The 144,179-nt window shown below is 46.4% G+C and overlaps 1 long non-coding RNA gene across 1 annotated transcript; it reads right to left on the minus strand.

Moving 5' to 3' along the window:
* Positions 1-26,347: 26,347 nt before the first annotated feature.
* Positions 26,348-115,419, minus strand: LOC138493264 (uncharacterized). The gene is made up of 3 exons (XR_011276338.1): positions 115,340-115,419; positions 104,426-104,553; positions 26,348-26,802 (listed from the first exon to the last, which is right to left on the minus strand). It is a non-coding gene; the product is annotated as an uncharacterized lncRNA (long non-coding RNA).
* Between the last annotated feature and the right edge of the window lie 28,760 nt (positions 115,420-144,179).

Here is a 144,179-nt window from a genome sequence, read left to right on the forward strand (position 1 = left end):
GAATCACAGGGCCTACAAAGTCGATTTGTAAATCTGACCATGGCAGTGTCATCCCCCGCTTTTGTAAAGGCGCCCGGTGTGTGAGGGATGTCGGCTGAAATTGTGCACACACAAGACAACCCTTCAAATATTGGTTGAGGTCCTGGCCCATGTGTGGCCAGTATGCAACCTCTCTTAAGATTTCCAGTGTTGTGTGAAACCCCCTATGACCGGCGGTGGCCGCATCATGGGCGTGACTTAACATCAGGCTTCGGAATGAGGTAGGAACCACCCACTGATCGTGGCCAGCTTTGGATTTCCTTACCAACAACCTGTCTTGGATTCTGAACATTTTTGGACATTTCATCAACACTCTTAGGTCCTCTTTCCCAATGTAATCGGTATCCGTCAGGGGAAAGTTCTCAGGGTCCTCAAGGTGCTGGTAAAATTTACCAATAATTGGATCCCCCTTCTGAGCAGTAATCAAATCAGCATCAGGGGTCTCCTTACTCCATTGTGCAATTGAAAGGTCGTTGTGAGCATTTGTCTGGGACCTAGTGATGGCAGTGACCTGGATTTCCCCCAACAGGGACTCAATCTCAATTAGATCCCCTTGGATGGCCCCGGTTTTGGCCAGCTGATCGGCGAAGTCATTTCCAGTTTTGTCTGGTCCCTCTACTTTGGAATGACCCTTGATCTTTTTCCAATAGATGGTCATCTCATTCGAGGTGACCAGATCATCAATGTTTTAGATCAACTTCCCATGTTTCAAGGGTTTGTTGTTAGCACATAACATGCCTCTGGTTTTCCAATTAACCAGGTGCTCCACGAACCCGTTCCGTACATAATCCGAATCTGTGATTATGACCAGTTCGTGGAGTTGATGCTGGACAGCAGTGAGGATGGCCTGATGCACAGCCATCAATTCTGCCACCTGACTACTTCGGGGACCAATTTTGTATCCAGCGGAGGGTTCTGGGGACTCATTCACCCATGCATTCCCTACGCCGGCCACCAGTTCTTTCTCCCCGTCGTTGTCAACATGGTAAGAGCATCCATCCACATAGACAGTGGGCATTCCCTCACACTTGTCTTCTTCAAAGACTTTGTGTGGGGAATTAAGGTATGCCTCCATGTTGTCCTTTATTTTTAGACTTTCGTCCTCGAGACAGTTTTCTCTGGCACAATCATGCAAGTCAGCCAGACCTTGCGCGAGGGGACTCTTCTTGTTTTGGCCATATCTGACCTCCACAGGAAAGCCTTGCATTGACAGAATCCAGGAAGTAATTCGGGAATTACTCACATTTCCGGCCCGGATTCTGTCACTTTGGAGGTATTGCAGAGGCTGGTGTGGAGTCTCCACTATGATGTGTTCCCCCTGGATAAACGGGCGGTAATTCTTCAATGCCCACACCGTTGCCAGGAGTGCCTTCTCACAATCGTTGAATTTTTCCTCCACAGAGGATAAAGTTTTGCTCGCATAGGAGATTACTTTATTGACCTTGTCATGCTTTTGATATAATACTGCCGTCAAGCACGTATTAGAGAACCCTGTCTCCAGGAAGAACTCCTTGTTTCTGACCGGGTAAGCTAGGCAAGGCGCTTGTGAGAGGCTTCTTTTGAGTTGTTTTACTGCCTCGGCTTGTTCTGGACCCCATTCCCACTTGACCCCCCCCTTCAGGAGATGAATCAGGGGTCTGGTGATCTCTGCGTAGCCCTCAATGAACTTTCTGCTGTAATTAGTCAGTCCAAGGAGGCTCCTTAGTTCCCGCAGAGTTGTGGGGTCTTTCAGTTTCTGAAGTGCTTCCACTTTCTTTTCCTGGGGACAGAGACCCTGAGGAGTAATCTCATGCCCCAAGAAATTAACACGGGTTCTACACCACTGTGCTTTCTGAAAGGAAAGTTTTGCTCCGGCGGCCCTCAACTGTGTCAGAACATAACGGATCTCCGCTATATGTTCCTCCACAGATGAACTTTTGATGAGGACATCATCTACATAAGCCAGGTTACCCCTCGCACCCAGGTCGGGCATGGCCTTATGTAGGAAAATATTGAATTCATTGCCGGAGTTGAGGTATCCGAAGGGAGTCCGGGTCCATGTGTACTGCTGGCCCCCAAAGGTAAAAGCCAGTTTGTATTGGTCCTCCCTGCTGACAGGCACGGTCCAGTATCCATTGGTCAGGTCTATTGCAGTGAATACCTGTGACCCCTGAATCTGGGCCAGACCTTGGTCAATGTAGGGCAGAGGCCATCGGGAAGTATGGACCCGTTTGTTGAGCTCCCTAAGGTCGGCGCAGAGTCTCCACTGGCCGTTTGGCTTCAATATTCCCAGCACCGGATTATTGAAGGTGCTGTGGACTGGACGGATTATTCCCCGGGACTCAAGGTTCTTAATTATTTCAGTAAGGGACTCCATGGATGCGAGAGGCAAACGATATTGCTTCACAAACACTGGAGTCATGCCAGGGTCCGTGGGGATTGTTGTTGTGTGGATGTCGGTGCGACCACAGTCATATGAGTCTACCGCAAAGAGATCTTGGAAATCCAAGAAAACTTGTTTCAACTTTTGCTTTTGTTCCAGAGTCACACAGGCATCAGCTAGGTTGACTCTCTCTTCCACAATCTGCCTGAAGCCTGGAAAGACTTCTGGTTTGGCTATCTCCGCGGCCTCCTCCAGCTGGGTGGAGAAGTCCCTGGTCAGAGTGCTGATTTGGACCGGAGGCTTCAGGTGGGCAAGGCAGCCCTCATGGACCTGGAAAATCACCTCATCCCTCCTGAAGTCACACGTCACATCTTCCTTACCATAAGGGCAGGAAGTGTACACCAGGAAGTTCCCCCCATGCCGGGTAAAAATCCTGTCTGGTGTTGCGTTGTCATCACTGTCACTGTCAAAACAGTCCTTGGGGATTGGTCCTAACAGTTCATTTACTAAGTCGATGGAAAAATGTCGGTCATCAACCGCCATTCCAATAATGGTGCCTGCGGCTAGAGTAATACTCTTTAAGTCGCTGTTATCCACCTCTATTAGAATGGTGTCATGTTCTATGTTGACTAATGGAGTTGGGTTTACCCCCAACCCTTGCTGTTGGAGAGAAGCATTCAGATGTATGTAAGCATCAGGGTTTTTCAACTCTTGTCCCCTTTTAACTTTCACTTCCAGGGAGAATTGTCGGGTCCTTTCTGGGATGGTGACTTCCTCTTTAACCTGAATTTCAACTGCATAAGGTAGCAATTGAGCTGACCTAAATGCTTTTTCTGGATCATCACAGCCCATGGGATTGTCCGCTAATCGGGACCAAGCTTTGAAGTTTATTAGGTCCAAACTAATGGCAAAGCGATTGAGAATGTCACTGCCTAAGTAAAAGGCGGCAGGGACGTCTCGCACGACCCAACAATTGTGGACTATGCTCTTGTTGCCAATGGAGATTTTGAGCATACACCTGCTTGGCAGGAGATGTTTGGAATTAGGTGCTTCCAGGTCCATTCCCCATTTGTCTATCAGTTTGAAGGTGGGAATGGCTGGATCTTTTGGGAGTTGGCGAAACATGGCTTCGCTGATGAAGCTCTTACCGTTGTTCACACACACTCGAGCGAGAACAGAGTCCTTCCCATCATTTAACTGAACAGGGATGAACAACTGCTCTCCAATTTGCTGAATATCAGCCAGGCTCTGAGCTGATTTCACATCTTTCTGGACTATAGGAGTGGGAGTTTCAGATTGTGGATTGGTATAGAATTTCAAAGTGTTTCCTTCCAGCGTGGAATACCACTTTAGACTGGAAGGAAGGTTAATTTTCAGAAATAGAGAGGACCCCCCATCACCAGTCTGTTGTCCTACTGCTATTACTGTCACGTCTGGAATTTGGTTGTTCTGGAAGTGAAATTCTACTTGGTCAGATTTTTGTTCAACCATGTGGCATGTGCCGTTTAAACTAACATGGTTGACACTCTGTTTTAATTTTATTGGTCGGCTAGTCTGGGTCCAGAGGACCTTGTTTACGCAATCTATTAGGGGTGACAACCTTCTCAGGAGGTCATTCCCTAGTAAACAAGGGGTGCCCTCTGGGGTCACGACTATGACCGGGTGTTTCAACTTGTGTCGCCCGATCTTAATGTCCAAGTCTGCCGTCCCCTCGACAGGAATTTCCTTCCCGTCAAAGTTCTGGAGTTGTCCAGGAAGAGAGGTGAGAGGAATTTGGTAATTCTCTCCCCTTCCTGCATTCAGTTCATCAAAGGCCCTTCTGGACAGAAGGGTAGCTTGAGATCCAGTGTCCACCAGTGCCGAGATTGTACCCTGCCCCTGTACTTGTACCGGGGCATAATATCTTCCCTCCTTCTCCTCAAGGGGGCACAGATAATGCACATTTTTGGACAACTGGTGGGCTAACTTTCTGGTTTTGGACATCGATAGCGAAGAGATTTGGGCAGAATTCTGTGGAGAGTCTTGGGAATCTGAAAGAAAAAGTTGGCAACTGGAGATCAGAGCCATTGTGGGTTCCCCTGGTTCCGGTTCTGGGCTGCCCCCCCCTTTTTGGAGGCAGTCCCCAGGATGGGTTTGAACCAGGGGATTTTCTTGCTGTTGGTTCTGGGATGAGATGGTGGGCGGCGGTAGCTCAGTCTCCACATCTCCCCAGTCTGGATTTGCATCCCTAGGGACCCATTTTTCTTTGGGGGGGTTCCCCCCTCTCTGAAGGAGAAGATCCTTTTCCCAGGATCCTCTGAGGATCCCTCTCCCTCAAATTGGAATATCTGTACCTCCTCCTCAAACTGAGTCTGTTTGGGTCTTTTGTTTCTCCTACCCCCCCTCTGCTCCTTAGGAGGCAGACTTTCAGGGGCAAGAGATTTTGTTTCCGGTTCCTGGGTTTCCAGGGGCTGTTTACAAGTGAGGAAGGAAGCTTCCTCCAAGGCTTTACACCCCCCTTCCCTTTGTGCCTCCTCCCTGGGGACCGGTGAGTTATCGGGGTGCTGCCCCCGTCATTGTTCTGGAGCACCAGGTCCAGAGTTGGGTGCGTTCTGCGCCGGCACGCCCATCTGAGGGTTCTGCTGAGCCCTCAGTATGTGACCCAGATCCCGCGCCATGTTTTGAACCTGGCGCTCTAACTGGGAAACCCGCTCAGGCTGATACGGGGCCCTGTTTTCTCCCCTGGGCTGATCCCGGGAAGGGTAGCTGTCCCTTCTTTGGTAGTACCCTTGGTTGGGAAGATTTGGGTACCCCTCCACCCTTGGCCTCCCCTCTCCCGGATTCAGTGGTCTGGGCTCAGGGAATTGGGGAAAGAAGGATGGATGGTTTTGGGGCTGAAAGTCGGGTGGATATCTGGGGAAAAAGTTCTGCCCAGAATTTGGTAAATTTCTGCCCTCCTGTGGGAAGTTTGGAGGGAAGTTCCCTGGGTTAGGTGCTTGGCTGGATCCCCCCCCCTGGGCTGGAGGAGTCCACACATAACCCAGGATGGGTCGATTTCCCTTGTAGCGAGGACTTACATAGTCAGGAGAGCGAGGGACCCCATTTGTGGGGCTGCCTCCCTGGCTCCCTGTCTGTGACTGGCCCGAGGACCTTCTGGGCCTAGCATTATTAGGTGCAGGTAGGTTTTTAGGCCCCCCCATCTCCAAATCCAAAACGGGGGTGACCTTTACCTCTGCCACCTTGGCAGCAGCAGGGGTGCTGTTGGCTTTGGGGTTTTTCTGGGCATTGCTTTTATTTTCTATGGGCTTCTGCACCTCATAGATCCGGGTAGCCTGTTCAATGACCCAGTCTAAAGATCTTTTCTCATGAAAATCCCTCACGAGCTGGGTCATGATATATTTGGGCAAGGCATGGAAAAACGTATTTATAAACTCTCTACTATCTGTGCGCACCCTTCTTGTGGTCTGTGCAAAAGCACGCTTTAACTCCTGCACAAATTCTTGTGGGGCCTGATCCTCCCCACATTGCAAATTGTAGGCTGCCTTGCGAGCCTCTTGAGGATTTCTGTGAACAGAAAAATGTTTCAGGATGGCCGTCTTATAGGTGGACCATCTTAAATGATTTTGGTCCTCCAGCCCCGCAAAGAAACTGGAGTATTCCGGGGAGAAGGTCCACTTTACATATTGAATGCAGCTTTGGCTGTCCTTCAAATGGAAAGTCTCCATCATTTGTTCAAACAACTCTAAGTGCTCCCAAACAGAATACTTAGCGTTCTTATGGTAAGGCGTGATGACGCTCCTGATCGCCTTAATCTGCTTTAAGGGGTCCTTAAGCAAGGCCCTTTTTGCCTTATTGGCCTTTTTGGTTCGGGTAACCCTTGTCCATTCTTCCTCGGACTCAGAGGCACTGCTCCCAGAGGTTCCCGTCTGTTCTTCCAGGTTTTCCCGGATTCTGCGAGCCTGGGAATGGCTGGCAGAATGTGGGGACCTGGTCTCCTGTGTCCTGCGCAGTTCAGAGGAGTCTTCAGATTCCTCCTTGCTGCCAGGATTTGATGGGTACCCCCTCCACTGACCTAACTGGGCAGAGGTTTTCAGGATGCCCTTAATGGGCCTACTCTCCTGGGGTTCCCCATTGAACTGTACTGTACTTGGGTGCCCATACCCGGATGCCCACCCCTCCATTCCTGAGTGGTACTGGCCTATGAGCCCCATACTCTTAGCTGGATAGTAATCTGCCATCCCTGTGGCCCTGTGCTCATGTGCGCCAGGGGACATGGGGGTGGTAGAGTCCAGGGACTGGGGAAGATGAAGGCCCCTGGTGTTAGGGTTCCTGCGGTTATGGTCAGGAGTCTCTCTTTCCCAGCGGACCTCATCTCTATCCGCCCCTGCTCCCTGTTGCAATGCAAGAGCCTGCATTTGTGCTTTCAGTTCCTCTGTTAAGGCCTTACTCGACTCTATCAGTCTCTCCTGCATCGCTACCTGTTGTTGGAGCCTATCATTGTGTTGACAGAGGGCCTCATTTTCCCTCTGTGCTTCCTGGGTGGTCCTGGAGAACTGGGCCAGTCTTTGCTGCAGGAGGGTTACCTCCTGAGCTGTGTCCCTATTGGCCTGCTCCTTTCTTGCTAGAGCATCTTCCACCCTTCTGGTGTGCTCTACCAAGATCTGGTGTTCTTTTTGGAGGTCACCCAGTCCCTGGCGGGCCAGGTGATTTTCTTCCATTTTTCTTTTTAAATGGCAGACTTCCTGGCCTAAGGCGTCTCTTTCCTGACTAAGAGCCTGCATTTGTGCCGCCAGGTCGTCCCTCTGCCTTTGAAAGGCACCAGCTTTCTGGCGTTCCTCATCAAACTCTGCCTGGGTATCCAGGTCTTTCAAGATCAGCTTGTTGCTCTCTACCTTCACTCTATCTAGATGACTTTGCAGGGTGGCTACCTGCTCCGTGCATGCCCTGTTAAAGTCTAATTGTTGCTCCAGCTTTTTCTGGCTCTGCAGTAAGGAGTCCAAACTGTCTTGGTGCTCCTTCTGCAGGGCCAGAAATCTAGTATCCTGTTCTACCTTTTCCTGTTGCAGCACATCCATATCCTTCTTTATTTTAATGATGTGCTGCCTACTATCATCTTCTGACTCCTGGCTCCTCTGCAGCCTCTGCTCAGAAGAGACCAGGTCAGATTGGGCCTTCTCTAACGCCATCTGTTGCCTTTTTGCCAGATCATGGCCTTCAGCACATTTATTCTGTATGGCTCCCATATATAAATATAAATATGCCGCTATCCTAACAATCTTGTCGTGTTCATCTTTGGCCTTAGGAGCCATATATAGTTCACTCAGGGCCACATGTAATGGACCCTGATCTCTCCATCAGTCTGACCCTGTTTCCGTGACCTGTTGCATGATGGCCTGCAACCAGACTGTTTGGTCCTGGTGAGTCCACTCACCTCTCACAAATAACTTATGTAAGAAGTGCTCTCTGGCTATTTTCATATCTACCAAGGTCGTCATTCTAGAGATTGGTCTCTGTCCTGACTTACAGAAGTTAGTATTTTATTTTTGCAGAACAGAACTTTTCTTGGAGTGTCCCTTTTGAGGAATGCTTCACAGCGTAATGCAGCGTGGTGATCCGACCGGATGTATGTATCCCGTCAGTTAGCACACTGTATTAAGCTGCACAAATGGTAAATCTAACCCAATCCCGGACGAGCCCCCAATTTGTAAGAGGATTCAATTCAGCACTACAGCTAAGTTAACGCCTAGTCTAGAATACTGAATGAAAACCCTTATTGATATATCTTTAGGTCCAGTTCATGCGTTCTGGATGACTACCCCTATATAACACCCCTCTCTTGGAATCCCCCTGACCCCACTGAGCCAAGAAGTAGTTCTGTTTTGCAAGTTAAAAGGGTTTATTTGATAATTTAAACAATAGATATATATATGACACTTTATAATAAATTAATAATTGAATATCACACTTAATCTGATATGATACAGATTAACAACAGAGAATCTGGCACTAGCACACTTCTTTATAATTACTAAGGAGTTGAGATGAAATGGATAAGGTAGCACACTGGTAAATAGGTACAGAAGGATAATGTGGTAGAGAATGCTTTATAGGGTTCAAGGAAATGCAAGGTTGAATGAATGAAATGCAGTATAGAAAATACTCAAGATGATTTCAACAAAACAATGTAATCACTTTTCTCTGGCTATTCACTCCCCCCCCTCTTTATGCAATGCAAGGGAATGGGAGGAAAGCACACAGTTCTCAGAAATGCAATCAATGTAATCAGTTCAATCCCTCCCCAAGCTTAGACAACAGAAGTTTAAAACACAGATAGGAGTTTTGAAAACACAGGCCCAAATGCTTTGATATGTGCTAGCAATGGATGAGAAATATGCTGGAAATGCTTTTTAATTCCCTTTCAGAGGTTCAGGGTGAGTGGTATCTAGTTAATATTAGTCCAGGCTCACACTAGCAATGAGGCAAGGATAGTTAGCAGGTTAAACGAATTTCTGGCAAATGGAAGGCAAGCAGCAGCAGTTTTTACATGTGAAGAAATTTGCAAATCGCGGCAAAATTCGCGGATGCGCCGAGCGCTATTACAGAGCAACCACAAGGACTATCTCTATCATTTTGGGGTCCTAGGAAAGCCTAGGATCTCAGCTTCCAAATAAAAGTTACTGCAAGTCTCTAGCACAAACGGTTGCGGAGATATGAGCGATTGAATAAAGGTCGTTTTTCAGATTTCAAATTTTAAACGCACACTTTTTCAGCTTTAAAAATGATGGCAGGATAACACAATTGCTAAGCTGCAGTTCTACTTAGATAAAAAATGGATTGAATTATATTATTTTAACTAGGAGATTGGTTCTGCACAGTTTTCTAGGTACTCACACTATATTCTTGAGTGAAATGGGCCTCGCCATGGATCTGGTCAGGGTTTTGGACTGGGCTCGGGTCTCTCTCTGGGCACAGCACTGCTTTCTCTCTGGGTACAGCACTGCTTTCTCCCTCTGGTCTGGTCTCTAGTTCTGGATAGATTGAAGTCTCTAGTTTGGCTCTCTGGAGGTTTGATGGAGGTAAAGTCTGGATCTCTGGATGTTGTATGGTCCGGCAGAGCGCGTTGCAGCAAATGGAATTGAAGGTCCCTATCTGTCCTGACTCTCTGCTTTTATGTGTTTTTGAGAGTGGGTGTGTGTGTTGCATCACTAGACTTGCCCCTCTCACTTGTCATTGGTCCAGCTTTCATTCCTCCCCTTGATTGGGGAATGAACTGTGAGTCAGAGTGATGTCATTTTATGGCTTGCCAAGAGGGCACTCCCTTGTCAGATTGCACACATTCTATATTTGATAATAAAAGACATATTTCACAGTTACACAGTTGCTTGAAATTACATATACATGGTGTGGCTGAATTTAGCCATGTCTCTGTCCAAATCTGCTCTTTCTAGGAGCTTGCATTCAGAGATGGCACATAATGGACTTTTTAACTGATTTTTCAATTTCTGACATGGACCCAACTTTACATACATGTGCGCAGGGAGTAGGGACATTAACTGATGAAGTTTCAGATTTTTAACATGCATACATTTAGAGTTATCCCCACTTTTCCGCTGACACCCCCCTGAACATACCACCGGTTCTAAAAACCTCTTAAACTGTGGGCAGAAAAATCACAAGAATTATGGTATCATTTAAAAATTTTCACATGTCCGCTCTATGAGTTATTCATCTTTTTAAAGTTATGTTCTGGCTCCAAAGGGGTGTGGTTTACCCTCAGCACAAGGTTGAATTTCTGGTTTTTCCAGTTCTGCCAAGCCAGCTTGCTCTCACAGGCAGTGCCCCTCCCCTTTCCTCAGGAGGAAGCCACTTTTTACGACCATTTACGACTCCTGCCAATAAAACCTTTGCCTGAGCCAGGACAGGGCTTTGTTCACTTTCCTGCAGAGCACAGGTAATTCAATTATCAGATAGATGGCATATCCTTAGTGTGAGCAGCAAAAGGGCAGCTAGGCCTGGGAACACAGCTGTGACTCAAGTTTCACTCCTGATGGGGGTAGTTGCCAGGCAGAATTCAGTTCCTTAAGCCAGGTTTCAGATAAAATGTTACTTTTTGTTCCCCAGTTCCTGCATTCAAATAAAACTAAACATTTTTACATATGCAGCTAGAATGCTGATTCTAAGTGCAAAACTATGACATTTCAACAGTTACAAAGGCATGTGACACCAAACATAGGTCACTCATTTAATCTAAACATTTTCGATTTTAGTGTCTTTAAATCCAGTGCAACTTAAACTGCTGACTCCATAGCTCAGCCAGTTTTGTTATAAGCATTGTTCTGGGCTCTTCATTTCCCAGATTTTGTAGGCACACAAAACTCCATTCTACCAAATGTCTGCTGGTGTTCAGTGAATATTTTGCACATATTGCAATGTTTGAAATAGGCACTTTGGCTTGCCTTCAGAGAAACACAGGGTGGTTTTAAACTGCCGGCTTTTGGATAGTGGTGAGTACTGGTACTGCACCCATTTTTGGGATTTAAGAAAATGAATTCCCAACAATTCTAGGTTGCATTTGGCAATCAGCATTGCCATTCCCAATGGTTTCAGACTACTGTGCGGGTAGTCCAATGGTGATTTTAAAGCGCTTTGAAGCTAACCGGCGCTACTGTTTTTCCTTTGGCAACCCATTTCCCTCATGGCAACCCGGCCTTTCATTCTCGCACTGGTGGGTGGCAAGTGAGGCAACCATTTTGGTGGGCGCACAAACTGCGCAGCTTTCCTGGATTTCGGCGCACATGTGGGTTTTCCGCCATCTTGAATTATCTAAGCCCACAGCACCAAATGTTGCAGCATGATAGCTTAAACGTGGGTCAGGACACCCAACACTCCACACTCAGCAGAGTCCAGTTCAGTCGGGGAGGTGGCAGCCACAGCACCCCTGGCTGAGGAGGAGACGCTGGAAGAGGTATGGGTGCCCGTGGAGGACGAATCCTCTGAACTGCCCCACACACCAAGTCCAGCACCATCCCTGCAGATCACATCTTTAGGGTCTGACCACGCCACCACCCCAGAGCAGTCTGGGGGGGAGTGTAATCAAGGGGCCATGAGTCCCGTAGTGGAGCCCATTGAAGCTGAACATGACACCCAAGCACCGTCCACCTCCACAGGTGCACCGGCGGGGCCACAGGGGCATGAGGAGATGATTGGCCTTGTGCGTCAATTTGTGGATGACAATGCCCAATCAAGGCTTGAGTGGCGTGAAAACACTGCCTCCCTGGGCAAGATAATTGCAGACAACACCGCCTCCCTGGGCAAGATCTTTGCAAACAATACAAGTACGCTGTGCAAGGAGGTTTCCGCCCTGCGGCAGGTCCTCAGCCACATCGCTGATGCTATGGAGGCTGAACGTCCAGCACCCCAGATGGAGCAGGCGGCCACACCATCCTCCTCCATCTCAACCCAGACCAGCCCACAGCGCAGGTCGGCGCGCACCCTGCGACATGCTGTCACCAGGTGGAGGGAGTGGCAGGAAGTAGACTGGCAAGCCTGATGATGGAAATGGATACTTGTTTGGACATGTGTTGGGGAGTTTTGGGGGGAGGGTGAGGGTGTGAGGGTGTTTTGGGGAGTTGTGTGGGGAGTGGGGATGAGGGTGTGTTGGGGAGTTGTGGGGGAGTTGTGGGGGGAGAGGGAGGGGTGTGAGGGTGGTGGGGGTGGGTGCACTTTCTTCTTCATTGTAAATTTCAATACACCCGTTGTGTGAAAGAAAACATCTTGAGTGGACATTCATCATTGCGCATGTGTCATTTATTCATATACAGTGCATAGTGTACATGTACTCCCACACCCAGTGCCCTCTGTCATACTATCATGTCACCCGCTGCAGCCATGTGTGTCAGAAATATTGTGCTATCAATGACTGACACACATAACGTCCCTCCTGTTCAAAGGCACAGCGATGATGTGCATCCACATCTTCTTCATCCCATTCATCATCACCAGGTGGTAGCAGTTCAATGTCAGGGGGCGTTCCGTCGGATAGACATATTGTGTAGCATTACACATGCCATGTTGATCTTGGCCACCTTCTCATGCCTGTAGAGGAGTGCCCCACCCGACTGACTGAGGCAGCAGAATTGTTCCTTCAATAGGCCAAAGGTCTGCTCAATGACAATACGGGTACATGTGTGGGAACGATTGTATTCCTCTTCGTGCCTGTTCTGTGGGTTATGGACAGGGGTGAGGAGCCACAGCTTCAAGGGATAGCCACTGTCACCTGCATGGGAGGCAAAAAAAGGTACATGTCAGTCGAATCATGATGGACAGCTGTACTAGTCACACATGCCTGCAGTTTATCGTTGGTCACATGCACATGTCCCTGGTTGTATACATGCTATTTTCAGGCCCTCATTGTGTCCTGTGCCATGGACTAATGGTGTGGGTTGCATCTTCAAGATGATACATGGTGTGCACTGCCGTCTTGTTGCACATGCATCATGTACACATACAGTTGTTTTTGTGCCTAAGTTGTGATGTGTTGTCTTGTGTAGGAATTGCTGACTGCAATGTTAGGCATTCAGCGCTGATTTTTGCGATGGTGACATGCTGCATTCCGGTGGTTGTGGTGGCCCTGTGATCGACAGTGGATTCCCTTGGTGGTTTTGGTTCAATGCACTCCCATGGATGCTTGTCCTGTGTGGTGATTTGCTGGAGACAGCAACTTAGTGCATATTCACTGCATGTTGCTGGATGGTGTTACAGAAGGTGAGGTCTGCTGATGAGTGGTGCACGTGTAGTGGGATGTGGGGAGGGGGGTTAGTGTGTGTCATGTTGTGATAGGTGTCGACCTTACTACCGTCCTATGGGATTTGGATGTCATGTTCTGTTTGGGATGCTTTGGGGCACAGTGTTTAGTGATATGCACATCATGCTGTGACATCAACATTGACATCATGGTGGTGTGTGCATCTCTCCCCCCGAATCAGTGCCATATGCCTGTCATGCAACTTAGCAAGCAGCCAGGCACGTCGTCCAACATGTCGCTCCATGTAGCATGGTAGCGTGGACTTTCGCAGGACAATAGAGTCATGAGCTGATCCGGGATATCGGGCACAACAATGTGTTATGATCTTGCTGGGGTCACATACCATCTGCACATTGATGGAGTGGTATTGCTTGCGGTTGTGGTACACCACCTCCATGGCATGCGGGACCACCAACTCCACGTGGGTGTAGTCGGGGCACCTATACAATTTGGCATGCATGCCAGTGCATGGAAGCCAACTTTGGTGTCAAGAATCTCCTGGGGAGTACATGGTAGGGATATGTAGTCCCTTATGTGCTTGAGGAGGGCATCCGGCACTTGGTTCAAAATCCAAGGAAATAAGGGTTGTGATATGCTGTGTATGTGCCCCACTGTGTGCTGGTAGGTGTCTGTGGCAAGGAAGTGGAGCACCGACACCACCTTCAGTAGAGGGGGGATGGCGGTGAGTATTTCAATGAGGCTGACAATGTCATTGTGTATCATGTCCACGATGGTGGTGATGGTGTCCCGGTCCAGACGGTAGAGGGTGTGGATATGCTCCGAGGTTAAGTTGAAAGGACTGGCTCTGATGTGAAGGATTGGGGGCTGCCTGCGTGGTGCCGCTGGCTGCACTGGTGGGGCATGCTGGGCCTGTCTCACCCTCCTTCTCCTCTATTAGCTCCTTCATGATGCTGGTATTTGCTTGTCCGCCTGTCTTGTGATTTCCTCCCATTAGCAGCATGCTGTTATTGCCGGTATGATGGGCCGCATGCCCGCGCCCATGCCACTATTAGATGCACCGTTATTAACTGTGCCACTAATAGCGGGGTCTCAGGTCAGAATATCCTGGAGCGGTAAGCGATGCCGGTAATCCTTTACTGGCATTGTTTTTTCCTTACCTCCAACCTCGGAATGACCCCCAAAGTCTGGAGCCTATGGTTGGTATGTACCGGTGCCCAAGACTAGCTTCTACTTTTTCCACATTTCAAGGACGTAATCACCAGAGACTGGAATGGACCAGAGAAGGCATCTTTGCTCAGTGGGTGGTCCAGACTATACCCACTGCAGGAGTTTAACCAAGATTTCCCAGGTGCCTTTAATGTTGACTTAATTCTTTTGGACACAGCTCGCTTAAACCCTGTGGATAGGCGCATGGAGTCTATTTTGTTGCATACTGTGCATTTAGAGCAGGTGTCTACTTTCAGTATGTGACTCAATCTCTGCTCAAGGATTTTGAGGCGCTGATTCCTTCCCTGTAGGAGGTCAGGACATTGAGGATCTTCTAGACATTCGTGAGAAGGAGACCATTGCAGCTTTGTACATTTCCTCAGAAATAATGAGAGCTGTTGTCTTGGACCATGTCCACATTATCTCTGCCAGGAGGCAATAGTGGATCAAGCCAGGGTATGGAGAGGCATCTCAGAAAGCCATAACAATGGGGTTTCCCTTCTTTGTGCAGAGGTTTTCGGTTATCAGATCAATCATATGGTTATGCAAGCCAAGGAGGCCAATGCCTTGTCGGCCACAAGCTTATGCATGCTCAGCATAAAGCCCCATACAGGATGAAATTCTTCCCCCGTGAATCCCAGGTACCATCTGGTACTTCCTGACTCTTAGAGCTCGGGACCCCGCATCCCATCTTCTGTGGGTGACCACATCCAGCTTATCAGCTCTGTATCGAAAGAATGTGGCGTTAAGCACACGTTCAAAGGGCTGGAACGGGTGGTAATGGCCGAGTGGCCCAAGTTAAAGGCCCAAGTGAAACAAGGGCTTTTACGAAGGTCCCTGTGCAATTCCCACTCGTTCTAGCTCCTGGAATGAGTGCTTAATGCCATTAGCACCTGTCCTCATTGAAAGTATTTACGTTCCCTGAATGGGACGCCCCGCGGCATCCGGTTCACAAAATGAAAAGACTGTTGAAAGATGGCTGCCATGGAAAGGGAAGGCAGGGCTCTGTGCAGAGACCCTCTTTCCTTCCCATGGTGGCCACAAACATGCGAAAAGGAAGAAATAAGCTGAAGTGGTGGCAGTTGCAAGTGCCGCCACTGACGCAATGAGGTAAGTGGGAGGGGAATGTTTTTTAAAAAGTCATGGGGAGGAGCGAATCTGGAGGGTGGGGAAGGTGTGCAATCAGGCGGTTTGGAACACAGTTTGAGATCCCTGGTTTCAACCAGTCTTCCAAGCCACCTGATTGGCTGGCTCCCCCCATCAGGGTGTTAATAGATAAGAGACACCTGTGTCCAGACACTGTGTGCAGGGGCTTCTCCATCAAATTCAGTTGTCCAGTCCCCTGTATTCAGGAACATTACTGATTCCTTGGCCCAATGGCACAAATCATCCCTTCAAGAGGTTGTCCTGCCACTGTTTGACAAGGGGCCAGTTAAGAGCACTTATATGTGGAATGTGGAAATGGGGATTATTTCTGGTAGCCAAATCCTTAGGGGAATGGTGGCTGAGCATATACCTGAAGAGGGTCAATTGTTTGAACAAGGTGATACCCTTTAAAATGGAAACTCCTAAGGGCATCATCACATTCCTCAAGGATGCCTATTTCCACATACCATTCTGCAGCATCACAGGTAATTAATTTAATCCGTTTTGCAGTAGTGGAAGCCAATTTCCAAACATTACAGTTCGCCCTTCGCTCAGCCCTCAGGGTTCTTACAAAGGTGCTTACATCCTTTATAGCATGTATTCTGTTCAGGGTAGCTGTCTAAATCATTCCCCTGACAATTGGTGGATTAATGATTCCTCATCAGTTCCTATCTGCAGGAAAACAACTATGGTGTGCCCTCCTTCTGGAGAGCCTTAGCAGGCTACTGAAACTGAAGAAATACGTGCTGCTCCCCACTCAGAAGATGGGGTTTTGTTGGGTGATTATTAGTGTTTCAACATCTACCAACTGGGATGCAGTGTTGTTGGACTACTCCAGACTGTTCAAAGCATCACCCGTATCAGGGGAATCTTGGCACGGAGGCCGTTGTAGTCTATCATCTACAGTGATTCCAATTGAATCCTTCTGAACTCCTAACAGATAATAGATGCCAGTCAAATTTTTGAGCTGCTAGACTGGGGTCAATATCTGTCCAGTGGAAGAGGGTCTAGGAGGGAGGGAGATATCCTTGAACTCGAGGGAGCTTTTGTCCAACTGGAGATCTCAGCATATCATGGCTCCCCATCTCAGGGGGAGGGCTGTACAGGTCCACACAGACAATTAGGTGGGCGAGGTGGATATCTAAAGCTAGGGTGGAATGCAATATCCCTCTCTCCAGCCTGTTATTCATGAGGCCATGATTTGAGAAGAGGTCAATCTCCCCTCTTGCAAAGCCACATGTTTCCTGGGGACTATTGCCTAATCAGTGAAGTATTTCCTGATGCTCGCCATCCTCAGGCCAATTTGCAAAAGGTTCAGAGTCCCCTATGTCGACCTGTTTACCTCCAGCCTGTAAAATCTCTTCCTGATTTACATAATGAGTGCATGTGATTTCTTTGCAGTGGGCACAGATGCTCCCCCTCACCATGGTCTCCTTCCCTTCGTTTTGCATTTTTCCCTTCCCACTCATATAGAGGGTATTCTAGTGTGGTAAAAAAAGCAGGATGCAGTTAATCTTGATAGTGCATTTCTTGCTTTGGAAACCTTGGTTCCCTCTTCTGCTTGGTTTTTCCTTTGGGTCCTAGCCCCATCCTGTAGCTGAATTTCACCCAAGTGCTGCTGCTCATTCTTCAAGACTCCACCTCGCCTGGGCCTCCTTCCCTCCTCTTTACATTTCCTGCATTCCCACTCATTTAGAGATTACCATTAAGTAGTCACAAATGTAGTGTGCAGTTAATTTTGATAGCCCTGTTCTGGTCAGGGAAACCTTGGATCTCTCTCTGTTCTGGTCTATGCTTTGGGTCCTGCCCACAGTCTGTAGCTGATTCTGACCCCTCTCATGTTCCCCACCTTCCTTTCATCCCACTACCCTGTTCCACATTAATTTGATAGCCTGGCCTCTGAATAGTTAGGCCTGGAAATGGTGGGTTTGTCACCTGTCCATGCTTTGGCAGTCCAGTGCTGTAGACACCCATCCATTCTCAAGTAGTGTACTAGACACTGTCAGTCCTGTGCAACATGGAGTCTCAAAGTCAAGCTTGACTCCCACACCTGTGACTCGCTGCATGTCTTGAATTTCCTGCATGAGGGCTCTGAGCTGGGACTGCTTCATTTTAACCCTTAAGGCCTATCTGGAAGTGGTGAGGGCATTCAGGGCTTCTTGGTTTAAGAACTCCCTTGTTGAGTTGAGGTGCTAGCATCCAGTGTATTTGGGGGTAGTGGTTTCCTGTCTGAGGGTGCATTCCCCTTTCCCAACCGGCCTGCCCCTGGTGATGTGAGCTCATTCTGTCCCTTCTTCGGGAACTTATAAGAGATGCCCATAAGCTTGCTTTTGTACACATTCTAGTTCTTGGTGGCAAAATCCTCAGCCTGTAGATTAGGGGAACTGGGTTCTTTGTGGCATATGAGCCTTGTCTAAGATGTGCCCTTTTGTCTCCTTCTCCCTTTTTTAGAGCCAATGTGATTTCAGACTTCTTCCTTCGCAAATACGTTGCGCTTCCTAGCATAAGCAAGTTCACTCTGGATCCTGCTCCTGCACCTATCTACTTGTTGAGTGTCAGCAAGGCTGTGAAGCTGTACCTGGCCAGAACATCAGACACCAGGCAGGGCAAGAAGTTAATCATCACCTTCTGCTCAGGACAACCTGGTCCACACCCTACAACAGCAAACTTGAGTAGATGGGTGAGGACAGGTATCAAGGAAGAGTATGAGGAATTGGAGGTACCCTTTGTGGGCCACTGCAGGACACATCTACCCATGATATGTTTGTTTCTTAGGTAGCTTTTAAGGTTGTCTCAGTGGGAGATATATGTAGGACATCCCCAGAAACATTTATTTCCCACCACAAATATGTATATCAGTATTCTGAGACAATCCTTCGGTTCTGCAGTTTTCCTGGTGTCAATGATTGATTCTTTCATTTCATTTTGATTTGTTTGCACTGCACCTGAGTGGTTTTCCTTTGTTTTTTGTGCAATTCTCCCGGTTCTACTGGGTATAAACTCATTCAGTAAGGACTGTTGTTATACCGCCTTTCAGCATAATTATGGTCCCAACGTGCTTTTGGTTGAACACCCTCGGAGGGACCAGAATCCAAACAGTTGGGAGAATTTGGGAGGTGCTATTATGTGTGTGTGCATTTCAGACATTACATTTATGCGAGGGTGGCCAAGAGGGTGCTAGTCACCCATGTCTACATGGAGTGTGTATGAGCGCAGCAGAAGTATACTATAGACTAAAGGGGGGTCGTGTTTAAGGAGATAGAGAGTTATGTGGGAAGCAAAATTCACATTTTTGTCATTAAAAGTAGCTTCATGTTATTTCAGAGGTGATTTGCAATTGTGGTTGTGTTATATGTAAGTGCAGAGTGTGTGGTGTGAGACTGTGCCTTCCACTAAGTAGTGAAGGCATGGTGTGCAAGAGGAAAAATGGGTTAGCTGCACAAACAACAAAGTCTACTTCCTGGGTTTCTACCTATGTAGAAGGAGTAGTGCTATGTTTCACAGGCAATCTAAGTGCTAGATGAATACATAATAGTCACCATCTGAGAGGTTCTTAGAGCGAGAGATTGCCATCCCTAGTTCCGCCTAGTGCAAAAACAAGGTCCACATTTTATGAGTACATGCAGCGGCATGGCGCACCCTCCTGTGCTTTAGAGTTACATGCTTGGCCAACCACAAGCGAGGAGTCTGAGGTGTCTGAATTCGCTCCTACTGGATGATTAGCATGATTTTCCCAAGGTGCATTTTAAGTGTGATGCAATGCCCACCCTCCAACCCCATATGAGTGAAGTAACTAGCACACAGTCCGAATTTGTTCCAGGTGCAAGTTGCCGGAGTTACTACATGATTCATCCATGTGTGATTGGCATCCTATAAGGAAGGTTGTGTGGCAAATCAAAGCGGCTGAAAGGAAAGAAGAGTCTAGTAGCTGAGGGAAGGGCAGGTTGTGGGGTAATGGGGGGACTCCAGCATTTAACATGTTTGGGAGAGGTGTGGAGTGGGCACGGGCGTGTGGGGTGATCAGGAAGATAGGGGCCACAGCCAGGTTTTGTAGGGCATTCCTGAAAGCCAGATGCAGGTGGAGCACGAGGGAGAGTGATTTCCAGACAGTGGGTGTAAGGATAGAGGAACCAGGATCTCCTAATCTGGAGAACTTGAAAGGAAAGAACAATTAGGAGGTGTGCAGAGCCTGGTCTGAGGGTTCTGGTGGGGTGGTAGCCAGTCAGCTTGTTTTGGAGGAATTCCAGGCCTTTCTTGTAAATTGCTGGTGGGTAATGCACATAGCTGTGAAGGAGAACTGTTGGCTGATGGGCAGCCAGTGGAGAGTCCTGAGTTCAGGGGTGATGTGTTCTCAAGAGGAGAGTGCGAGGAGGAGCCTTGCAGTGGAGTATTGAATCCTTTGGAGCTTTCTCAGTTGGTAAATTGGCACACCTAGGTAGAGGGAGTTACAGTAGTCTATGGGCGAGAGGAAAATGGCCATGATTGTGGAAACTCTATGGCGGTAGGAGAAATAAGGAAAAATCCACTTGAGGATGGGGAGGTCAAAGGTGCACAATATGCAGACTGCATTGATGTGACAGGGGTAGGTTGGGTTTGAGATAAAAGTGCATCCTAGAATTTGGACAAACAGGGATGCAGTGGGTGTGGGTCCTAATGAATGCAGCCAAGGGATAGGTTGGGGAAGGAGAGCTGTTTTGCTGTGGGGTTGATGAGCAGGTGATTGTTTGTCATCCATAGGCCAATGTCTGAGAGACAGGGTGCCAGGTCTGGGTGGGGAGAGGAGGGGTGGTCGGGAATCTTGAAGGTGATCTGGGTGTCATCATCATAGTGGGGAGTCAGATTTCCTTTAAATAAACGAAAATATTAGAAAACATATGATATGACAAAGGAGCAATGCACCTGCTTCCTGTACACAATGTAAGTCTCATACAATCTTTAGATTGACAATGGAATTCTAAACTGAAAATAACTATATTTTAAAGTCATTAAAGCACTTTACATCATCCTTTTATCCTGAGATAACCCTTCTGAAGTGGCCTCACCATTATTCTCAGTGGTAAAAATCATGTGCACGAACTCGGGTCATATCACTCACACCGGCCCCATGCCCTCCTCCTGTCCATGGCTTACCCAATAGAACACCACATAACTGTTCCTGCCTAAAAAGCCAAAGCTTGCTTAAATTTGCCATGCTCACAAATGCTGATAATGCTAACATGTTGACCTTCCTGTAAACGGGTTGACCCTTGGACCCTTGTCAAGTATTAGTGCTGCAAATGCCCCAGGACTCTTTCTTACCACTACTGAATTCAGCCTTCTCCAGTGAATTCACATCTTCTTTGAAGAAAGCTACACTGAGCCCATAATGCACACACCCTCTCCTGACCCATCTGCCCAGGTAATTTTGCATTTCATTTATCTTTACTCACCCCAGCTTCAATGTTGAAATTTGATTTCTAGTCACAACTTTTTTTAGGGACTCGCAGGAACTGTTTGAATTACTGGACACATGTTAGCGGTGTTTTCAGCATGAATGTGCAACACCACTTTTCACTTCATTAGCCCTAGATCAGAAGAATAGGATGTGTGCTGGGGGCTACCATGGATCACTTCTGCCTTTCATCTGATGCTAGTAGTGTCTTTGTACTGATGGTGCTAGACCGATCCACTGCATTCAACATTGTTGACCATGACATGCATGTAGAGCGTGACAGGGGCAGGAGTCCAGCACAACCTGTTTTCAATTGCTTTCACTTCTGGAGGACCTAGTCTGTTTCCCTTTCCTCCTTTTCTTCTTCTCCTTTGACTTTTCTTGGGGGACTTCTATAACTTCACTTTGTGAACACATCTGTTTAGTCATAATCTTTTACACTGGCATAACTTTTCCACAGTTACAGCCTTCAGTTCTACTCCTATAGTGGCAGTACTGATAACCTTTTAAATCTGGACCTGGCTCAGGATGCCAACACCTGCCAACGTAAAGGGCATATGAGGCCATAGACTGGTGGATGTCAAGCAACTGGTTAAGTATCACCTCATGTAAGACAGAGGTTATGATTGTGGGTGGTGAGGCTGACCTCTAGGCCCCTGTTGCTGCCACCTTTTGGCTGGTGTCTCCTATTTCATCAAACTACAACCTGGGTATCTGGTTTGGGAGCAATCACAGTCTTAGCCCCAAGAAATTATTGCCATCAGTAGTAGTTTTATATTATGAATATTCTACGAAAACTAATGTTTTTGCTTCCACCTGAATTAAAAACAAGACTTGTGTCCACAATATTGACATCTGACACTGACTAAAGTAATGCAATGCAATTAAGAATTATGAACTATTTGCTTAACTGTCTCCAGTTCTTTAAGAATACAGCCACCTACCTGTTTCATTTTGTTTTTGTTTTTTTGATCTATGCACTCGACCCGTGTCTCTCCTTTTTTTACTTCTTTGAAATGCTGTCAGGAAGTGCATACTTTTGGTTTTCTTTTTTTTTTTTTCTCTATGGGTCATAGGGAGATTTTTTCTGATTCCCAAATGGAGGGCCTGTTTGCCCAGCCATGCTCTAACCGTGTGGGGTAGACACACCCTAAAACAATGTACTAAATCGAGCAAAGATATGCTTGTGAGTTGTCCGTGATCTCTAATGTCTCAAAAGGCGAGAATACAAAGAAGAAAAATGTTTAACTGGTACATCATGTTACATGACGGGGAATGAATCCTTGCCATTTTAGGGTATTTGCTGTTCCAGATTTGTTTTTGTTTTTTTAAATGTGTTTGCCTGGGCATGTCCTCTACATCAGGACAGAAAAGGACAGAGAAAGGTTCTAACTCTCCCTGCCTAACCTGGAACCATTACCTAGTTCCAGCAGATGCTCTGCCTGTCGTTCAGTTGATAGAACAAGGAATTAAGAGAAGCTGTCTATAAAATCTTCTAATTACTCAATGGTTGGTTCAATGACAGCACAGGCACTCTACTGCTTATCATCAGTTTTAAATCAGGACAATGCAACCAGTTTCACTACCCTCACTTCTTTACAGTTTAAAGAGATGTGCTATAAGTGGGATTATTTCAAAAACAGTGGACAGGCAACAATAATTTTGATAACCTGCACACAGTATGTATATACTGAAAAATAAAAGCTAATTTATACATTTTGAGAACTAAAATCAAGGTATTATGAAAAGGGATAGGCATCATGGTTTCTAGGCATCCCTGGGGTTGTAACGAGGCTTCCGGCTGGACAATGCCTGCCGTCACTCTGTGTACCTTTGGAAGAGCATAGAAAGCGGGGATGCATGGAAAAGGAGGACATAGAAATTCGGCCTCTTTAGAGCTAATCTGTCCTTTGCTTGCTACTTCCTCTACCAGTATTTGTATTCCAATTCTAAGGGTCTCAGTGGGATCTTGTGGTAAGCATTGGTAATGTAGATGGTTATTCAGGAGGGTGGTAACCATCAAATTGTATAATGTTCTACTCATTATTCAATGGCACCTCCTTTATCTGCTGGTTTAATTATGATGTTTGTGTTGTTACTCAGATTTTCTAAAGCTGTGCTCTCTAAGTTGGTTAGATTCTGGAAGTCCGGATGTTCAACCTGTTCAATTACTATTAGTGATTTCTCGAAGGTGATAGACTCTGGTGTTATATTAATGGGTTAGAATTTGAATATTGAATGTAATCCTGTGGTTTCTCCTGTCTTTATTGTGACCTCTAGAGGATCAGAGTCTCCAAAATACTGCTTCAGTCTGATATTATGTAGCTTGGCACTTCCTCTTACTGCCAAACCTACATTGCTACAGTGGGTCTGCTCCTTCCACACATTCCCCTCATCGTAATTCAACAATACATGTCAGAAAATCACCACTACCACTTTGCACATATGCACCACTGACACGGGCACTCCTAACCAACCTCGACACCGCAATGGACATGCACATCATTACATACAACTGTTACCATGATGTATAAACATTACACTGTCTCTGGCACCCCTACGCCCTTTCATTTGCATACTATTGTCTTACCCACTTCCACTCAGAAAGGGTTGTTTCACTGGCAACGTAAACACAACATGTTTACAACATTGCCCATACTGCAAGCATTGTGCAGATGGGGATTAAATTGCACATGAAATAGGTTGTGGCACCGGTACCGGTAAACCCTTACCACCTTACTACAAGGTCCCTTTGCGGGACCCAACCTTAACAGCTGGTGTAGACCAGCCGTTAAAGTTGTGACCCGCAAAGGGACCTTGGTGCTAATTACGGTACCGCAATTCGCAGTACCGTAATTATCTCCTTCCCCATTCCCATTATGCCCTATGGAGCAAAAATGGGAATGGGGAAGGGCCATGGAGGAAGGGGGAATTACCGCCCCGCCAACCTTGGAATGGGGTGGAAATTCTCCTTTCCTCCATGATGGTACCGGTATGGTAGCGGCGGCAACCATGGTGCTAATAGCACCATGGTTTACCGCCTACCATGTAATGAGGCCCTGTGTAGGTAACAGCCAGCTAATAGAGGGCATTCATGACTTCGCAGGCATGAGCTTTGCACCATGCCGGTAAGGGCATTACTGCCATGCCGTAAAAGGCCCGAAAAAGGCCCTTAGTGGCATCATTGAGAGCGCCGATTGCACTACCGGCATGAATCAATGCAGCATTAGCGGCCACCGGTATTAGCGGTCACCGCTAATAATGGTCATCGTAAAAAAGCAGAACCGGAAATAGCGTCATCGCACAGGAACGGGAAGGAGCATGGCGGCCATCTTTAAAAAGACAATCCATTGTAACCCTCATCAGCCAGGACCTGTAAGATACTGCTGTGTGAGAAAACCTAATCACTACAATACCACAATGCCCAAGGCTGTGAAGAAGGGTGCCTCCCACCAGCGCAAAGAGCGCTTTAATGAAGATGAGCTGACCATGCTAGCGGAGACCCTGGAAGAAAATGCAGATGTCGTTTTTGCCGAGAGCCTCAACGGGAGGCCATAATCCGTAAGAAGGATATCTGGGCATTTCTGGCGCAAAAAGTAAGCGCGGTCGGTAACACCCCCCACACAATAAAGGACTACAGGAAGAGGTGGGTTACTTGCGCCTGCGGGTCTGCAATATCCTCTCGGCCAACAGGAGCCAGGCCTTGTCAACTGGCGGGGGAGCTAAGCTCTCCCATTAAGCTGTCCCGGTGGGAGAACATCTGTGCAAGCCTGATCGACATGGAGGCCATAGAAGGGGTTGGAAACATGGAGTGTGGCACCACGACATTGGCAGATGGAGGTGAGTGTCCTAAGAATACACGGTAATGCAGAGGCTGATGAAAGTCCACAAATATGTCTATCCAAAGAGGCAAGCCATGGCCCAATACACGCACATTCCAAGCAAAGTTGTCGGACGCAGCACAGACACATGCAGTTGCCTGCAGCAAGGCAATGCCGTACCTAACACACACCACACAAAGATGTAAATGGCATAAGTCACACTGCATGCAGGCCCCAACAAATATGAATGTCACCTACCATACGTCTGCCCCAACATGAGTGACCCCGATGTATGCCTGCATTACCCATACATGTAGCAAGCAACGTGATCATTCAAACTGAAATGCCTATTACCCTCAATTGTGTAGATGAGCAATTATACAAATGTATGCATGATGCCTATCAAAGCATCACTCATGCCGTCCATCTCTTCCACCCCACAGGCTCAGACCAGGACAGCGATGGGCAGGACTCACCCCCACAGCCAACCACACCCCGGAAGAGGGCTCGGGATGAGGCCAACGGGCCTTCGACCTCGCAGGCCCAACACAAGGCCCGCCATGCACCACCAAGGAAACCACCTACAGATGCCACAGCACTGGTGCCGCCAAGGGCCGTCGAGACGGAAGCCGCAACCCCTGTCACACTGCCACTGGACACAGCTGAGGCTCCACACTTAGCAGAGTCCAGTTCAGTCAGGGAGGTGGCAGCCACAGCACCCCTGGCTGAGGAGGAGACGCTGGAAGAGGTATGGGTGCCCGTGGAGGACGAATCCTCTGAACTGTCCCACACACCAAGTCCAGCACCATCCCTGCAGATCACATTTTTAGAGTCGACCACGCCACCACCCCAGAGCAGTCTGGGGGGGAGTGTAATCAAGGGGCCATGAGTCCGGTAGTGGAGCCCATTGAAGCTGAACATGACACCCAAGCACCGTCCACCTCCACAGGTGCACCGGCGGGGCCACAGGGGCATGAGGGGATGATTGGCCTTGTGCGTCAATTTGTGGTAGACAATGCCCAATCAAGGCTTGAGTGGCATGAAAACACTGCCTCCCTGGGCAAGATAATTGCAGACAACACCGCCTCCTTGGGCAAGATTTTTGCAAACAATACAAGTACGCTGTGCAAGGAGGTATCCGCCCTGCGGCAGGTCCTCAGCCACATCGCTGATGCTATGGAGGCTGAACATCCAGCACCCCAGATGGAGGAGGCGGCCACACCATCCTCCTCCAGCTCAACCCAGACCAGCCCACAGCGCAGGTCGGCGCGCACCGTGCGACATGCTGCCACCAGGTGGAGGGAGTGGCAGGAAGTAGACTGGCAAGCCTGATGATGGAAATGGATACTTGTTTGGACATGTGTTGGGGAGTTTAGGGGGGAGGGTGTGAGGGTGTTTTGGGGAGTTTTTTGGGGAGTGGGGATGAGGGTGTGTTGGGGAGTTGTGGGGGGAGTTGTGGGTGGAGAGGGAGGGGTGTGAGGGTGGTGGGGGTGGGTGCACTTTCTTCTTCATTGTAAATTTCAATACACCCGTTGTGTGAAAGAAAACATCTTGAGTGGACATTGATCATTGCGCATGTGTCATTTATTCATATACAGTGCATAGTGTACATGTACTCCCACACCCAGTGCCCTCTGTCAAACTATCATGTCACCCGCTGCAGCCATGTGTGTCAGAAATATTGTGCTATCACTGACTGACGCACATAATGTCCCTCCTGTTCAAAGGCACAGCGATGATGTGCATCCACATCTTCTTCATCCCATTCATCATCACCAGGTGGTAGCAGTTCAATATCAGAGGGCGTTCCGTCGGATACACATATTGTGTAGCATTACACATGCCATGATGATCTTGGCCACCTTCTCATGCCTGTAGAGGAGAACCCCACCCGACCGACTGAGGCAGCGGAATTGTTCCTTCAACAGGCCAAAGGTCTGCTCAATGACAATACAGGTACAGGTGTGGGAACGATTGTATTCATCCTCGTGCCTGTTCTGTGGGTTATGGACAGGGGTGAGGAGCCACAGCTTCAAGGGATAGCCACTGTCACCTGCATGGGAGGCAAAAAAAGGTACATGTCAGTCGAATCATGATGGACAGCTGTACTAGTCACACATGCCTGCAGGTTATCGTTGGTCACATGCACATGTCCCTGGTTGTATACATGCTATTTTCAGGCCCTCATTGTGTCCTGTGCCATGGACTAATGGTGTGGGTTGCATCTTCAAGATGATACATGGTGTGCACTGCCGTCTTGTTGCACATGCATCATGTACGCATACAGTTGTTTTTGTGCCTAAGTTGTGATGTGTTGTCTTCTGTAGGAATTGCTGACTTGGAGCATTGGCAGTAGGCTCTGCAATGTTCGGCATTCAGTGCTGATTTTTGCCATGGTGACATGCTGCATTCCTGTGGTTGTGGTGGCCCTGTGACCGACAATGGATTCCCTTGGTGGTTTTGGTTCAATGCACTCCCATGGATGCTTGTCCTGTGTGGTGATTTGCTGGAGACAGCAACTTAGTGCATATTCACTGCATGTTGCTGGATGGTGTTACAGAAGGTGAGGTCTGCTGATGAGTGGTGCACGTTTAGTGGGATGTGGGGAGGGGGGTTAGTGTGTGTCATGTTGTGATAGGTGTCGACCTTACTACCGTCCTATGGGATTTGGATGTCATGTTCTGTTTGGGATGCTTTGGGGCACAGTGTTTAGTGATGTGCACATCATGCTGTGACATCAACATTGACATCATGGTGGTGTGTGCATCTCTCCCCCCGAATCAGTGCCACATGCCTGTCATGCAACTTAGCAAGCAGCCAGGCACGTCGTCCGCATGTCGCTCCATGTAGCGTGGTAGCGTGGAGATTCGCAGGACAATAGAGTCATGAGCTGATCCGGGATATCGGGCACAACAATGTGTTATGATCTTGCTGGGGTCACATACCATCTGCACATTGATGGAGTGGTATTGCTTGCGGTTGCGGTACACCACCTCCATGGCATGCAGGACCACCAACTCCACGTGGGTGTAGTCGGGGCACCTATACAATTTGGCATGCATGCCAGTGCATGGAAGCCAACTTTGGTGTCAAGAATCTCCTGGGGAGTACATGGTAGGGATATGTAGTCCCTTGTGTGCTTGAGGAGGGCATCCGGCACTTGATTCAAAATGCAAGAAAATAAGGGTTGTGATATGCTGTGTATGTGCCCCACTGTGTGCTGGTAGGTGTCTGTGGCAAGGAAGTGGAGCACCGACACCACCTTCAGTAGAGGGGGTTGGTGGTGAGTATTTCAATGAGGCTGACAATGTCATTGTGTATCATGTCCACGATGGTGGTGATGGTGTCCCGGTCCAGATGGTACAGGGTGTGGATATGCTCTGAGGTTAAGTTGAAAGGACTGGCTCTGATGTGAGGAATTGGGGGCTGCCTGCGTGGTGCCGCTGGCTGCACTGGTGGGGCATGCTGGGCCTGTCTCACCCTCCTTCTCCTCCTGCATCTCCTCTGTGGTGCATGCTGTTGCTCTTGTTGTTGTTGCTGGTGTTGCAATGCAAGCATGTCCTCCAGCTCCGATATTGCTACTACTATTCTATTATTGGTATCATCTTGGTGTGGGAAGGGGTGCGGTGTGTGGGTGTGCTCCTTTTGTCCTGGCCCAGACTCCATTGCCCCCACCTGTGCTGATTGTGTGCATCTGTGGCAGTTTGGAACACTGCACATAGCATTTTACGATTGGTTTGAGATGCTGGTATTACCGGCATGCCTGTATCCTCTATTAGCTCCTTCATGATGCTGGTATTTGCTTGTCCGCCTGTCTAGTGATTTCCTCCCATTAGCAGCATGCCGTTATTGCCGGTATGATGGGCCGCATGCCCGCGCCCATGCCACTATTAGATGCACCGTTATTAACTGTGCCACTAATAGCGGGGTCTCAGGTCAAAATATCCTGGAGCGGTAAGCGATACCGGTAATCCTTTACTGGCATTGTTTTTTCCTTACCTCCAACCTCGGAATGACCCACAAAGTCTGGTGCCTATGGTTGGTATGTACCGGTGCCCAAGACTGGCTTCTACTTTTTCCACATTTCAAGGACGTAATCACCAGAGACTGGAATGGACCAGAGAAGGCATCTGTGCTCAGGGGGTGGTCCAGACTATACCCACTGCAGGAGTTTAACCAAGATTTCCCAGGTGCTTTTAATGTTGACTTAATTCTTTTGGACACAGATCGCTAAACCCTGTGGATAGGCGCATGGAGTCTATTTTGTTGCATACTGTGCATTTAGAGCAGGTGTCTACTTTCAGTATGTGACTCAATCTCTGCTCAAGGATTTTGAAGAGCTGATTCCTTCCCTGGAGGAGGTCAGGACATTGAGGATCTTCTAGACATTTGTGAGAAGGAGACCATTGCAGCTTTGTACATTTCCTCAGAAATCATGAGAGCTGTTGTCTTGGACCATTTCCACATTATCTCTGCCAGGAGGCAATAGTGGATCAAGCCAGGGTATGGAGAGGCATCTCAGAAAGCCATAACGATGGGGTTTCCCTTCTTTGTGCAGAAGTTTTCGGTTATCAGATCAATCATATGGTTACGCAAGCCAAGGAGGCGAATGCCTTGTCTGGCCACAAGCTTATGCAAGCTCAGCATAAAGCCCCATACAGGATGAAATTCTTCCCCCTCGAATCCCAGGTACCATCTGGTACTTCCTGACTCCTGGAGCTCGGGACCCCGCATCCCATCTTCTGTGGGTGACCACATCCAGCTTATCAGCTCTGTATGGAAAGAATGTGGCGTTAAGCACACGGTCAAAGGGCTGGAACGGGTGGTAATGGCCGAGTGGCCCAATTTAAAGGCCCAAGCGAAACAAGGGCTTTTACCAAGGTCCCTGTGCAATTCCCACTCGTTCTAGCTCCTGGAATGGGTGCTTAATGCCATTAGCACCTGTCCTCATTGAAAGTATTTACGTTCCCTGAATGGGACTCCTCGCGGCATCCGGTTCACAAAATGAAAAGACTGTTCAAAGATGGCTGCCATGGAAAGGGAAAGCAGGGCTCTGTACAGAGACTCTCTTTCCTTCCCATGGTGGCCACAAACATGCGAAAAGGAAGAAATAAGCTGAAGTGGTGGCGGTTGCAAGTGCCGCCACTGCCACAATGAGGTAAGTGGGAGGGGAATGTTTTTTAAAAAGTCATGGGGAGGAGCGAATATGGAGGGCGGGGAAGGTGTGCAATCAGGCGGTTTGGAACACAGTTTGAGATCCCTGGTTTCAACCAGTCTTCCAAGCCACCTGATTGGCTGGCACCCCCCATCAGGGTGTTAATAGATAAGAGACACCTGTGTCCAGACACTGTGTGCAGGGGCTTCTCCATCAAATTCAGTTGTCCAGTCCCCTGTATTCAGGAACATTACTGATTCCTTGGCCCATGGGCACAAATCATCCCTTCAGGAGGTTGTCCTGCCACTGTTTGACAAGGGGCCAGTTAAGAGCACTTATATGTGGAATGTGGAAATGGGGATTATTTCTGGTAGCCAAATCCTTAGGGGAATGGTGGCTGAGCATATACCTGAAGAGGGTCAATTGTTTGAACAAGGTGATACCCTTTAAAATGGAAACTCCTAAGGGCATCATCACATTCCTCAAGGATGCCTATTTCCACATACCATTCTGCAGCATCACAGGTAATTAATTTAATCCGTTTTGCAGTAGTGGAAGCCAATTTCCAAACATTACAGTTCGCCCTTCGCTCAGCCCTCAGGGTTCTTACAAAGGTGCTTACATCCTTTATAACATTTATTCTGTTCAGGGTAGCTGTCTAAATCATTACCCTGTCAATTGGTGGATTAATGATTCCTCATCAGTTCCTATCTGCAGGAAAACAACTATTGTGTGCCCTCCTTCTGGAGAGCCTTAGCAGGCTACTGAAACTGAAGAAATACTTGCTGCTCCCCACTCAGAAGATGGGGTTTTGTTGGGTGATTATTAGTGTTTCAACATCTACCAACTGGGATGCAGCGGCATGGCGCACCCTCCTGTGCTTTAGTGTGCTTTTTAGTCCTACTCCAGACTGTTCAAAGCATCACCCGTATCAGGGGAATCTTGGCACGGTGGCCCTTGTAGTCTATCATCTACAGTGATTCCAATTGAATCCTTCTGAACTCCTAACCCATAATAGATGCCAGTCAAATTTTTGAGCTGCTAGACTGGGGTCAATATCTGTCCAGTGGAAGGGGTCTAGGAGGGAGGGGATATCCTTGAACTCGAGGGTGCTTTTGTCCAACTGAAGATCTCAGCATACCATGGCTCCCCATCTCAGGGGGAGGGCTGTACAGGTCCACACAGACAATTAGGTGGGCGAGGTGGATATTTAAAGCTAGGGTGGAATGCAATATCCCTCTCTCCAGCCTGTTATTCATGAGGCCATGATTTGAGAAGAGGTCAATCTCCCCTCTTGCAAAGCCACATGTTTCCTGGGGACTATTGCCTAATCAGTGAAGTATTTCCTGATGCTTGCCATCCTCAGGCCAATTTGCAAAAGGTTCAGAGTCCCCTATGTCGACCTGTTTACCTCCAGCCTGTAAAATCTCTTCCTGATTTACATAATGAGTGCATGTGATCTCTTTGCAGTGGGCACAGATGCTCCCCCTCACCTTGGTCTCCTTCCCTTCGATTTGCATTTCCTCCCTTCCCACTCATATAGAGGGTATTCTAGTGTGGTAAAAAAAGCAGGATGCACTTAATCTTGATAGTGCATTTCTTGCTTTGGAAACCTTGGTTCCCTCTTCTGCTTGGTTTTTCCTTTGGGTCCTAGCCCCAGCCTGTAGCTGAATTTCACCCCAGTGCTGCTGCTCATTCTTCAAGACTCCACCTCGCCTGGGCCTCCTTCCCTCCTCTTTATATTTCCTGCATTCACACTCGTTTAGAGATTACCATTAAGTAGTCACAAATGTAGTGTGCAGTTAATTTTGATAGCGCTTTTCTGGTCAGGGAAACCTTGGATCTCTCTCTGGTTTGGTCTATGCTTTGGGTCCTGCCCACAGTCTGTAGCTGATTCTGACCCCTCTGATGTTCCCCACCTTCCTTTCATCCCACTACCCTGTTCCGCATTAATTTGATAGCCTGGCCTCTGAATAGTTAGGCCTGGAAATGGTGGGTTTGTCACCTGTCCATGCTTTGGCAGTCCAGTGCTGTAGACACCCATCCATTCTCAAGTAGTGTACTAGACACTGTCAGTCCTGTGCAACATGGAGCCTCAAAGTCAAGCTTGACTCCCACACCTGTGACTCGCTGCATGTCTTGAATTTCCTGCATGAGGGCTCTGAGCTGGGACTGCTTCATTTTAACCCTTAAGGCCCATCTGGAAGTGGTGAGGGCATTCAGGGCTTCTTGGTTTAAGAACTCCCTTGTTGAGTTGAGGTGCTAGCATCCAGTGTATTTGGGGGTGGAGGTTTCCTGTCTGAGGGTGCATTCCCCTTTCCCAACCAGCCTGCCCCTGGTGATGTGAGCTCATTCTGTCCCTTCTTCGGGAACTTATAAGAGATGCCCATAAGCTTGCTTTTGTACACATTCTAGTTCTTGGTGGCAAAATCCTCAGCCTGTAGATTAGGGGAACTGGGTTCTTTGTGGCATATGAGCCTTGTCTAAGATGTGCCCTTTTATCTCCTTCTCCCCTTTGTAGAGCCAATGTGATTTCAGACTTCTTCCTTCGCAAATACGTTGCGCTTCCTAGCATAAGCAAGTTCACTCTGGATCCTGCTCCTGCACCTATCTACTTGTTGAGTGTCAGCAAGGCTGTGAAGATGTACCTGGCCAGAACATCAGACACCAGGCAGGGCAAGAAGTTAATCATCACCTTCTGCTCAGGACAACCTGGTCCACACCCTACAACAGCAAACTTAAGTAGATGGGTGAGGACAGTCATCAAGGAAGAGTATGAGGAATTGGAGGTACCCTTTGTGGGTCACTGCAGGACACATCTACCCATGATATGTTTGTTTCTTAGGTAGCTTTTAAGGTTGTCTCAGTGGGAGATATATGTAGGACATCCCCAGAAACATTTATTTCCCACCACAAATATGTATATCAGTATTCTGAGACAATCCTTCGGTTCTGCAGTTTTCCTGGTGTCAATGATTGATTCTTTCATTTCATTTTGATTTGTTTGCACTGCACATGAGTGGTTATCCTTTGTTTTTTGTGCAATTCTCCTGGTTCTACTAGGTATAAACTTATTCAGTAAGGAATGTTGTTATACCGCCTTTCACCATAATTATGGTCCCAACATGCTTTTGGTTGAACACCCTCGGAGGGACCAGAATCCAAACAGTTGGGAGAATTTGGGAGGTGCTATTATGCGTGTGTGCATTTCAGACATTACATTTATGCGAGGGTGGCCAAGAGGGTGCTAGTCACCCATGTCTACATGGAGTGTGTATGAGCGCAGCAGAAGTATACTATAGACTAAAGGGGGGGTTGTGTTTAAGGAGATAGAGAGTTATGTGGGAAGCAAAATTCACATTTTTGTCATTAAAAGTAGCTTCATGTTATTTCAGAGGTGATTTGCAATAGTGGTTGTGTTATATGTAAGTGCAGAGTGTGTGGTGTGAGACTGTGCCTTCCACTAAGTGGTGAAGGCGTGGTGTGCAAGAGGAAAAATGGGTTAGCTGTACAAACAAAAAAGTCTACTTCCTGGGTTTCCACCTATGTAGAAGGAGTAGTGCTATGTTTCACAGGCAATCTAAGTGCTAGATGAATACATAATAGTCACCATCTGAGAGGTTCTTAGAGTGCGAGATTGCCATCCCTAGTTCCGCCTAGTGCAAAGACAAGGTCCACATTTTACGAGTACATGCAGCGGCATGGCGCACCCTCCTGTGCTTTAGAGTTACATGCTTGGCCAACCACAAGCGAGGAGTCTGAGGTGTCTGAATTCGCTCCTACTGGATGATTAGCATGATTTTCCCAAGGTGCATTTTAAGTGTGATGCAATGCCCACCCTCCAACCCCATATGAGTGAAGTAACTAGCCCACAGTCTGAATTTGTTCCAGGTGCAAGTTGCCGGAGTTACTACATGATTCATCCATGTGTGATTGGCATCCTATAAGGAAGGTTGTGTGGCAAATCAAAGCGGCTGAAAGGAAAGAAGAGTCTAGTAGCCGAGGGAAGGGCAGGTTGTGGGAGTGTATGGGTGTATGTGAGGACTCCAGCATTTAACATGTTTGGGAGAGGTGTGGAGTGGGCACGGGCGGGTGGGGTGATCAGGAAGGTAGGGGCCACAGCCAGGTTTTGTAGGGCATTCCTGAAAGCCAGATGCAGGTGGAGCACGAGGGAGAGTGATTTCCAGACAGTGGGTGTAAGGATAGAGGAACCAGCATCTCCTAATCTGGAGAACTTGAAAGGAAGGAACAACTAGGAGGTGTGCAGAGCCTGGTCTGAGGGTTCAGGTGTGGTGGTAGCCAGTCAGCTTGTTTTGGAGGAATTCCAGGCCTTTCTTGTAAATTGCTGGTGGGTAATGCACATAGCTGTGAAGGAGAACCGTCGGCTGATGGGCAGCCAGTGGAGAGTCCTGAGTTCGGGGGTGATGTGTTCTCAAGAGGAGAGCGCGAGGAGGAGCCTTGCAGTGGAGTTTTGAATCCTTTGGAGCTTTCTCAGTTGGTAAATTGGCACACCTAGGTAGAGGGAGTTACAGTAGTCTATGGGCGAGTGGAAAATGGCCATGATTGTGGAAACTCTATGGCGGTAGGAGAGATAAAGAAACATCCACTTGAGGATGGGGAGGTCAAAGGTGCACAATCTGCAGACTGCATTGATGTGACAGGGGTAGGTTGGGTCTGAGATAAAAGTGCATCCTAGAATTTGGACAAACAGGGATGCAGTGGGTGTGGGTCCTAATGAATGCAGCCAAGGGATAGGTTGGGGAAGGAGAGCTGTTTTGCTGTGGGGTTGATGAGCAGGTGATTGTTTGTCATCCATAGGTCAATGTCTGAGAGACAGGGTGCCAGGTCTGAGTGGGGAGAGGAGGGGTGGTCGGGAATCTTGAAGGTGATCTGGGTGTCGTCATCATAGTTGTAACAGGTTTGATTTTGGGAACAGATGAGCTTGGTGAGAGGCAAAATGCAGAGGTTGAAGAGGAAGCAGTAGAGGGAGGCTCCCCGGGGGACTCTGTGGCAAATTGGGTGGGGGGCAGAGGAGCAAGGATGGAGAGAGATGATTTGGGAACATTCGGGGAGGAAAGAGGAGATCCATCTGAGGGTGGAGCCCCTTAGGCCTAGGACAAAGCGTCTCTTCATGAGGATGGAGTGGGTAATTGTCTTGAAGGCTGCAGAGAGGTCAAAGAGGATGAGAGCAGCACAGCCCTCAGAGTCTGCTGTTCTTTTCAGGTCCTCCAAGATAGAGAACAGGGAGAATTCAGTTCCATGGAGGGGTCTGAAGCCAGACTGGACAGGGTCAAGAAGGCCCTGGGCCTCAGTGAAGAGGCTGAGCTGGGAGTATGCTGTGTGATCTATTATTTTGGCAATTAATTGTTTTTTGAGATGGGGTGGTAATTGGGGGGAGGGGATCAAGAGCGGGCTTTCTAGTAGTGGTTTGAAGTGAGAGGTTTTGTATGCTGGTGGAAACATACCTGTTATAATTGAGTGGGTGATTATAAATCTGGCAAGGGTGCCTGCACAGGTGGAGGAGAGGATGATTTTGAGGACGGTCAGGGGTCTCCCAGGAACCGTGAGGGGAGGCTATTAGAAAGAAGTATTGAGAACTCAGGATGAGAGAATGGAGAGAAGGAGCTGAAGAGGGTATGAGGTGGTTGCAGTGGGAGAGGTGCTATTGGTATAGTAGCAGAAGGGGTTAGTAGTTTAGCGGGTTTGGTGAGGTTCCTTTCAATGGCTAGGTTGCAGTAATTGTAGGAAAGGGTCGCACAGGGCCTGGGAGATGGGGGCGGAGAGGAAGATCGTAGGGGGGTCTTGAACTCAGAAATGATGTTATGGAGTTCTTACATGAGATGTTGCATTGTTGATGCGGGCGGTGTAAAAGGTATATTTGGCTTTTCTATTCTTAAAGCTATAGGCTCCCGTCTGTCTAGTCAGAGTGTCTTTGTTTTGGACGGAAGGGTTTTTCCACCACAGTTGGTCCATGCAATGGTTGAGGAATTTGTGGTGAGGGATGAATCACCTGGGGGAAGGACCTGTACGGTGGGATAGGGCTTTTGTGGGTTTTAAGGGGGGTAGAAAGTCTGAGAGCTATTGGTTTAAAAGGTCTGGGGAGGGGTTCATCCCTGGAGGAGGAGATTGGGAAGGGAGGAGTGCAGGTTTGAGGAAATATCAATGGAGATTTTTACCCTGTTCCAGAGCGTGATCCTGGGGGCGCCGGCAGGGGGTGGGAGGCGGGGAAGAGATCAGGGCTGAGAAGAGGATAGCAGAGTGATCAGTCCAGATGAGGGGGCTGGTGAGGGCGAAGAGATCAGGTTGAAAAAGCTGAAAACTTCATCTAAGTTGTGTCCTGCAATGTGGGTGGGGCCTGATATGAGTTGGGTCAGGTTGAGGTCTTCCATGTTGTCAATGAGTTGACGGACCTTAAAATAAGATCACCAAGAACAGTGAGAGTCGGATGGCAGTATGGCCGATACAGAGTCCCTCAGAGAGTCTGTAAGGGTTCTGTTATCGCCCGGGGGTCTGTAAAGGAGGAGGAAGCTGAGAGAGAAAGATGGAAAGTATTGAAATTTAACTAGCAGGGATTTGCAGTTATCATTGCAGGGTTGCTTCCCAACATGTAAGGGTGTGAGGTGAGGCTTGTGGGGGATGGCTATGCTGCCTGATCTGCTGGATCTGTTGTGGGTGATCAGGGAGTAGCTTGGGGGAAGGCCTCATGTGCAGAAGGAAGGAAATAGTCAGAGAACCAGGATTCAGTGATGAAAACGATTTCAGGGTTTTGGTCAGAGAAAAGGACAATGTCCTGAATAGAGGGGGTGGCTGTGGTTGAGGAGGGAGATGCTGTAGGTGGGGATGGGGGGTTCTGATTACTTACCTGTAATCCAATTCTCTGAGTCTTTCTCTTTGTTGTCCCATTCTTGTATGCACACACACCACCCAGAAGGTAATTGAGGGTAGTTGCACTGCTTGAGAATTTTTCAGGCGGGTAACTGGTTGGGGTGGCAATTACATCCTCACCTTCCTACGGAGGGACCAGTGATCACCAGACGCAGGGGGCACCAATTGGATTCATAATGTATGTAAATGCTTCTCTTGCGATGTGTGGAAGCTCAATTAGGTAAGGGCTGGGACTGGGACGAGGAAGAAAATTACTATTAAGTAAGCAATGCATTGCACCAATTCAAAGATATGTTTTTCATGCACATGTTAAAATACACAAATGTATATATTACTTGCAGGTCAAAGGTTAAGTGTCAGAACGTTGAACCTGAGGGCATTTATCATTTCATGCAATTAACAAATTATGCATATTATATTTTGCGCTGCTTCTCTTCCACTTCTATGTCTGTGCCATTGTTAGCCTTAGCAATCAAGTGGAACTGCAAGGGCCTATTAGCCCAACCTATTGGCAAGGGAAGTTGAGATAGGAGAATGATGGGATGCGAAAAAGGATGCACAACCTGTGGGTGTTGTTTGGCTGTATAACCAGCAACTGACCGCCAATGACCAGATTTGCACAGGGGTCATTCCCATCAGAATACCACCTCCCCCACCCCCTGCCACCACCATAACACAACACATGGGATCTCTTTGAGCTAGCATTTGTCCTTTTAAGGGGATATCAATAACATTTTTTTTTACACATATTGCTGTAAATGTAGATGGGGATTAGGTTTAGGTTCGTATTAAGGTGAGGGGATGTGGCATTGAGTTGCGGGGGATCTCCCACAGTTTTTTTTGTTTTTTTGCAGTAAAATATGTTTCCTGGCATGTGTTCATTGCAATCGATTCCTGTGGAAAACCAAGCAATGCCAAAGGGAACAATTCTGGCTCTTGCTTATGTATTAGAAAGGCATCTGCCTGGCAATGCCATAATATACACACGTACTAATAAACGGTTGTAGCTGTGCCATCTTATGATCAAGCAGTGCCATTGTGTCAGTTCTTGTGAAATGCCCATCCTATGCAGCTGTATTAAAAAATAAATAAATAATAAAAACAGTATTGTTGTCTGAATCAATGCTAGTTACAGTTTGCTGAGAGTGTCTATATTTCCTGTCTTCAAAGCCAGATTTGTGCAGTCTCTTTCCCGCGCTAATTATCAGAAAGGGGCACCAATTTTGGGAAAATGTTGTCACTGACGGTTGTGAGAAGTGGAAGGAGGCAAATTGTACACAACATTACTTACCCTTGTTCCATGGCGGCATGCGAGGGATTATGGGAGAGGTAACGGTGAGAGAAGTAAGCGAATGAGGGCGCAGCGATGGGGCTGGCCCATCTGTCTTAGTCCCTTTAGACGCCTGAGGGAAGCGGGATGCTGCGCATGAACTCCGGGCGAGGAACCAGTAATGAATGCGGATGGCGCTCCTATTATTTTTCTTGGCTTGATAGCCCCACCACTCAATTCCAGACATACTTTTATCAGATAGTGGAGAATTACGTTCTCTGTGAATCACTCCCAACGATAACACCCCACGGAATGAAATATAGTCCGAGGCGTTAAGAATTATTCCTCATAGCGGAAATCTTAAAGGAGCAGCCCTGTGATAGGAATAGTGTCTGTTTCAGGGGCATCACATGAAAGATATGGCACCGAGTAGACAGGCTCGCATCTCACCGAGTCTGCAGTTCACTGGTGCCTGGGTACCTGACTAACAAGAATGTGGTCATTACCAGCTCTCAGACATGTTTAAAATATGAAATGAAAGGGAGGGGCTGCACACATCCTCACCCTTTAACTGAGTCATGTAAAAAAAGGCATTGGATTCTCTAAGCTCAGACCAGGAAATCATGGGTCATGTGAGCCATACTCTGAAACAAGAGACAGGAATGCCATGGGTACTGGTGGGGTTAGGGATAGAGGGGCTCATTCTCTGTTATCTGAGATCCCATTTTTTAGGGAGTGGAGCCCCTATTCAGGGATGTCATTACACCAAAATGCCAGGTGTCACGAAAGTGACATCACACAGCCCATGACCACTGATGATATCACAGGAAGTGATGTAATTTAACCACACCCCAAACTGGCATCACAGGGAGTGTTGGAACATGACCTTCCACCACTTGACAAAACAGGAAGTGGCATCACGTAGCATTGTTCCAAAGTATACCACAAACAATATGGTTACAATATCACTGCAATGTCATATACATTTCATACAGGAATGGATCACCAAATGAATCGGCAATATCAGTGTGTATAGGCCCATATTACCAAATTATGATGAATGCAAGCAGAAATCCAAGGCCAAATGATAATGATGTTTTAATATATAGCACTCACGCTTAAGCGTTTTATATAGAACAAATATGCATACAATATCACCAACCTGTGTCCTTACCCATTTATTGACATCACAAGGATGAAAGGCCTTGCCGGGATTCGAACCTGCAATCGGTAGATCACACACACATAGCAGCAGCGAGCGCTCAACCCACTGAACTATCTGACCAGCTATAGCTACCTTAGCGGATATAGTACAATAAGCAATTAAGTGTCTGAATGTTCTTAAAGCCAGAAAGCAAATTACACTCTGTTGTGGATACCATTAAACTGGTATCTGAGATTTAACAGCAGGCCAGTTCATCTACAGGTCTGGTGCAAAGTTGGCCAAATGTCAACCCTGCCTGGATCTACTTTTCAGGCTTCAGAGGTTGGCAAAATACAAACCGCTGGGGGGTTCATTACACTGTATTAAAGAATTTAGATTAGCATGTTGAATGCAGCACATTCACATGGCATCCCGTACTCTGGGCACTCTTTACCTGATATATGCATAAAAACATCCTTAACAACATGCCAGGGAGATAGGAAAGATAGACATATGATAACAAAGCATTAATTGTGGCACAATGAAATCAAAGGCCACTTTATGTGCTGTGGTCAAACATTTCTACACTGTAAACAAGCTTTTAGGCACAAGGATTTTGTGAAGTGATCAAGGCCACCAAGATGGAACATTGTGTTATGATTGTAACAGAGACAACGTCAGAAAAAAACCATGCTATAACTGCAACTTGTGAAAAGCAAAATACATAGTCGAAAAAATTGATGCTTATTGTACTCTTGATGCTTTTTGGAAGTTTTTATCTGCATTGTGAATTTGAGATGTTTAAGAACAGACTAAATCAATGGTTCACCCCTGAAGTGTGCCTGAACTAAACATTTAATGAGTCTAGCAATTAGAAAAACATAGTATTTGCTATTCCTATTATTTCTGATTTAGGGTTGCTGCTCAAAGTGTTACACTTGTGGAACCCCCTGTTTTTTTTTTAAGAGGCCTGAACAAGAAATGCATCCACTCCAGAAACACAGTGCCACATGGCACTGGCCACAGCCAAGGAGCTTCCATTTGTAAAAATAAAAGATTTTTTAAAAAAATGTGTATCTTTTTTTAGGGGTAGCAATGGAGACCACAGGGGTAGCAAGGAAGACCTTGGGCCTCATTACGACCCAGGCGGTAAGTTACCGCCTGAGCCGTGACTGTTGGCGGATTTACCGCCCCATTCCAACCTTGGTGGGGCGGTAAATCCCCATTTTCCCATTTTCCCTTCCCCATTCCCATTTTGCCCCATAGGGCATAATGGGAGTGGGGAAGGTGTTAATTACCGCCTGGGTCGTACCTTTACCACCATGGCGTAAACTACGTTTACGCCATGGTGGTTGGCGGACTTACCGCCCCATTCCGAGGTTGGCGGGGCGGTAAGTCCCCAATCCCCATTTACCCTTCCCCATTCCCATTTTTGCCCCATAGGGCATAATGGGAGTGGGGAAGGTGTTAATTACGCCACCGTAAATTACGGTGGCGTAATTAACATCAAGGTCCCTTAGCGCCACGGATTTTAACACCTGCTAAAAGCAGGTGTTAAAACCTCCATGGCGCTAAGGGACCTCGGAATCAGGCGGTAAGGGTCGGCGCTGTTTACGCCGCCATAAACCCCTTACCGCCTGAGTCGTAATGAGGCCCAAAACCTCCATGGCACTAAGGGACCTCGGAATCAGGCGGTAAGGGTCGGCGCTGTTTACGCCGCCGTAAAACCCTTACCGCCTGAGTCGTAATGAGGCCCCCATCAAATTACGTCCCTGCCACTATTGGTATCCTAGAAAGCAATGTCAGACAGTAAAAGAGAATCACTGTTTGTTACTTTAAAAAAAAAGGTTATCAGGGATGTGGAAAAAAAGAAACTGCACCGTTCTCTTTGGCCTTGTAGAGCAGTAATGGGCATGGATGTGCAGGGCTACCAGTTATTAGCACCCTTGGATGAAAGTTGGAATCCTTGGCGCCAATCATAATCCATGGCTTCCAAGAAATATTTTCAGTGTAGTCATGGATTTGATCGCCTCTCAGGACTCCATGTGCCACAACGCGTGCTGCACCTGCCCGCACCCCTGCTTCACTGTACCAGCTCCCATCCCCTCCCCAAACCTCTGAAATGTGGTTGCCTTTCTCCCAGACCCACTAGACCTTTATGGCCACTCAAACTCTCCATACCCCCTTAGTTCGCCACCCGTCACGCAGCATGAGCACTGCCAAGGAATGTATGTCCTCAGGTCGCACAGTGTCTGTTTCTCGTCATCCATTAACAAATAACTTTTTTTTTTTGGTACAAACCTATGCGCCCATTCTAGCACCTGGCCTCACAACAATGTGCTGATAGCATTATTGCATGCAGCCCCAGGGCAAAGCTGCTCGTTAACAGAGGTTTGCCCTCCGTGTATGACCTCACTTTGCTCAGGACAAAAAGTCAGGCTTCTTAATATCTAACAAGCATTATGTCCCGGGGAGTGACGTGGCACTCCCCATTGGCCGATTTCCAGGCTATACTAGCAAGGGGAGCAGGGGACATCCCTGCAACCCATCCCCATACATGACGTCACCATGCATAATGTTGCCAATGGCTTTTCCTGGTGAAATTATGTATGGGGACATGATGTATGGGAACATTATTACCTGATACCATGCCTCTCAGTGCAGCGCTCCTTATCTTTATGGGAGTGCTGCACAGATTTACATGCAGCCATTGGTCTCATTGGGGATCTCCTTCACAGAAGCACTGCACTCAGAGTCATGCTGACATTGCGTCTCTCCTCCTTGCCTGGCACACACCCGACAGAGACTGCCCCAGGGCCTCAATCACCCTCCCCTTGCCCTGCTCTTTACCTGCCTGTGGTGGGGGGCAGAGGCTACCATTGCAGTGCTGTTCTCCTCCTCATCTGGGCCTCAGCTGACAGATGCCATTGTGCCATGTGACATCACCCGCCACCCTCCCCACACTCTAACTTTTTAGGGTGGGGGCTGGCCAGCCTCCCTTACTGCCTGCAGACTTCACTGAGTGTACCTAGTAGACACTGCCTGTTTTTTTTCTACGCCTTGTCCCTTCCTTCTCAAAAGTGGTTGCTGGGAACTAACCAGGTCTGAGCTACCACACCAGACAGATTGTATGTTTGAATGTTATCTTTATCCAAGGGACATTCTAGCTTTATAGACCATGCCCTCAGGCTGTACGGTATGTCATGGACCCCAAATACCTCATTAAATGCCCTTGCTATGCTCAGGTCTTTAACATGGTCCTCAGCGCCAATAACAACTGGTACAGTCCTCAGGCTAGGTCTGTAAACTTGATTAATTTGTGGGCATCCCAGCAATAATATTGAAACCTAAAACCTCGTGCTTCGTCAGCAGGAATAACAGGAATACAGTGGGGTATGTCTTTATTAACCCAAACAGACATGTTATGGGTCCAGAGCCACTTTAGTTGCTCCCTTTCAAATAATTTAAAAGAACCATAGGGACCCCAATCTCTGTAACCAGAATCTGTCATTGCACAATATGCAAGACATCTCTATATTTCAGAGGCAGGAATTATGATTGGGAAAGTCTATCAGAGACTGGAATAACAGGATTTAGGGGACCTTGAAAAGAAATGCCAGGTTTTGGTGATCTGGTTGCACAAGCATCTGACACAAGAAAGCTTGGGATTTGGGAACCTCAACGATACACTACATTAGGAATTCATGGCTTCAAGGGATATTTTAAATTTTTTGAGCAAATAATTCCTGGGTTAAGAGATACCTACTCGGCATTACCTGATACAAGAAAACATTGATGAGAAATCCGATATAGTAAAAGCATGGATTAAGGGACCACATCAATATGTTAGTTGAGACAATAATGCCTGTGAGTAAAGGACATCATTTCTGAAAATTCTCCAACAAAAGTAGTAGGGATTAGGGCCCCCATATCTAGATTACCTAAAACAGACACACAATGGATTAAGGGATCCAATACCTATGCTACTGGAAATCAGGCTTCATGGGGTTAGGGATCACCCTGCTGTGTGATTGACAGCCTAGGCTGTGAATGAATGGGAACTTGCATATTAGGAACATCCGAAGCAGAAGAGACGAAGAGATGCTAGCAGCATCCTCCTGGACTGCAAAGTGCACAGTGAAGCCCTGCAGCTGTGCTGACCCCGTTTTCAAATCGACTGTGAAGACCCGCACATGATGACTTCTTCCCTTAGGCTGGTGGGACCAACTAGACTCAAGAAAAGGTTCCATTTGGTGCAACCCCCAACTTGCTGTGCCTCACCAGAGCTGCAGAAGCCCAATGCCAGGGGTCCTGCAACCATTGGTGACTGCCTAGTCTTGTGAAGTCCGAATCCATCCAAATCTTGGTGGGAATCCAGAGGACCCTAGGAAAGCAGGAAATCTTGATCCAGATTCCCCTCACCAGAGCCCAGGACCAAGGGAGCAAGCCAATTCCATCCAGAGCTTTTTGTTCTTCATTGGTGCAGAGAACAAAATTGCCAAAACACAGAAGCGCCCCTGAAACACAGGAAATCCATTGCTGGGGAGTCCCTCTCCCAAGTACTGCTGCAGGAGCCTACCAGACATCCTCTTTATCACCACGACCAAGGTCCAGGAAGGGTCTGACAAGCTGAAGTAAGAAGGATTCCAGCTGGAACATTTTTCTTCGAATTACAGGTACTGCAGGGCTTAGTGTAGTCACCTTTTAGCCATAAATTGGGCTTCCTACCTTGGGAAGTACTTTTCTTACACTTTGGAGTTGATCCCAACTCACCTACACTGGCCTAACAGCTTGTGTTCTCTACAAATTAGCTAACTTGAGCTACAGTGATTTCTTATGAACGTAATAACTTGTTCAAGGCTTTATCCCAGAAGTGCATCAGAGCTATTTACTTTATCCATTGACTTTGGCTGTCCTGGCTCCCTAAAGGCACCCTCCTGAACCTATTGGCTTTGGCAATATTTGTTCCCTCATAGCTTGTAATTGTTGACACTATTAGTGCTAGGATAAATGTCTAGCTGCCTCCCTTTGGAAGATTGTAATTATTTTACAAACTGTTGAAAGTATATTCTAAATCTTATTCTAACCTGTCCTTCCTTAAACAACTCAATAACTGAGTTGGTAACCAACATAATTGCAATACTGACCTTCACTTAAGTCACTGTATGTGCTGGGACATGTGTTTGCATAAGAAAAGTCTTTAACAAATGTATTGTATTTGAAAAACGGAATCCTAACTTTGATTGAATGTTACTAGCAGTTAACAATTTTTAAAGAATGTGTATTTAAACCTTTTGTATATTATAAATACATATTTATACAAAACGCTAAGTGTGTAAGTGTTACTTGGATACTTGTACTTATTTCAATTTTACAGCTCTACAGCTCACATTACCCATCTTAAGTTAAGCCTGGCTGCACAGTCACACTACCAACTCTTGTAGTACAAACCTATATAAAAATGGGTTACCTAATACCAAGAAATGAGTCTTGTGTAGTCCCACACCAGTTGGACTGCACTAATTATTACCTAACACAGCCCCCTTCCCATCCCCAGTCCTCCTTTACTCCACCACCCACCTCTTACCACCCGTGTAGCTTCCTACACGGGTGCTAAGACTGTGTGATTAAAAAATAAATAAATAAAGGAACACTCCTTGCTGCGCAGCCAAGCGATGCGCCATGGTTTCCCAAGTCAGCTTTCAATGTTGATGATATCATCAACATTGAAAGTGGACCTGGGACCCACGGTGTGGAGGCAGGCCGCGCACAAAGGTAAGGTTCCTTTTTTTAAAAGAAATATGCACCAGTAGCACCTGCGTAGGGAACTAAATCGGTGCTAATGGTGATATACACCTGGCGGCTGGCCGACCCTGCCGTTAACGGCACTGCTGCCCTAGTTAATGGACCCTTGCTTTGCAGGGCCCTTAAATTTGGTGGCAGTCCATTACTGGCAGAATCGGCCCGCCGCCTCTGTATATATCACCTCGTTAATGCTCTCTACTATTGCCACCTATACCTCTCTCCAGAATTCAAGTCTGGTTATTCTTCGTGGGTTTTTGATAACATGTCTAATTATAAAGAGACGCACATGCACACACACACACTTGAAAGGAAGCAGGCAGCGCCTGTGAAGTCACAGAGGGGTATGAAATCCTCCTTGCATTATCTGCCCAGTGTTTCCCGTGCCTGACTCTCCTCTCATGTGCCCTTATCTGCGGCTCCCAGAATCCTCCTGCACATTCCTCGCACACAGGCTGGTCCAGCACTGGTGCATTAATCCGACAAATTCCGACCTGCCTACATCTTCTTGCCAAAAAGAGAAAATGAATTTAATTAATCAGACTTGAGAGGCATCTAATTAATCCTAAAGCAGTTTATTCGTCAGGGCATGCTTTTATCTCTGTCTCACTCTCGCTGCCCAGAACCAACTTTTGTCTGGGTAATGTATCGCTTCACTACATCCCGCTCCCATTCCACAGCTCTGTTCAAAGTGGTGGGGAACACCTCTGCCATGAACAGGAGCACAACGTCTCTGCCCTGAATAGAAGGGGTTTATCAGAGTTATGTTACTTGGATACCTAGATTGCTGTAGCATGCACATCTCACACTGCATCCTTTCTGTGCGTGATCCTCATCAGACTGCTCGAAAAAAGAACCTTGTGCACTGGGAACCTACGACTGGTTGGAGGGTACCCAGTCATTACATTGCAGGAAATAACATTGTTGGGGAAACAATGTTTTTTTTTTCCCCTTCCTCTATCCAGCACTTTCTCTACATATTCTTGGACTGGATATTATAGCTCTGGTACGATTGTAATGTGAGTAATGTAGGCAGGGCTAAAGGTGGTCTCGATGCAATTAATTGATTGGCTGACCAGGAGCAAGACCTATCTCTGACACGATGCTATATAAAAACAAATACCTTATGGAATCATAATAAGACACAAAAGGAGAGTAGGATCACATATACATACATTGCATCATAAATGGAAGAATGCAAGTACCAGATTGCAATATGATGTAATCTTTTAAAAAAATATATGCTCTGAAGTTCTTTATTGTATTTTAAAAACCAATAGTCACACAGCAAAGGAAAGTGATTATGACCTGTACATAGTTATAGATTTATAGAGACATACCAATTATTCATGATGTGGATAGCTTTTGAAGGACTACAAAAAAGCAAAGAGTTTTCACACATCAATTATGTAGACCTCGTGAAAATAATACCCACAATATTTCTTTTCGATGGGGTAGCGGGCTCTGTTTCTGTTTTATTCTAGTACTGAATGTATCCACAGGTGTTTGAGATAAATGGAGCTGTGCAGGGGATTTCAGCATGCAGTCATGTTCATCATAACTGTTTTAATTTCAGCAGTAGCACTTGATCAATGGACGTGTGACAAGCAATGATATGTTATTTATAACGTGCTTAATACCCGGAGGTTTCTGAGCGTGGACCGGGGATCGTTGCTCTGCGTCTTCTTACTTCCAAGGCGAGCACGTTGCCCCTGAGCTATCAATGGTCTCTCTGATGATCAATTGTGTCAGATCAATCAGATGCGTTATACATTTGTTAGTCCGGGCACATCTCTGCTGAGGGTGCAGGGGAGAGGTTGTACCATCCCAATGGATCTAGCAATCTCATGCAGGAGATTAAATTCTCTCTGCCCCACACAGAGAGTCTACACGTTCTGATTGCCTTTTTTTCCCAGGAGTGTCACACATCTGTCTACTGCAGCTGACGCAGCAGGGTATATTAAAGGTTTTCAGAGAAGCATGCCTTAGGCCATCCTTAATGATGCTCCTGTAAGACACACTTTCTCAGAGGGACCATTCAAGGCAGGAGTCTGCAACGGATGCCCTCCAGATGTTTTGGACTGGGACCCCTGATATGCCTCACCATTGACCACGCTGGATATGGCTGAAGCGAATTGTAGTCCAAAACATCTGAGGAGCCAAAGGTTGCTGACCTCTTTTCTAGTGAGTTCTTGCTCACTTCCTGCACTGATCATCAATTGGCGACCATGAGAACAGAGAGGACGTAGTGTGATTGTCAGAAGTATTGGACTGGGTGTTAGAATGACACAATTCAACATTGTTTTGGTGAATTGTATTCTGTCTCATGTTTTGTGTTATATTGGTGGTTTGTAACACACAGATTTGCTATTGTGTCTCAGCTCGGTACTCGGGGGGGCCAAAGAAAATGCGTTGATGAGTAGAAGAGGAGCAGAGATTGACAGTGAGAAGTGTGTTCTCAATGCAATGTCATTATGCTATGTTATGTTATGTTATGTTATGTTATGTTATGTTATGAGTTAGTAGATTTGTTATGACTTGAGCACTTGAGCACCATGGACTAGATTGCCTCCAGCTGTGGACTTGAGATGACAACCCAAAGTATGGAAGGGAGTTTGGGGTGAAAAGTAAAGGAAACAGGGATTGACAATAAGCTTAAATGAGAAGGGAGGTTATATATGTGCTATTTTGTTAGCCTTGTTCAGTGCTTAATTTGTGGGGGTGTTTGCCGCGGCTCAGCCTCAGCACTTATTTCTGAGCCTTGGGACTTATTGTCTCAGACTCAGATTGATTATGAAGAAATGATAGCGAGAGCATCCATCAATCCCAATGAGCAGGTGCAAACTGTGGTTTAACCCCAATCTGTCAGCACCGTGGGGTGTAGCTGTGGGTGGTGGCAGCGATGGCGGGGTACTGCCTGCCAGCAGTGTCACAAGTGTGGGAGAACATATTTTGGCCCTGTCACTTATTTTCTTACAAACTAAGCACTGGCCTTATTAATGTATAAACGTGTGGTTTCCTTTTGGTTTAACATCCTTTTAAATATACCCCAATTGACAATACAGCCCGGAATGATAAGTGTTGTAGGATAACATATTTGAAGATGTGAGTTTGCCTTTCCTTGCCCTAATTTACCCTCAGTTGCGGACATTTAGAGGGAGATATACTTGGTATTGGGGGAATAAAGTAAAGAAGGTAGAACTGTCCTTTTCACCCAAACTAACTTCTAAAGGTCGTCCGAGTTTCTGGGAGCACAGACACATCAGGATCCGAGGAATAATCTTTCTCTGGGTGCTGAAGGGCAAGTACCTGAAGTGCCCTCACCCTGGGATGTGGCCACTGTTCTTCAAGCTCGTCATGAAGCAAAGTCGAACAACTCTGGTCGCCCCCACCTCAAATGACTGATCTGCTCGTATTTCCGCACAGCCCCTATTTTAAGGCCAAACATTTTGTGAGATGAAGCGACGTCTGTAAAGATGGCTTTGGGGGACATTTTCTAGGAAATGTAGACACAAAGCGATGCTGAGCAGTGCTTAACTTTTTCTCTCTTGCAAAATGTCAAATATTATGTGAACAACCTTAACGTTTCGAGAAGGAGTTGCAGATGTCCTTTCATTAACTTTATGTGTTACCTTTTATGATTTTACCAATAAAACGGTAACATTTTGAACATTGAAATGATAGTCCACTGTGCCTTTTAAAGGAACATTTTGCAAGTATTTTACCAAATGCTTTGTATTTGTTGTATTTGGGATCATATAGCGCAAACATAGCTAGGAACCAACTGAACGCTGTGCAAGTCCTTTGAAGTCAACAGAGGTGAGAGAAAGGGGAGGGTTCAGGTTATAGCAGCTTTGATATCAGATGGGCCACACACCTCACATGTGGACTATGTCACCTGTACATCAAGGGAGTAAATTGTAGCTGCAACTACAATATGGTTGGCTGATGTTGAGCAGGATGCCACAGAAGAGCCGACTTTCCTGTATTCACCAGCACTGCTTCCAAGTGATCATGTTCGCGGTGTGTGATGTCTGCCAGGTGTGGGTCATGGAAGTCACAGGCCAGCACAGTTGAGGAGGGTAAGTAATGCACAGCAAACTGGGCCATTTGTGTTGAGGCACAGAATAGTCAGGGTAGTGGGACAAAGGCAGACTCTTGAGTGCTGCCTTAATATAGGGTGTTGAGGCACAGATTATTCAGGATACTGGGGTATGGGCAGACTTGTGGATGATGCCTTAATGTGGGGTGTTGAGGTGTATATTAGTTGGGGTACTGGGAAGATGGTGGACGTGTGGGTGCTGCCTTAATTGGGGTGTTGAGGCACAGATTAGTTGGGGTCCTGGAACAAGGGCAGACTTGGGGGTGCTGCCTTAATATGGGGTGTTGAGGCAGAGATTAGTTGGGGTACTGGGACAAGGTTGGACTTTTGGGTGCTTCCTTAATGTGGGGTGTTGAGGCACAGACTAGTCAGTGTACTGGGACACGGGCAGAATTGTAGCTGCTGCCTTAATGTAGGGTGTTGATGTGCAGATTAGTCAGGGTGTGCATATTAGTAAGGGTCCTGGGACAAGGACAGATTTGGGGGTGATGCCTTAATGTGCGTTGTTGATGCACAGATTAGTTGGGGTACTGGAATGAGGGCAGACTTGTGGGTGCTGCATTAATGTCAGGTGTTGAGGTGCAGATTAGTTGGGGTACTGGGCTGAGGGTGGACTTGTGGGTACTGCCTTAATGTGGGGTGTTGAGGTGCAGATTAGTCAGGGTCCTGGGACAAGGATGGACTTGTGGGTGCTGCATTAATAACCCTGCTCTCCTCCTTTGTCTCTGCCACCCGACCAGTCAATACCGGAGTTCCACAAGGAGCATGCCTATCAGCCCTCCTGTTCAACCTCTGTATGTCCACCCTCCCACAAATAATCCGCTCACACAATATCCTGTGCTACAACTACACCGACAACATCCAACTAATCCTGAAACTCCTTAACTCAAAACCCAACTGCCAGCCCGACCTTGCTGCCTGACTACTTGACATTGATCACTGGATGACTACAAACCACCTCCTTTTAAACCACACCAAAACTGAAATCATGGTATGTGGCAACACCGAACTTCTTCCGCACCCTCTACCCCGGCCATCATCCATGGGAAATCTCCCGACAACCTCAACTTCAGTAACAAATCTTGGATGCACTCTCGACTCTGACCTAACTCTCTCGCACGTCAACAACGTCGCTAAATCCTGCCAGTACCACCTCAAAATTCTTAGGCACATTTCTCCGTACCTCTCCTTTCCCAACAGACTTGCTGCGGTCCAAACAATTGTAATGTCAAGACTGGACTATACTAAATCCCTCTACCTCGGAGTCCAAAAATACCACCTGACTAAACTACAAAGAGCACAAAATGCTGCAGCCAAACTACTACTAGCACTTGGCCCAAGAGATCACACCTCCCCAACTCTGAAAACTCTCCACTGGCTCCCGGTTGGACGAAGGGTGACTTTCAAAACCGTATGCATCTCTCACCGAGCAATGCATAAAACCAGACCCCAATACCTTCAAGACAAGCTAAAACCCTACCATTCACCCTGCACTCTAAGATCAAGCTCTGCCCACCTCCTAATGATACCAAACACCAACTCAGTCAGATTAGGTGGATCATCCTTCCCAGCCCTGGCCCCCACTCTGTGTAACTCACTGCCACATTTGACTCTCCGAAGACTCACTGAAGACTTAATTTCTTTCCGCAAATTACTGAAAACGTGTCTCTTCCCTTCAAAAAAGCACAATAAACAGAAACCAAAGGTTGTTGGATCAAAGATAACAATCCAGCTGTAACGCTCACCTGAATCCCACGGAGGCGCCGACCTGTTCTGGACTGCTATGACCTCTTCTAAGGTGATGCACAGGACTCGGAAGACGGACTGGACCGGACCCCCAAACCTCACCTGTCTGGCCCGTAGAAGAATCCTTCTGTAGATGGAAAAGGGGATTAACTGTCTGCTGGATAATGTGTCAGATTCCCCCCTTCCCCCTCTCACACTCCTCGAACCCCCTCCGCGATTCCCTGTAGAGTCTCACCTTAGAGTCTGAAAGGACAAGCTCTCCATCCTGCTTCCGAAGCAGGGGCGCGTTGATTTCCAGTTACTTCACTGGATCTCGGGTTTGGTGAGTATTCAACTCCGCTTGACTTTTCCGATATGAGGCCGTAAGTATTCAGTTGCAAAAGTTGAAGCCTTAATTGTCCGTTGTCCTTTTCTCTATTTCAGATGCAGGATGAAGAATCCGCGTAGAGTAATGGATTCGCCGAAGGTAAACTCTGGTGAGTCTTTTTGATGGATTGTTCCCTTAGTGATCTTGCTTTCACCCACTAATGCGTGTGTCTTTTTCCCCTTAGGGGCCGGGGTACGGAAGTGCCAAAGAAGTGGCGCCGACCCGAGGTGAGGAAAGATTGTCCCAACAATAATCAGGTAAGTCTTAAGGTGGAAGAATCAGGCCTTCCTCGATCTGTTCCTTCGCTCACCTTTGTTTTGTCTCTTTTTCCCCTTAGGGGCTGGGGTACAGCAGTGCCAAAGAAGCGGCGCCGACCCGACGTGTGGAAAGATTGTCCCAACAAAAATCAGGTAAGTCTTAAGGTGGAAGAATCAGGCCTTCCTCAATCTGTTCCTTCGCTCACCTTTGTTTTGTCTCTTTTTCTCCTTAGGCGCTGAAAGGCGACGGATGGTGCCAATGGTCGCTGAAGAGCCCGAGGGCGCCTCGTGAAGGTGAGTGGAACACGGTGCTGCAGCAAGCGATGCGATGCGCTTCTAAAAATAATGTCTTTTTCTCAGGATCGTCGGTGTGATGGTTCCGGACTCCGGATGGAGGTAGGTAAAGTTCAATTATTCACCTTTCTCTCCTTTCTTTCCTTTTCAGGTGTTCCAGGTTGCAGGCGGGCGTGGCTGGAGCCAGGATGCAGGAGCAGACACGGTGAGCGTCCAGCTGCTAGATGCAGAACAATGCGAAGCATGAGCTGCTGTCTGGGTGTGGTTTAAATAGCCCCCAAAGTAGTTCCAGGTAAGTATTCTTCCTCAGCCACGCACGAGTGGTAAAATAGTCCCATAGGTAAAATAGTCCCTTTCAGACCTCAAAGAGGTCTGGATCCGGCAGCATGGTCTGCATCAGGTAAGTCCATCCAAGCACTCCCATAATGAGCCTGGCGCCTATGGTGCCAGGACTGATGCCTTCTATGAGCCTGGCGCCAAAGGCGCCAGGACAATGTCCAAAGAGCCCTTATAAGGGGTTGCTGGGTCCCTCCCTGGGGACATGATGTCTGCTTTCGGGGACGCTGCGCCTGAACTGGCTTCCCGGGAGTAGGCATCATGACAGCACTCTCCCCCAAGGCCCCTCCCAAGATTGTTCCCTCCGGGGGTTTTGGTTTGTTTGGGAAGATCCGGTGGAATTTCTTAATTAATCGAGCTGCATGTACATGGTCACTTGGTTCCCACGACCTCTCCTGAGGCCCGTATCCCTTCCAATCGATTAGATAGAAAAGTTTTGACCTTAACATCTTTGAATCTAAAATGTTATTCACCTCGAATTCAGGTTCTCCATCTATTTGAATGGTTTCTGGAGGCTTGATTAGTCTGGTTCCAGGTTGCACTGGTTTCAAAAGTGACACATGAATAACAGGGTGAATTTGCATGTTAGCTGGTAAATCAAGTTTAATGGCCGCTGGATTGATTATGGCCGTAATGGGGTAAGCCCCAGATATTTTGGATTAAAAGTTCAAGGTCCCTTGAGCGATAAGTGCCTGGTAGCCAGCCATACTTGGTCCGCAATCTGGTACTGAGGTGCTTCACTCCGATGCAGGTCAGCATTCTTCTTGTATTTTCTCTTGGCTTGTTGTAAATGTGTAGTTGCTTCTTTGAAGGCTTGGGTAATTGTAGAATGCAGATGGTCCACTGCGGGCATTCCGAGGCCTTGAGGCGAGTCGAGGTCTGAGGTTCGAGGGTGATGCCCATATAAAGTATAAAAAGGACTTTGCCCAGTTCCAGAGTGTACCGAATTATTATATGCATATTCGGCTGTCCAAAGAATGTCTTTCCAGTTACTTTCAGATTGCTGCAACATACACCATAAATATTGCTCAAGGGTCTGATTCGTCCTCTCTGTTTGACCATCGGTCTGAGGGTGGTGACTAGTCGATAATCTTACATCGATTTGTGCCAATTGACAATATCTCCGCCAAAAGTGGGAAATTAATTGGCTTCCCCGATCAGAGATTAGTACAGACGGGAATCCATGTAAACAAACAATATTTTCAAGGAATTCTTTGGCTAGAACTGAAGCTGAAGGTAAACCTTTCAATGGAATGAAGTGGGCCATTTTGGAAAATAAATCCACAATAACAAGAATAGTGTTATATCCTGAACAAGGAGGTAAGTCCGTAATAAAATCCAATGACAGGATGGCCAAGGTGCTGGCGGAATGTCTAAAGGTTGAAGGAGACCGGCTGGTCTTTTCTTTTGGCCTTTATTTTGGGCGCTAACACCCCAGGACATCTTAAATGATTTAACATCTTTTCGCCAAGAAGGCCACCAGAATTGTCGTTTCACCTTTTCTTCCGTCTTGGCAATACCGGGGTGCCCCTCTATTAGTGTATCATGATAACGAGAAATAACGAGCTCTTGTAATTCCTTGTGTGGCAGAAATAAGCCCCCTTGGAAATAAGGTAAATCATTATTTATAGTAAAGTCAGATCCCTTTTGTACCCAATCCTGTGAGTCTGTAGGGTCCAGGAGTTATTTAACTCTAGCTTGAATGTCTTCAAGCGTTTGTAAAGAAGTCATGCCCAAAATTCTCTGTTCGGGAATTATCGGTACAGGTTCTGAGTTAGAATCAGTTTCTCCCATTCCTATTCGGGATAGAGCGTCCGCTTTGCCATTCTTACAGCCAGGACGGTAGGTGATTACAAAATCGAATTCCGCAAAAAACAAAGCCCAACGGAGCTGTCGAGATGACTGAGCCTTGGCGGTCTTTAAATACTGTAAGTTCCGGTGGTCGGTGATCACCGTGATGGTATGTCTAGCGCCAAGTAGATAATGCCGCAAGGCTTTAAAGGCAGATTTAATGGCTAACAGTTCTTTGTCAGTGATTGCGTAGTTAACCTCAGGTGAAGAGAATTTTCTGGACCAAAATGCAACAGGATGCAGTTGGTTAGTTTCGGGATCTCTTTGAAACAGGACAGCTCCCATGGCTAGGCTGGATGCATCAGTTTCGACGACATAAGGGAGATCTGGGCGCGGGTGCTTCAATACAGGCGCGGAGGTAAATTTAGCTTTTAGTTCCTGAAAGGCCTGCTCGGCTTCTTCAGACCATTCGAAACGTTTATTTTTCCTTAAGAGCGCAGTGATGGGTTGAACCACACGAGAAAATTCCGGGATAAACCTGCGATAAAAATTGGCAAAGCCAAGCATGCTTTGAACACCTTTCACGGAGCTAGGCGATGGCCATTTGAGGATAGTATCCACTTTTCGTGAGTCCATGCGGACTCCTTTAGGTGTCAGGATGAAACCAAGAAACTCGACTTCTGTGGCATGGAAAACACATTTTTCAAGTTTAGCAAATAGTTTGTGTTGGCGCAATTTCTCGAGAACTGCCCTAACATGTTTTCTATGATCAGATTCCGAAGAGGAGTACACAAGAATGTCATCGATATATACGACAACACAAACGTCGATGAGTTCCCGAAAGACATTGTTCATGAAGTATTGGAAGGCAGCCGGTGCATTGCACAATCCGAAAGGCATCACCTGGTACTCGAATAGCCCATATTTGGTGCGGAAGGCAGTTTTCCATTCATTGCCTTCCTTTATTCGCACCAGATGGTAGGCCCCCCGGAGATCTAACTTGGTGTATATGCAGGCATCCTTCACCGGGTCAAGGAGTTCAGGGATCAGAGGCAAAGGGTATCGGTTTTTAACAGTTATCTGGTTCAATGCGCGGTAGTCAATACAAGTTCTGAGGTCGCCTTCTTTTTTAGGCACGAAGAATAAAGCCGAGGATGCAGGAGACTTAGACGGGCGAATAAAACCATTGGCTAGGTGCTGATCTAGATATTGTCGTAAATGAAGATTCTCGGGTTCGGTAAGGGCATAGATCCTGCTGCAAGGGGGTTGTGCACCGGGCAATAGATCAATCTGGCAATCGTACGACCTGTGAGGCGGTAGAGTGTTGGCCTGTTCCTTTTGGAAGACGTCTTGAAATTCTTGGTATTCTGGCGGTATTTGCAAAATGACAGGGGTTACTGTAGCTAGGCCAATATTTGATTTCTTGGATAACAGGTTTGTGCACAATCTGGAAAGGTTATCCTCTTTGCTCGCCAGTCAATTCGAGTATTATGTGTTTCCAACCAAGGGATTCCTAGAATTACTTGAAATTGCGGAGCCTTGATTACATCAAACACAATTGCCTCCCGATGTCCGTCTTGACCCAACAATGTCACTTCAGTAGTGGAGTGTGTTACCGGCCCAGAGGCGATTTCGGTTCCATCCACTGTGGTGATGACATCCTTACTGGTTTTAGGACAAAGAGGGAGGTTGATCCTGGAAGCCAATTCACGATCCACATAGTTTCCTATAGCCCCACTATCGATGTATGCCTTAATGACATGTAACCGCCCAGGCTGCTTTGGATTTACGAGGACCATTGGCATGATGAAATGCGAGGTCAGAGAGTTAGTTTTTAAGCTCGGCAAGCGGACCCCTACGCTTGTCGGGCGTGGTCGTTTCCCGACTCAGATTCCATCAGGTTCTTATCAGCGACTCCTACCGCCTTCTTAGACGGTTTTATAGGGCAATCTCGTAAAAAGTGTCCAGAAGCCCCACAATAAAGGCATAATTGCATTTGCTGTCTTCGTTCACGCTCTTTTTGAGTTAAAGGTCCTTTAACCCCACCAATTTGCATAGGTTCAGTAACATCGGCACCCTTTTGGTTAACATGGGTTTTGACCAAAACCCGGGTCTCAAACTTGGACCGATCTGCCTTTCTGTTTTGAAGCCTGTGATCTAATTGGACCACCAAGTCTATATATTCAGAGCAGTCTTGGGGTGGATTTACGACCTGGGCCAGGACATCCTTAAGTTCTCCACGTAGACCTCGATGGAATAACGTGATTCTTTTATCCTCCGGCCATCCAGTCTCCACAATGAACCTATTGAAGGTCGCGAAATAGGCTAAGAGGTCCAGGTTACCCTGTCGTAGGGATAGAAGCTCGTTGTCCAAGGCCTGTCCCTGAGAATGCAGCGCAAAAAGTCTTTCCATGCTTGTCTGGAAGGCTTGAAAGTTCTGAAGAATTGGGTCATCTTGAGTATCCAGTGGAACTGACCAATCCGCAGCATAGCCGCTGAGATATGATAGTGCAAAAGCGACCCTAGTTTGGTGGTTAGGGAAGGCCCCAGGTCTGCAAAGGAAGTGCAATCGGCATTGATTCATGAATACGGCGAACCTTTTGGGGTCCCCGGCAAAACGTTCTGGTGGGGCCAGTGGCATATTTCCAGGTAGATTAATTTGCACGGGGTTATTTGAAACCACTGGGGCGGAATTACCCCTAGAACCTGGTAAAGGACTTTGACCAGCCTGACCTTGTAATAGCTGTCTGGCAAGATCATCAGTTCGTTCTGTAGATACAATTAACTCTCTCCTGAGGACATTCAGCTCCTGGCGAGCGGAATGAACTTCAGCCCGTAATTCCCCCAATAGCTGGGCCAGCTGGTCTGTCTCGGAAGTCTCCATAGCGCCTGGGTGGGAAATTGTAGGTAGTCTTCGCGTTCTGTAACGCTCACCTGATTCCCACGGAGGCGCCGACCTGTTCTCGACTGCTATGACCTCATCTAAGGAGATGCGCAGGACTCGGAAGACGGACTGGACCGGACCCCCAAACCTCGCCTGTCTGGCCCGTAGAAGAATCCTTCTGTAGATGGAAAAGGGGATTAACTGTCTGCTGGATAATGTGTCGGATTCCCCCCTTCCCCCTTTCACACTCCTCGAACCCCCTCTGCGATTCCCCGTAGAGTCTCACCTTAGAGTCTGAAAGGACAAGCTCTCCATCCTGCTTCTGAAGCAGGGGCGCGTTGATTTCCAGTTACTTCACTGGATCTCGGGTTTGGTGAGTATTCAACTCCGCTTGACTTTTCCGATATGAGGCCGTAAGTATTCAGTTGCAAAAGTTCAAGCCTTAATTGTCCGTTGTCCTTTTCTCTATTTCAGATGCAGGATGAAGAATCCGCATAGAGGAATGGATTCGCCGAAGGTAAACTCTGGTGAGTCTTTTTGATGGATGGTTCCCTTAGTGATCTTGCTTTCACCCACTAATGCATGTGTCTTTTTCCCCTTAGGGGCCGGGGTACGGAAGTGCCAAAGAAGCAGCGCCGACCCGAGGTGAGGAAAGATTGTCCCAACAATAATCAGGTAAGTCTTAAGGTGGAAGAATCAGGCCTTCCTCGATCTGTTCCTTCGTTCACCTTTGTTTTGTCTCTTTTTCCCCTTGGGGGCTGGGGTACAGCAGTGCCAAAGAAGCGGCGCCGACCCGAGGTGTGGAAAGATTGTCCCAACAAAAATCAGGTAAGTCTTAAGGTGGAAGAATCAGGCCTTCCTCAATCTGTTCCTTCGCTCACCTTTGTTTTGTCTCTTTTTCTCCTTAGGCGCTGAAAGGCGACGGATGGTGCCAATGGTCACTGAAGAGCCCGAGGAAGCCTCGTGAAGGTGAGTGGAACGCGGCGCTGCAGCGAGCGATGCGATGCGCTTCTAAAAATAATGTCTTTTTCTCAGGATCGTCGGAGTGATGGTTCCGGACTCCGGATGGAGGTAGGTAAAGTTCAATTATTCACCTTTCTCTCCTTTCCTTCCTTTACAGGTGTTCCAGGTTGCAGGCGGGCGTGGCTGGAGCCAGGGTGCAGGAGCAGACACGGTGAGCGTCCAGCTGCTAGATGCAGAACAACGCGAAGCGTGAGCTGCTGTCTGGGCCTGGTTTAAATATCCCCCAAAGTAGTTCCAGGTAAGTATTCTTCCTCAGCCACGCCCGAGTGGTAAAATAGTCCCATAGGTAAAATAGTCCCTTTCAGACCTCAAGGAGGTCTGGATCCGGCAGCATGGTCTGCATCAGGTAAGTCCATCTAAGCACTCCCATAATGAGCCTGGCGCCTATGGTGCCAGGACTGATGCCTTCTATGAGCCTGGCGCCAAAGGCGCCAGGACAATGTCCAAAGAGCCCCTATAAGGGGTTGCTGGGTCCCTCCCTGGGGACATGATGTCTGCTTTCGGGGACGCTGCGCCTGAACTGGCTTCCCGGGAGTAGGCATCATGACACCAGCATAGAGACCTGATCGAACAAACAGAAAACTAAATTGCCAATGTGAATAAAAAATCGGATAAACTTAGTAGAACGGATGAAGTGGATGAAATGGATGAAACAGATGAAACGGATGAAATGGATGAATTGGAAGAATCGGATGAAACAAATGAAACGGATGAAATGGATGTAACAGATGAAATGGATGGAATGGATGAAGTGGATGGAAAGGATGAAGTGGATGGAACGAATGAAGTAGACAAGACGAAAAGTAGATTGAACGCGTAGAAAGGATGGAACGGATGGATAAGGTGGATAAAGGAATGAAATGAGTGGAAAGGTGAATGCATTGAGCGTATGGAGTGGATGGAACTAAAGGAGTAGACAGAACAAATGTAATGGATGGAACAGCTAAAGCGGATGGAACAGATTGAGTGAATAGAATGGATAGAGTGAATGAAACAGACCGAACGGATGGAACAGAGAGCTTGTTCGACTGAGTCTACCTGTCAGAACGAACAGATGGGATGGATGGAACAGACGGAGCAGATGGAGCAAATGAAACAGATGGCGGAACGGAGTGGACGTACTGCTTGGAATGAATGGGACGGATGGTATAGATAGAACAAAAGGAATAAATGGGACGAATGGAAATTGGAACAGAAGGAACAAATAGGAATGGAAGAAATGGATGAAGTGGATAGAACAGATGAAGTGGATAGAATGGATGAAGTGGATAGAATGGATGAAATGGATGGAATGGATGCAGTGGATGGAACGGATGCATTAAAGAAAAAAAATGGACAGCATGGATGAAACATGTAGAGTGGATGGAGCAGATGAAACAGATGGAGTTGGATGGAACTGATGGAATCGACAGAGTGGATGGAACAGATGGAGGGGATGAAACCGATGGAGTGGATGGAACAGATGGAGTGGACAGACTGGATGGAACAGATGGAGTGGATGGAACAGATGGAGTGAATGGAACACATCGAGTGGATAGAACTGATTGAGTGGATGTAACAGATGGGGCAGATGGAATGGATGGTGCAGATGGAACAGAAGGAGTGAATGGAGCGGATGGTGTGGATCGAACAGATTGGGTTGATGGAACTGATGGAATGGGTTGAATACACAGAACTAATCGAATGAATAGGAAAGATGAAACGGGTAGAACACAGTAAACGGATGGGAACGATGAAATGGGTCTACAGAACGGATGGAGTAAGCTATGTGATCGATGGGTTTAGTGGATGGAATGATTAAAGGACTAATAGATTAAACGGATAACACAGACGAAATGGATGAACAGACAAAGTGGAATGGACAGACAGAGTAAATAAAACAGATAGAATAAATGGTACTGATTGAGTGCTCGATGTCAAGCGCCTAACTGATGACCACCATATCACACTAACACGCTTACTCTCTCCTATACACCAACACTCAACTAGAACACAGCGATACTATGACACATTCGGTATAGCTGTTCTCATACTAACACCCGCCACATACGCCTCATCATCCTAATTAAACAGAGCAAGCTAGCACACACTGCTAGCTTAAGCGTCTCCTCAGGCCTAAGGCAGCCACAAATCCGTCTGGGCATCATCCCTCCATAATAAACACACACACCTGACCTCCCAACCACCACACCCGAGGTGTTCAACATACCAGCGCTTTGAGATCATACCAATGATATGTAAGGTGCTATATAAATGCCAAGTATCATAACATAACATAACATAACATAACATAACATAACATAACATATAACTGGGGTAAAATATACCTACGTATCCAAAGTCCTAAGTGACCCATAGGTACACCCAGAAAAGCAGTGTGTTGATTTCCTTAATGAAGTGCAGGAGCAATAGACCAGTCCTGATTGTGATCAGGGTGGTGTTCAATTAGACTGGGCTTTTCAAGAACAACATTGTACTGACTTTCTCTTTGTGTGCCATTAATGATATTGTTTGTTCAAAGATGCCAATGAAGTGGTAAAGGGAGTGTCAGTCCTCACTCTTCCCATAGGCTCACACCACCTAGTGTGGCCTACCCAACAACTCCCCCGTACTATGAGAAACCCAACCAAGTCGTTTAGGGTTTCTACCATATTATGCATACGTTGTGGGCCAATTGATTTCATCATGCATGAGGAAAGTCACTATCAGGAACAAAGCATGTATTTGTTTGAAGTCTGTATTGTGCTGTACACTTCATGGGTGGTGTTACTGCTCTCACTTGTAGACACAAGGACTTGGAAGGTTCAGTTTTAAGCCTATGATTTCACTGTAGGATATGATATGTGATTGAAGACTTACATAAATGTGTCCACATATTTGTTAGGACTGATGTTCTATGCTCTGGCCTGGGGGACAGATATATAGAAGGCCAACCTATATTGTGACAGGGACAACTCTGGGAGCTGTAGCAAAAGCAGTTAAAGGTAGCAGTGACACGTGGTCTAGGCTAAGTCTCAAGAGGTGGCGTGGTTGTAAAGGGTCCACAATGAGTACACACACTGGGAGTCAAGCATTATATTTAGACAATTTGTAATACAATTCAGTTATTTATTTATGGCCAAACAACACTGTGAAAAATGTTTACCAACAGGTAGAAGTGTCACACAACACTAAACATAGAATACATGTATACAGTCACTATAGTAGGGCATACTACAGATCAACCCCCTGTAAAGGAAAGTACAGATTTGATTATGCACTACAGGTCCTCGAGAATCAGCCCTAGCTTCAAAAGTCCTCCCCTAAATTGTCTGGGGCCTTATGTGCCACAAGTTCAAGAACAGTTCAGACACAGTTTGTAACACTAGAAAAAATGAACATAGGGTCTCTGGGGTCCAGTGAATGATTCCAAGGGTTAGATGACAAGTTATACTAGTCAACTAAAGTGTCCCCAACTTTCTGATGGCTTGTGCAAGCAAGCACTGGCAAAGCCAAAGTGATATAAAAGTTTGTAAAAGTTAGCAAAACCGTTAAAGGGAGTTTAGGGGACAGGTAAGAACCACTGTAACTTACCCCACACACCATGATTCTTCACAGGACTTGGCAAGTCGATCAAAGAGGTCTAAGTTTGTTTTCCCACCATCAGCCTCAGCCCTTGATTCAGAGGGGTTCCAGGTTCAATCAGATCCCTGGTCGATGTCTTTTACTGGTGCATGGACTTTCAGGGCAAGAATGAAACAAAACACGATGCAGGACCCCTCTCACGACAGGACTCGACTCAGCTGAGCAGTTTTTTTATGGCGTCACTGCAGCATGGCGATGCAAAGGGACTCACTTGTTGTGGTTGGACGTTCCCTCCTATCTCAGGTCCCCTTGATGCAATGACTCCAAAATGTTGCTGAGGTAGATCTTGTAGGGCTAGCTGAGGATCCCTCAAACCTTAACTCGGAATGGAGATGTCAGCAGCACAGTAGCCCAAACTCAGAGTGGTCAGCCACAGGGCAGTGCCGGGGCACTTCCGAAGGCTCTTCTTCATGGGGTACCGAGCAGACGTCAGGAATGGATATTCACTCCACTCCAAAGGTCACAGCTCCCTCGCAGGACTGCTGAAGATCAACAGCAAGAAAGGGCTCTTCCAGGACAGCACCAGAAGTTGGTTGCCAGGCCTCCTACATACAGGTCAGTGGTCTCCTCATGGGTCTCACAGCTGGACAGAAGCCTTGGCTTCTTCAGGTTTCTCCAAGATCTCTCTAGAGTGGGTGCAGGGGTCCTCTTCTTATCCCAAAAGCCGGGTAAGTGCAGAAACTCCGACTAGCCAATAGTAGAACGAGCCCCCACACACACCCCTGCGGTGGTCCAATCAGGACCACTGGCCGGAACACTCATGTATATCACTCAGACACACTGAAACCAGTTTGTGGATTGGGACCAGACAGTCCCAGCCCACATCCTGCCAGCAAACACACATAGCCCTCCAGTAGCCTGTCAAAATCCTCTGCTTTTCCGTGCACTGGAAGTCTATATAAGGATTTTTCTGGCCTCACAGGAAGAAGGCTAAAAGACAAGATCCAAAGGATAAGCGAAAAACCTTGTGGCATGTCCATGTTTGATCACTAGCCACGGTTAGTAGCCAAATACGGTAAACAAAGTAAGGCTAAAACGAAAAACACCAACACATTGTAAAAAGTTGTTGTTGCCACCAGTTTATAAATGTATCACACCTAGATTAAGCATAAATCATCTGGGTGTTAGTCTAGAGTAAAAACAAAACAGTACCTATTGTACTGCATTGTAAAATGCATTGTACAATGATAAAAGTTACACACGTGATACAAAAGTTATCAAAGTAGTTATAACAATGTTTCCCAGTACTTACAGCCTGAAAGACATGTCAGTTTCCACATAAAAGATAAGCAAAAGCCAGTGCAGCAAAGCTGGAGGCTTTGCTGGACTGCAAAACTGTAGGTCAGATTCAAAAATAAAAAGCACAAGGTTTGGGGGTCCATTAAAAATGAAAGGAAAGGTGCATTAAAGAAAAATCTTTTCTAACAATATTTAAAATAGATTTATACTGAAATCTTAGGATGTCATTCTACAGGATGGCATGCAACAAAAGTCAAATGAGAACAGAGGCAACTGTTTCTGCATTACTTTTAAACTCCATGGGATTTTAAATGCATCTGAAGGAGGATTAGGGTGCAAGCAACAGATTGAGCATGTCTCGCGTGCATCCTTCCTCCTCCTTCAAATGCCACATAGTTTTACTCCTCCATGGCATTTTCAGGCAGGGGGGTGAAACAAAAGGATTCCTATGGAATCTGTCTGCATTTGGCACCTGCAAAATACAGGTGCATTCCGTAGAAATTAATTGCAAACATGCCCGTATGTCGTAATTTGCAGGCTGCATTTACCTTTTTTAAAGAACAGAGAACAAAATGAAAAGGTAATGGTGATTTTGCCAGTTTTAATCTTTCTTTTCATTACTTTATGTGAAAGATACAAATAGCATGTCGGAAACGTAGCAGCATGTAAGCACTAACATGCATGTATTTACCATTTTAAACGAAATGACCATCTGTTTATCATATCTAATCATAATAGTTTATATAGTTATGTTAATGCACTTTTCTATTGCACCAAATCATCACTGTATTAGTCAGAGTGCCTAGGCTTGATCGTGGAGTGGCATACTGTGCCCAGACCAGTGATAGTTAGACCTTAGTTTGCTGTGGGAACAGAAATGTAAGCAAGGGAAAGATAAGAGGATGGAGATGACGTAGATGCTACAATAACACAGAGAGGGGTTGAGCTATGCAGTGGGGCAATAATGTCTTGTGGTTGCGTGGGTGCATGTCTGTCCTATTAGGTTCACCATAATTCTGTAAGTGTGAGCAGTCAGATATGTCCTAAAATCATGTGATAATCAGGTTGTATTTCCACGCAAGATTTGGAGAATATTAAGTTAGTACACAATGTAATATAGGATGCAAGGGCTTCAAGAGTGTACTTAGGCAATGCTAAAGGGTTTTGACTTATTTGTCCCAGCACCTTGTGGAATATGTTTCGATTAGGGTGTTTTTGAGTGGTTGAAGTGGGCAGGAGTTTTTCTGTTATTATACTTTTATTTTTAAAATAAACCGTTTTGGAATAGTTTCCTTTTAAAAGGTGTAGGAAGAAGTTGAAACTTGCACTTGAGTGCACTTCACTGAATGTTCCCTTAAACAGCCCGAGTGTTTGTTTGGGGGGTTGATTTCCGCATGGGAGGGGGTGTTGCATTGGGTTTTGTGGGGAGTGTGGATAGGCCCGCAGGGAACACAGTTCCATTACTTCATTTTGTGCACTTTCAGGTGGTCATTGCTAATGTCACGCCACCTAATAAACAGTCCCATACCCAAATTCATGCTAATGCCATGTTTTAAAAACTCAAATTTATTTAAAGAAATGAAAGTAAAATCCAGAGAAAGGTGGTCTCCGGCGTTATGCAGTGGAAGCCACCAGATTCTTACATTCTTTATTTTTTTTTATTATTTGTGTGCAGAGTTTATTACAAACCTTACACAAAGAAAGCACAACAATACATCAACAGCCACACAAACCCACATACAAATGAAAAACATAATACATAAGATTCTAATTGTGCACAATTCTAAAACCATTTCAATAAATTGACTTTTTTTAGAAATCCATAAAAGCAAATTACAATTTCATAAAATTCCCCAATTAATTATTCCAAGAAGTTAATTTTAATAAGGATGTCGATAAGTGCAAATACAAATTTCATAGAATTCCCCTGTAAAAGCCGTTCCCAATAAACATCACTAAAAAATGGCTTAACGGTCATGAACCAATTGAGTAGAACATAAAAAGCGGACTGCTTTTAACATCACACAAACAATCAATAGATGCTGTAGCATTTTGGTTTCCTTCTCACAAAATCTGCAATTAGCTGGTTTGCTAGGCAGATTTTCCCTGATACATTGTTTAACTGTGGTATTTAATTAAAACAAAATCTCATCATTAGACAGCTAACACGAAAAGACAGTGATTTGTTACAGATACAAGCTTCTTTCACCCACTCTCTCAACTTAATTATGCAGTTCACTGTAGTGTTTATAAGCAAGCATTGTTTCACAGGTGTTACACCAGTCTTTCATAATGCTAATGTATTTGGCATGCCTTGTGTTTGAAAGTTAAAGCTCATGGTTCAAGCCAGATTGCATCAATATACAATCTAATTTTTTTAACGTAATTCAACACGCACAGCCCCCTGAATCTCTGCTCAACACTTCAAACAGGGAATTTCCAGAGGGAAAACTAGTTTCTTACAGAGAGCTAGTTTCCTCCAAGAAACTTCATGGATTTGAACCCAAATTCAAAATGGATAATGGCACTTGACATGCACTTCGGTAACCCCAAGACTTTGCGCTACAATAAACCTTCCAAAAGTGACTAATCATAAGTGTGCTTAAGATAATAATTTTAGTTCTTTATAATAAGGAAGGAATCAAATTCCCCTTCCAAGATCTAATTCGAAGATTATTTGAAAATGTTCTGTATTCAGTGAGCAAGCGTTACATTTGTGCTCTATAGAACATAACTTTCTCTTTTCAAAATCGAACCAACACTATACCGGTTGGCGTTCCAGTAATAATGAAATCCATGCATTGTGCCTGCACCAGTGACATTCAGGGGTCGATTCATGGAACAAACGTGCGCCGAAAATCCCAGCGCAAGCAGGCACAAGGAGGCGCAATCGTGAGAAATCAAGCGCACGTGCTCGCGTGCGATACAAGGAAGGCGCTGCGCTAGTTTCCCGCTGGTCGTGTGCCAAATCCATGCATGTCGCATGTGGGCACACACGTCACCAAATGGCGTGCCCTACGCGCATACCAAAAGCGCATATAGCGCGGCGCACACAACAAAAGTGGACGGAACAGGGGGCGTAACATGCGGAATGGGGAACAACGCGTGAAAAAGAAGGCGTAACTGGGGAAGTACTGCAGGGAACTACACGGAACGCCCACACGCACGCGAACAACCCGTATTCATGGATTCGAATACGGGAAACCCACGCACGGCAAAAGACGCGCACAGGCGTCATCGCGTCTGCCACACGAAGGCAGGCGGAAGCATCCCTGTGCACAGCATAAAAGTGCGCGCAAACAACAAACACGTATATACAGCTACGATGAATGCCCCATTTGTCGCAGCACTGATCGTGGGACACCGCAGGAGAAGGAGAATAGCCAGGGCATGCATTTTCTCACCACGGACAAGCCTTTTTGGGATGCCTGACGACCAGGTCTACGGCAGGTATAGGTTTCCACCCCACATCATCCTAGACCTGGTCAAGGAGTGGGGAGATGACCTTACATCCCCCACCCTTTGCTTCCAAGCATTGAGCCCCTTGGAGAAGGTGCTCAATGTCCTGCATTTTTTGGCCACTTGGTCATTTCAGCGGACCACTACCATAGTGGGGGGGGGGTTTCACAGGCCACACAGTCACGCTGTCTACACCAGGTCTTGGCAATCATGACATCGCGCCCCTCAGTCCACAGGCACATATACATGCCCAGAACACCCGCAGAAATGCAGGCCGTGGTCCTGGATTTTTACAGGGTGGCACACTTCCCCAAAGTGCTCGGTGCCATAGATTGCACCCATGTGGCCCTACGTCCACCTAGGGCCACTGAGCACATCTACCGAAACCGCAAGCACTGGCATTCCATCAACGTACAGGTGGTATGCGATGCAAAGGGAATCATCACCTCTGTCTATGCAAACTACCCTGGCTCCACCCATGACAGTTTCATATACAGAATGTCTGCCCTAAGCCGGGCCCTGGAAGCTGGGCAGCATGGTGACACATGGCTCCTAGGTGAGTACAAATGTCTGTGCACATGCATGCAAGTCACGCACAGACAAATACCCAAACCCTAATAATCTCAACTATTATCACCTCCCCAGGAGACAGTGCCTACCCTCTGAGCAACCACATGATGACGCTAATCCGGAACCCCACCACACCACCAAAGGTAAGATACAACGCGGCACCTATTGCAACCAGGGCCATAGTGGAGCGCACATTCGAAGTGCTCAAGTCACGCTTCCGCTCCCTTGACCGCTCTGGCGGGCAGCTACTCTATGCACCCCCGGTAGTGTGCAGGATCATTGTGGCAGCATGTGTCCTGCAGAATGTTGCAACACGGCAGGGCGTACCGGTGTACATGGTGGTGCCCCCACATCTCCAACCACAGGCACAGGCGCTGCCCATGGGAGGCGATAGGGCACATGGCGAGGAAGCCCGGACCCAGCTTGTGGCCACATTTTTCACCTAAACTCCCACCCCTGCGGAGTGCACACAGTCCTGGCACATACCAGGTGACAATCGATGATGACAAAGAGACAGTCAACTGTCACAACCTTACCACCCTGAGATTGTTGCAATGGAGGTGCCACATTGTGTGCATCCCTAGCTACTTAAACACAAGCTATCCTGTGTGACCAAAAGACACACATATTATATATGATATGATATGAAATGACATTTGTAACGCGCCTAAACACAAGTGTTGCAAGGTGCAACGAGGCAGGGAGGGGGGAACAAGGGAAGACAGACAACGATGCTACTAGGCCAGGTGTCATTTAGATCACGCAAGTGCAGGGGTAGGTGGAAGGGAAAAGTGCAAAGGGAAGGGGAGGGGGGTAGTGCAGTACAGGATAAGTAGAATAAAAAATAAATAAATAGGCCAGCTGGTGGCAAGTGCAAAGGTAAGTGCAGACAAGTGCTGGGAAGGGGGGGGCTGTAGGGATACAGAGACAGTCCCGCAGTGCAGGGGTTGCCAGGGAGGCAGTGCAAGTGGAGAGTGGCTGGGCCAGGGACTGAGGTCGGTGAGAGTGGCCCAGTGCAGATTCAGTGCAGTTTCAGTGAAGAAATTAGCAAGGGAGAGGGAGAGAGAAAGCAGAAGCAAAGAGAAAGGTGTTGAGGTGCTTCCTGAAGTGGAGATGGTTCTCCTCAAGTTACAGGGAGGCAGGAAGGCCATTCCAGAGGGAGGCCCCTGCCGCGGAGAGAGATCTACCCCCAGCTCGTTGCTTCGAGAAGCGGCTGACCCTGACATGCAAGGTGTGAATCACACACACCTGCAAAACAGGCCCTGACCATCACTGTTATGTCACTCAAACTCTCCCAAACCACAACATGACATGGCAAGCAATAGCCATACACCAACACAGTATCAATAAGGTACACATTGCCATGTGAAAAATGTAAATTGGCATCAGACAATGATGCCTGACATGGAATCAGATGAAATGGCTGACCAACAACCTCCCACCCAAAATAAGTCATTCCCAAATGCATCACAAAAGTAGTAGCCGCAACATAACAAAGAATGCCTGTCTACATACACATTGTGCATTGCAAAATCAACACTGCAGCTTCTGCGTGCTGTGTCCAACTCCTGCAACACACTGCGCAGCGCACAGCACAGTGTACAGCCATTGTGTGTGATGCACACCCTGAGCATCACATCTAAGCGACAAACCACATCAAAAAGCAAAATAGGCGTGTACAGGATCCATAATTGGTCACAGAACATGTGCTGCAGGGACACAGTAGGCAGCAGAAGGCAAACAGAGTGGACATGTGGATATCGTAGGGTGGTTGTACATGTAGTGCATCATAGTGCGAGTGTGCGGGTCAGCAAGGACATGCACTCAACATATGCATGTGCAATCAATTGACCATCAGTGTCCTCTACACATCACATGTGAACATTCACCATGTGTACACCCCAGCATATCAAACCACAACTATCCCCTCACACCTGAAAGGTAAATACAACACATGAACATGCATTGATCAGCAGAACACATCATGTACATAGGATACCACAATTACAATGTTAGGGTTCCCATAACACTGCAGGGCAAGGCAACTATCAACAACAAAACATCCCCCCTCCCTCACAAATGACCATGACCCACTGAACAACTGCAGCTGGGTCATGGAGCCTTCAACCCTCAATTTCACCTGGCCACAGGATCACCATTCCCCTTTGTCACCATCTCCCACCTTGTGTGTCAAAGGTTGCCTGCACCCTCAGAGTCCACCTTCATTTGCAAAGACACAAAATCCAAGGCAGAAAAACGAACCAGAACAGCCTCCAGTAGATGACTTGAAGTAGCAGTACCTCACAAAGTCCAAGTACTACCACAATGATGTAACAACCAAGGTAGCACAGTAAAACAATGTCACAACAGGATGTGACTTGACACAAAAGGACCAAGGAAAAGAGCCCCAAGCCTGAGTGTACCCTTATACATTCATACAATAAACTCAGGTTGATTAATTCTGTGGGGATATTTTCACAAAATATTTTAATTTTTGTTTTTAGTTCGCCCTCTAGGCATGGTTGTGAACCATGTGTGAGACATAACATAGAATGATGCACCACAAATGGATGTGTACTGTCACAGCTCCCGTGTACAGGCGCAGGAGTGGCACGAAACAACCAACCTCACTGTGGCCTGGGTGCCTGCAAGGTCAAACTCACACAGGCCTCTGAGACCCTGGTGGGGAAGGAGGGTCAGGGATATGCAGTTGGGACAGCCGTTGGCATACTCGATAACTGTAATGAGGGGCTGGAGAAGGGAGTATGAATAACATGTGAAAGTAGGGAATGCTCTAAAATGGAGTACTTGCATTAACACATACACAATCATAATAAACTTGTACATCATTGTCAGGGCCTTCCGGAGTCCAGGCGCAGGAGTGGCATGAACCAACCACCCCCTCTAGGGTTTTGGCGCCTGCAAGCTTGGGGCTTACGCAGGCATCCGCAACCCCAGTGGGGAAAGAGGGTTAGGGAACGTTGGTTGGATAGCTACGGGAAGCAGGAACACCGGGTAGAGGGTACAGGGTTTAGAATTGGATAGGACTTGGGGTGATTATGGAAAAAAAAACATACCAAATTGAATTACACATTCATCCATGCAACAGTGCACCCCCAGCAAGCCTATGTAGAGCGGTTTGAAAGAAAAACAACAAGACACTCAGCTCTGGTTTTCAGTGCTGGCCTCCTGCCTGCACACTCTCAGGTCTGGTTACAGGAGTTCTTCAATGTTGCAAAGAGAGCCACAGTTAATAATCTGTGCGTGCCCATAACACACAAACACACCACCAAATATGCCCCATAGCAACAAACTACTCTACAAACAGACAATCTGGTGTGGAAGCTTCGTACCCATACGTAACATTCCCCCTGTGATGGTTCATACACAGTCAATGCAGTAAGTCAGGCGCTGGTGGGTGCGTGGCAAATGGAACACCAATGTGTCACAATTCACACAGCATGCAATTTTCCCTGGGTAAGCAGACAGACGCATATAGCAAGGTATGACTTCAGAAAAAGTCGTGTCCCACCATGACCGTAAACAAATAGGCAGTGCATGTTTCAAAATGTACATGGAAATGAAATGCACTGCACCCAAGTCTGTCCCTTGCTGTATGTCCCTGTGAGCTGCCTGCCCCTGCAGTTGCCCCAGACAACCTTACAATCAACTAGCCATCAGTCCACCAACACATCTGAGCTGTATTGTGTGCTTCAATACCAATATTCGTCCAAGCTCACCCTCAGTGCTGCTACTAAGCCTGCATGTGCAACTGGCCTGGTGGAAGCTTTGCTGTGTTGAGGCCCCCCTGTGCTGCTCACCTTGCCTGGAGTTCCTTGGAACACGTCAGCAGTTCTAGGATGTATGTCTGCAATCCCTGCGCCTCTGCTTGCGCACATATGTGCATGTGGGCACCAACAAACATGTCCAGAATCCATACGTCCAATGGGCCATGTGTGCTGGCAAAGGTGGTCTGGAGGCTCATCGCCCAGCAAGAAAGGGCATGAAACAAATGATTAATGCTTTAGAGTCATCTGTGTGTGTCTCTTCAGGCATCTCATTACTGGACCATGTCAGAGACGTACATCAGAAATCACACCATCAGTCCCTCTTTCACATCCAAAGTGTGGAACACACTATCTACGGCATGAATTGCAACAAGCACATGTACAGTAAACATAAGAAACATACTAAACAATGCATAGCAATGAATGTACACATCAATCATGAAACGCCCCATCTAGCAAAAGCAGAACAGTGTTCATAACATCGCAATCATCCTCACTAGGGGTGTTAACACAAGTTACACAGCACCAGACATGCCACAGATATGACAGTCCAAAGCCCTTGTGTAATAGGCTGTTACACCGAACCATCCTTGCGAGCCCATGGATAAGGGAGGCAGGAGTGGCATATGTGAGTCAAGGACCCCAAGCAGCAAACACATGCACAAGACAAGCCTGAAGGGCCCAGCCGGAACAGACACTGGATGCTTTGAAAAGCCACAAAGCACCGCACCGTCACATGAAAGCACAATAGACAAGCAATTTTAAACTATATTAACTAATTACACTAACTATGAAAAACCTACATTACCTAATTAAACTAACTTTCAAACAGAAACTTAACTAACTAAACTAAAAGAAAAAATCAAAAATGGCCACATACGACCCGGGGGGGGAGGCACCCAGGAGGGGGGAGGTACAGGGTGCTGCTCAACACCCACATGTGATGATGCTGAGCCAAAAAATACCTCCATGGGCTCAACGCCTGCACAGCCTGACCTATGTGGGAGATAGATGGTCGTCCGAGTCTGGCTCATCCTGGAAAGGAGGATGTGGCACAGTAGCCTGGCCACGCCTAGCTGCAGCTTTCCCCTCGATGGCAGCAAGTCTGCTGGACGGGTGAGCCCGGCTCTGTGTGGCGATGTGACGTAGGTCTGCATGCAGAACCTCACGTGATACATATGCTTCCTCTTGCAAGGTAGCATGTGTAACACAGAGTTCCTCCTACAAGGCCTGGCTGGACAACCGCTGCACCACCCGGCAAGCCTGTAGCTCAGCCGAGATGGTACGCTCAAGCTGTGCAAACCTCTCCTCTGCCCGCTGCCTCTGGGACATCAGAAGGATACCCAGAGTGGATTTGAGGGAAGCATACTCCTCCCTCAGGGCATCCATGTGTGCCTCTGCATGAGCAGCAATTGCTTGATGCAGAGAAGACATTTCAGACTGGCGTGCCCTGTCTGAGGCCGCCATGCCCAGCCTGAGCGAGCGGGCCATGGACCGTGCCGCCTGCTGCTGGAGAAGCACCTGCCTAGCAGGGGGAGCACAGATCGGGCCACACGCTCCATGCTCTCAGCGATGTTCTCCATTGCTGCCCCCTGCCGTTCTGAATTGGCAGTCATGTCTTGCTCCCACTCAGTATACTGCAGTTGCGCGCGGCGACCGCGTTGCTGGGCTTGACCCCTGTGGGACCCAAGGACCAGGTGTCCTCGCTGTGTTGGCACCGCCCGCGGCTGCACGACTACATACCCCCATCGACATGATGTCCCAAGCACATCAGTGACTGGTGTGGAGGGTGACCCTGCGTCCCGATCCACCACGGGCGGAGGAACCAAGACTGTCTGACCCCTCAGTGCAGGTGTCGCGGACAGAGGAGTGTCCACATCAGAATCACTCACCCCTGACACATGGACTTGATGCTCATCCAACTCAACATGGACATCAGAGTCGTCATCAGGGCTGGACTCATAGGCAGCCAGAGACAAGATGGACTGTAGCACTTGGGGTTTTTCGTGGCCTACCACCCCATGTCCCCCACTTGTGCTGGGTTGATGTAGTGGTAACAACCCTGTGTCTGGCATGACAACACCATCCTCCGCCTCCATTGCGTCATCACCTGAAAAATAGAGAGAGAAAAGGTCACTACACATGTCAGAAGCACACAACACACACACACACACCGACAACAAACACATCAGGCAGACATTTGACACCCAAAATAGAACCTGGCATGCATGCTGGGTCAACTTTGAATTGCTTCTCTGATCAGGTGGCAGTTTGCATAGAAGTGGGTCTATGCAGTGCAGCAAATGTGTATGTCACTCACTACCTACATGTACAAGGACTCCATGGTGTGTGTCAGGAAATGTGAAGGCAGTGCAAGGTCAAATTCAGGCATCACGTGCACTGTGCATTCAATGGGCAGCATATGTACAAGCAAAGCACCCCTCCACCCAAGTACAAAAGCAGGGATGCCTAGCATGGTATCAAAAGGCTGACCATAGACCTGTGTATTGACAGACAGTGTTAACTGGCATCCACAGCTTAATGTGATTCAAGTGACAACACTGAAAATGATGATGGGACAGTAAGCAGGACACATGATGAAAACTCTGGAGGCCGCCCACGTGTGAAGAAGACACTACAACAGTCGGACAGAGTCATTGGTGATTAAACAGGCTGAGGCCTGTGACCCACACAGATTGTCAGACCCTAAACATGTGTGCAACGCAGTACTGAGCCACAGTTGACATGGGAAGGCTGATGAGATGCCATGCAATGTATGTCACCCAGGACTTGTATTACAGTGATCATCCAGTCAAGGACACATAGGGGCATGCGTGCAATGCACATGAAGCATGAATGGGCACTCATGTCCCTGCGGGGCATCTGACCTGGTTTATAGTCAAAATCTCGAAAACAAAATCTCGAAAAAAAAAATCTCGAATACAAAAGGCCGAAAAAAAAAATATCGAATTTTTTTTCAATGTGTTTTTTTCCAAAATGGGGGGGTTCCCCCCCAACCCCCCTTTTTTTACTTACCTGACCCCAAAAACATATATAAATAAATAAATAAAAAATTCGATATTTTTTTTTTCGGCCTTTTGTATTCGAGATTTTTTTTTTCGATATTTTGTTTTCGAGATTTTGACTGACCACCATCTGACCTATGCATAGTACAAGTGAGATACCCTGCATCAAGTACTAAGGCTGTACCACACAGCATATGTCTGGCAGATTGTACGCTGGAAGTTAGCATGTACACAGGACGCATGAACAGGAAAGTGCACAATGGCAAGATTGAAGGAGACCAGTGCAAAGGTGGAACTGGGGTGCAGAATGGCGGAGGAGGGGCAAGGGAGCATGCCTACATGGAGTACCCACATGCAGGCAGAGGACACATGCACGTCAGTCATGCTATGACATTGTGCCTGGGCTGAGAGGAAGGTCACCCCACGCCACATGCAGAAGGGCCAGTGAGCTGCAACATGGACCGGAGGGGTATACTGGTAACCAGCATTTGAGTAGGGTACAATAGTGGTGATGCAGACAGTCCCCGTCTGCTCCACATGTCCACCATCCAGCAGAGCAGACATGCATCACGGAAGCATTGCATTACTTGAACATCAGAACCATGTACATGTCACATGTAGTGGCAATCATGCACACCACATCCCACAAGTAAAACGCACACGTCCTCAACAAACACGCATCAACACTCATGGGACTGGGCATCAAAGTCCAGCATCTCTCCCACTCCGACTGATTCAGGTGGTGTGAACTCCGCAACGAGTGACTCATGCGGAGTGAGCTCTTCCTCCTCTGGTGCAGGCCCACCGCCAGTCACCAGAGTCAAGTTGTAATTTGAGGCACGCTTAGCCTTAGCGCTGCGTTTGAGGTCATTCCAATGCTTTTTGCATTCTTGCGCCGTGCGCACCTCATGGCCGAATGAACTGACATGTTCTGCAACATGCTTCCAGTGGGTGTCACGGTGGGCAGCCGTAGTCTGACTATTGGCACCCACTAACATGTCACGGCTGTGGCCCCGCACATAGTCCACGAGGAAGTCCAGATCCTGCTTGCAGAAAGGCTTCTTCCTTGACGTGCAGGAGGTTGTGGCTGTGTGTGGGGTCCCAGCCTATGCTGCAGGTGCAACCTTCCTCCTCTTGGACTGTGGCGCAGACCCTGGCTGGCTAATGCCGCCCTGACCAGTATGGCCAGTGGGTTCGGTGGATTGAGCGAAGGGAGTGGCAGGTGGAGGGACAACCAAAGGCCTGACTTGTGTCAGTGGCAGCTGGGTGCCCTCTAATGGACCCTGCGCAGCAACATCCGCTGTGGCAGGGTCATTGACCGCAACGGTCCTGTTTGGCAGACTCACAACTGGGGTGTTATTGGGTGCATCTGCCCCTGCACTTGCCATTACCCGGCTGTTCGGGGCAGCAGATGACTTAACTGCCCCAGGGACACGTGTCTTGGTCAGAGCAGCCCTGCATGCCCCTACGGTTTCCCTCCTGGCCTGTTGTAAATCTTCCAAGCGCTCCTCAAGTGCCAATGCAGCCTGCGCTGGCAGACCCTGAGCCTGGGTGGAGGTGTCCACAGCTGCACCTGCAGCTACCACTACCCTTGGGCCCGTGGCAGTCGATGGAACGGACTGCATGGTCACACGGGCGCCAGTGCTAGATGCAGAAGCTGCATCTCCCGGAACCACAGGGGGTGGTGTCATAACAGCACCGACACATGGCACAACATTGTGCTCAAGTGGCGCACCCCTGCCTCTTCCCCCTCTGAGGCCGCCCTGGACACCCTGGAGTCCCCCTACTCCCCGGTCACCATGGCCACGTCCCCGACCACGCCCGCCACGAAGAGTACGCCTAGCTGAGGCGCCCCTCACCTTTGCTGGCCTCCCAAACATGGCACAGATGGAGTAGTGCCGGCACAGATGGAGTAGTGCCAATGGGAGGTGTACAGCACAATTGACCTGGGCAATTGGGGTGAAGGGGGTGGGAAGCAAGATTTTAACAACCCCCCTGCACCTGCAAGGCTGTATGTAACCCCGGTGATGTAGCGATGGGTCACGAAATGCTCAGGCACCCCAAAACTGCAGTAAAACCGTGCACGCAACCCTGCAGCCTACGTGCGTGGAATCAACCTCCCGCAGCACGCGGTGGCACCCAGTAACACGAATAACGCGTACGCGTGGGACACGCAGGCTACTATGACCTTGAAAATGGGTGCGATACACAGGGGCACCCGCAGTGGGAAATATAGCGTGTGCGACTCACCGCCTGACTAGCGTGATGCAGAAAAACACGCGTAGCCAATACCTCCGCCAAAAGAAGAGATACGTCCTTGATAGCTGTGAAGTTGTGATGGCGCGCAAAACAACAGGAAGCAGCAACACACGTCGGTCTCCACTAAAGGCACGTATAGCAAACTGCTGCCCCCGCTCACCTTTAACCCGTGCTGAGGGAAACGCCTGCGCGCGTCACGTCACTTACGCGCATGGGCCCTTTCCTCGGATTACACGCATTCACACGCAGACGTGCAGTTTTTTCACGCGTGCTGAACCACTATGCTAACGTCACGAGGGAAACGCCCACGCACGCCCGCGCGCATCACATCACAGAGGCGCTTATGCTTGAAGGGCCTTTGGTCCAATGAAAGCGCGTATGAGTGCTTATGCGCTTACGCGCTAGGGGCCTTTCCTCGAATCACACGCTGACGTGCACATTTTTCACGTGCCAAATCACTCCGTATCAAGCTGGCCACACGTTCACACACGGAAGACCACGCTCCTGCCCAAAAGGCCGAATCACTGCCCCCCAGAGCCCCGAGCATGCTCCCACCTGCCATCTGCTGCTGCCTGACTGCCTACTGCCCACGTGCCCTGCTATTTGCTGCCTGCACATCAGCCAGGGGTGCAGTTGCTGTGACCACCCCTGCTGGAACAGAAGACTACCGACTGGGATACCATCGCTCCACAGCCCAGCCCCAGGACCCAGTTGCCCACTCACTCCTGCCTCTGGGGTTGCCATGTCGGGCACTACATCATCTGGCACCACTGGCAACCCCCAGCCAGAGAGGCAGAGGGCCACCAGCTTCACTGCCACCGAGGTTGGTGTCCTGGTGGAGCAAGTCCTGGGGCAGTATGATGTCCTCTTCGGAAGTTCGCGCACCGACAAGGAAGGACGGACATCATGACTGCCATCAACGTGGGGGGGGTGGCAGTCCGTGACTTCCAACATGTCAAGAAGCACTGGGAGGAATTCAGGTCCAGGACCATCAACAAGGCCCGGCACCTCTTGAAGGCAGCTCATGCTAAGGGGCGCCGGGGCCACCTGTCGGAACATCAGATGAGGGTCCTGGAATGCATATGCCCAGTGCTCCACGTCCAGGTCCTTGAGAGGCAGACCCGTCTGATTGGAAGCTGTGCGTGTGGTGGTGTGCCAGTAGTGCGCAGGTTGTACATGTGTTTTTCTAGGGCCATGTATGCATGTGTATGTACAGGGCTGTGAGGCAGACACATGCAAGTCCTTTCATGTGTGAGGCACATGGATGGTGTATGTGTGGGTAAGCATGCAAGCCAAATGCAGATGTGTGAGCACACATGTTTGGATTACTGTGTATGTCAGTTGGAATGGTTGTGGTGTCACACATGGATGTTGGTTCCAGCTGCATGTATGTGCACCGTGTACATGTGCATGTCTGTCTATTTGAGAAGGCTGCCACAGTGATGCAACATGGATGCATGTGACACTGATATGTGGAAAACTGATTGGCAGATGTGACATGGATGACGATCTGAACACTGCGACAGTTGGCGGAGGTGTACACATGCATGTAAGTGTGGTGGCGTGTGTGCATGTGTAGTACACTCCCTGTGTTTCATGTGATGTCTGACTCACCTTTGGCTGCTCATGCTGTTGTATGTGTATGGATGGTGCTGGCTGTTCCAATATGGCTGTGGAATAGCTCATGTGTGTGAGTCAAAATGACAAGTGTGTTCGGGATTGTGATGCCATGTCTGAAGTTTGACAATGCCACTCATGTACAACTGTCATGTGTGCATGAGTCCATTGTACAGTGCCCTGATGCCTGTGTTTTATTTCTCCCTGTCTGCTGAGTCAACTGATGAAGAGGGCGGAGAAGGTGCTGTTGAGCACAGCGGCAGGGATCGCACCGCCAGCGGAGATGCAAGGCCCAGCTCCCCTCCCAGGTTGTCATCTCGTCGGGGAGTGAGGAGTCTGGTGCCGCGTCCCAGGCCGCATCTGCCGAGGGGAGGTCCAAGAGGCGGAGGTCGGAGTTGGACTCCTCGGCAGCAGAAGGGGCAGCTGAGACCCCACAGGGCCCAACGGAGGAAGATGGCATGGAGTCATCCAGGTTGGTGGGGGGTTTGGTGGAGGAGGAGGCCGTGCAAGGGACAGAGACGGGGTCTGGAGGTGGGGATTCCACTGGTGCTAGTGGTGCAGTGCAGGACCAGGGACAGGAGGCAGCACAGGCCGCCGCAGAGGTGCCTGTGTGCAATCCTGTCCCTGATCCTGTCACTGCATCATCTTGCACCAGTAGGGATGCCTACATCCAGACCCGTTACCAGGGAGGGGATTGGCTTACACCAACTGGCCTTCCTCTCCCTGCGGATGTGGCTATCCGGCACCAGGTTGAGCCTGTCCTGGGTGGGGTGGCGTTGCGTCAACGTGCCATGCGAGGTGACTTGCAGTCTTTTCATGACGAGACTGCACGTCTTCTCGCATGGCTCGTTGACCGCGGTGACCCACTGGGACAGCTCACCAGGGCCGGATTCCTCCGTTTCCTGGACCTTGTTCCGACCCCCTCCTCAACTGAACCCCCTATGCCCCAGTCGTCCTCCATGCCATCTTCCCACCCATGTATCACCTTGGTGCCCTGTGGAGCTGCCTCTGACCCTGCGGCCAGGCTGGTGGACAACAGATCCCTGCCACAGTCGGGAGTTGGATGTCCAGCAGGGGTGGCCACCTCCACAACTGTACCCCAGCTGGAGGAGGATGTGCAGGCAGCAGGAGCCAGGGCACAGGCAGCAGCACAGCAGCAGCAGCAACAAGGTGGGAGCCATGATGGCTCAGGGCCTTCATCATCGGAGGGGCAGGCATCGGCCGGAGGGCAGGAGGTCCGTGGACGGGAAGTGTCTTCGTGTGGCAGCGGTTGGGCCATGCGATAGATGCGGAGCGGCAGCGGGCGGAAGAGGCACGGCTCACGATGGTCAGGGAGGAGAACTCCATGCGTAGGGCCCTGAGGCGGGCCGAGTGCCTCGAGGCCATTCGCAGGGACCTGGAGTTCCAGATGTCATCGTCCCTGCGAACCCTCAGGGCCATGGAAGAGGACCGCCTCCAGGACATTGAGCAGGAGTTCGATGACGCCCTGGCCCGGGACATCAACATGTGAGCCGTTGGACTTGCCCGCTGCCCTTGTAAATAGTTTGATAGTATTAGGTTTCCTTTGTTTTTTTCTTTATTTTGGACCTTTATGACAATGGACCACATTTTTGTATATTGTTTTTTTTATTAGGTAGGAGTTTTTGATAGCTTTCATTTCTTCAGTTGGGATCATGGACCCTGGATTGTTCATCTGTATATAGTTCACTGTTGGATTCTACTTTTTTGTTTGGATTTCCCCATGGAGCAATGGTTTTCACTTTTGTTTTGCCCTTGGATTTCATTTTTGGAACTGTGACTTTGGACACCTTTCCTTTGGATTATGATTTGTTGTTTTTCATTATTTTATAGACATGCAGCTTTTCTTTTTTAATTTCCATTGTCGTTCGTTTGATTTTAATTCCATTCATGTTGCTTTTAATACATTTTTTTCTTCCAACTTCGATGTGTGGTATCATCTCATTGGTTTCATGCATGTCATGATATGGGTTTTGACATTCACTTGCACCCATTGTGTGTATGTGACGGACATGTGTTCATTTAGATACTTGGCATTGGGGTTGTATCATGTAATTGGCATGTCTAAATGGGTGGATGCAATACCTGGGTGGGTGTTTGGCATGTGGAGGGTGCAAGGGGACATGAGTGGGGGTCTGCTGACAGGTGCCCCTCAGTGCTGGGTGTGCAAGGGGACATGAGTAGGGGCCTGCTGGCAGGTGCCCCTCAGTGCTGGGGGGTGGGGGTGCAAGGGGACATGAGTGGGGGCCTGCTGGCAGGTGCCCCTCAGTGCTCCGGGTGCAAGGGGACATGAGTGGGGGCCTGTTGGCAGGTGCCCCACACTGCTGGGGGGTGGGGGTGCAAGGGGACATGAGTGGGGGCCTGCAGGCAGGTGTCCCTGACTGTTGGGGGGTGGAGGTGGTGGGAACATGAGTGGGGGCCTGCAGGCAGGTGCCCCGCACTGCTGGAGGGTGTGGGTGCAAGGGGGTAATGCGTTGGTGATCACTAGTGCAAGGTGACATGTGGCTTGGCGGGGGGGCATGCCCATGGTTGTTGGGCTGCCTGCGGGACATGCCCAGGGGTGCAGGGTAGTCCCCTGTGGTGTGGTCTGCCTGCAGGGGCCGTGGAGGGTGTAGAGGGAACACCTGGGAGGACCCACACTGCCAATTCACGTGTAGGAATCCCCTGCAACCCGAAATACATGTACCCCACTCGCACAGGGCCTATCGCGTGTGGAACTTCCCACGCACCCCAGAAATACACGTACCCTGCTGAAATCGCGTGGTAAACTTGCCCCCACCCCAGAAATACACGTACCCTGCTGCAATCGCGTGTGGAACTTCCCGCGCACCCCAGAAATACATGTACCCTGCTGAAATCGCATGTTAGACTTCCCCGCACCCCAGGTATACACGTACCCTGCTGAAATTGCGGGTGAAACTTCCTGCGAACCCCAGGAATACACGTTCCCCGCTTCCCGTGTGCTGTGTGGCGGCCCTGTATAGTGGTCCAGGGTTAGCGCAGCCCTTTGCGCTGGATTGGGGATTTTGATGGCTTTTCCTTGCGCAAGGGGCATTCTTGAGGGCGTTACTGGTGCTGCTGCAGGGCGCTGCGCCACTCTGCGCCGCGGCTGATTTTGGTGGCTGAAATCCATGAATACGCTGTGCACCGAAATGGATTTTGGCGCATGCGGCTGGCGCAGACTATCGCACATGCACACTGTGCACCATCGCCGTGCGCCACTTGTGCGCTTAATTCTATGAATTCCCCCTTAGACTTTAGTCTGCTGGAGGACAATAGAAGTAAGCAAGGGGAACCTTAGAGAATGGAAATGATACAGGTGCTACAAACACAGAGAGGGTCATCACATCTCTATTTTTGCCTGAAATACTATTGCATATGTCACACAGTCATTTACGAGACACTGCCATTATATGGACAGATTAAAAAAAAAACAATTGCATTGCTTTTTGTATCACGATTCATGTCGGAGTACAGTTCCTGAGTGCGGGGCCAGAGATTGAACCATTATGGCAGTTCCTGGTAAAAATCTGTCCCAAGGCCGCACGGACGCCAAACTGTTGACTTGGCCAATGCTTCTTTATTTATTAGTGTGCTCTGGATATACACAAAGTGAGAGGGGAGCGTGTGGGGCCCATGGCTGGTGTGGGCTGTCAGTTTGACTAGGCTTAGTCCCCTTCCGTAAAACGACAAGTGAATATTTGCAGGTCACTGAAATTTCAAAGTGGTGACTCCTACAATGTTTGCAGCTTTGGGTCATTTGTTTAGCATTAGTTGCTTCTCGTAAAGAGTCTATGGAATGTCCAGTGAGTTCAAAGAGGTCAATAAAGGTGCTGCAGTGGGCAGAACCTACTATGATTCCTCATGGGAATTCAGGACGAACATAGGTGCCCTTAGCACTTGAGGGGTAGCCATTGGTGGTCCGAAGTGAACAAGGAGATGCTTTTTTAGACTCAGATTATTATAATAATCATAATTGGTTATTTATAATATGTTTAATACCAAGATGTTCCTAAGCCCAGACCCAGGGATCGAACCTGTGTTGCTTTCTTGTCGTCCTTCTTCCAAGGCAAGCACATTGCCCCTGAGCTATCCTCCCGAGCAGTCAGTTGTGCAAGCTGGATGCGTGACTGAAAAGAATGTATCCAAACCAGTGCACAGCGATGGTGGCGTCCCAGAGAGTACATATATCAGAACCAGGGGTGGGGAGGTTAGTAAGATATTTTATCAGAAGCAGATGTGGCCTTGAGTGTGGTTTAGCTAGTGGTTTAGCTAGTGTTCACATTGTTTACAGAGAGGTTTATCGAAACACATTTTGCCCAGAGTGTTCAGAGATATCTTCATTTAGAAGAGGTGCAGATTGTACAGGGCCATGATGTTCAAGGATCCAGGCTTTATTTTCACCAGAATCAAAAGCAGTACAAAGTGTGCATGGCAATGCCTATCTGATTCAGAGGACTGGGTGTTATGCAACAACTGAGAGGCTCAGAAAGTGCTTGTAGTGGGTAGAACGATCATTTATCATTGTGCCTGTTGATGCTGAGTGTCCAGGGTCGACATTATCAGATCCACAACAGTCCAGAGTGTGCAGGAAAAAGTTAATGAGTCTTGAGAAGTCATTAGGCTGAGAATTTATCAGAACGTGAGGTAGATCACTGGATTTTGTCTTCATCAGGACCCAAGTGACTTTGCAACATAATGTGATTGTTAAGGTACATATTAAACATTGTATGTATGTAACTTGTTTTACATCACATGAGATAGCTAACTTCCAAGAACTTGCATTACAAATACAATGTTTAGCCACTGCAACAGATGGAAGGGAGCCAATTCCCATAGCAAAGAAGAAGCTGGGTTTTTCTTAGTGATCACCCATTTTGAGTCCTACTGGGACAGAGCTGCTGGGAGCCTTACTGAGATGTTCCACTCCTAGGTGTTGAACTGCATTAGGGTTTTCTCGTACTATTGTCTCAATTCAAAGCAAGGACTACTTGAATCCGGCCATGTCAGAGTAAAAGACACAGGCTTAGGTAGAGCCTTTCCCACCAAAGCTATCTCTCTTTGGAATGAGCTACCCTGCAATCTCAGGCTGGAAAGCAATTTCCACTCCTTTAGAAAGCTGTTGAAAAGCATACTCTTTAGCTAATCTGACACACAAACCACTTCTGCACTCATATTGAGTCCATCTTTACTTCTATTTGTATAGCCCTGTGATCTCTCCGTCTTCGTGTCCTTGTCGCGCCCTGATGCTTGCAAGCTTCGGCGCGTTACAAATATATAAATAAAATAAAATAAATAAATTCAGATGACAACTCAGTACAAATTGCACTCTTTCGAGTTTGGAAGGGAGTTTTAGCCAGTGGGGAACTAGATTGGCCTGTTAAATTAGGTGTCTAGTAAACAGTGGTGAGCCCAATTGTTCCTGTGGACTGTGACAATGAATTACCGTATGTGTATGCACAAAAGTGACCCTCAATGAACTGATACTTTTTAATATTTTTTGTAGTCTTGATTATGGAATTGTTATTTTATGTTTCTTATGAATATGCTATAGAAAGATCAGAAAAAATGAGCATTTATTTTTTGTATGTTTTGATACTGTATGAAAGTTTGTTGAACTATGCAAACAAATAAATAAAAAAATAAAACATTAGGGGTTATTGGTTGTCAAAGTTTTGTCTGACAATACCATGCTTTCAGATGCTGGCACTAGGGTTGTGATCTAAAGGAGAGATAGAGTCTGTTTTAGAGAAATAGACACAAAAAGGATTTTCCTTTTGGGTTATCCATATGAACATTGTCATATCACCAAGGTATGTCTAGGTTTCGACATACATGCAGGTGCCTAATGACGGACAAGTATTTGCACGTAGTTGGACACTTACAATTGAAGGCCTTGCATGTTTGTGTCTGTGTATGTGTTTATAAATCACAAACCTAACTCTGAAACAATAGAGTACTATACATAAGGGACTCACCCATGGATTTATAAGTACTGGTGCAGGAGTATAAGAGGAGCTGGGATGGATGGAAGGAGCAGTGGAGAGGGGATGCCAGAGGGTGAGAATTAGGGTTGAGTTGAGGGATCAGTGATTGGCAAGATGTTTTTGAACAGAAGGGTCTAAGGTCCTTCCTGAAGATTAGGATGTGGGGGAGGGTTGAAGTCACATCTGTGTTACAGAGCGAGGGCATGTAGCTGTAAAAGGCCTGCTTTCTGTTTTTTTTCTTTTTTTTTCTCTTTTGCATTTCTTTCTTGCCAGCGTGGAGATGTTGATGGTTCACTGGTGCTTGGCTTTCGGGGTCAGTAAGTTCCTCAGAGAAGGAGAGGTGTGCCTGTGGCCTTGTGCATGTCGCAAATTAGTTGACTTGTATCCTGCAATTATCTGGGTTTGCTTGGAAGGACAGTGTAGATTATGGTGCATATCTACTGCTTGTTTTGTTGGAGAAAAAGACGTGTTCTCGAGGTGGAAAGTTATAAATTAGTTACTTTAACATTGTGTGAAATTAAAATTCTGCAAGTTTGATCAGGAAAAAATCCAAAACTGCACTTTGAAAAGCGGTGAATTTATGATTACCTTTTCAATTATGCAGCTGGTGCAATTGAGAAATAAAACCTACAAAAACACATGTCTTTGATTCTTATATAAGAAATTGACAGGAAAACTCTCTTGCAGAATGTTCACTTAGTTTGCCTTTTCAGCGAAAATGTGGAAACATCTTGAAAATAATCTGCCATTCATTTTCAGAAAAAAAAAAGAGTCAAAGTTTCATGCCAGAATTGTTTGCAGCAACATCAAGGGCACACTTTAAGTGTGTACTTTAAATCTACATGAGATATCAGCACACTTTGCTGGAAACAAATGCAAATAAACACTGCTTTGAAGATTGTCCACACCATATTTGCTGAGAAAAGGCTCAATGACTGTCCCTTTGCTGACTTTTTTTGCAGCAATTATGTGGGGGTTTGACATACATAAAAAACAATGGAGGTCATTACGACTTTGGAGGTAGCCATGGTGCTATTAGTGCCATGGCTGCCTCCAAATTCGGGTAAGGGTTCCTTGAATGAGGCCATTACAACCTTGGAGGACCCGGTAATTCCTCATTCAAAATACTGATACCCATTCCCATTGGAGCCCCCATAGGGCTCAATGGGAATGGGGAGGGAGCTAATAACGGGCCCGTTAATAACAGGCCCGTTATTAGCTCCCTGGTCCTTTAGTGGCTCCCGCTAAGGGCGTCTGGTAAAACTTGCTGCCCTTAGCGGGCCCCGTTAAGGGACCTCGTAATGCGGCGATAAGGGGTTAACGCCATCAGCATCCTTACCGGCGCGTTAACCCCTTACCGCTGCACTCGTAATGAGGCCCAACGTGTCTGATTGCATTTGTTTCTCCATTGTTCCTAGATTTCCTCAATTCTGTACATTGCACAACTTAAGAAATTTGGCAAAATTGGCCAGTACAACACATCTGCATTTCCTAGGATGCAAGGCCAGGTATGAGGAAAATTGTTTGACAATAAGTATTCCGTGTTTGCCTAGGGTTTAAGTAGCTCTCAAGGACTACACTCTGTGGAATAGTAAATTGTTTTTTGTTAAGTTACCCAAAGACAGAACTTCTATAGTGGATCAAATCAGTTAGCAAGAGTATACTCCTACCCAATATGACAGTAGATCACAGAGCACATTCTGCGGAATCACACTTGATACCTGACCATTCTGCAGTTGGATGTCTGCTATCACTTGCATAAAGACATTCCCCCAAAGGAACACAGAACCATCAAGAATCAAGAATCAAGTGAAAACCTGGCCTAATGTTAACAACTTGGGGGACTATTCTCAATCGGCTTAAACCACAGTGAGGGATTCACAACTTCTTACTCCATGGAGAAGTGCTTCCATTATACAAAAAAGAAGTTCAATAACTCAAAAAGTGCCTATTTAAATGTGTATCCTGTCTGGAAATCATTACCATTCCATATTTTTCATTGACATATACTTCACATTTTATTAATCACATACAGTAGGAATATTAATAAAAACAATCATGAAAAATGATCATATCACATAAAACAAATACAAAAGTAAAAAACAACACAAGTGTATCTATATAAGTGGGTCCTAATAATATGATTTCTCTTAGGTCAAACACAGGTGTACCCTATTCACACACAGATCCTTATGCCACAAACAAGTCTAGCTATTTCATATTCTTTAGGTTCCCCTATTGCATGTGATGAATACAATTTGAAGTATATGTCAATTAAAAATATGGAATGGTATTGATTGCCAGACAGGATAACCATTTAAATAGGCACTTTTTGAGTTATTGAACTTCTTTTTGTATAATAGAAACAACTTGGGGGATTCAGACCACACAATAATTGAGTGGATCATGTTATTCCCCTGCTAGTAATTGTCACCATCCAAAAAACAGCCCAATTAAACATGCTTTGTATAAAGATCCGGCTCTAAAAAAAGAGAGATATAGGAAGCCCAGGCTTCTGAGAATCAGCTGAAACTCGAACTCTTCAAACATACATTTGACGCCTTGCACATATATCTCGTTGCTATCGTGATGCATCTTGAAAAGCGTGCAGTGTAATTTGTTACCTGTGATCGGGGAGAAGGATGGGAGGATGTTGGAGGTGGTAGGGGTGAAAGTGTTGGCATATCTACCTACATTTTCTGAATGTTTTATTATTATTTTTTTTTTCTCAGAGAATGTCCAAAGGTTTTGAAAATCATTGTGATGCTTGACTGAATATTATTTGGAAATTCACGTTTGAGAGGTAATGGACGATTGCTAATGTTTCTGTGTTTGATTCATACATCTGTGGATTACAGAAGAGAATGAAGCGTGTTCTTTGATCAGGTTTGTGGTGTTGCCTCTAACGTATTTTGAGACAGCCCGTGTCCTCTTCAGCATGGATCTGCCAGATTTCTTTTCCAGTTCTGGCCTACCAACATTATTTATCATTGTTTAGACATTTCAACTAGTGTTCTTACTTTTTAAGGGGTGCATCCATGCTAATTGACACTTGATGTTGAATTATGGATCGACCAGCTGATTTCTCCAGCACCTGATATGTGAACTGCTGCCTCACTAATCTGGACTTCTGAGGACATCAGACTTCTTTTCTCTTCTGAAGTGTCTGAGCAGAATCTGGGCAGGGGGGTTATTTGCATTTCCATATTTTTGCATTTTACTGAAGCAATGTATCCCAATTGGGGCAGGGGGCATCATTGGGCCGGGATTCCCCCTAACCTTTGTGAGGGTTATATTGCTATTTGTATACCGGCATGTTGTATCAACATCAAGCCAGTCAAATAGCACAGTGAGTTGAACGCTCTTGGTATCTGTGCAGAGCCTGTTGACGCAGGTTCGAATACCGGCAGGGCCAAACTCAGCCTTTCATCCTTCCGAGGTCAATAAATGAGCACCACACACTGTGGGTAATAATAAACTGCACTCAGATACCTGAGGGTTTGTAGCATTATATAAATGTTAGATTATTATTACCGGGATAATAATAGTGTTTTCTTTTTAAATTGAGAAGCACATTTGCCGTTTCTCATCTACAAAAAGAGATGGCCGCCATGGATCGGGGAGAAGGGAACTACACATAGAGCCTGCACCCCTTCCATAGTGGACATTCGCATGATGGGTATGCGCCGGGAACACATCTGTTCCTGGCGCAGCCAATGGACATGGCAGCAGAAGGTAAGTGGGGTCGGGATGAGGGGGCCTAAACATGTGGAAACAGGTGATGGGGATTGCGGAGATGGGACACAGGGTGCAGGGGAGCACTTACCAGAGACACAGCAGGGGAAGATGGCAGCCTCCATCTCCTAGGAGGCTTTGAGCAGGGGTTTTACTATGTGGTAAAGCCCCATTCAGAGCCTCCTCATTGGCTGGGAGGCCGAAACCACTCCCACCTGGGTACTAATGAAATTTATATTGCACTTTCACCAAATCATTGAATAATTTTATAAAAACCAGCACAATACATATGCAGAGATGGGACATAAAACCTAGAGCATACGGTATAATGTAAGAGTCCGAAAGGAAGGTGAGGAAATGATGTTTGATGGTGGAATATTATATGTGGCATCAGATGGATATGGACAGTGCATTTCTAGTGATTCAGTAGGAGGAGGATAAAAAGCAAAAGACGGGATCATGTATAGGCATGCAGGGAAGGTGTAATGATTGCGGGTAATGTGTGCAAGAGGGCAGGAAAGGGGAAAGCAGAGAGGATGGATAAAGTGGAGTGAGCTCATGGATGCATTTGTCCAATATGCAGATGAAATTGAATAGTAGGCAAGTGTCAAAAGGAAGTAAAGTAACAGAGTGATGAGAAGGAGTGGTAGAGGAATGGGACAGGGTGAGAAAGGTTGGATCATGCCCAGAGAAAGAGTCAGTCAAAGTTCCAGGCTGTGTTTCTAAGTTGACTATTTCAGTGTTTTGTTGGAAAGAGCATGTGCACTGGGGTGTAGGCAATTGTAATCCATACAGGAATTAATCCAAGAATGTACTTTTTGTCTGCTAACTTTATTCCAAGGTATCAAACCATAAATGAAAGTATCCCCATAATTATTAGGTCTCATGTATAAGTATTGCGCTAGACTGCAGACTCCTTCCTGGTAGGGGGTTTTGCATCTGGATCTGTAGTGCGCCACTGGTAAGATGAGCGATGCACCTGAGCTAATTCTGAAGCCAGTGACCAATGAAGGGGTTTATGAAAAGACATCACATGTACAAAAGACTTACAATCCCAGACATCCATCTTAGTGTACAATTGCTTTATGAAAAGCATCTGTTACTGACGGAATATCATGTAACTGAGCGTTGGTGCCAAAAGGCTGTGAGCAGCATTGGTAGCAGTCCAGCTGGAATCTACAACTGTGTGTTGTGCCCAGAGTCTGTTCTGTCAATGGTAATATTGGTTACCTGTCCTGTTGATAAATCTTCACTTTATGATGGTAAAAACCGCACAGGCTGTGCATGCTTTCAACAGTGGCAGCAGTGCATGGTCTGGTCACGTAAAGAACTTCATTCTGTAGGATGATCCAAAGGACTTGAGTTACAAAAGCTAAATGCCAGCATCCTGACAGTGTTTACCTTCTTGGTCATATTGCCATTTGCACATTGGGTCCCACTGCTCGAGTTTCTGTAAGACTAATCGAGTATGAGTTATTGATCCAGTAAGCCTATTGTTGCTCCCAATAGTATCTGCTGCTCCAATTTCAATTCCACTCCATAGTCTGACAAACTGGTCGGCACGCATCATATTAGTCTAGTCAATGCAGGACCACTTTGAGTGCTATTGTATCAACTTGTGCCAGGTTCCACCATTTTGGGTGATGTTCCTACATTTTAATTCATGCCTCTTCAACATGATTCTCCAGTTTGTGCCGTTCTGATTCAGTTTTGTAAATTCTGCTTATATTTAGATCATGCTTCTCCTTTTTCAGTAGCTCTCGTTCAGTGTGGGTAATTTTGCTCCACTTTGGGTCGTGATGCTTTAGTATGAGTTCTAATGCGAATGACGCTGAATATATATAGGTTTCACATTATTCCAGTTTGCGTCCTCATGATTGTTATGTGTGGCCCAATGTTGTGTGGGCCAGTGTTTCTGTGCGAGGAAGTGTCATGACGGCGTCATGACGCTCCTCTCATGAAAGGGGCTCTGCTGGCACCTCGGAGTCAGTGCAACAGAGCCCCATGAAGCAGCAACTAGTGTCTGTGTCTTTCTTGTGCTGGAGATTGCCGTGTGATAACGACCTTGCCATACTGCCTGGCCTCGGTGCCACCAGAGCCAACGCTGTTACGTGCTGGGTGCCCCCAGTCTGTGTGCCCGGATACGGTGCCCCGCATCCCCCAGGGTGACCCCTGTCTCCTCTTTTTGGTGCTGCGTGTCCACAGCTAAGGGAGCCTGCCAGGTGATCCTGGCGATGGGTGTGGGCCGCCCCGGTGACTGGTGGCGGGCCACCACAATGATCCTGTTTGGGTTGTACTGCTCAGGATTACGTCATGCTGCTCCAATTCCAGTCATGTGTCTCCATTTTCGGTCTTCCGGTTTCCATACTGCTTTAGTTTAGATAATGTGCTGCATTGTGGGTCAATCTGCATCTTTTCTGCTCGTGCTCTTCCTTTTTGTGTCAGGCTTCTCCATTTTGGATCATGCTGATTTGATATCGGACCTTTTGCTCCAGTTTGGGCCATGCCACTCCTGCTCGGGTCATGCTACTCTAATTTCAGTTATACATATCAGGTTGAAATGATACTTCTCCAGTTTGGATCATGTTGCTCTTGTTTGGGTAATTGTGGTACAGTTTAAGTCATGTTGATCTCAGTGGGGTTGTTTTGGTACACTTTGGATCATGTTGCCCCACTTTGGTCCATGCTGCTCCTTTTTGAGTCATGCTTCTGCAATTCCCAATGTGATGCTTCTGTTTCGGTCAAGCCAAATTAGTCTGGGTCATTTTGGTTCAAGAATCGGTCATACAATTCTTGTTTGGGTCATGCTTCTCCAATTTCCAGCATATCTCTCCCTTTGCAGCTATACCTCTCCAGTTTGTTTCATGCTGCTCCAGTTTTTGTGATGTTGGTACCATTTGGTTCATAAGGCTTCTGTTCAGTTCTTTCTGCTGCTTTCTGGGTCATGCTGCTTTAATTCCCGCTATGCTGCTTCCGTGTGGGTCACTCCTCTTTAGCTCGGGTTATAGTGTTCTGGTTTGCGTCTTAGCACTCTTGTTTGGGTCATTCTGCTCCAGTTTCCAACATACTGCTCCAGTTGCAGCTACACATCTCCACTTTGAGTCATGTCATGTTATCTTATGTTATGTTATGTTGTTATATAAAGGGCCAAAGCCCGTAGGCATCAGGCGCTTACAAAGACAAAGACACAAACACAAAGATACAGGAAGGCAAGAGGACGAGGGAATGAAGACAGTCTAACTTATCCTACTTGAACAAGACGGTTTTAGAACATTGTCTGAAGGTGAGATGACCTTTTTTCCTTTCGTAAATTGATGGGTAGTTCATTCCACGCCTGTGCAACCAGCACGGAGAAGCATCAACCATTCCCTATAGCTCTTTTAAATTGTGCATCACAAAACCCAAATTTACGGCGAGGCATGTCCATTTCCAATTTTTCTGTCAAATAGGCATGGACAATTCCACACAAACTTTTATGTCCCAGGGTGAGAATCTTGAATCGCACTCTTGCCGCTAGAGGGAGCCAGTGGAGCTCTTTCCGGGACCAAGACACTGTTTCTCTCCGGTCCAGTTTGGATCTTGTCGCTAATGTTTGGGTCACGCCACTTTATTCTGGGTCATATTGTTCGGTTTGGGGCAGAACACTTCTGTATGGCTCATGCTAGCCCAATTTCCATACTTCTCCAGTTGCAGCTATACCATCCTAGATTAGGTCATGCTGTTCATGGTAGACAATGCTCCAGTTTGTATCATGTTGTTCTTGTTTGGGTTATACTGATCCAGTTTCAGTTAAAATGCCTCACTTCGGGCCATGCGTGTCTCTTTTTGTTCGAGATGTGGACAGGCAGCTTATGGCAGGTGATGTATAAGAAGGTATGGAAGCCCGGTGGTCCGTGGAGAGGTTTTCTTCCTCCCCACTTTATTTATCCTCATCTGGTTCTTCCATCAGGAGAGATTGATTGTGTTCTGTTTTGTACTGAATTATGCTCTCCGGTAGTACTGTCTCAAGTTTCCTCAGCCAACGTTGCTCACATAGCTAATTTCAGAGAAATACTGCTCTCAACTTCAATAAAACAGAAGGCTAGTCAGAGGTATCATTTAGTTACTGTGTTCTCTTTTAAGCATGATGATGTAAATAACTACATGGCAAGACTGTGCCTATATACAGAAACCGCTCTGTGTTTAGATGATGCTTATTTATTTTTTATTTTTTTATTGCATCAATCAGTTTCCAGGAAAACTTTAAATGCAAATACAACTCAACACAAGAAAAGTAATAAATGAAAAATGCAGCAACTATATAGGGAGGAAAGGAATATCAAAGAATTCTACACATCCAACATCATAAAAATCTCTCTGACAAAGTTCAGCAGAGCCAAGGTTAATGATACCTTTCCTCCCCATCTTAAAAAGGACCACCTCTCATGAGGAGGTATGAGATCAAGATTCTCAAAATGTTTCCCCAGCCATTTTTCTCTGTAGACTGAAAGAGCAGCACAACTCATTACCAAATGCTGCAGAGTTTCTACCTCCTGTCCACAGCAGCGACACAAGACAATCCGATCTTCTCTCTTTTTAGTCCTTCTTCCAAGCACCTCCCTCGTGGGCAGGAGGTTTAGGCGGAATCTCAGAAAATACTGTCTTTCCAAGTAAGAGGGGAGTTTGTCTAAGTATGGAAGCACTGTACCTTGACTATAGTGTTCTTCCTTACCCACAGATATAGACGGAAGAGCACTGAGCCTATCCATCGTGACAATCCAGTCCCAATCTAGAAGTTTTTTCTTTACCTTGAGTGGGTTTTAAATTAAACTGTCTGTGCTTTGAGCAATCGTGTCCAAAATGCCTTTGCAAGTTGTCTGCCATGCGTTTAAGGCTGGAATCGATCCACCAGACAGAGCTTCATTTATGGCCAGAAATCCACTTCTTTCCGGAGGGTCCAGGCATTTGCTATAAAGAGTTAGTGATTTTCAAACCATTGCAATGTAAAGTGAGGTTAGCCCCAGTTATTTTCTCACACATTCAATGGGAAGGGATGATGGTAATCTCAAAACTCTTTTCCAAAAGAGGCTTTCCAACAAGCACCAAACCTCTGGAGCAAGAAAAGAAATGGCCTCAGCCGCGTAGGTCAAGACAGGAGATACTTTTAGTTTGTAAAAGTCCATAAGTGGTCGAAGTGAAAAAGAGCAGTAACGTTGCTTGATTAAAAGTGCTTGGGAAGCCAGATTCTTAACTTTACTTCTTAACCTTGCGACTCCTGGCCCATCTCAGATACTATCATTTAGAGTGATTCCCAGATAGACCATTGAAGAGACCACAGGAACAACTTGTCCTGTTAAGTGCCACCTACATTTATTAGCTCTATTAGATGTACCCAGGCCCAGAATTTTCGATTTTTTAGGATTGATTCTGTGGCCATTCTCCTGGACATACAGGTCTAGTGCTTTCAACTGTCTCTGTAGACCTATCACAGTCTGATCCAGTAGAAGAAGATCGTCGGCAAACAACAGCCTGCCCACTGGAATCCCCTGCTTAAATTCACTGCAATCACATGATACCAGCAAAGGAGGTTTACTTGATGATGACCCACAATCGTGCATGCGGGTATTATATCACCAGTCCTCTCTTGGGAGTTTGCTCAAGGTAACTCTCCACACTGCATTATCCCTACAATTGGCAAACATTGTGCTATGTAAATGCTACTTGGCATAGCATAACCCAAGATCTTATCAGAAACTTAATCACAGGCAATTGCTAACTTTTAAGTGTTTATCTTCCTTTAGTCCGCCTCGTGAAAATGTGAATCCATACACTGCTATTATGCTGATTCCAACAACCTGCTCTATTTCAATAACAGAGTTAAGGCAAAAGGCACACACAGCAACTAGTGCTTCCACCCCCCATCGCCCTAAAGATACATCATGCACAAACCCATCCTCTCCCTTGCACCTTCCCTGATTCTCGCCACTTACTGAAGCCGGACCACTAGAAAGCAACCATCATATTAGCAAAATCCCTACCCTTGAACTTAGCACATTTAAGCACCTGATGCATAATTACTAGAAACAACATCACAGTTTAGACAAAGCAAATAATTCACCTTCAGTCCAGAAGCCACCATGAAAAAAACACAAATCCTGCTGTGACTGTAAATTTCATACCTGCACCAATGCATTTACTCAAATGAACATAATGAATAACAAAAATGGTGCAATATCCACTAATAACATACCTGGCTGATGATCAATCCATTCAACGGAAGGTCCATTCATGGACAACCACAGAGCAGCCCATGACCCCTCTTCCTATCCGGATGCCACTGTTTATTTTTTGGGTTATTATATTGTGCCTATACACAATGAGTTTCAAGGCACAACAAAACAGGTGGGGGGGGGGGCAGAGATGACAAGTACAAAACAGTCCTACTAGGCCTTGTGACTTTCACACTGTGCATGTGTACTAAACAGAAGTTCTGGGGAGAGGGGAGGGAAAGGAAGTGACAGAGGTTTAAGCAGGTGCCAAGGGAGGCCAGGTGGACAGAGCCCAAGGAGAAGAGAGTGTATGGGCAGAGAGTCCATGTACTGAGTGTGAGGAATGGGGCTGGAAGCGCTCAAGGGTGCAGGCCCAATCAGGGTAGTTCTGGAGGAAGGAGCCAGAGGGGCAAGTTCAGGTGCGATGTGGGGGGTCAGAGGAGACCAAGTGCAGGGGTAGACTGGTAGGAGAAGGCTTTGGGCCCTCTGAGAATCTGATGGAACCAGGCAACCACTTAAGTAGCAGAGGGGGAACATGAGCAGGGGAAGGGGAAAGGGAAGGAAGAAGAGAAAAGGGGGGTCTTGAGAAGCTTCCAGAACTTAAGGAGATCCGGCTCAAGTCTTAGAGGGGCAGGGAGGGCACTCCAGAGTGAGGCACCTGCAGAGGAGAGAGATCTACCCCCCCCCCCCACTCTCTACTTGGAGAAACATCTGATCTGCAGAAAGTTGGAGCTAGAAAAATGAAGGGCTCGAGCTGAAAGATATTTAGGGAGAGGGAGTTGGATGTACTGGGGTTCCAGGCTCCAGAAAGCCTTGTGGATGGTGCAGAGGGTTTTGAACATAATCCTTGTAGCAAGCACAAGGCAGTGGAGAATTTTAGGGCTGGAGAGATACAGTCCCTGGCCATGAGGCCAAGGACAAGTCTCACAGTTCTTTTCCTGATTAGTTGAAGGAGGCAAAGGGAGGAGTTAGGTAGATTGAGGTAGAGGTTGTTGCAGTAGTCCAGCCCGTAGAGGACCAGAGCTCTGGCATTGAGTTTCTGGGGGAAGGTGAGGTAAGGGAGAATGCCTCTGAGGAAGTACAACTGAAAGTGGGTCTTCTTGGCAAGGTCTGTGATGTGAGGAGAGTAGGAGAGAGAGGAGTCAAAGATGACAACTTTGTTTTTTCCTCACAGGAGGGTAAAGGGAGGGGGCGATGGAGGGCCCCTAAACACTTGTGTATAGGCGTGTTATAAATACCATAGCATATCATATCAACTTTGTGATGATCTAATTGTTATGGGTTTGATGGAGATGTTATCCTTAGGGACGAGACCAAGATCGAATACATTATAGTGATTTGGCTCCAGCTAGCTGCTGATGTGGGAATGGATGATATGGCTTAAGAGGAGAGCTTCTTTGTGGCTTTATTAGTGCTGATGTGCTAATGGCTAGGCCTCTGGCAGCAATTTGCGGGGGCTTTGTATGTGTACTTTAAGGCGGTATGAGATTTTAGGGGCAGGGTAGGTTATTCAGAGATAGGCCATACAAGGCAAAATACTCTGCAACACTGCACTCCTACAAATGGCCTCTTGCAAACTGGGGCAACTAAATGTAGAGGTATTTCACTGAAGAGAGAATAAATGTGAGGGCTCTTCAAGGATAGGGAGGATCAGTGGTAGGAGTTCCCAAACCAAAGTAGTAGAACTATAAGCTTAGTGGGAGATGGGGCAGATGAGAGGATAGTGCACCATGTTTCAATGGCATAGGGCAGAGGCAGAGTGACAGAAATGTGAGTGGCACCAGCAAAAAAAGGAGGTCTCCCTGTATTGTATTTCATGTTTTTCTCTCAGTCAGTCTGTGCAAATTTTAAAATTCATATATCACCTCTCAGAGCAGATCTTAACTCCAATGGAAACCATACCTAACACCTACCAGTACAGGTGCTGCTTCACCACGGGACCAAAGCTAGAAAAAAGTTACGCTGCCATGAATGGAATTTGGAAATTAATTCCAATGCTCCCAAAGATGAAAATGTTACCTCGTTGGGTGTAACAGTCCCAGGCATGAATAGTCTTTGATCCTTCATAAAGCAAAGGTTCCATCTGGGATATCCTGTGTGATGCTATCTTTAAAGTCGGCATGAGCTGGCCCATTGATATGCTTTAGAAAGTGGTTCAGTGATCCATGAGCTGAGTTCTCTACTCTATTGGAGGCCTCAGCAGATTCCTACACACAGCTTGCTCCTGATCACGCTTCCTATGCTCAGAAACCATTCAGTTTGGAGCCACGTGAAGTCTGCTAATGTTTTATAATTGATGTGCCCCCCGACCCCCTGCCCGAGAGTGCATTACCATAGTACAAGCGACTAGTTACTACGGCTCCTACTAACAATGACTTCTTGTCTTGAAGTATGAAGGGTAATATCCCACATAGACACCTGCTGTTGAAGTCATCTCTTGTGACTAGCCTGGACCTTTAACACATATAATATCTATGTATTATGTCTTTGAGATAATTTGATTTCCTTCATTCACCCCTGGCTAAAATAAACCCAGCTACATGCGTAACAGGCAGAGATGTTACCGAAGCTTCATAATTGTACAGTTAAAAAGATTTCTGTTTCTCTGTAACGCAATAGGGTGTATGATATGATATGATATGATATGATGTGACATTTGTAACGCGCCTCTACACAAGTGTTTCAAGGCGTGATAAGGCAAAGACGGGAGGACAGAGACAACAATCTTACTAAGCCAAGTGACATTGAGATTGCGCAAGTGCAGGGGAGGGAGAGGGGAAAAGTGCCAGGGGAAAGGGGAGGGGCAATGCAGTACATGGGATCAAAACAATAACAAGAAGTGTGGCCAGCAGTTGGCAGGTGCAAGGCTAAGTGCAGACAGCAGGTGTCCAAAAGTGCAGGTGGGTGGACAGTAGGGTTACAGATACAGACCCAAGTGCAAGGGTTGCCGGGAGACAGTGCGGGTGTGCAACTGGGTGGGTAGGGACCTGGGCCCGAAATTAGGGCACCAATTTACGAACGTAGGGTCCTAGAATGGGGGAAATGGTTGTAAAAAAGTAGTTGCACTGTTAACAGAAAAACATGCAACTTTGAGAAGTCCCAACAATATCTGATCTCTTTGACCACTCAGGGTGAATCACGGGATCAACTCCCTGAGATTAGATAGGGTTGATTTTAGAATGGCCAGACAATTAGGATCTGTTTCTGAGAGATTGCCAATAATACAAATGCAGAAATAACAATGCTGCGCCATCATTGCATAGTCAAGTTATTTCTGGCAACCTCAACATAGGGGACACGTTATAAACAGTTGCACTCTCTGATCAGTATTATTAGTGATGCAGAGTGTACAATTTGACGAGAATGGGATGATGGGAAGAGTTGGCAATCGAGGCAGATGTTTAGATGTACACAGAAATACATGAATAGCAGGTAATTATTATTATTTCTCATACAGCTTCGTCCAAAAGGAAACATGAGTGGAATTAAACAGCAAGGGTGGGAAGGGGAGATGAACAACATGCATTTGCTTCCAAATTGCAACAGTGTTAAGCAAAAACGTGCATGCTTCCAAATAGTAACAGAGGGTTTTACTGTTCTAGATACTTAAAAAATGCAAAGTATGCAGTTTTCTAGCAGGGCGAACCAGATTAAAATCAATAACTTCATTGATTTTAATAAACAAATCAGTAAAAACAAAATCAATGGGCCATCAGACACATTAAAGGAGATGAACTATGAGCAGTGCATTGATTGTAGTTCAATTGATTGGTAGAATTGTCATTGGGTCCCGCACAAAAGGTAAATCATTGAACTTAAATATATTGCTCTACTATCAATAAGCCACTGTGGATTATATGGACAATATTACCATGATTTTTACATTTTGGTATCCTGTAAAACAAAACAAACAAAAAAAATAATGGTTGACCAACCTCAAATGTCGAATAGCTAAACCCCATTTGGTGGGTTTTGAAGCCTGTAATCGGCAAGATAAAAACAGCGTCAAGTACTTACCTCACTGAGCTACCTCCATGTGCTATCTCAACATCTTTATGTATTTCAGTCGGCTGCCTAATACATGATGTAAAATCACCAAATTACAACAGTGTGGAATGAGCCATAAGAAATTGCATGTCAAAAAGTGACAACATTCTCATTTATTTCAGTCAATTAATGTATTTCAATTTATATGCAAAGCCATAGTTCAGTATTACAATTAAGATAGTTGTTCAAATCATTAAAATAAGTTCGTTTAAGTTAATCAAAGTAGTGGGCTAATTGGCTCAAATACTCAGCTGAACCGGTGGTGCATTTGAATTTAGTCATAATGAGCAAAGGTTAACATGAGCATGTATTAATTAATAATCATGCATAAATGATGCTGCAGATCTTTTCCTGTGACTGCCAATGTAATAGAATCCTTTCAATGCATTGCCCTGCTTTGATAAAATAATAACAACGAGCAGCAAGAATACAGCCCTGCATATTGGAATAGATGAACAAGAGCCGGGGAACAGAGGTAAGAAACACCCCGGCAGAACCTTCTGCTCGTGCCTAGGGGTAAAACTATTCAGTAATGGGAACATGAAAACGGTGGCAGTGATTTCGAACAAAGATGAGTGGAAATATGAATGCAAATCTAAAAGTCTGATGAGGGAATTCGTTTTAACTATAGCGGCTTTGTTTACCTTGATACAGTTCTCTATATGTGTACATTTCCACCACTAGGAAATGTGCTTATTATTTACCATACCAGTTATTTAAGTTGTTTTTTACCAAGTGGTAACTCTTAGTGGTAACATCTTGTCTGCCAACTTACATTGAAAACCTAAACATTTTGGCCAAATGTTCTGATTTTGGCGTCCATCATTTATAGAAATATTGCATTGATAATCTATTGATATATACAATAATTACAAGATGCAATTGCTCTGTTTTAATTCTGAAATGTGCAATACATTCAAGGTGAGCTTGCTAGGCTGTAGCAGATAACAACTCTGCAACACTCAGTGAATATATCCAACAGCACAAGTCAACAGAGGTATGTCCTGGCGAGATCTCTCACTTCTAAATATTATGATAGTCACGAAGCAGAGACATGACATCTTAAAAGTCCTCTTGCAAGACACTAATGAAATATTTCATTAGAAAACATTAGCGTGAATCCTAACAAGCCCCCTGCAAGATCCCTGACCTTCTTCATCACACAATACCTTGATGTATGCCTTCCCTCACCTAGAGCAGATGGCCCTCACTCCCCACAAGCCATCAACACACTCTGTAAATGTGCAACACACATCAATCATCGAAGACTCCCTCATGTAGTGTCACTCCGCGGTTCTTATGCGGACCCCAAAATGTTGAACACATATCACCCGAAACACTTTACTGTAGGAATCAGCACAGATCACTTGTTGTCACAAAACACCACTCCCCCACCAATTTGTATTGGAACCCAGACCCCTACATAATACCAAGAACAACTTGAGTACTCTCCTTGAAGATTAGTGTAGCAATTCGATGGGTTTCTGAAGCACACCCTCACAAAGAATGCTCGACCCACACAAACCAGACAACATGTGGACCTTACAAGGAAAACCTACGGACCAGCAATAATGTGTATCACTACATATTATCCACACCAACAATGTTGCTGTATATATGATCGTCTGGAACAGCCATAGGCAATATTTCTGGGGGAGGGGGGTCATTTTGGGGGTTTTTGGGAGCAGGGGTTGCAGGGGTGTCCCCTGCTCCTTTAAAAATAATGTGGGGATGCAGGGGAATCCCCCGCAGGTTCCATGCCTTAATATGGCTACAAAAATATGGTGATATTTTTGTATGGTGATATTTTTGCAGGAATATTAACACATGGAACCCATTAATGCTAAACAGTTTTCAGACTTTTGCGAGTTTAACAGTGAGGATAAATCAGACCTATTTTTCACCACACAGACCTGTCTCACACATGTCTACTCCCTGGTTATACACTCGGAAATGTCCAGTGGTACAAGATTATATAAAGCAACATAATCTCTAAGAGTGGACAAGGAATTAGCCCTGTAAAAGTGACTGCATACATGTTCAAATGTAACTGTTAGACAATATACCAGACTGCAAATCACTTCTCCTATTCTGATACACCTCTACCCGACCACACTGAGCTTCGTTTTTATATACAGACAACTGCAATACAAATTCTCTTTCACAGATAACCTGGCAGATGCGTTTGCTAGCCATAGATAACCTGCTAACCACTCACCACTAGATCTGAACTTCCATACTGCAATGTTCAGCCAATATGCAACTGCAATGTTCATACCGGTATTTTGGAAGGGTGATGAGACATGCACACAATTCTTGCATTTTTCTTGCCTGTACGCTGAGGAGAGCTGCACTCCACAGTGATAGATTCTAACATGCTGAGGGACATGGAGGTGCACCATTCTTCCCAGATGTAGGTTCCTGTGCAGGGGGTAGGAATCAGGCAATTATGGAGAAGTGACTGGCCTCATGGGAAGACTGTGGCAGCAGTTTCGGGAACAGCATGGTCATGACAGAGGAGCCTTTGTGAGAGTGCTGTGAACGGTAAAAGGAAGCTGTTCTTTTTGGTGAGCCAGTGAAAGTTAAGAAGTGGCAGCACTCTGTAGGGGAGAATATGAGGTTTAAGGGATGGCAGCACGATTTGGGATAGCCCGAGAGCTTTAAGTGGTAGCTGCATCCTGTGAGAGCCTGCACACTTTAAGGGTCAGAGTGTTCAGTACGATAATCTGAGAATGTTAAGGGGTGGCTGTGCCCTGTGGGAAACCTTTGTCAAGTGGTGCGATTTATTATATCAATCATAGGAATACAAACCATATCTGCACAATAGGCAATGGCATGCTATGGTCTCTCCCTACCTACTACATCTATATGTTTACCAACACCACACACACACCAAGAAGCAACCCTCTCCACTTTTGGTGTCTGACATTTACCGGTTACCAAATCCTTGTCTTCATCAAAACTGGAAAGTTGTCTCTCTGCATTGTATAGTCTTCCACAATTCATCATGTGCTGGGAATAACCTATTAGAGTGCAAGATCGTGGGAGCAGATGGAATGTTGTGCCGTGCACAGCATGTACATTGTTTTAGTTAAATCTGAATTATATTTGATGCTGATAGGGATCAAGAGTAAGACTCGGGCAGAGTGAAAAAGGTTTTCTATAAAAAAAAGTACCTTTATTGTCAAAATAATAAGAGTGGTTGGGGAAATCCTATCTGTCCCTAGGTCTATGAGGGGGTTCCCTGCCTCAATTAAACTAATGAACATCTGTGTCAGGATCTGAATCCAAAGAGCGTCGTCTGTCTAGTGTCCAAAAAAACATAAACTGACCCTTACACTCTAAACTCAATATAAGCTGCACAAGGGATCTCTATAATCTATGCATAACATCCCAAGGCACAAAAAAGAAAAGGAATAACGTTCCACAAGAGGAAGGCTCCTCCCTTCCCCTATGTTTCTTCTGGTCTTTCACTGTCTGGCAGGTACTTCTGGAAAATACATCATAAGGCTCCACTGTTCCAAATCGATCTTCCCTTGAGTCTCTTTCTCTATATAGAGTTTCACTTCACATTTTCAAGGGGGACAACTTTTCCCTTAAGTTTCTCCACTTTATTACACTTCTACAGTTTTGAGGAAAATAACCTGTTCCCTTTGTCCCTTCTGTTTTCACCATTTAGTATGAGCATATAGTTCAAGGTTATTCCAGGGAGATTGTTTTCCCTTGTAGTCTCCTTTAAGCACACAATTTTCTTGAATATTCGGTTCATCTCACCTTGTCTTAATGAGGGGTAAGGACCTTGCCTTTTCCATTCCCTGTTCCTCTTTCTACCCCTGAGGTACTCTCCTGCCACAGTATTTGTGAAGTTCTTGTTGATCGTTAACTACCCCTGCTATATATGATTTTAGGCTGCCATACTGGAACAGCCAGATTTATATTGCTCTTCTTGTGAAACGCATCATATTTACTGTGCGCATTTGACAGACTTAGTCTGTATTTGACATTCAACCACACTATTGCAAAATCCATTTGTTTGTGCTGCAAAAGTTGAAATCACACCGCTTGTAAGAACAACATTTTTCTAGGCATAGCTAGATTTGACTTGCAACAAACTGCTAGATTAGCATGTTTTAACTTGTTCTGCAGGTGGTGGTTTATACAAAGTATGTATTGTGCTACGGAATACTAACTGGGCGGGATACCCCAATTCCCTCCAGCATGTCCATATTCTTAATTGGTGACCAGACAGACGAGCGCAAGCACACCTGCAACAAGCTGGTCTTTTCCGGTCATCGTCCGGCATCGGTGTTCTCAGTGGCTTACAACTCTGGCCTCCAGATAAACTAGCCCTTCCTGAGTGATTTCTGATACTTAGCTGGTTTACCTATTATTTCAAAAAAAGGTAGCAGGCGCTCTTCTCCAGAAAGAACATGGCATGATAACCTGTTCTGAGATGAGAGTTTGCAGCACACGCTTTTTGCTCACTGTACCTTTCACAGATGGGAAATATCCATTTGCATATCAGTCTTTGTCATGCCCACATGGGCAGTCCAGCACCGAAATGCTACGGCAATCCCTCTCTGAACAAGAGTACCAACAGCAACCCCATACACGTGTTTCAGCCTTGTTGGATCAGTGAGGTGAAGCTGCGCCTCTCTGAGCACAGTGAGCAGGGAGTCTACGTATGGTTGCCCCCAGGTATCTTAGGGTTTACCTATTAGCCTGGTTGTTGCTTCATCCATGGAAATGTTACTCTGTTACAGTGTTATTTTTCATAACCTGCCCAAGCCACTCTTGTATTAGTAGCGCCAGAGGAATCACTAAAATCTACCCCTGCTGCCCTGTCTTAAATTGAAATTTGTTAAAGATCATGGGCTACGCAAATTGTCTCAAACTGCTACGGCAGCGCAAAAGGCCAATCGTTTGGCAATTGTCAATATGTACTTACAGTCAAAATTAAGGGAAGTACCTGGTTCTTCTCCGGATCCAGGTCGCTACTATGACCTCCAATGCCCTTATACTGCACCAGCACAGCTCGGGCCTCACCCGTCACCAGCAGAAGAAAGCCCAGTCTTCCTGATAGTCTTCCCCAGGGTAATTGTAGAGTCAGAATGTCTGAGCTCCAACGCAGCTCATACATCTATCCCTGAAGCTAATAAGGAAACAATATGTACCACAGCCTACGCTACTTTGCACCACAGGCCCTCCACCTCGAGAGACCTTTCTAATCAAAACCTGGATCTGATGGGGGCTTTAAGAAGCCCCAGCAACAGATCAATTTCTGTGTGCCTTACCTCCACTAATGTTCAAAGAAGAGGGCTGGCCTAACTCCTGTAAAGCTAAACATCACCATGAAAATGGCCCTGCTGAATACCATATCCCTCAACAAGCTCACTTCAGACATACACAACTTTATAACAAAGAGGCATCTAGATATGCTTTGTCTGTCTGAAACATGATCACAGAGACCAGTAGACGCTTGATTGATCTTGCTGTTCCAGAGGGTTATACCATCTATTGTAAAATCGGGTTCAGGGCCACAGGGAGGGTGGCCATTATCGCAAAAAGCAGCATTAATCTTTTCACTGCCCTGTGCCTTTGCTCAGACTGTGAAATCCTTCGTCTCAAAATGACCCCCACTGACCACAGCTGGGTCACCTTTATTTTGATCTACTGCCCCACCTCCGAAATGCCAGATTTCATTGAAGAAATCTCCCAGATTCTGAGTAAATGAAATGCATCGATTTGCTCAACCCTCTTTCTAGAGGACTTAAACCGCAGGGCAATATGGCGGATAAAGATGCCATTGACCTGGAATCAACCCTTAATAACATCAACCATGAAGTTTGCAATAACAACCCTACCAAAGCCAAATCAATATGCTGGATTGGGTGGTGGCAATGAACCAAACTGTGTATATGGACAGTACCTCTGTGCATATGGTCTGACCATTACACCTTCGGTTTCCATTTTCAATTACAGGAACCCCTCAAAAATCAGCAAAACACCAAATGAAGTCACCAGTCATAACTTTAAAAAGTTACAACCATCCGATCTTCAGGGGCACTTGGCTGAGTTTATGACTAATACATCAGATTCAGACTAAGACGAGATGCTTTTGACCTCTTATAACAGAACAATCACAGGATTACTAAACAGAATCGTGCCCCTTAAAACCAAGTCAGTCTGAGATAATGTGGGCCTCCCAAATCGATTTACCCCAGAACTCAGCCTTCTGCTGAAAAAGTCGATAAGAAACCTTGAAACTCAGTGGCTAAAACATCTGTCAGATGCCAATAAATCTGCATTGAACATTCTCGAAAAGTTCTATAAAAAACTATCATTGAAAAAATAAGAACTTGTTTAATAAACAGATCAATGATGCTTCTAACAGTCCAAGGAAATTGTTTGAGATCCTTAAATCAATGGAAACATTGAGATCCCAATTAGTACCACTATCTCTATTGGCCCAAGACTGTGCAGAGATTCAGGCAGCGTTTGCATTGAAAGTGACCAAAGCCTGTGATAAAATAAAACAAATAAAAAAACAGACCAATTCTCCAACTATAGGAAGCATAGAACACAACCTCTTAAAGAACATTGAACACTCTAAGTTCAGGTGTTCTTCTATTACTTCTGCAGACATGGAGAGAGCACTTGCTACCGTGTGCCTCACCTCCTGCCCTGAAAACATTTTTCCACCTAAAATGATCCTGGACCATAAAGAGGTATTGCTCCTTTTCTCACCCACCTTGTCAATTTGTCTTTCCATGACTAGCACGTCCCAGATGGCAAATTTGTGTAAGTCATCCCACTGGTAAAAAGTTTGGATCCCAACGATATTGCCAATTTATGGCCCATTACCAACACTAACATCCTCTTAAAAATGTTGGATAAAGTGGCCACCTCACAGCTTCAAGCTACTGTGGAAGCAAATGGGACCCTCCACAGCAGACAATCAGGCAATAGACCAGTGCGTAGCACAGAAACAACCCTTATTGACCTTCAGTCTTGCATGCTGAGTACCATCGACAAAGGAAAAGCCGGATTAAAGGTCCTTCTTGAACTGTCGGCGGTGTTTCATCTCCTTGACCATGAACGCGTGCTCCAAACATTGGTAGACCTCGGCAACTGTGCAAAGGAAACAACAGACTGGGTGAAGTAATTTCTGGCACAGCACATGTCCAGCTTCTACTGGGGGCGGGGGGTTCTTTGTCCCTCCCAGCACCCATACATTGCAGCATTCCCCCAAGGAGCATACATGTCTCCTGTCCTCTTTAAAATATATAGCCAACCACTCTGTACACTGCTAGAGGGAAGGGTATATTATTCACCAACTACGCCAATGATGCACAGCTCGTCTTAGACATCAGTGGACATTATGAGCATGATGAGGCCACATTTGAACACACAAATTCTAGTGGAATCTTGGATGACAAAGAACCAGCTGTGCCTAAATGGGTTGCCAGACATTTGGTCGAAAAAAATTGGTCGACCAGACAAATGGTCGAACCAATTTGGTCGAAAACCAAAATGGTCGAATTTTTTTTTATTTTTATTTTCACCCCTTTTTTTATTTTTTTGGGGGGGTCCCCCCTACCCCCTTTTTTCTCTAAAAACCCCTTTTTTTAAAAAACGAAAACCCAAATTGCGTCGACCAAATGTCATTCGACCAGTTTTCAGTCGACCAAATGACTGGACACCCCTAAATGTTAGTAAAACTAAACTATTGATCTTAGGTTCCTCACAAGCAAGTTCCAAATTAACTTCAGAATATCAGAGCTTCAAAATATAGAACAGTGAATTTCCTCTTGTGATTATAGCAATAACACTAGGCATCTAGCTTGAACCATCTAGGGTACAGAAACTCATGTAAACCAAGTCTCAAGGAACTGCTGGTACTACCTCCTGCTACTACGAAACATCCACCCCTTCCTATCAGTGAGGCACTGTGCAACTATCGCTGGAGCAAACATACCGTCAAGGCTAGACAACTGCAATTTCCTTTTGATAAGGAGCAAACACCTCTTGCCTTCAAAAATGCCAAACCATTGCTGCCTGCATTATTAAGGTAGTTTTGAGGAGAAATTGCATCTAGAACCATAGAAGAGACGTACACTGAAGAACCATAGAAGAGATGTAAATAATTGGGTGAATACGTCATTTTAACTACATTTTTCTCTACACCAGGGACTTTGCATTTTAGGATACTTCTTCTGCAACAGACAGGGCCAGTTGTCTTGTTTCCTAGTGTTGTTTAAAGGTTCTCCATGTGAATGAAACTTCTAGGGCTCCACTGCGGGATGTGTCGATCACAATTCAGTAGTTGATAGACATTGTTCAAAACCTGACCTGCCTAGTTAGCGTAGGCACAGTTTAGGCACTGAAAGACAACCACGTTCTTAATGGCCAATCATAGAATTGTATATAATGATCAGGAAATGCAATCAACCAACCATCTTGTATTAGGAAACCGCAGCAGATTCATTCAGGAGACATTTTTACAAAACACTAGCAAGCAGGACGACCACTCACCACCCGGAGAGAGTTTTCCTTCTCCATAGCGATGTACTATTTTTTAAAATAATTGTTAGGCATTGCAAGAAAAAGAGCAGTTGTGGTCTGTGATTGATAAATAATAATTACATTTGTTTTTTTTGTAATTAAAGAAGGCCATTATTTTTGTGAGACAATTAATCATGAGCTTGGTTGGACATGCTTTTCTTTTGGCGTTGCTAATAGGATGAAAGTTTATATGTAACAGTCCAATAAATTGCTTACCAGAAGATGTCTTAACTCCACATTCAATTGCAGGAACATCATTGAGGCCCATAACTATTCTGGCAAGGACAGGATATAGAATGGATTGGAGGGTTTGGGAGGGTGATTCAATATCTTCCCATTATCCGTGTGGGATCCAAGATGCTGGCAGGCCTTCATGTAACCCACTGCCATCCTGCTTCCAAGCCACATGACCACAAATCCATGGTGCAATCACAAAATAATACAGCCCCAGCGCATAGGTGATCTCAATATCATTAAGCACCATTCAAGGGAAGGATCGACTCTACTGTAAAGGTCAGCCAGTTCAGTCTTTCATCATTGGGAGCATGAGTAAGCGTTAGAAGCAGCCGTTTGTCAGAGATTGTCAAGAGAGAGAAATATGCAGTGAAGAGAGCAGCAGGACACAGCTTGAGATTGGAGGGAGTTGGATGTGGGAGGAGGAATCTGGAAGAGGTTGGACAAACAAAGAGATGACACCAGAGGGAGGAGAGTTGTTTGGAGTGGTGGATGCAGGCAATCAGAAGAAATGTGGTTGGGAGGAGATTGGGGAAAGAGACCATATTTACCAGGGGGCAAATATGTGCTGGCAAGAGGAGGAGGTTTACCATTGCAGAAAGCGAGAGAGTTGTGAGGACGTTATAGAAAGAGAGAGTGTCATCTAAGGAGAATTGCTGACATAGAAGAAATTAGAGAGAAGCTTCAATACCATCTAGAAAGAAAGAGTATGGGCAAGTTGGAAGAGCAGAAGGATAAGGAAAACAAGAAAAGGAAGGGGAAAGAGTTGGCAGTCTTTAACATCAATGGCAGAAAGAGGAGATAGAGAGAGATAGATAATACTATACCTAATTAGGTGACAGGAAAATCGGTACTCATTGAGAGGAAAATCAGGGTGGCTCTGGTGGGCCTGGTCAGTTCAGGGAAGAATCTAGAACCATTGAGAAGTGTGAAATTAAACCTGACAAGGGGTGAGAGAGTGTAGCAAATGTGGTGACAGAGAGGGTGTGCTGGGAATGAGAGTGCTACAGCAGGGAGCTGTCCCACATGTAAGAAAATCCATGAGTCCAACTCTGAGACCCTCACTGAACAAACCAGACCCTAAAAGATAACACCATCACCTCAACCTCCCATAGGAGGTTTTCTCAATAATAGGAACAGTTGGCAATGGAAGCCCTGAACATTATACTCAACTGATAATGATTGTGAATCCCTACAAAACCTGCAAACTGGAGACAAAGAACTGCTTGATCAATTGGACATTCATGTGGAACCAGAACAAGGCCATCCTCTGCAACTTTGGAACAGACCATAGTCTCTGTTTAGATTTTCCCTGCAAGAAAGTAATTGGAGATGCAAAATGATGTTTCCTTTTTCTCCGTAAAACTCAAACCCCCATTTTTATTAACCAAGGTATTTAATCATCAAGGGTATTAAGCTGAAAACATCTAAGAGTGTGGCTCAAGCTGCAAATGCCTCTTGCTCTTAGGGCACTATCCCAGCAGAACTGAAACAGGCACTCATCATTCCACTTATTAAGAAGCCTGCACTTAACCCCACTAACTCGGCCAATTTCTGCCCAATTTCACTCCTTCTCTTCATCGTGAACTCCTTGAGTCTCTGACATGATATGATTTGGTATTTATAGTGTGCCTGTACACAAGTGTTTCTTGGTGCCACAAGCCAAGTGAGGGAGACAGTGGGAAGACTGGACAAATGATCGTTCTAGGTCTTGTGTCATTCAGATTGTGCAAGTGCAACAACAAAATGCAAGGGCGAAAATGACGGGGGAAGTGCAGGGGAGAGGGTAGGGGAAGTGTGGTCAGGGCACCATGGCTCTGACTAAGTGCAAAAAGTGCAGCACGGCTCTGGGTAAGTGCAGGAAGGCAGAGGGTATTAGCAGTTACAGCTCCTTAGTGAACGTTGGGCCCAGAGGCAGTGCAGGAAGACATGAAGGGGCCTGGTACCCTTTGAGATTCTGAGGGTACCTGGCAACCAGTCAGGGCAGGCAGACAGGAAGGGTAGCAAGGAAGAGGACGAGAGAAGGCAGAGGAAAAAAAGAAGGTCTTGAGCAGATTCCGGAAAGGGCACCTGGTCTGGCTGAAGTTTGAGAGGGGCAGGGAGGCCATTCCAGAGGGAGGCAACACCGGAGGAAAGAGATCTACCACCCACTCTATGCTTAGAGAAGCATCTGGCCCTCAGAGAGTTTGAGGGAGCTGAGCAAAGAGCTCTAGAGGGAAGGTATTTAGGCAGAGCAAGTTGGATATAGTGCAGACCCCAGCCCAAGAAAGCCTTGTGGGTGATGCAAAGATTCTTGATCTTGATCCATACATCTACTATAAGACCGTGCAGAGATTTCAGGGCTGAAGGCCAAGGATAAAGCTCACAGTCCTGTTCAGGATAAGTTGAAGGGGGCAAAGAGTAGAGTTAGGCAGCTTGAGAAAGAGACTGTTGCAGTTGTCCAGCCTGGTGTGAACCAGAGTTATGGAGACAGTGAGCTTCTGGGGGAAGGTGAGAAAAGGAAGAATACCTCTGAGGAGGTGTAGCTGGAAGTGGGTCTTGGTGGCAAAGCCTGTTATGTGAGGAGAGAAGGAGAGGCTGGAGTTGATGATGACCCCAGATTTGTCACCTCAGAGGAAGGTGAGGGTAGAGGGCCCAATGAGGGTGGCCAGAGTGCAAGAGGGAAAGCAAGAGCAGGCCTCTCAATGGGAAGAATTTCAATCTTACTGGTGTTGAGGCAGAGATCGTTGGAAGCGCACCATCCCTGAATCGAGGATATACAGTCAGGAATGAATGAGGAAGGAGAGGAGGCTGATGGAAGCCTGAATGAAAGCTGTGTGTCATCCACATAACACTAGAAGTTAGATGAGAAGGTGGGAATCAGGTGCGCCAAAGGGAGGAGGCAGGCATAGAAAAGCCAGGGTGTGATGATAGAGCCCTGGGGGACACCACAATTGGAGAGAGAGGGGGTTGAGAGAAAAGACCCAAGTTGGACCTGGGAGGGTCGGTCCAAGAGGAAGGAGGTCAGTCACGCTAGAACCTGATCCATGATGCCCAAGTTCTTGGGTCAAAAAATCAGTTGAAAAATCAGGATGGTGTGATTGACCGTATTATGGGCAGAGGAAAGGTCAAGGAGGATGAGAACAGCAGGAGAGCTGGAGTCAAGGTAAGAGAACAGATCTTCACAGATGTTCAAGAACAGTTTGCGTGCCTCTGGCTGCTCTAAAGCCAGACTGATGGCCATGGAGACAACCAACAGATGCTGAGTGGAGCGTTAGCTTGGAGATGGCCAGCTTTTCCAGGAGTTTGCCCAGGAATTGAGTGATGGAGATCGGGCAATAGTTTGCCAGACAGGAAGGATCGGCAGAAGGCTTTTTTAGAAGGGGGTGCTGTAAAGATACCGGTGGGGGTGTCTGTACTTCTGCTCTCTATATGGTAGAGGAGAGGCACAGAGGACCCCAGCCAAGATTCTCAATAAGGTAGCAATGGACAAGCTATCAAGGCCTAGCTTCTCAGGAGGTGATGCAGGCTGGTTCTTAAGTACAGTGTAGTCCCCGAACCCCCACAAAGGAATGTCCACACACTGTATTACTGAAAACACAATCTTTATATAAATAATAAAAAAGGTACGTACACTATCACAATAACGCACTTTGTACTCGGAAATCAACAATGTAAATGTATACAATTCTATAGTGGTATCACCAATATTATCAGATCTAATTAAAATGCATCAACTATACTGCTAGAATGTCACACAGATCAATAACAAGGAAACCAGCAATAGAGATAGGAGGGAAAGCAAGAGGTTTGAAACAATAGGCAGAATACTAGCCTCTACCGCTAAGCACAGTTCTGTGTGGAGATCCCCCCACCTGGGCAACCTGTAAAATAAAGATATATAGCACAAGCCCAGTCCATATATTGCTCAATAGTCTTGTTCTCTTCTATAATGTTTTTACCCCCCAATGTACCTGGTGGAGTAGAGTTCTTCGAAGAAGCGTCAACGGATCCTTCTTGAGTGACTCCATTTAAAGCAGGAGCCACAGATCGTTGAGAGGGTTCAAAGAAGGTGAACTTGGCATCAACTGTGTCAATGAGAGGTTCGAGGGTGCCGAGACCACGATGTCGATCCAGGCGGTGCTCGTCAGCGACGTCCTGCGAGGATGAGGTGTGCGGGGCACCTCGGTGATTGATTGTCCAGAACCGCAAAGAGTTTCAGAAGAACTGTGGCCCAGCAAGGGCGTTGAGTCGTCAAAGTCTTTGTGGCATTCAGGGGGCAGGAAACCCACCGGCGGATTCTCCTTGGTGCGTCGGCGGCCTTGACTTTCTCCGGCAGGACAAAGCGGTCGATGTTGCAGACAAGGGAGTGCTTCGATTCAAATGTTCTTAGGCAAAGGAGCGGGTGTCAAGCGGTCCCTGCGTCTGGGAAACACAACTTCAACGAGCCTCCAGCGGTTACACAAACCTGAAAACCCTGATCGACAGCAATGGACTTCAACAGCGGCGAAGTGCGCGTGCTTCACTTCGTTCTCCTCAGCGGTCCCGTCTCGGGACAGCAGCCTTTCGAGGGTCTGACTTCCAGGGAGCTTCGGCGAAGGTTAGCGGTGCTTGATGGTCCCTCGGAGCATGGGAAAAGGGCGCCTTACCAGGACCTCTCTTGGATCAGTCCTTGACGAGTTCAGTAGCTTTCAGATCAGGTTGAAGCAAATGCAACAGCAAGTCCTCTTCTTCCAGCTGGGCGTCGAGGATCAGTAGTTCCAGTTACTCCTCAAGTGTAGACACAACTTCTGAACAATTTCCAATGGTGATAGGTCCCCAGATATACTATCCTGTCTCTCATCCACACTGCTGGGTCGCACTCAGCAGGCAATCATACAGAAGGGCATTCATGCAGTCAATCGGCCAATCAGGCATACAGTGCATTCAGGCCATCCTCCTCCCTCTCAGACACTCACAACAAGGAATGTGGATTGGGACAAGTACCCAGCCATTCAACTCTACACACTGCATTCAGGCCAGTTTCGGGCAGGGCTGTCTCAGTCTTTGGGCCTCATTACACGGATGGCACTAAGGGATTACCGGCACCAGTAAGGGCACCGGTGCCAGTAATCCCTTAGCGCCATACTACGAGGTCCCTCAGCGGGTCCCGTCCTTAACGTGTGGCCAGACCACACGTTAAGGAAGGGCTCCAGTGAGGGACTTCAGGGCAAATAACGGTACCGCTAATAGCGCCATGATTACTGCTGTCCGTGTAATGAGGCCCTTTGTCTCTCATACCAGAAACCAGACAGCCACAACAAGAAGTGCATATTGGTCACATACTCCATTCACCCAGGTCCCACCCACAGGGTGTACCCACAAAATACAGTCAATGGGAAGGCTCCAGCCAGTCTGGACTTGACTTCACAACAACACCATATATGGAACTTCCACCCAACAGTCAGTCAGGGGGAAGGGACAGAGTCAGGGCTTCCCAGGACTTTGGGAAAACAAGGTATCAGGCAATAGAAAGCAAGAGGCCACAGGTGCCATCTTGTCTTCCATCAGGAATCAACTGATTCCAATGCCAGGGCCTGGGTATCCCAAAATGGAGGATACTCAGCGAACCTGTCAAATTCAGCATGGAGCTGCCACCAGCCCATACCCTGCTCTGTGGGCCACCCACAGGTGCCCAAAAACATACACTAGGGGCACAGGGTTGTACCCCCACCCATGGGTGCCGTAAGGGTATCCCATGGGTCTGTTCACCAAACCAAAAGAGAGAGAGCTGCACCGTCAGGAGTCCCACATGAACTCCTGTGCGGAAAACACAATAGAACACACAGTAAAGGACAAGGATACGAAGGCCTTGTCCCTCCGATGCATTTCCAGCATTACAGGAGCTCATTGGAGTGCTTGAAGAGAGAGGGTAAAGATCCATTGGCGACAGACTGATTACAGAAATTGGCCAGGGCTGGAGCAAGGGTAGGAATGTGGTCCTTGATAGTTGTGGAAGGGCAGGGGATCAACTATTTGGAAGACACTTTCATAGATCTAAGTTGACTAGAAATATTTTCAGGTGTTATCGAAGAGAGGGATGAAAGAAGGATAGGAGGAGAAGAGGTGGCCAAAGGGGGCCAGAGAGAGATAGAGGGAGAGAGAGAAAGAGAGAGAGAGAGAGAGAGAGAGAGAGAGAGAGAGAGAGAGAGAGAGAGAGAGAGAGAGAGAGAGAGAGAGAGAGAGAGAGGAATAGGAAAGTGAGGACATGATATCATGGGATTTAGTGGTGAATTGAGAAGCCAGAGTCTAGCAGATGGCCTGAGAGGGAACAGGAGAGGTGGAGGCTGCAGTAGGATTGGCCACCTCCTTGCAGATTTTAAAGAGTTTGGCCGTGTTGTTAGAGGTCACAGTGACACGGAATTGAATATGGACCATCTTCTTGGAGAAGATGGAGAGTCTGCATTGCCTTTGGAGAAGGTGGCAGGCTAGTTTGTCAGAGGATGAAACCGATGCCCCCCACATACACTCGGAATCCCTCCACTTATCTTTCAGGATGGCCAGGTTGGAGTCATACAAAGCATTGCACTTGGAGGTAGGCTTCAGGCGGATCCTCATGACAGGCACAAGGTTGTCCAGACTGTTGGAGACAGAAAGAAACAGGTTGGAGAGGGCTGTGTCAGAGTGGGAGCCAGCTGCAAGAGTAGAAGGAGCAGAGAAACTGGAGGCACAGGTCGGCCACTGACACTCGCTTCATGGGCCGAATGACTGAGGAGGAAGTGGAAGTGCTGGGGTGGGTTTTGCATGGAGGACAGGAAAGTTCAGGTGGGAGGAGAGCAGAAAGTGGGCAGTCCAAGAGAGAGGAGTAGGGAGAGGGTTAGAGAGGGGGATGTCTGAAGAGATGAGAACATCCAAGGTTTGTTCGGTAGAGTGTGTTGGACCAGTGGGTAGAATGGAATGGTAGAGAAAGTCAAAGAGGTGGTGGAAGAGCCCAGAGGAGTAGTCGGAGGCATCCAGGTGGATGTTGAGATCTCTGAGGAGGAGGTGTTTAGAGGGAGAGACAAGAAGTGAAAAGGTGAGGTCCACCCATTCTGAGAGGAACTGTGTAATCTGGCCAAGTGGCCTGTAGTTGGTGGCCACATTTAGAGAGAGAGCAGGAGAGATAGAGAGCTTGCAGACCAGACATTAAAAGGAGAATTAGGCCTGCGTAGGAGTGACAGAAGCAGGGATCCACTCAGGGAAGATCAGGGCTACAGCCCCTCGAGGATGGTTGGTTCTTGGTTCGGAGAGGATTTTGTAGCTATCGGGCGGGAGAGTGTGAAAACTCATGACAGAGCTGGCCGTGAATGAAGTCTCTGTGAGACTGTGCATATCCAGATCAAGCTCTTCGAAGAGACGGTAGATGGTCTAAGGAGTGTTTGACAGATGGCTCTCTATCTCTCCTGGCCTCTATCTCACTGTGGCCACCATCTATAGGCCGCCTGGTCAGGTTGCCCGCTTCCTCTCCGAGTGGCTGACCTCTCCTCCACCCTCCTTGCCTCTACCTCTCAACATCTCTTCCTCAGAGACCTCAATATCCACTTGCATGCTTCTAGCCCCTTCTCGGGGCTCTTTCACAACCTCTGAAACTCTCTCTATTCTTCCTTCTGGCAACTCAAGATCTTCCTTTTTGCTTTCTCTTTCTCTCTCCCTCTTCCTTGCTGAAGCCCCTGTCTGGTTCACAAACTGGTTACCTGGCCACCCACTGAATTTACAGGACCAGGCTCCTACACAACCAGTTGCCCTTGCACTGCCTCTGGGCTTCCCAACCATTTAAGGACTATATGTACAACCCTACAGTCCCCTGACTTCCTGCACTCAAGAGCCTCCTCCCTGGCAGCACTTATTTGTTCCTTTGCACATTCTACTATCCCCTCCCGCCGCCGGCACGTACCCCCCTCCCATCCTCCACCTCCTGCACTTGCACGATCTGAATGACACATGGCCTGTTAAGATTGTTGTTCTGTCCTCCGTCAGTCTTATCTTCCTTGTCTTGTCGAGCCTAGAAACACTTGTTTACAGGTGCGTTATAAATGACTTATATCATATGATATCAGATATGCAGCCACTGGTTCACCTCATCCACTCCCACAGCCTTCACTGTTACTTGTACGCCAACAACAGCTAGATCTTTGTTCGACTGGATCTGTCTGAATCTGGGGTGTCAGTGTGGTTCCTGGAGTGCTTGGGGGCCATGGGTCGTTGGATGGGTGACAATTGATTAAAACCCAATAGAGACATGATGGAGGTCCTGGTGGTGGGCCCTGCTTCAGCTCCACCTGCCTTTTCCCTATGGACATCCTCTTTTTGGCCTCCTGCGCTGGGGACTCCACTTGTGCCAGTTGCAGTGGTAAACATCTTGGTGTTAAGATTTCTGCATCCCTTTCTATCGAGGCACAGGCCAGTCACATCTGTCAGACTGGGCATTACCATCTGAGAATTCTCCGTAGAGTCCTTGACTACCTTCCAGTCCATCTACTCGCGTGGTGACCTCCTTAGTAGAAATTCTTGTAACTCATGTGGCTAGTGGGTCACCCTAAGGTGCTCACTTCTCCCTGGTACTGAAAGATCTTCATTGGTTTGCCAGTTGGTAAGAGGATTGTGTTTAAATCTCAGCGTATTTTTCCAACAGGCTTTTTATGGGCAAGGTCCGGAATACTTACAGGAGAAATGCGCCTTACTTCCATAGGCGTCCTCTCTGTTCTTTGGATGCTCGTTTGATTGAAGTTCCCTGGTTTTGGTTGTCCAGTGTAGGTGGATGTGCTTTCTCAGTCGCTGCTGCAAACTTGTGGAACAATCTAGCACCTTCACTTAGGGGTAATGAAAACCATTACCAGTTTCGGCGCCTACTGAAAACCCTGCTGTTTTAAATTGTCATCAACATTTTCTCAGCCCACCTGCTTTGTTTTTTGCGCCAAGATGCTTTCGGGCGAATGCGTGCTGTATAAATACTCATAATGTAAAATAAGGGGAATCAGAAAGGGGTTACCGGTGAAAGACGCTGAGTTTTAGTTTCTTTATACCCCTCACACTTGAGTTACCAATAGATTTGCCTTGCTCAAATCACGTTATTCATAGAAAAAAGTTAAACAAAATTACACAATTTTTAGTTCACACCAACCTTGGTCGTGTCTTGCTTTTCCCACTTGACACATTCCGGGACACTTTTTCTTAGTGTTCACTCCATGACGAATGCTGCAGCTGTGGTAACGATGTAGAGAAGGGCCATTGTTATGTTCTTTGGCCACTACTTTATGCCTATACTGAGCACATCATCACAGTATTTCTTAACTTTGTTTTCATGTTGCTGTGTTTATGAACACCATGACTGGGTTTTGCTGTTTGCAAACACTCTGACATTAGCGTAACCACATTTATGAATAACGCAGTGTCCAGCTCCCATCCATCCTGTAGGTATCGGGCTAACCTTTAGGAGGAGTGGTTAGCAGGAAGTGCTGCCTGGTAATGGAGTAGGAGCTTCTTTTGAACATTGGGACTGGCGGGATTAACAATGGGCCTCATTACCTTGCCGGTATTGCTGGTGGGTTGCCGCCGCACCCATACATATTTACCAGCACCTGACTTGCCGGTAACACCAGGGGATTACAACCCCGCCGGTCTGGAATGTAAATTGTAATTCCCCATTCCCATAGAGTCCCATAGGACTGAACGGGAATGGGAAACACGGAAGCACCAGCATCATTGTTAACGATGCCGCTGCTTCCGTGGCGGTCGCCTTACCATTGGCGCTGTGCACAGCAGGGTCAACCTGCTGGACACAGAGTCTCTGCTAAGCAGACCTGTAGTATGCCGGTCCAGAAACAGCAGTGCTGGTAAGCTTACCAGTACCATTGTTTCCGGAACGGCAGGCTTGTAATGAGGCCCATTGTGTGTGGTAAGGGGTGCATGATCAAGTTTTCTGCTATGGCCAATGATATGACTGTGCTTGCCATACACCAGTATGAAGTTGATCATTTGAGATGTTAGCAAAATCTTTAGATGGGATGGACGTACGTTAACATGACAACTTTTAAAAAAAAAGAACAAACTTGAAAACATAACACCAATCATTTCTTTCCCCTTAATACATCCATCATTGCGACAGAGCGTTGTTGCCTGTGGCATCGGCAGATGTGCCAATATGCGAATGGACATGCACTGTGCTCATAAACGCATCTCTTATAGTACATGACAGTTCTATTTAATTTTTTATAGCAAAGTACAACAGAACAATTCTGTAATCATGCAATTAAAATGCACGTATTGTTTGTTTCGTTATTTCAGATGCAGCAGCCAAGAGAAGTACATGGTAGATTTTTTCTAGCAATGTAGATTCCACGTAAGTGACTTTTTTCTTTAAAAGAAGCACCCACAAAAGTGATTTCACAACCAAGATTAATTTTGGGTTATACTTTAAAATACATTTTAATAAGCAATAACGCGCTAAAGTGCACAATTAATTAGTTAAATGATTAAACACCTAATTCCAATGTGGAACAAATAGTAGACCAGTGATTGTTTCATACTTATAACCATAACGTTATCAAAATATCAATTCACACAATGATGAACAGAAGCAAAAATGTCTGTTTATAGGTGCAAAGGAGCATACTGAAGATGATGTGTCTGCCCCCAGATTAACTCCACTATAGTTATTAGTGATTAGGATAAACCACCAATTGGTAGTGCGTGTCACACTTGGAGTCCCGTGAGTGTGCCCTGATGCACAATAACATATGCCGTGTTGATGAGGGCATATCCATAATATTGATAAATGGACAGCAGCAAAGAGGCTTGCAGGGTGAAGGAGGTGATGGCAATTCAGTGCAAACCAAAAGGGGCACCTATTTGCGGGTGACAAGGAGATTCCAAGGGAGATGGACCGAGGTACAAGAGGGCTAGCTGGATGTATTCAAGGATTGTCCATAAAAACACACTTACTACTAATCGTGGAGATTCTTATTCACCCTTTCAATGCCAAGTTGGAGGTGCACAAGCAAAAAGTCTAGCAGCAGTCAAGCTGACAGTATGCAGATTAACACACTTCACAATGATAAATGAGTGGGGCATGAGGCTCTTTCAGACATGGGTGCAGTCTGGGACTGAATCCAGCCTTCTGGGAAGCCCCACTAAAGAGACATATTCAATTCCACCGACAAACTCACAGTTAGAAGCCCTGCACATTGAAACATGTATATTTTTGGTTAATGCAGCACATGTCCATGTTCTGTGCATGGCACCGATGATGTGGCAACATGTAGACCAGGGCAAGGACCTCATTTGTGAATTAGACCCTTGGTGGAACTCCACGATGAGCCGAGAATTGAATTTGGTCAGTAGAACATTTTTATAAAGCTGATTGAATAGCTCATTGAGGAAGGGTCCGCATTACAAACACTAATTTCCTTTCTGGGAAACCCAAACTGATAGTATTGTGTTAGGAATAGAGTACAGTTGTAAGAGGTTCTACCTGTGGATATGCAAGAAGGGTAGGAACATAGCTTTGGCGACGCTTGTGCGTTTACAGATACCTATACCTTACGTTTATCTTGTTATTCCCAGGGGTAAAACAGCCTTTATCACTCAAGGTTATAACTGTCTATGAATGGAAACAGATCACCACAACACATCAAGGATCAAAAGCATCATTCGATGAAGGTTGAATAGGGATAGAGATGACATAGGAGCACACTCTTGACAGGCAGGACAATGTACGATATAAATATATGTCCTCGGGCATGGTATAAACATGTATTTGCTAGGTTTGTGATATAAATGGCTGAACATAATCATCTTAAAGGCCCCAGAGTCACATGGTCATTGAGATGTCCTAGTTTACCCAAGTTGCACGCAAGGCGCTAGTATCCATTTGGCCAACATGTATCTTAATTATTGAGAGTCCTAGCTGAGTAGGTCACAAATACTGAAAATATTACTCCAAGTCAATGATTGGTAAACAAGAAATCCTAATACATGAAGATGTAAAAACAGAAAAATGTCCCAGTGCTCACTAGATGATTCATATCATCCCTAAATATTTTTAAAATGATGTTCTGATATTATTATTATTATTATTATTATTATTATTATTATTATTATTATTATTATTATTATGTCCGTTAAGCATGGACCTCACTTTGCGAAGAGAAAAAAGTTCTTTACAACTATAATACTATAAATGGATATATACCAGCAAGACAAAGGTGTTAGAAACATATATCAGGCAAGGTACTTTAGACACTATCACCAAACCTATGAAATCTATGTCTGGGTTGGATCAAATGGAAGCCCAGGGAATACGTCGAGCTAATGCTAACTTTGCTGTTATGTCATTCACCTGGTTTCCAGGTATACCAACTAATTGTTATTTGACCTTGAGATTATCGATACTTTTTGTGTGAAGGTTGTTTCTGAGACATCAATCGTATGGTCTTTTTCCTGGCGTCAGAGACCCGATCCTGAGTTTACTTTAGCTAATGGTTTGGCTCAATAAATACAGACTACCACTTTTGGAGCATGTCCTTTCAGACATCTATGAAGAACAGCAATACCCTATTGTCTTTGTCAGCCCTTTGGGAATTTTTTTTCGAGTTGCTGTCTGCTCATATAATTGGTGGCACATTAAATTCTGGTCTGGGCAACCAGTATCAATTATTGTGATCAGGTATTTATACACATGGAATACCACTGTAAGAACACCTTGGTGGCTCCAGCCAAACACTCATTGCGTGGCTATAGGACTAATCACAATGGTGTGAGAAGCCTGCTGCAATAAGAGTGATACGTTTTGGCTATCTTATTTTTAAATGGGTTGAAGGAAGAGAATGGTGTGATTGATACATATTCCTAGACCCAAGCCTGACACTTTTGGTGCTGCACGCTGAATTCACACCACATATTTCTGAAGCACAGTACATGATAATAAGCTTGGGAAAACCAAGAGTTGTGTCTTTTGTATAAGGACAGGAATGACATTTGCTAGGCACTGCCATAATGATACTCTCTGACTATAAAATGTTACCCTATTAAAACGTGTGCATTTACCTGGGCTTATGATCGCAGTACCTGTCTATTTTTGTTTTAAAAGCTAAACAAATGACAAAATTATTTGCTTTGTCAATGTGTGCTTTTACCAGGACCTCAGTGGAAATGACATATAGGGCCTCATTACAACCCCTGGCGCTGACGGAATGAAGGGGGCTGGTACGGGACGGCCCCCTTCATTCTGCCAGGGCCGACTATGAGGTTCCCTTTGCGGGATCCGGATCAGACGTCTGGTAAAACCAGACGTCTTTTCTGGGTCCCGCGAGGGGAAGAGGGAAGTAACAACGGGACACTTGTAATGTGCCTGTTGTTACCTCCCTCCCCATTCCCATTAAGCCCTATGGGGGCTCAAATGGGAATGGGCAATGGTTCCTGCAAGGAGGACTTACCGGGTCCTCCTATGTCGGAATGATAATAGCTGCATGGCTACCTCCAAACTCGTAATGAGGCCCATAGAAATCAAGTGGCTGAAGGCACACTTGATTAAGACATTTTTGTTACGCCAGTAGCACATTTGCAGGTCCTGTTAAGTCAATGACCATGGGGCTTAGTATGGTCATGGGTGGGTAAAAAAACAAAACAGCTGTGTGGCAGTCCTCATATTTCATCTCCCTCCTATCTGTACTCCAATGCAGTGCTTTCTGCTTATGGGTGGTGCTTAAGTGCCTCATAATAGCCAAAACGAATACAAAAAAATACTGCTTTGCAAGAATGGGCCTGCAATTACACTCCAGCGTCCATCATACTGTGGACATGGAATAATGTTTTATTATTTTGTACATGAACCTGAGTCCAGAAATATTATTCAAACATATTTGAGCTCATGCACAAGGCACTGATAGCAGTAATGAGGAAAATGGAGTTGAAGGTGAAGAAATCTGTCAAACTGGGTGCACATGCATTTTGAAATAGGTCCATTGTATATAGCAATCAGCTTATGCTGCTTCATATAGTTCTTGCTGGTCATGGTTCCCTAAACCTCCAACATCCCCTGATATCATTAGTGTCTTTAAGATAGTGACTATGTTTGTTTTTGTTGTGCCTTGTGTGAGTATTATATTATTGGCGATAATATATAGAAAACTAAGATTTCAGAGTGTGAGCACTTTTTCCATATGGAAATGAGAACATCATGGGGATATTTAGGAGGAACATATTTATGTTGCTATTGTAGGAGAGGAGTGGCGTGTGGGTTCTATCTGTGTTAATGCAACTTGGGGTAGGGGCATAGTTTTGCCAATGCTTGTACTCTCACAGATTGTCATGTTTTATTATTTTTGTCCCACCACTAGGTGCATCTGAGCCCCCACCCAGATTGCCTGTGTGACCTCCAGCATTCCTACCTTTGGGACAGGTATGGAAGGTGCTTTGCCGCCACTTTTTCAGAAGACTTGGAAAGTCTGGGACATGCAAAGAACCAGAAATGTTAGTTCAGCAGATGGACGCAAAGCCCCATGTACGGTGCCCATCAGGGGAATCTGTGCTTCGTACATAATTATTGACTGGAAGGGACTAAGCCAGCACTCATGGTACATTGACGTGAAGAAATCGATAAGTGCAGTCCTTCAAGTACCTCTCTAATAGAGGCACCAATGTCTACCCACCTTCAAACTAAGATGAAATTGCTCTCCAGCCAATCATCAGCTCTCAACAGGAAGTTTGGCCGTTTTTCGATCTTCCCGGTACTGAAATACTACAAAGCCAACGTGGTACCAGTTTTAACATATGGGATGGAAGCTCTGTTCAACCTCCCTGACTTCACCTGGAATCTCCTCGAAGGGGGTTTTGGAAAAAAGTACTGTACTTGCCCCTCTTTACTTCGATAGCCATCATTCGGAGGGAGTTAGGTCTTAATTCTCTGAAAAACACAGTTACCTGGAATAAACTGGCTTTGTTTAAGAAGTGCCACAATCTTCCTCAGCCAGCAATTTTGGGAATGGTCTACAAAGAGATGCAAATGGATCAAACCCGATGTTGGCAAGATGGTGTGCATCGACTTTGGGCCTCATTACACGTTATGCGCTAAATTCCGGCCCTTACCCGCATGGCGCTAATAACGTGTCCGCCTTGGGTAGAGGCCGCTAATTGCATGCCATTACGAGTACGCGGACACGAGCACAGCGTCATGCTGGTAATGACCCTACCGCCATGCCGCTAAAGACCCCAAAAAGACCCTTAGTGGCACCAATGAAAGCGCTGATAGCACTTCCGACCTCCTGTAACATGCTAATAGCGGACACCGCTATTAGCGGTGACTGTAAAATTGCGGAACCGGAAATAGCGTCATCGCACAGGAACGGGAAAGAGCACGGCGGCCATCTTTAAAAACACAACCAATTGCCATCCTCTGCCCCCAGGACCTGTTTCCACACCAGTGCCATCCCAAAGACTTAAGGATCCCCTCACAATGCCAAAGGCAATCAAGAAAGGCGCAGACCGCCAGCGAAAGGAGAAATTCACGAATGAGGAGCTGATAATGCTGATGGAGACCCTTGCAGCAAACGCTGATGTTGTCTTTGCTAATGACATGCGGTGGGAGACCCTGATTAAAAAAAAGGCCATCTGGGCAGAGGTGGCCCTGAAAGTCAGTGCGGTGGGCACCACCACCCGCACCGTTAGGGAGTGCAGGAAGCGGTGGGACGATCTCCGCCTCCGGGTCCGCAGCATACTGTCTGCTGACCGTAAGCTGGCCATGGCCACAGGAGGTGGCGCTGATTCTCCAATCAAACTCAAGGAATGGGAGGAGACATGCGCCAGTACGAGTGGCGTAGAATACATCGAGGGAGTCGGGGACATGGAGTGTTGTGTGGCCACTACATCAGATGGAGGTGAGAGTACACATGAAACAATGCACTGTGAATGGTGAGGCACCCCCCAAATGTGAGCCCAGAATCACCTCATGGATGTGGCCACAAACATACATGCACACAACCCTGCCCATGCGAGTGTCACACCCCAACACACACACACATGGACGCATCACCACAGACATGTGCCACACAGACCCATGCATGGATGACCCACTCAACAGCCCCATGACCTGAATGCCCACTAATGAATGCCAATGCACAGGACAGCGTGATGAACTGAATCTGCATGAAGCACGTTGAACCATCACCAATGCCATCCCCCTCTTTGTCCCCCACAGGCTCACAGACCGACAGCGAAGAACCGGACACAGCGACTCAGGCTCCCCCTGCCAAGAAAAAAGCCAGGGCACAGGAGACAGGGGACACCCCCACCATATCATTGCAACAATTGCCACACCAACTGCTGTAATTCCCCCAACACAGGTTACACCCACGGAGGGCCCACCCTCCGCTGGCACCTGTTCAACTGGTGAGGCAGCAGCCACAGCGCCGCTGTCTGACGTGGAGGACCTCGGTGAGTTCCCCATGCAAATGCACACCCCCAACCCCACAGGAACCCCAGAAGCAAGCCCACGGCCAACACCAAGATCCAGTATCCAGGGCCAGTCTGGCGAAGAGACCAGTACAGGGTGCTGGAGTCCACAGGTGGCCTCACCTGATGGCCGATACATAGAGGAAGGTGCAGATGCCACACCACGAGCTGGCCACAGTGGCCATGACCTGGCCACCATCAGGCAGTGCCAGGAGGATATTACAGCGCTAGTTGGCCAGCATGTGGATGAGGCTGCCCATCTGAGGGGGGAGGTCACGGAGAATGCTAGGCACTCGAGGGAGGCGATGGAAGACTGTACCAACAGGCTGTGCGAGGAGATGGTACAACTGAGGCAGGACCTCACGCACATAGTGGACACTATGGACCGCCAGTACCCACCACCACCACAGGGACAAACAGGCAGCTCATCCTCTGCAAGTTCAAGGCAGACAAGCCCCCGCCGCCGCTCCTTGCGCATCATGAGGTGCACACCCTCCCAACAGGCTTGTACTTCATCATTGTGTATGTGTACTTTATTGGGGACAGGGCCCATTGTGCGCTTCACCACAAACACCAGTGCACTAATACCCATATCCATCCTACAGAGTTGAACCATGTGTCTCAGAATATTTGGTTGATCAGATGCTGATGCACATTGCGTCCCTCCTGGGCATCGCCTCTTGCATGACCTGCATCCACGCCCCCTCCGTCCTCATCACCATCATCATCCTCATCAGGTGGTTGCATTTCAACGTCAGGGGGCAGTGGCACATTCCGTCTGATACACATATTGTGCCGCATGACACATGCCATGGTGATCTTGGCCACCTTCTCATGGCCGTACAGGAGAGCCCCACCCGACCTGCTTATGCACCGGAACCGTGTCTTCAAAAGGCCAAATGTCTGCTCAATCAGGACGCGGGTACGGGTATGTGCACGATTGTAGTCATCTTTGTGCCTGTTCTTTGGGTTCCGTACAGAGGTAAGGAGCCACCTCTTCAGGGGATAGCCAGCAACACCTGCATGGGTGGAAGAATGGGGACTTGTTACTGTTCACCTCAAGTGCGACCTGTACATATCACACTAATCAACTTTGCATTGTGATTGACATCCACGAATCCCAGCATGCATGCAGATGATCTGTGTAACTGCAAAGTGCAAAGGTGAGCTCGTCCCTGCAAGTGGACATGCCCCATGCATGCCTCTGACAGTCATTGACATGTCCTGGGCAAGGACAGGTCTTAGGTGTCCCTGGGCCCAGGCGAATTGGTACCACACTGCTAATGTACTGCCATTCTGACATCGATGTTGCCATGCTGTGAAGCATCACTTCAGTGGTGGTATAGGGGTGTGGTTAAGTGCAATGTCTTGGGGTGATCCCTTTGCATGTACTCAAGGGCGCATTGCTGTATTGATGTTTGCAGTACTCATTTTCTATTACTATATTGACGCCATGTTGCTGATTTGTGTCATATGTGGTGTGGCATGATGTGCAATGTGGATGGATGTGTCATATTTGGCATCTTGGATTGTTCACAATGTTGTGCAGCTTCAAATTGTATGTGGGTTCTTTTGCAGTACATTGTGGCCTTCCCTGATGGACATTGGCGTACATCTGTATGTCCATTTGTTCTACGGACGACAGTCAACACCGAGTTGGAGTATGCATCTCTCCCCCCCAATCACACCCAGTTGGAGTATGCATCCCCCCCACCAATCAAACCCAGTTGGAGTATTCATTCCTCCCCCACCCAAATCACACCCCACATCACACTGCCATGTGCTTGCCCTGCTACTCACCAAGTAGCCACGAACGTTGTCCGGCATGTCGCTCCATGTAGCGTGGTATGGTTGAGTTCCGCAGGACCATTGAATCATGGGTTGATCCGGGATATCGGGCACAACAATGTGTAATTATCTTGTTTGAGTCACATACCATTTGGACATTGATGGAGTGGAATTGCTTTCTATTTCGGTAGACTACTTCATTTTGATGTGGGACCACCAATTCCACATGGGTACATTCGATGGCCCCGATACAACTTGGGATGCCTGCCAGTGAATAGAAGCCAACTTTGGTGTTTGCGATCTCCTGGGCAGTCCGTGGCAGGGATATGTGTTCACTTGTGTGCTTCAGGAGGGCATCGAGCACCTGGGCGAGCGTGCGTGAGAATACTGGTTGTGAGATGCCATGCATCTGCCCTACTGTATGCTTATAGGTGCCTGTGGCCAGGAAGTGGAGCACAGTCGCCACCTTCAGTTGAGGGGGGATGGCAGTTTGGATGTCTATGAGGCTCATGATGTTGTTGTGTATCATGTCCACGATGCTGGTGATGGTATCCCGGTCCAGACGGTACAGGGTGTGTATCTGCTCAGGGGTTAGGTTAAATGGACTGGCTCAGATCCTGGGGATTGGTGGCTGCCTCTGTGGTATTAGTAAGTGTACTGGTGATGCTTGCTGCGCCTGTCTTGCCCTCCTCCTCCTCCTCGTGTGTCTCCTCTGTGCTGCCTGTTGTTGTTGGTGCTGTAATGCAATCATGTCCTCCAGCCCATGTAATGCTGCTAGTATTGGAACCATCTTGGTGTGGGAAGGGGTGTGTGAAGGGGTGTGGTGTGCTCATTTTGTGCTGCCACAGTCTCCATTGCCTCCACCTGTGCTGATTGTGTCCACCAGTGGCAGGTGGGAACACTGTTCAGTACTCTTGACGGGTGGTTCGCGATGGCGGTATTTACACCATGCTGGTATGGGATTATGGGGGCTGATCCATGCCGCTATTAGCACGTCTGCATGGCTTGTGATTGGGTGCTAATAGCCCAAGCTGCTATTTACAGGATGAGGGGTCGCGTGCCCGCGGACTAGCTGCTATTAGTGGCACCATTCTTAGCCGTGCCATTAATAGTGGTTGGCTGGGTCATAATTGGCAAGGGAATTTAACGATACTGGAAATCCCTTCCCGGTATCGTTATTTCCTTACTGCCATCCGTGTAATGAGGTCCTTTGTCTCTTTTGGACAACATTGGCAGCTCCTTGGATCAACTGCTATCTGACCCTGAGTGAGTAAAGAGGAAAACCCAGGAGTACGACTGGATTCAAGCCCAAGAGCAAGCTAGATGTTGTAAGGTAGTTGCAGATCTTCCTCCAGGAGTCTGAATACATAACACCCCCTGTGTTTACCTGAAACAGTTCCCCGACAAAAGGGCCATGGACTTTTTTTGACACGATTCAACTTACATCCAACTAATGAGATCAGAGCAATCAGAGGTCTGTCTTAGGAAAATGTGTGTTGCCACTGCCCTGTGGAAGTAGAGACCCTTTTCCATCTGATGGTCCTTTGTCCCGCCTTGATAGAGCAGCCCTCTAAATACTTTTGCCCACTATTTTCGGATTTTACATTGGCGGATGAGAAAACATGGTTGCCACTCCTAATTTTGTGCCAAAAACCTCCTATGTACTTGCATTGGTGAAATTCCTGATGGAGGCTCTGCCAGAGAGTAGAATATTTTTTTAAAAAATGTTCTCTTGTACTTTTTCTATTCCCCTTTACTCGTAGTTTTGTTCCCTTTATTTGTGTTCTTTTTTTTTCTTAGCCAGCTGCAAATCTTCTTCTTGGTAAATTTGTTATTTTCTTTCTGAAAATGTCACTCTGTTTTGCTAAACAAATTGTTGACTCAATTTTAAATGCAAATAAAATATAAAAATAAATAAATAATTACTGACTGAGCAGTTAGACGATTGGGGCCAGCCTGACACCCTTCTGCAGATTCGGTGTTACTGGCATGAAGGAGGCAGAAAGGGCTACACCTTTGCCGTTGGTTCTTGCAGTCAGGGCGAGTAGCCCCCAATAAAGCTGCTTAATGTCATCTCAGGTGTCCATCCTTTTTTGTGGTTGAGCAGCCAGAATTCCTCATCCAGGTACCCTAGCCAGGCATCTGCAACCTTTGGCTCTCCATGTTTTGGACTACTAGTCCAATTGACCCTAACTAGCATAGTCAATAGTGAGATATCATGGGATATGTAGCAAAACATCTGGAGAGCCAAAGGTTGCAGACCCCTGTCATAGTCTAACAAGCTGTCTCCTACAATACTCAATCATGTATTTGTTAAGAGGTAAGGTTAATGTATTTAAAAGTGCACAGCTTTAAACATTAAAAATAAGTGCATTGCAAAAAGATAGTTCTTATGTGCAAATCGGGAAGAGCCTACTTGAGGGATTGGATACATTGCATTCCAGAAGATTGTTCGATTTTCTCGAAAGGCAGAAAAAGACTTGATTTACAGTTTTATTTTGAACGACTTCAGAGATTTCCAGTAAGAACATAATTTGCTGGAATTCAGACTGAAGCTTTCACTGGTGACAAGCTTGATATTAAAACATGTAACAGAGAAATTTGAGAGAGTACTGTTAACAGCAGAAGTGTTCTCAAAGAAATAAAGGCTATGTAGGTGAGTAAAAAGGGTTAATTCTCATCTGAAAACTCCCTTCCTCATTGGGGGTTGCTTTGTTTCCTGAACTGACAATCCAAAAAGTGATGCGTTTTGCTAACCAGTAAAGATGCTTCTTTTATATTCATGACCATTTCTAATGTTAGAAAGCCTAGCATTGATTGATTGGGATGGTATTATATTGCTCTCAGATAGAAAGTGTAAAGATCTACTACCCCAAGGTTACTGTAGCTTAAAGTCAATATGTTCCTTGCATTTGATGGCTGTTTGATTGTTTTATACATGTTTTAGTTCCACTTAAATGATGATATGCACATGTATCTTCCACTGGTTAATGTTGCTAAAATGTACAACTTCACGTTTCTTGAGATTACACTGCTGATACGATATCTCAACTTCTCATTAGTAGGAAAACATAGGTATTTGCTAAGTGATTTCTGCAATTAACTACAAACATTAATCAATCACTTCAATATGTTACCAGTTGGAAATCCTGGGTTTATTGATCAATCTTTGGGCATCATCAGTTATAATCTGTAGAATATGAGAATATGGTTATTGGAATAGGAAAGGGGGCACATATAGCAGGCTGTTGAAGGATTATGTTTGTGTATCCCAACTATGGATCTCTTCTAACCACGGCTTTCGCCTCACTTACTTGCCAAAGAGGTGAGCTCTCTCTGACCTCTGCCCCAACCACCCTAGTAAGACTGGGTGAATAAAGTTGGCCAATCCCTGGAGTACCAGAATTGTCACTGCAGTTGGGCGATTCAGGTTCCATCTACCCTTTGAGAGATATGAGTGACAGATTTGAGTTAAGCTCATGAAAATGTATGATGAGGAAATGTTGCTGTAAACAAGGGTTTCTATCCAGAATATGTTCGAAGCTAAGAAAGAAAAAACGTTAAAGGAAGAGTTCAGGCGTTGAGGTCAGACTTCTAGGGATGCCAAGAGTCCCATAAAGGAGGAGGACAGGCCAGAATATATAAACCCACCAGGTCTGACTGGCGGGGGAGTTGCTAGATAGGGGGGACTGGTGAGAAGTATACCAGTGGAGAAGAAGCTGCAGAGGTGACCCAGAGACGGATACCCCAGAAGACAGTTATAGAAGGAGGTCCTAAAAAGGGAGAAGGAAAAGTAGAGAATGTTATGCACAAACAAGTGAAGGTGATAGAATGAGAGAACTGGACAGTAGAGACAGTTGTGCCCAAACGGGTTTAGAGGGTCATAGTGAACAGTGGCATCTATGGCATCAGCTAGCTACACTAGCAATGTTCTCATAGATGTGATTGTACCCAGGCAGGCACAGAAGATGGGCGGAGGTATAAGATAGTGCAAACTTACGTGAAACGAGGGAGAGTGCAACAGGACTAGAGATGGTGGAGGACAACTATGTCTGGAAGCTGAAGTAGGAAAAAAGAGAGGGTTTTGAGAGAGGAACAGGGCCATACTCCTCCATCTTCTTTAATGGACTCGGGCAAACAAGTATCAAACAGAGAAGATCCAGGATTTGTCTGGGGCACTCAGCAGTTGAGGAGGGAGTGGGTAGTCGAGTGGGGACAATGGCTGGTTGCACCACAAGGATTTACGTGGACTGTATTGTTGTGGTTAGTTAGTTGTGGGATCAGGTGCCCCTGAAACTCTGTAATTAGAGACTTGGCTAAGGTCATGCACTATTGATTACCAATAATAGCAAATCTTTATGAACTACTTTTTGTCTCCCAGAAAGAGAACTGAACATGAAGGGAACGTCTATACTTGCATTTAAATATCAAAATAAATTACAAAAATTAGGATGGATGGTTTTACTTTTACATTAAGACTATCTTACGTTCGCCTTTGTCAGTTTGTTCAAAGGGTAAAGTTAAAGTGTGTTTTTTTAAAAGAAAACATTTTGAGGCATGTTAAAAAGGCTTAATTTGCACATGCATTAAATACTAAATAAAAAAAAAACAGCACAAAAAAACGAGAGGAGGACTGACAGGTTTGGTCATATTTCTGATCCCAGCAGCCTCAGTGAGATTACACAAAATTAATGGTAATGTTATGGTAATGGTGTTTGCTGGGCATTTGCTGCCACTGGCTACATCTAGCAGAAAAAGACCTGTGTTACCTGGCCAAAAACGCTCTGCTGAGATATAACTAGGCAGTCAAGCTCTCTAGTTCAATTCCTGGAGAGCTATGCGTCACGGCAAATCTGATGATGTAAACATGATCCGCCATATTATTTCCGATGGAGGACGCATCCTCGTGCACACATATTCTACTGTAAGGTAAAATTCATGTTTACGTGGCAGCATTTCATCTTTAATAGTTTCCTTTCTGTTAAAAAGGTGTGTTAAACGCTGAGAGGCACAACCGACGTATTCGGAACTGACGTTTCTAGACTATTTCTTGGCGTGGTATTTAAGGGGGTCGTGAAATGCTCAAGTCGTAAGACAGAAAAGAAGAGACACCCTTTTTTACTTCAGCGTTTCAAAGTCATTTTTTTATAGAACAAGAAACTTAACCAACACTGTATACAAATGCACAATGCTCGAAAGGAGGGCCTCCAGACAACATTTTGGGGAAAAAAAGAATATGTGCGTGAGGTTGCTTCCCACGACTGCAATCTTGCACCTAACATTATTATTACACTACCAAAAAATACAACAAACAAGCAAACACTAAAACAACACATTAATATTGCAAACACGGAGCACTGAACGAATACATTAACGACGGAAGAAATCTGATGTGCAGGATAATGGTCTGACTCTTGAGTGAAGGCTTTTAGTCACATGGTTTACACAGGTGTTTCCTCATCATTATTATTATTATTATTATTATTATTATTATTATTATTATTATTATTATTATTATTATTATTATTGTTTTTGGTATGACGGGCAGTCTGTTGTAATTTTGTTTTCTTCCTGGTGGGCCATTGCTCAGTACCTCTTCACGGTCACGTGCTCTCAGCACCTCCATAAGCCCTGCTCTGACCAGTGACACCCCTTATGTCCTCCAACGCCTTCTCATTCTTCTGCACCTCCCCGAGCCCTCTGAGGGCCCACAAGTGTATCAGTCCTTCCATTATCCCCTCAGGTGGCGCCGCATCACCTCAGTGTGACTGCTCACTGCTAATCCCATCACCAAATTAGTTGGAGAGATGTGAGAAATCTTTCTTAAGAAAGTGATCAGAAGCCTAAGCTGATCCCAAAGATACATACATGAATGCCATTAGTTCATAGGATTAAAAGTCGAGATGGTTGGTGGCGGGGTTGAAGCACAGCTGGCCCCATATCCTGAACCCATTTTGCAGCATTCATGAATATTTAATCCACTTTCCTCTTATCTCATTTGCAGAAATGTCCTTGAAGCCGCTAATCTTCTGTAGGAGAGAAGTATGTCAGCAGAGGGTTCTTGGAAGCTTTGATGATTTAACTACCTAATAGCGAGCAGGACGTGGGCTTCCATTGTACGAGCACCAGTCCCCATGAGCTGAAATTTGCTGTAATATTCCTTTTTTTTTCTCCAATAATAATAGCGACCCTCGTGTTGTTAACAAACTGCTGATTGATGTCTGATCACTAGTCTAGCAGCATCCTGGAAGGAGCGATCAATCGCCTATTTACAACATTTGAAGAACGGAACCACATCCTTCACTACTGTCAATCAGGGTTCAAATCGCTAACAAGGAAAGATATCAGGGAGAAGTATTTCACCTCACCTGGTGCAGAGCACACGGATAATCAGAAACAAGCTGAGCTATGGACGATATATCTCTCACTGGACATGTACATTTTTCTGGAGTGACTGGAAAATAGGTCAGTCTCTTCTTTTGCCAGACCAGCGTCAATAGGTCAGACCTGGCACTTAAACACAAAAGCCATAAGCTACAGAGTAAATCAGGGATCAACACACACGCTCTCACTGTTCATTCATTTAATTTATCGAATTTTTAAAGTGCCTTTTGCCAAAAACGCTATTAAAAAATATAAGAACACTGAACAATTTAAATGGTAGTACAAACAACCAAAAAAAAAAAAAAAAACTAAAAATAGAGAAGAGAAGGGGAAGAGAAACAGAAAGTCACTAAGTATATAGAAGGGAGAGAAGACAATATTTCAGGTTAGATTGAAAAATATGAAGAGATGAAGAAGAGCAGATATAGAGAAGGAGAAAATTCCAGTGTTTGGGGGCTAAGAGGGTAAATGGTTGTAAACGGGAAGTAGCACAGGGGGGTTTGGGGACAATGAGAAGAAGCAGATTGTATGACTGGAGAGTCTGTGACAGAGAATAGAATGAAACTAACAAAGAAAGATAAGGGGGAGGCAAGCCGTGACTACTTTCAAAACAATAGAAAGAAAACAGTAGAATGCGTGATTCAAAATGGAGCAGTGAAATAGACAGATAAGAAGATGTGATAGAGGAACAAAAAGGTAAAGAGAAGAGAAGACGAACCGAAGAAGTGTAAACAGATCGGAGAGGAAGAAGATGTGAGGCAGGAAGGCCAAGAAGAAAAGAAGAGCAGTAAATCGATACAAGAAAAGACCAGGCAGAACAGAAGTTTAGTAGCTTGAAATCTGCGATATCAGCATTTATCTGTAGTGCTAGGCACAGGTAATTTTGCAACGACACTTTACAAATATATATGTGTGATATATATGTCTGGAGATAATACTTTAAACTTCCGAAGTGTATCAACTGTTTTATTAAAGATACAATTATTGAGTTAATTGGGGTAAGGCAGGGTGGTACTAAAGTGGCACTAGATGATTATGGACATTTTTCTTTGCTGGCATTTGCTGGTCAAAGCCTGCTTTTACCACACCACCAAAGTACAAGGGTGATGGTGAAGTAGAGGAGATACACCAGCATATTGCTGCTGGTATCTCCTTCATTTTTTCTCCAAATATTGAGTATGTACCATGGCAGAATTGTTGCACTTGGTACACCCTTCAAAACCCCAATGGTATGCAATGACTCCTGAAATGTGGATTAACTATGCCATACTATTACTAATTATCTGGCAGATTTCACCAGATTTTGGTTGTCGGTAACAGCAGTCCTTCTGAGGTAAGTACTGAAAGAACTAATGGAATGTCAGATTAGCTCTAAAATGACATCCTCCTAAACAGTAATGAAAAAGGAACTCCCTCCAATTTCAATTGAATCAAGTGTTGGGATTCCTACTGTAGAACAGGAGACGTGTACATCACTGATAGACTCCGCCCTCTCACCTCCATCATATCGGATGACTAACATGAACACACTCTGTATGACACCAGGTATGATCCCAATAGTGCATCGAGTGTATGAGAGATGTTATGCTCTTGCACAAGCATATCAAACGTACCCTTGTCCTGAGGTGGTAGCAGGAGATTTGCAGACACCACTCAATATCGATGAGTTGTATCGAAGATCTGACAGGTGCAAAGGGATGTCATAAGGAGAAAATACAATGATGTACTGAATCGATATAAGAACACCTAAGGATGAAGATGTAATTGAGTAAACAAGAGTAAACATGTGTACACGTAAGAAGAACCATGTGTACTAAGAAGAGAAGTAGCCACATTAGTGGGGAAACGTATATATACAGAAACACAAGGCAGCTGAGCCATATAGAAGCTTCCTGCAGTAGAAAACATAACATGGGTGAAACGGGTATGCTGAGAAGATGGACGCCGGCTCTCAATGATAGTAAGTAGATATGAGGGTAATACACGTCGGAGGTTACTGTGAGCATGTGGGGAAACAGGGAGGCTTGATGTGGTAGGTGACAGGTGCTTTCCTCTAGTCCTCTAATCCAGCAGGAGGCAGAAAACCACAGAGATGAGAAGTTACGAGCTACATAACTCCAAGCTGGAAGCCCAAATCCCAAAGTCTGAAGCCTCCATTGCCAAGCTGAGTCCAGTGGAGCTGAGCTGACATCTCCCGACGGAACTGGGAGCTGGGAGTTGGGACAAAATGCTCTGGAGTAGCGGTAAGCGGATGCAGATGCGGATGCTCTGTGTAGCTCTGTGTAGCTGCAGTGGCACCACACACAGAACTGTCTGAGCAGCCATATCCCCTAACCTCTAATATCTAACCCTCCACATACTCATACCGTAACCCTTTCCATTGGTCCTCTGTCACTCACGCTGTGTCACGGTGAGTGCAGCCTGCACCCCGTGTCTAGACTCAGTGCCAATGACCGGAGGGAGAAGGAAGGGCGAAGGGGACAAAGGAAGAAAGGGAGTAGGGGATAAAGGGATGGGGATCAAGATAGCTGCTCTTAGGGAAGCTGTAGTTATTTGCTGGTACTATTGCTGGTGCTACATCGGATTGGGAGGTATGGGTGTAGCTTGTGGTCCCCAGACCAGGTAAGGCACAACCTGTCTGCCTGCCACCCACTCCCCAACTCACCTACGTATCCACTGGGGGCACCACATCGGCAATATCCTACTGCTAACCACCAACCACCATCCTGTCAAACTCCAGCACTAAGCAACAAGGTATAAGCAAAGCCATAAACAACAATTTTCTAATCTTTAGCAACACACACATACCAGTACTGACTAACTTACAAGTTTAAATTAATCTGTAATTATTTTTTTTTTTAATTATATTTACTTTTCTGTGGTATAGTTTGATACAAACTTTTCACACAACTAAAACATCTGTAATTATGAAACCACTAGCTGGGGTAGCCGGAGTTGCCCGTGTCCTGATCGAGTGGTGTCACATGTGTCCTAGAGGATGTTGCTCTTTTCCTCTTGTCGGCAAGTTTTGCCTCCATTTTCTCTGGTGTCTCATGTACCCTGGAGGATGTAGTTCTTGTCCTCATGTCAAAAAGTCTTGCTTGAGTTTGCTCTGGCATCTCATTTCCCCGGAGAAAGTTTCTCTAGCCCTCTTTTCGGCAAGTCGTGCTACTGTTTGTTGTTGTGTTTCAGAAGCTCTTGATATTGATTTTCGCTTTGCATCAGAAGGAGCTTTTCCAAGTGATGTTTGTTTTTTGTGTGGCATGTTTCAGTCACTCAATGGCTTCAACACCACATTTGAGAAAAGAAAAATTGATTGATTGTGCTCTCTTCTTGTGAATGAACACAAGTAAATTGTAACCTTGCCATTTCCCATATTTGGAGTGGCGCGATAAAAAAAATTGAATTATTTTTTCCCCCCAAATGTTTCACATATTTTTTTGCATATACAATTTTTGCATCCAAACATAGAGTACGATCTTGCCCCAGACAAAAGAGGAATCCATGCACAATTTGGTAGAGGTGGGTTCAAAGTTGTGGATTTGTATTGCCTGACAAACATTCACACATACATATATTCAGGTTTATAAACTCTTTCATAGTGATGGTGGCTGACTTTAACGTTCAACTGGAGCCAAACGATCGGCTTTAAGGTCTGTGGGCCTACCAAGATCAAGTTTGGGATATCCCTGACCTGGTGCCACCTCAACCAATTTCACTGTATCCCGAAGCAGCCGGCTCTCAATGATAGTAAGTAGATAGGAGGGTAATACACGTCAGAGACAACTGTGAGCTGTGTGGGGAAACTGTGTGGGGAAACAATGCGTCTTGGTGTGGTAGGTGACAGGTGCTTTCCTCAAGTCCTCTAATCCAGCAATAGGAGGAGAACCACAGAGATGAGATGTGCGAGCTCCGTAACTCCAAGCTGGAAGCCCAAATCCCAAAGTCTGAAGCCTCCTTTGCCAAGCTGAGTCCAGTGGAGCTGAGCTGACATCTCCCGACGGAACTGGGAGCTGGGAGTTGGGACAAAATGCTCTGGAGTAGCGGTAAGCGGATGCAGATGCGGATGCTCTGTGTAGCTCTGTGTAGCTGCAGTGGCACCACACACAGAACTGTCTGAGCAGCCATATCCCCTAACCTCTAATATCTAACCCTCCACATACTCATACCGTAACCCTTTCCATTGGTCCTCTGTCACTCACGCTGTGTCACGGTGAGTGCAGCCTGCACCCCGTGTCTAGACTCAGTGCCAATGACCGGAGGGAGAAGGAAGGGCGAAGGGGACAAAGGAAGAAAGGGAGTAGGGGATAAAGGGATGGGGATCAAGATAGCTGCTCTTAGGGAAGCTGTAGTTATTTGCTGGTACTATTGCTGGTGCTACATCGGATTGGGAGGTATGGGTGTAGCTTGTGGTCCCCAGACCAGGTAAGGCACAACCTGTCTGCCTGCCACCCACTCCCCAACTCACCTACGTATCCACTGGGGGCACCACATTGGCAATATCCTACTGCTAACCACCAACCACCATCCTGTCAAACTCCAGCACTAAGCAACAAGGTATAAGCAAAGCCATAAACAACAATTTTCTAATCTTTAGCAACACACACATACCAGTACTGACTAACTTACAAGTTTAAATTAATCTGTAATTATTTTTTTTTTTAATTATATTTACTTTTCTGTGGTATAGTTTGATACAAACTTTTCACACAACTAAAACATCTGTAATTATGAAACCACTAGCTGGGGTAGCCGGAGTTGCCCGTGTCCTGATCGAGTGGTGTCACATGTGTCCTAGAGGATGTTGCTCTTTTCCTCTTGTCGGCAAGTTTTGCCTCCATTTTCTCTGGTGTCTCATGTACCCTGGAGGATGTAGTTCTTGTCCTCATGTCAAAAAGTCTTGCTTGAGTTTGCTCTGGCATCTCATTTCCCCGGAGAAAGTTTCTCTAGCCCTCTTTTCGGCAAGTCGTGCTACTGTTTGTTGTTGTGTTTCAGAAGCTCTTGATATTGATTTTCGCTTTGCATCAGAAGGAGCTTTTCCAAGTGATGTTTGTTTTTTGTGTGGCATGTTTCAGTCACTCAATGGCTTCAACACCACATTTGAGAAAAGAAAAATTGATTGATTGTGCTCTCTTCTTGTGAATGAACACAAGTAAATTGTAACCTTGCCATTTCCCATATTTGGAGTGGCGCGATAAAAAAAATTGAATTATTTTTTCCCCCCAAATGTTTCACATATTTTTTTGCATATACAATTTTTGCATCCAAACATAGAGTACGATCTTGCCCCAGACAAAAGAGGAATCCATGCACAATTTGGTAGAGGTGGGTTCAAAGTTGTGGATTTGTATTGCCTGACAAACATTCACACATACATATATTCAGGTTTATAAACTCTTTCATAGTGATGGTGGCTGACTTTAACGTTCAACTGGAGCCAAACGATCGGCTTTAAGGTCTGTGGGCCTACCAAGATCAAGTTTGGGATATCCCTGACCTGGTGCCACCTCAACCAATTTCACTGTATCCCGAAGCAGCCGGCTCTCAATGATAGTAAGTAGATAGGAGGGTAATACACGTCAGAGACAACTGTGAGCTGTGTGGGGAAACTGTGTGGGGAAACAATGCGTCTTGGTGTGGTAGGTGACAGGTGCTTTCCTCAAGTCCTCTAATCCAGCAATAGGAGGAGAACCACAGAGATGAGATGTGCGAGCTCCGTAACTCCAAGCTGGAAGCCCGAAGCCCGAAGTCTGATGCCTCCTTTTCCAAGCTGAGTGCAGTGGAGCTGAGCTGACATCTCCCGATGGAACTGGGGGATGGGAGTTGGGACAAAATGCTCTGGAGTAGCGGTAAGCAGATGCAGACGCGGATGCTCTGTGTAGCTCTGTGTAGCTGCAGTGGCACCACACTCAGAACTGTCCGAACAGCCGTATCCCCTAACATCTAATATCTAACCCTCCCCATACTCCTACCGTAACCCTTTCCATTGGTCCTCTGCCACACACGCTGTGTCATGGTGAGTGCAGCCTTCACCCCGTGTCTAGACTCAGTGCCAGTGACGGGAGGGAGAAGGGAGGGAGAAGGGGACAAAGGGAGAAACGGAGTAGGGGATAAAGGGATAGGGGCATCAGCCCAGCTGCCCTTAGGCTAGCTGTAGTTATCTGCTGGTACAATTGCTGGTGCTACAGCGGATTGGGAGGTATTGGTGTATCTTGTGTTCCCCAGCCCAGGTAAGGCACAACCTGTCTGCCTGCCACCCACTCCCCCACTCACCTGCATATCAACTAGGGGCACCACAGTGGCAATATCCTACTGCTAACCACTAACCACCATCGTGTCAAATTCCAAAAATAAGCAACAAGGTATTAGCAAAGCCATAAACAAAATGTTTCTATTTTTTAGAAACACTCACACCCGTACTGACTAATTTACAAGTTTAAATTAATCTGTAATTATTTTTTTTTAAAATTATATTTAGCTCTCTGTGGTATAGTTTGATACAAACTTTTCACACAACTAAAAAAAATATCTTTGTAATGTTTCATGATCTGTAATTATGAAACCACTAGCTGAGGTACCCGGTGTTGCCCGTGTCCTGATCGAGTGGTGTCACATGTGTCCTGGAGGATGTTGCTCTTTTCCTCTTGTCGGCAAGTCTTGCCTCCATTTTCTCTGGTGTCTCATGCACCCTGGAGGATGTAGCTCTTGTCCTCATGTCAAAAAGTCTTGCTTGAGTTTGCTCTGGCATCTCATTTCCCTGGGGAAAGTTTCTCTAGTCCTGTTTTTCGGCAAGTCGTGCTACTGGTTGTTGTTGTGTTTCAGAAGCTCATGATATTGATTTTCGCTTTGCATCAGATGGAGCTTTTCCAAGTGATGTTTGTTTTTTGTGTGGCATGTTTCAGTCACTCAATGGCTTCAGCACCACATTTGAGAAAAGAAAGACTGATTGATTGTGCACTCTTCTTGTGAATGAACTCAAGCAAATTGGAACCTTGCCATTTGCCATATTTGATTGGCGTGATTTAAAAAATAAATATATATTATTTTTTCCCCAAAATGTGTGTGGGAGCCTGGGGTCATCAGGCCCCTCTCGCCCTCTACTTCTCAGTACAAAACTCGGACCAAGTGCCTCCAGTAGTGGGTTCACCCCTTGCCCTTATGTTATGTTAACCTTGGTTGACTTTCACGTAGATGGGACCAATGAGCAGGACACGGGGCATTCATTTTTGTACCCCCTTTCGACGCCATCTTGGTGACTAGGCCTCACTGCGATAGTACAAAAACGCTTCCCTTCCCTTTTCTCGCAGCAGCACGACCAGGCAAGCAGAGCACAGGGCCCCCACCCTCGTTCTCATTCTGGCTGGAAAACTTTGCGGGTCCATTCTCACGCTGAAGCCGAAGACGTTTGCAACACAATTATAAATGTAACACATCGCTCTTTCTCTGAGATTACTGTCTTGCATGTGAACCAGCATGAGCTAAGCACATAGCTCGTCCATCTCCACAAATGTGTTGTTACCCTTCCCGCACCCTCGCCCGTTGAAACTCACTGCCATTGTGACACTGTGTCCCTATAAGATATTCCTTTCATGTTGCAGACCACTGACCATGCCATGATGCCCACCCAGCAGATCCCCAACTAACATTAGACCCCTGCTGCAATATATCGTTGCCTACCACTAACAAATGCCACATACCAGAGATTCTTATGTGCGCAGACCTTAACTCCAACCAGTGTATTATAGCGGTCAAGACCCCTTAACCTAAGACTTGTATAATCCTATGTTATTGATAGTATAGATATATGTGTGACTTTTATAGAGACATAATAAACTACTGAAGGTCTTTGAACAACTTTTATTTAGTGCATGCATTTTTTGAGAATATATTATGCTAGTTTAGATAGTGACCACCCTGCCTCCCAGCGACCTGACCTTCACCCATGCGGAGCACAGATGACTGACGTTAATCCTCCCGCCAACCAAGCGACCAACCCGGATGAAGAGATGCCACCCCACCTGGGATATAGAGTGAACTGACCAATCCGGGACCAACACGGTATCCTTTGTTAGTTGCGTCACTCACCCTATAAAATGTAATGTAATGATAACTTGTGCAGAGCGCTCTCAGATTTCTCTTGAATAATATTCATCAGATAAAACCTTTTCTTGAACTCTCGCAGTCTGTTCTCATTGCATTATTCCCCGTCAGGGGTGTGTTTGTTTTATTCTTCTTGCACATCAAAGACGGGGAGGGCACAAACATTTGGTGACCTCCTGCGATGTGATTTGGAGAGGTGCCTCAAGGCCCACACCGTGCGGCGAGATCCGGGACGCCCCCTAGCAAAACCATCGCCTCCGCGGCCGACCAGCCTATGCACACTACAAGAAAGGGTCAAGGGTTCCCGGTTCACGAATACCCGATTGAAAAGCTGCTCGCCCAGGCGGGCCATGGCTTGGTTGGGGTGCGGACCTGACTGGGGTCAGACCGAGAACGGTGACCCTCGGTTTACCTGACCGAACACATGAGTGCCAGTTGCGAAGGTTACCAAGGAAAGGTAAGGGGGAAAAAATACAGGAACAAGGGAACAGGTGATAGTGGGTTAAGGCAAGAGCAGGGACTGTGTGAGTGATGTTGAGGCTTTTCTGATCTGTTCTTTATATGGCCATTAGGTTTTGTGAAAAAGTGAGAAGAAGAGGAGAAGAGGTATCCTAGCCCCAACGGGGTAGAAGGCGGCGCCGCGTAGCATTGTCTCGTCTAGTGCAGATAAATAAGTGAAGATAAAGAGAAAATAGTAGGGGTCTCGTATATTGAGTAGACTCAGAGTAGTTATTTAGAATTTAATTTTTCCATTTAAGCAAGATCTCTTTGGGAACAAGTAAGAGGGTGTAAGAGGTGGCCAGTGAATGAGAAGAGTAGGTAAAATGGGGGAAGGGGAGAGGTGTTCAGTAACAGGAACAAAGGAGAAATAAAAGCACGCAGGTAGTGCATGTGCATGTTATGTGTTATATGTTTGCTTTTTGTCCATTTTGTGTTGCATATGCTGAAATATTGTAAGTGACTTGTTGGTAAAAAGTCATACATGCTAAAATGAACTATTGAAGTTGGAAATGCAATGAGTACAAAGGTAACATTGACTATTGGTACACAATAATTGCCAATAATTGAGAAATAATTGACATTGCTGATTTGTGTAAGGGGACAAGTGGTTGGAGGGGGGTGATTAGAAGGGAGGTTCAGGTGCGAGTGCACGTACACGTGAAGGGAGAAATATCGTCATGGGAGGAATAACACCACTAGCTCATATTTGTCAACACCTCCCACTATATAGTGATAGAATACAAAACTACCACGATCAGTGGGTGACAGAGATAAAAGGGGACAGCGTGACACCAATTTGGCCAGAGGGCGGGTCGTTGGACAAACAGGTGTTGGATTTAGTATCCACGCACTTAATGGTGAGGTATAAGGGAAAACAGTTGCAGAACAGAAGGGAAGTGCTAGATCTGTGGTGAATGTTTGAGGAAATAGCCCCCACAGTAGAGGTAAGTACAGGGAAGGCAATTGAAAAGGAGAAAACACAGGAAGAGGTAAGTGGAACACCAAAGGGTGAGTGCACAAAGACCACAGCTGAGAATGACACAACTAAAATATACCGCTTAATGACAAGGCCAGCAGTAGGATATTGCGAGCCTCTGTACATACCGCCATGCCCAGCCCCCACTCCCTCTAACGGAGCAATAGCTACCACACCGCCACCATATGACAAAGGAGGCCTGTATGGCCCTACGAGCGCGCCCCCTGTAAATTTAGCACGATTAACTGGAGATCTTGACCGCCAGCTAGCGCATGCACAGATGGAAATAACACGGCTGAGAGCATTATATGATAAGGGCCAAATGCTGCCGGGGGGAGGGGAAGTGCCACCATTATCTGTAGCAGATCTTACGCCCCCCTTAAGCGCAACAGGAGAGTTGGCACCAGCAACATCAGAGCCAGCACAATGTATATCATCTCATCAAACGCATATATCGCAGGGGCAAGAAAAGGAATGGAGGTCGGGAGAGTTCCTGTTCCATCTGAATGACAAACCAGTGAAAATGATACGCCCAGCTACCCCAGAAAGTCAGCGAGGGGAGGGACACAATGAGAATGGCAAGCAAGAAGAGGAAGTAGAAGAGGTGTGGGGTGATCTAGATGAGTATGAAGAGGGAGCGGCAGCTATGGGATCCCCATTACCATCCCAGCTCGATGATTTTGACGAACCATCACCGCCACGATGGCAGGGCAGATTAAGGCAGCGAGTAGGCAACATGTTGGTGAGTAAGATAAAGAAAGGGATGGTAAGTAAGACAGGAAAGAAACATAAATTGCAGATGCCGCTGATACATAAGGGAGCAGGTAGGCCACGCTACATTCCGTGGGCCCAAATGGACAAAAACAACCTGTTGAAGCTCCACCCCCCACTTGCGGGAAGGGCAAGGAAATGGATACATGCATTTGAGAAAAACACGGCAGGAGTACCATTAGCGATAGGTGATGTAAAGAGTTTGCTGGTGTCTGCTGTCGGTGATCAGGCAGACGCTGTGTGGGAAAAAGCAGGGTTCCCGGGCGTGACAATGAGTTGTGACCGCCACGATGGATCACCATTCAACAATGTTCGAGCGCAAGTATGGGACGCATTGCGGCGTACGTTTCCAGATATTCCAGATTTACATTTAGTGATGCAATGTACAATGGAGGAGAATGAGGATCCTACGCAATTCATACTGCGAGTGCAAGAGTTGTGAAACTGGCACGGCATGGAATCAATCAACGGCCCTGTTCTACTTTATTATCAAAAAGGGCTCCCGAAGGAGGTACAGAAGTCCTTGGATAAATAGCTGGGATAGAAGCCAAGGGTTCGCCAGAAATTCAGAGTATAATCGTACACCACTGTAAGAGGTTCAAAGAGAGGGAAAAGGAGATAGCACAAAAAAGATTGGCAGATAAAGCGAAACTAGTGCAGAACAAATTGGTGAAGGTCGCCGCCATAAACGCCAGCGTAACTGCTGATAGAGAGAACGAGGGGGACAAAAGTTTGGGAAATAGACCAGTTGGAATAGCAGCGCTGTAGGCCACAGGAGAACAAGGACAGTGGAACGGAGAAGAACCACAGAGAGGACCGCAGTGACAAAAACGACCAAGCAGAGGAAGAGGTGGGTACCGCGGCCAGAGAGAGGGGTTCGGAGGTATGGGAAACAGAGGCTTTGGTAGGCAAGGGATGAGAGGGGGACAGCAAGGGTCATGTTGGAATTGTGGAAGATGGGGACACTATTCAAGAGATTGCAGAATGAGGCCATCAGGGTACTTTCAAGGACAACCACCCATGGACAATGAACAGGTATAGGGCTGCCCACACCCAGGTAGTCCCTATGGACTACCAATGGGGAATGGAAGACAACAGGATCAGTGTTATAACGAACCACAAATGCAACAAAGACGGCCACCCCCACCGCCACATCACAGTGCATCCCAGCCCATAGCACGACAAAACACTGTAGGGAACACCAGCAATAACAGCTTTACAATGGCTGCAAACAGCGTACCTGCACCATTCTGTGGTGTAACAGGAGTTGGAGATAATGGGCCTCATTACAGGTCGGGCGGTCCGGAACTAACAGTGGCGGTAAACCCGCCACCACTGTTAATTCCGGACCGCCCGATCCCGAGTCCTGCAGGTGGGAGGTGATCTTCCCGCCAGGTCTGACCTGGCGGGTTGAACATCTCCTGCCTGCAGGCAGACGTGGAAACACCAACACCGTCACTAGATGGTGCCGGTGTTTCCACTTCCCCATTCCCATTGAGTCCTATGGGACTCAATGGGAATAGCGATTTGCACCATTCCGCCTCTGGGATTCCCAGGACACCAGGGTCGTAATGCCCTGGTATTTCCAGGAGTCATGGAGGCAGAATGGTAATACGAGTCCGGCGGTAACCAGGCAGTTTTACCACCGCGGTTACCGCCGGACTCGTAATGAGGCCCAATGTCTTTTCAGTGTCAGGACAAGAAAGGTATGCAGATTAGGACAGCCCACAGGGAGCATTTGCGTGTCCAGTACTATCCACCACCCAACGTGCAGAAGAGGAACCACTAGTGGGGGCAGAGATAGGAAATAAGCAGTTTATCTTTATGGTAGACTCAGGAGCAGAAAAATCATGTCTTATGGAAGGGCAGTTTCTGCTCTCATGCAGGAATTTGGAAACACAGGGGTTCTCTGTGGCTATTTTAAAAGTTCCTTACACGAAAGATCTAGATATAACGGTGTGGGGAAAAACAGTGCACGCACCCTTACTGTACCACGAAGGTGCACCAATCAACTTGCTGGGAAGAGATTTGCTACGCAAATTGAACAAGACCATTTCATGTACAGAGCGGGGAATGGTGTGTTCCACCCCAGGAGTGTGCCAAGTACGAGCAATGCTGATGATCAGCACAATGATGAATGAAGTTGTAGTGCGAGGAATACCCATTGACATAGACATGTTTATCTATGGCATCAAGGTGTTAGCCCGAGTAGTGCCTGAAATAACAAGAAAAGAGTGGAGGTCACCATCAGACTTTATATTTTGCCCAATCACAAGTGTAGATGTTGTGCCAGGCACGATAATGTCCATAGATATTGAGGCAGTTCAGGTATCGAGTAAACATATTGTGGTCATAGGCCTGGACACGCATGGGTGCGAGTGGAGAACTGTGCTATGCATAGACCCCAACATAATGCTCAGAGACATAACTGATGAAGAATTATATACTGATAATGAAGACGACGGAGAAATAATAATGGAAATATGTATACTATGTGACATTATGATCCAGTGCAGAGAAGTGCATAACCCGCTTATGGCTAGTGTTAGTGCCCCACCAACAATATTTGAGGAAGATATGGCAAAGGTGGCACCAGAAATTTGGACTACAGGCCCCCCTGATGTTGGGTTGCTACATGAAGTCACACCCATAAAGATAAAACTCAAACCAGGTGCCATACCGCAGAGAGTGAAACAATACCCAATATCAAAAGAAGCAGAAGAAGGAATTAGGGAAACAATAAATGCACTCCTGAGCCAAGGTATCATAGTGCCATCAAACTCCCCATGTAATACAGCAATCTTCCCGATCAAAAAAGCAAAAGGAGGGGCGTGGAGGATGATCCAAGATCCCCGCCCACTCAATGACGTCATCAAAAAAGAATTCCCATTAGTGCCTAACCCGGCATAAATACTGTGCAATATACACAAGAATCGACATGTTTCATTGTGGTTGACTTGAAGAATGCTTTCTTCTCTATACCACTTGACCAAGG

Source organism: Ambystoma mexicanum, chromosome 10, assembly GCF_040938575.1.
Source record: "Ambystoma mexicanum isolate Mex_15411 chromosome 10, UKY_AmexF1_1, whole genome shotgun sequence".
Classification (NCBI taxonomy): domain Eukaryota; kingdom Metazoa; phylum Chordata; class Amphibia; order Caudata; family Ambystomatidae; genus Ambystoma; species Ambystoma mexicanum.